This window comes from Mustelus asterias, chromosome 17 (genome assembly GCF_964213995.1).
Source record: "Mustelus asterias chromosome 17, sMusAst1.hap1.1, whole genome shotgun sequence".
NCBI classification, from domain to species: Eukaryota; Metazoa; Chordata; class Chondrichthyes; order Carcharhiniformes; family Triakidae; genus Mustelus; species Mustelus asterias.
In genome coordinates, this window is record NC_135817.1 from 29,161,111 (window position 1) to 29,305,289 (window position 144,179).

Genomic DNA, 144,179 nt, shown 5'->3' on the forward strand with positions numbered 1-144,179 from the left:
ATCGCAGATAGTGGAATTTGAATTCAATATAACAAAATATCTGGAATTAAGAATCTACTAATGACCATGAAACCATTGTCGATTGTCGGAAAAGCCCATCTGGTTCACCAATGTCCTTTAGGGAAGGAAATCTGCCATCCTTACTTGGTCTGACCTACATGTGACTCCAAAGCCACAGCAATCTGGTTGACTCTCAACTGCCCCTCTGTACAAGGGCAACTGGGGATGGCCAATCAGCAATGTACATGACTCATGAATTAGTAAAAAAATGCTGTCAATTTCTCTGCTAAACATTTCCCTCTTTTTTTACTTATTTATCTTTTTCCAATTTGTCGACAAATGATATCTCACAATATATTATGTGAGAGGCACATTATAGAAATGCTTGATGTTCGTTTTGTTTCTCATCAAGTGCAGGGGAGGGGTAGGCTGGCCACATTGTAAATGAGCAGATGTCTCAACTGTCCTGGCAACTGGCGCAATTCTGCTGTACTTCCGGCACCGGTTTTCTCCATGACTTTCTGTACTCCGTTCGTCTTTTAAGCGGATCCCCTGGATGGGATCTCTGAATCCCCTCTGCCCTTCCATGGTGTGTTTTCCACTGGCAGAGGTGACTTGCCATTGGCTGCTGGCAGGATCTTCTGGTCCCACTGATATCTATGGCATTTTGCTGTGGAAGGGGTTGCCTTTAGTGGAACTGGAAGATCCCGTCCCCTCTTTCATCACTCGGGGAGGAGAGTAAAATCTCCCAGTTATGTGCTGCTGTGCTTTACAAACAGAACCCCCACGTGACTGGGATATCAAATCCAAACATTTTTCTTCAATTCTTCTCCTTCTCTTGAAATTGGGATCTGGTTCCAGGGTTTGAACTGGACTGCTCCCTGTGACTCTTCTCCATGTATGAGTAAACATTTATACGCTGACTTCATCCAACTTTCACAGAAATGCGCTTTCCAGTATAGATTACTTATTTGTCAGCAATGGAGCCAAATTTCTGTCCTGATAATCATCCTCTCCTTGCCCAAACGAACTTTTTGTTACAACCCTTTTAACATAAGCATTGAAACTGAGATGAAATAATCATAATTCTCTAAATGATATTCTATATCAGAATATGAAGATCCCTTCATCTGCCTGTGTGTCCTACCTTTAGCCTTTTTTGCCTTTGACAAGACTCCAAAAACTTAGAGTATTCCTCCTTCACTCATTCTGAAGGTGGACAGAGTGTGTCAGGATGAACATTTCATGACTACCAATTTCAACTTTTGAAATGTCTAACTCCTGGTTTATCAATGACTACATATCTCACATTCATTTCCTTACATTGAAAACCTATGTTTGTCATCACCTATTCATCACTTCCTAATCTACCTCAACTCTCTTTGTCCTGCTTGGCGTGCTGACCTCTGGCCTTTGACCCTTGGTTCCTCGACATCATGAAAACCATGAAAGGCAGCTCTGAAGATTGCATGGGGGCAAATTCATTATCCACTATTTCAATGAAAGAGGTTGGTGAAAACATTAAAACTGCACATCAATGAGAAATTTGTGGGAAATATCTATGAACTTAACAGTTTTATATATGTTAAAGTTTTAATGGAACTATTCTGAGTGGATTGTGAGAATGGGCTTCCTTCATAACAATCTTATTTTGGTGATTGGGAGTAAGGGGGATGTAAGCATTCAGATCCCAAATAGTAACGTCCTTAAGACTTCATTTAGCAAGCTAAAATCCTGAGGAAGGCTCTCCTGAACTCAGTGTTGAAGGTAGTGTATATGATGGGATTTACTGCGCTGTTGACATATCCAAGCCAGGTAGTAGCACTGTAAAGTTCTGTTGATACATGGCATTGCTTGCAGTGGATTTTCAATATGTGTGTGATAAAAAATGGCAACCAGCATATCAGGAATATACCTGTGAAGAGGAAAGATAACAAAGTAATATAACAAACGCCGCTACAAAACCTTGCTTCAACATCTTGCTCAATTCAATTTGGCCAGGTGCACAACAAAACCCATTTTACTTCATCCCACATGTGTTCCAGCTGTTCTGTTGGTCATACAAAACTGTAATCTATGATGCATTCCACGCCATGCTTGTAACTGTAAAGAATGCCAACTTAATGATCTTTAAGCATAAACCACAAATACATGAACTTTTCCACCTGCCGTTGCTGTGGACTGCCTGAGTGAGATTATTGCAGTGGCAATCAAGAGCTCCAGTTGTATTATGATAGATACAGGTGGATGAGGTTTTATCTCTCAGATTGGCTGGCTGCCTTTGTCTGTAGTCATGGGCATTTGGCCTCGGATCTTCGGGTAAGCGTTCTCCAAGGCGGCCTTCACGACACATGACAGCGCAGAGTCGCTGAGCAGAGACTGATAGCCAAGTTCCGCACACATAAGGACGGCCTCAACCAGGATCTTGGGTTCATGTCACACTATCTGTAACCCCCACGACTTGCCTGGACATGCAAAATCTCACTAACTGTCCTGTCTGATGACAATACACATCTCTTTAACCTGTGCTTAACGCTCTCTCCACTCACATTGTCTGTACCTTTAAGACTTGATTACCTGTAAAGACTCGCATTCCAATTATTATTTTGTAAATTGAGTTTGTGCCTTTATATGCCCTGTTTGTGAATAGAACCCCCACTCGCCTGACGAAGGGGCACCGCTCCGAAAGCTACCAAATAAACCTGTTGGACTTTAACCTGGTGTTGTGAGACTTCTTACTGTGCCTTTGTCTACCATACAATGAGCCAGGCCTCATTATGTGCCACTGGTGAGCTGTGCACCTGAATGGGCCGGTATCAGGAGTACCTAGATGATTCTGGCTGGCACAATTCCCATCCAGCAAAAAGATAGTGGCTGCTGGGGCTCCCGGGGAAGATGGTAAGAAAATAGGCAGCTAGCGGGGAACTCCTCCATTGCCCTGATTGCACAGCTGGGCTGAGTTAAAATTAGCTGAAGATTATTACAATGTTGACCCAACTATAGTTTTATAATTAACACCTTCACTCAGTGAGATTTTTCTTGCCAGCAAAATAAAGCATCCCATTTATAAATCTGTCAATATTTAGAGTTTCACAGTAACTTTTAAAAAGAAACTATCAGAAATAATTACCATTATTGTTGGGAACTCAATCTGTTCAATTACTGTGGAGCAACAAATGAAATGCTGATCAATGTAAACAAAACATTGCAGTCCAAGTCAGGGAAGTAGTCATACTGGAACTGCATGGTGCTCTGGGCAGATCACACCTTCAGACCCACAGAAGACATTGAAAGACAAGAAGCAGTTCTGAGAATCAAACACGCCTGGTCCTTAGTTGAATCATGAAGAAAGTGTGAACAGAAAACTTGGGCTTTTCACCTCTGAAAATGGCATGATGAAGTATAAGGTGGTAAATGGTAATAAGTTCCAGAACCCTTCTTCAAACTAAAGTCAATTTAATAAAAAGTATATTTTGAACTGATAGCTGGAAGTTTTTCATACAAAAGCTGATTCATTCTGTTATGTTCCAATAACTGCTTGTTTTCCTGTGGTAGAATCCCTACAGTGCAGAAGGAGACCATTCGGCCCATCGAGTCTGCACCAACCACAATCCCACCCAGGCCCTATTCCCATAACCCCTTATATTTACACTCCAATCCCCCTGATACTAGGGTTAATTTAGCATAGCCAATCAACCTAGCTCGCACATCTTTGGACTATGGGAGGAAACCCAGACACGGGGAGAACGTGCAAACTCCACACAGACAGTCACCCAAGGCCGGAATTGAACCCGAGTCCCTAGCATTGTGAGGCAGCAGTGCTAACCACTGTCCCACCATGCCACCCTAAACAAACTACTTAATTTCCAGATCTTCCAGAATGTTCCAAACATTATAAGAGAGATGTAAGTGATATAATGTATATCCCAATGATAGTGCCCATCTACTGTTCAGTTAATAATATGCCAGTACCATACAGGTTAAAAAGATGGACTGGACTTCTGCACAGAGCATAGAGTCATAGTGCTATATCGCATGGAAACAGGTCTTTTGGCCCAACTCATCCATGCTGACCAGGTTTCCTAAACTGAACTAGTCCCATTTGGCTGCATTTGGTCATATCCCTCTAAACCTTTCCTATCCATGTACCTGTCCAAATGTCTTTTAAGTGTTGTAATTCTCCCCGCCTCTACCACCTGCTCTGGCAGCTCATTCGAACAATGCAGGCAAACACTCAATGGGTGGCACAGTGGTTAACACTGCTGCCTCACAGCTCCAAGGACCTGGGTTCAATTCCCAGCTTGGGTCACTGTCTGTGTGGAGTTTGTACATTCTCCCCGTGTCTGCGTGGGTTTCCCTCTGGGTGCTCCGGTTTCCTCCCACAGTCTAAAGATGTGCGGGTTAGGTTGATTGGCCATGGCCCCTTAATGTCCTGGAATGCGTAGGTTAGAGGGATTAGTGCAGTAAATATGTGGGGTTACGGGGATAGGGCCTGGGTAAAATTGTTGTCGGTGCAGACTTGATGGGCTGAATGGCCTCCTTCTGCGCTGTAGAGGTTCTATGATTCTATGAAGTTAAATAACAAAACAACCCTGTTATGCGGAACTGATGAATAATTCTGGAAGGAATAGCTAACATGGTCAGAACAATTTTTTTTTAACTTGCACTATTTTTGGTTATATCAGGAATAAATAAAAGATTCCTGTGAGGGATTTTCTAATAACAGCTTCACTGAGTGATTGTTACTAACTCACACAATTGGTTCAGCAAAATGGAGCTGAGCCCATTCGAATGTTCCTAAAATTACAAGTCATTTTCTCTTGGTGTTGTTCATGAACAATTTTCTAAAATGAATAATCAAATGCATACGTAAATCGATACATCTGTGCTTCTGAGCTACATTAGTCCCACAAATAAATCTTTGTCGTCCTTTTGTCGTCAATAAATCTGTCATGGAGACTTCCTGCCATTTGTTCTGTATCAAAATTAGAAATAGAAATTTCCAAAATAAAGGACAGAATTTTACCAGCTTGCCCGACCCATCGATGGGCAGAGCAAGCTGGTAAAATCGCGCAAGAGCCAAGTATCAGGATTGCACCCAATTTCTCGGCTCTCATGATTTTATAAGAGCCAGATTTCCGGCAAGGTCAGCCTCTTGCTGGAAATAGGCTGAATAATTTATTCACATTATACTTAAATTTGAATTTACACCTATTTAGTGAGCTCAATTGTCCAGGCTCGCTTGCCTTTATAGCCTTGTCAGGAGAGATTCTCCCTGGCAAGAAAAACACCTGCTCCCCATGAACAGGGGACAGCTGTGTTTGTCTCGCCAGTAGAACCGGAGGTGATTGAGGCCCCCTGGGGAGGCCGAGGGCAAGCGGGGGTGCCTGGCACCTTGGCATTACCAGCTTGGCACCTGGGCACTGCTCAGTGGGCACTTTGGCACTGCCCAGTGGACAGTGCCGGGGGGATGAGGCCTAAGTGGGGGGCGGCCCACTGCCACTCTGCCTGTGATCAGACGGGTGGGGAAGTGGAGGTGGGGGGAGGGCCCGTTGTGCACTCTGCATTGCGATTGGATCGGGGAGGGATCCAACCCACTCTGCAACGGAATCGGATTGGGGGGCACAATCGGTCTAGGCGGGGGGGGGGGAGTGGGGGGGAAGATGCGCATGTGTTTTGGTGCTTGTGATAGGCTGTGGGGCCCTGCATTTGCAGGTGTGGCATGAGGCTGGCTCCAGCAGCAGAAGCCTGACAGCTCTCTCTCTATCTGTCAGACCCCTGCTGCTAAAATTGCACATGCTCAGCATCAGAGGTCTGCACAGTGCAGTAGCTCCCTCTACAGGCTTGTTGGTGAATTAAGTCCAGCCCCACTTCCTGCAGCAGCTAGAAACAGTCTATACCATTTTTTCAATGACTAAGTATGTAAGATTGAGCCTGAAAACTTACCCAAAAAATGGATCAGGAACTCTCCCATTTTCACACTAGCTAGACACCTAGAATCATTCTCATGAAATTCCACCCAAATCTTATTGAATTATGTGTGGATATTGGAACTATATGTAATATAAATAGAGCTATTACTACCAATGCGAAGTGGTCTCACATCTCTTATTTTAATGCACTCTGGAACCAGATAACCAAACCAACTTCCAAGAACATTGATATTTTCCTTTTGAAGCACACCCAACCAACTACATATTGATATAATAGTGGCAGTGTAACTATATCCTTTTGCTCAGTCTCACTCTGGCTCACTGCTCTCAATCTTCAGTGAGGTCCCGTAGGAGATCTTGTGGCGCAGTGGTAGCGCCCCTACAGCAAGACCAGAAGCTCTGAGTTTGAGTCCAACATCAGGACCTGTTGGCCTCAGAAGGAGTGTTTAATGGGCTGATAATCTGCTTGGGAATCCTTTCATCATATCCTCCACTATTCCCCAATGGGTAAGAAACAGTGTGGGTGTGAAGATATATTTGAAAAAAAAAGTGAGAACCCAGGTTTCAGTCTCAATCTTGATGGCTTATTTGGTGAAGACAAGTTCTGAGCTAAACAAGTAAGAAGTATTCAGCTTGTGCTGTGATAGCTGATCTCTACATGGAAAGAAGTAGTGTACTACAATTGGCCTCAGCATCCTCGAGTTTCTGTGAATAAAATCATCTAAGGTTTCCATTCTTGATTGTTATCCAGTGGATCCTGCGGGAAATTACATGGAATTCTGTAGAACAGCTTGCAAACAATTATTGTCTTAGTTGAAGCGTGAAATAAGGATGCTTGGATAGAATGGAACAGCTGTGGAACCACACCATAGCTGGTGTTAGTGCCTTCAGGAGTTAGGCTGCCAACTCGAGCTGGACATATTCATAGAGACTTTATCTTCCTGACTCCAATCATCCTGTCAAACAGCCTTTTTTTGCCTATTCCTAACATTTAAACAACCAATAACAAAATATTCGAAAGAAATGGAAAAAAATACCTCCTAGATTTTTCTCCTGGGCTGCTTGGGGCACAGACCGGGAGATTAATTGTGAATTTCTGGAGACTTTGTGATAATTATGAAAGGTTGCCAACTCTATTCAGAAGAGAGAGTGAGTGAGGTCCAGTCTGGAGTTTAGATTTAGGATACAGAATACAGGCTCTAAAGGGTTTTCAGATTATTATGTCATCACATATTTAAGATTTATATAACTTTCTAAGATGGGAAGCAAATGACTTGATACTTACCCAGAACAATGACCAACATCCGGGTTGCTTTCCTTTCTCTCATTTGCAGGTTGCTACGTTTCAACACGGGTCTCAGGGAAGTTGTGGTTTTGCCGCTGGAGAGTTTTTTCACTTCAGAAGCATGCTTTGTTGTACAGATGCTCCTTCTCTCTGACTCCTCAATCTCATTGTCCGTTTTTGCAAATGTCGCATGGTTCATACTGCAGTAATTTGCTATTTCAACTGGTGCCAGCAGTTTGTTACTTGGAGAAAGTTCCTTCTGTTTGTTAAACTTCAAACAAGTGAACGAATATAAGCTTCTGGGAAAATTTTCTACCTTTTCCTAGTCATAAGAACTCAATGTTAGAAAAAATATATAGTAACAATAATTCAAAATATTTGTCAACTAACAGTAAAACAGAAAAATTGCTGGAAAAAAATCAACAGGTAATTTGTGGAAATAAATATGTAATTTCAAAATTATAACTTTATATTTATAAATGATAATTATAAATTATAAATCTGTAAAAATAACAAAAGGACCTCAGTGTCTATGTACATCATTCGTTGAAGGTGGCAGGGCATATTGATTGAATGGTTGATAAAGCATATAGTATCCTAGATTTTATTAATAGGGGCATTGAGTACAAGAGTAGGAGGTCATGCTGAACTTGTATAAGACACTAGTTGGGCTTCAGTTGGAGTATTGCGCCCAGTTCTGGGTGTCATACTTGAGGAAGGGTGTGAAGACATTGGAGAGAGTACAGAAGAGATTCACAAGAATGATTCCAGGGATAAAGAACTATAGCTATAACGATAGTTTTCCTTGGAGAAAAGAAGGCTGGGAGACTGAGAAGAGACTTTAAGAGATATTCAAGATCCTGAGAGGTATGTTTACTGTACATCAGAATACATCAAGACCTAGAGGGATGTGAGGAAAAGGTTTTTCACCCAGAGGGTGGTTGGAGTCTAAAACCTTCCTTAGAGGGTGGTGGTGGCAGGTTCAATCAAAGTATTTATAGGGGAATTGGAATGCTATCTGAAAGAATGTGCAAGATCACGGGGATAAGGCAGGGGTGTGGGGTTAGGTAGAATGCTCTTTCAGAGAGCTCGTGCAGACTTGATGGGCTGAATGGCCTCCTTCTGCACCACAAAAGTTTTGTGATTCTGAAATGAATAATTGATTTTTCAGGTGAAACATTTGACAAAAAAGGCTTGACTGCATTAACGTGCTTGGCAGCTAATTAATTACTTCTGAAGTGTAGTGACTGTTGTAATGGAGGAGACATGGCAGTCAATTTGCAAGCTCCTATAATCAGCAATGTACTAATGACCAGACAATCTGCTTTTATGAAGTTGGCTGAGGGATAAATATTGGCCAGGACGCTAGGGATAATTTGCCTGATCTCCACCAAAATAGAGTCATGAGATAATTTACATGGACCTCAGAAAGCAAGTGTGTTATTTGTTATGGGTGATGCTGTTGCTTCAATATTTTTCAACTGAAATATTAACTTGCCTGTACTCTTACATATGCTGCCTGACCTACTGAGTGTTTCAAAGTCTATTCTGTTTTCTGGTTCACAATACCTTTAGGAACTTTGTTCAGTTCTCATTCCCAGTGATGTATGTGGACTCAGTACAAATGCAACAACAGCCTTGACTTGACAACACTTCCTCTCTGAACATTGTACAGTAAAAATAAAAGTGTCATACTGTGCTTAAGGTGGGTGGCATTAACACATTGCTAAGCCTTTGAGAACCTGTTTGAGAATGAACTCAGTGATCTAAAAACTAAGTATGGAAAGATTGTAGAGTCAAATACAATGATATTATTGTTTCCAATGGTAATTTTATAACCTTTTCAATAGTTAAGCACTGCAACATGTCTAACAAGACCATTTACAGGGGTGTCAATTCCCCTCTGAGAATTTGGACCAATATAACTTTTATGTAACTTTGGATAAGGTGCAAAGAAAAAGATCAACTTGTGTGAAACTAATGATTCAGAAGTTGTATTGCAAGGGTGCATACAACATTCTATAGCCTTTACAAAATGAGTTGAATCTTTTAGTTGTTGGTTTTCACATGAACTTTACAGATTTACAATGCTCCAGAATCTTTGGATTAACCATTATTATGGAGCTAAGGTTACAAGAGGTAATTTCCTGGAGATTTCCCTTCAATAGAATATCTTGAAAAGACTTCTATTTGCCATGAATTCTGTAAGTCTGAATCATTGCTGGAAAACCCACATGGGATCATCTCAAATGTCAATTGAAAATCCAACTGGATTATAGCCTTCCTCAGTGAACCCAGTTGACCTTTATATATTCGTTAGCTGCATTTAGTTACTTCCAAAGTTATACTGGTTCTCTCCTGCTCTTTCTCCCGGTCTGTCTCTCTCCCTCACAGTTCCTGCATTTTGGCAGTTGGCATCTTGTGTAATTCATAATTTTCTATTTCAAACTTACAATTGACTGTTCGATCATATCATTTACATCACTTGCCTATCTCTCTGCTGTCACATCAATCTGACTCTATTAGTAGCTAAAAGGTTTTGGGTTTAAATTCTGGTTTGGGATGTGAGCACAGAAATGAGGATTATACTCCCACCTACTATGTAGTAGCACTGCATTGTTAGAGGCCACATTCTTCAATGCAAATTTTTTCTTTAAAGGACCACCTACATCTTCTGATGTAGGTGGTGGATATTATAATTCCCTGAAACGAGTTAAAGAAGATCTATGAGTTTCCAAAGATCTGAGGGTTGACCTGGTTTCCTGGGAAATATTTCTCCCTTAACCCACAACAAAAGAAGTGATTAATTGGTCATTGCAGTTCAAGATGAATTTAGGAGTCATTTCTGAAATGTAGTAAGTCTTTAAGTCAATGAATGAATTTTTTTTTAGACAGCAGCAATCTCAAAAGCTTTATTTTGCAAATTGCCCGCACTCTGTCAATTCACTGATCTTCAGTCTCATCACTACACTCTTGTGTAAATCAAGGATTCAGCCACTTTCTGGTCCAGCTAATTTTTAGCATGTGTCTACAGCATCCTCACATAAATGTCTTCTGTTTTTATGATACTTCAAAGTCCAATTTATACGCTCATAAAATGTGTTGGCTAGCCACAAGGAAGTCATTATTCAATTATTATTACCAGTTTAATTTTATGGTCGGAAAGAAACTATTATTAAATATCTTTTTTGCAGTTAATATCCTTTGTACAATTTGTTTCTTAGCCTTCCGGTGTTATTAGATTACCTGCGTAAATAATTTTGAAGCTTTTTGATCTATTTATGTATTGTTTATGTGTGATCACAACTCATTCTTCACACTCATTATTGATCTGCCTTTTTGAATTTTCCATTTTAAGTAACCATTGTAATATTTCTGTATATCTGCAGTCAGAGCCATACAGTCTAACCATAGATATATTACCAATTATTTTGAACTTCATTTCCATTGCTGATTACTGTTCTCACACCCTCTCTCATCTTTACAAGAACACAGAAGGCAATCTGCAGAATGCACACCTAAATCTTCATTATCAATGTCACATTAACAAACTATAATTTTAACCTTTTTGCCCCTTAGCTATAATGGGGGCTTTCATTGCTGCAATGGTTGCTGGGGGACTAACATCATCTAAATGGTTAAAAACTATAGATAACCCTGCCAAAATGATAGTATAAACTCAAATTTCTTGGGTTAGTATACTTGCATAATTACCTATAGATCCAGGTGAAATTTAGGCAAGTGTAAAGAGCATACTATTGGTGTGACCATTAATATATTTGTCAGTAAACTTTAAAAGGACGGTGACAATTAAAGGGAATGTCCCAATTGGTTGATAAGCAATTGGAAAAGACTTCTGAAAAGTTTAAAAAGTAGCTTAGCCCATTATCTTGCATGAAGGAGGCAGTGGTTTAAGAAGTGACAGACAAATATTAAGGAAAAGAAAGTCCTATGTGTAAGTGATTGTCTAATCCAGACCAGACAGCCATTAACATTGATGGCTGTTAATGTCGAGTGGTGTTTACCACTTCATTGCAGTCTCGGCCTTTTGGCTAAGATCAAGTAGTATCGACATGCTGTGCTTGGTTGAAGTCATTAGGTTACATTTTAGCTTCATTTGAAGCAATTTTTAAGCCTTTTGGCTCAGATGCAAATGAGATCAAGCCTTGGAGGAGGAGCTATGCCTACTCCAATCAGCTTGGATCATGTAGATCAAGCCCAAGACAGGAAGTGAGAGCCCTGTCTTGTCAGCTTGGATCGGGAATGTCTCAACTTGTTGAGACTCTGAATTGGACTCGATTTGATTGAATTGGAATAAAAATACAAAAAACAATTTCCATAAATTCACCTCCAGCTGCCTACATGGAGATGGAGGAGGCTTGGGGCCACAGCTCGTTGATACGGTCATTCAGGGTGCTAGCCCTATGGTATATGACAGCAATAGAATCCTTACAGTGGATGTTACAGCAGTGCATCGCTGCTGATTCAGATCCAGTGAGAACAATCACCCTTAGCCATTGCCAGTTAGTTGCAAAGATATCCCTCAATTTGACACTTCTTACAGTGCAGCTTCTTCAGCTGGGGTTTGAGAGACAACCCCAGTGGAGTTCTATGCCACTCCATAATCATTGACAAAATGTTGAGTGCCTATGTTATGCCTCAAACGTTAAAGAATGCAAAGAACAAAATCCACAATTAAATTACAAGCTCTTTTCATCTGAATTACCTGGGCACTCTCTGGAGCCATGGTAACGCTGTTTTGCCTAGAAGTGATGCGTTTCCTTCTCTTTTTAAGTACAACATAAATACGTACATAAACCAACAAGGTAACAAAAAAAGGCAAGTAGAAGGACACGATGGACGAATACACAACAAAATCTGGATTGGATATAGAACACAATCTGGGGTCATCTGCAAATTGAATATTGATAGAAAATCAGAAGTTTCATTAATTCATGAAATATGTTATTTTCGAATCTAGCATGGACGCATCTGTTAAAGTTACTGACAAACAATTCCCAACAATGCAATTAGAAAGTTACTACCCAAAAGGGGTCAATTTTATAGTATTTCATATTCAAAACCAGGAAACTATTCTTCTCTACTAATGTTTTTGTGATGTGATGCAAATATTTGCCAAATTAACTGTGACATATGTGACCAGTGATCTCTGCTGTTCTTAATTAGCACGGAATCAGTGTCAATGTATGCTGTAACCACAGTAAATACCAACTTTTCAGCCAATACAAATTCTGTGGAGCATAAAAACTGGCTAAATTACTTAAGTACTGTAAAATAAGTACTGTAAAATTCCATATATCTATCCAAAAATTGATCTGACCACATTATAGATTGATTAACCCATGTGACACAGCCAAACAATACATGGAAGTGTTTATTATTGCATGTTTTAATCAAACCTTTGTACAATTGAAATTTAGCAACCCAATGAAATATAGAAAAATAATTGTGTTTATAACCCATTTTATGTCAACATGTCTGAAGTACTTTAGAAGAATTTTTGACTGGTTTTAAATGCAGCAGCCATTTTTCACCTGCTGCTTTCACTCAAAAATTGCCATGAGATAAAGAACTAATTAACATGTCCCTTTTAGTGATATTGGTCAAGGGATTGATATTGGTTCATCAACAGAATGACTCCTCGCTCTTCAAACAGTTCACCCAACTAAGAAACTGAATGAGGCAAATGGGATCTCAGCTTAACTTTACCATCTCCTCAAAGAAGTTATTCAATAGAAGTTTTTATTATTTATTTTAATGTTTTGGTTGATTATTTTTCAAATTGATGTGTGCTCATAAAACATGTTAAATTTCGAGTGGTCCTCCCATGGAATACTTGTTTTTAACCATACAATTATACGAATGGGAAAAGAACAGCATTTCGCATTTTCTTGAAGTACATTCTTCAATTACCTTTACAAAACCACGTACCTTCCTGGTGGTTATATTCATGGAGCAACCATGAGACTGAGGCCCTGGTTTGACTTAATGCAGCCAGTGCTATACATGCTGCTATAAAGTCATTTTCATTACCCGGGGAGGGTACGCACAAGATTGGAGATTCCAACCTAGGATGTGAATGACCTAGTGCTCCCAAAACACCTCTATTCAAACACCTCGGTTTGGGTATTTACTGGGATGGGATTTCCAAAAAGGTGAATTTACACTCCAGAAGAGGTCATAGCAAAGGAGCAGGCAGATTATCTGTTGGTAAAGGTAGTGATTAGGGGGGAGAGAGGTAGGAACAATATAGCTTCAAGGGTCAGGGTGGAGGATTGAAGAGAGAGGGAAGGCAGAGATGAGGATTGATGATCATGTGGGAGGTCAGTATCGCAGTGATGGGGTGGAGTCAGAAACTGGTGAGCTTGGTGAGCTGGGTGGGAGGGGGGCGGAGAGGGTCATTATGGAGGTGCAGTCAATCAAACCACATTGGGGGGGCGGGGGGTTGGGGGGAGCGGGGGAGTTTGTGGGGGGTGGGGGCGGGAGGGGGGGGGTTGGCAGGGGCTGAGGGGGTGGGTTGGCGGGGGCGGGGGGGTTGGGGGGGGCAGGGGCAAGCACTCCTTCTCCTCCTGGCTCACAAGTAGTGCTGAAAAGGCTCTTCCACACATACATCCTCACCGACATTCATCTGCCAGGTTTCCCAAGGCCTGGAGTGTCAGCCGATTAGGATTAAAGCAGGATCAATGATAGTCGCTGAGGTGCACAACCTCATCAAATTATTTAAAGGATCGGTGTGGTTTGATTGACTGCACCCCCATCATGACCCTCCCACATCCTCCCCCACTCCCTATTAAATTTAGAAATGAGTCGTTTCAAGGTGGGTTAGGCTGGATTTGAGATTTTTAATAGTTTTGAACACCCTACCCTGTACCAAGCCAGCAAGATTTAAAGGGCTGAATAATGGGGCCAAACCCGAAAGCCTTCAACCCAGGACACAGTACATAGGCCTCAAACACAGGACAATCCTTTAAAATAAGGAAACCTGACCCAAAACCGCCCATTCTTGGGAGTTAAAATTTCCTCATTTATTTCAACCTTTCTGACTATACCAGTGTGTCTGAAGCTTTAAGTCAATTGCAATATGTCAGGAATTGAAATTCATAGCCCCTTTGCCTGTTTGCCCTGGTTGCTGTTTATCTCTCCTTTGTTTCCCAACCTGACTGGTTCCTGTTACTCTTCCTATTTTAATAGACCCAGTGGAAGTGATCTCTGTTTTCTTTCTCTCAGAAAGATCACCTCAATGCTGCGACCTCCATTACTATTCCTCCTACTCACCACTGCACCCCTCCCCCAGAAACCCTGTCACCCAGATCTTGTTAAGAGATATAACACTTGGTAAATTTTTAAAATAACAAAATTAGTTTTCCATTTCAGAAAATTCTGCATTCCTGTAAACAATACCTCTCTTAGCCTCCCCTTCCTCGTGCAGAGAACACAGGAGGTTCAAAGGTTTATTCTTGCTACGTGAGCTTCTTGGCAAATTTTATTTTTCCCATTAATCTTGAGAAGTTTTGTACGTGTTAAGCTGAAATAAAACAAAGCCTGGAAAGTTGCCAATGTTCCTATGAAATTCTTTCGTCTGGCATTGTAATTTAGGATTGAGAATGCTTATTTAAAATTCCACTGAAATAGCAGATAAAGAAACGTTGATTAAGCATTCATCAGTTACCATTGACAACGCTTATTTCCAGACTTAGGTGTTTTCATTGATTAAATAAAGAAGCATGAGGCTGTCTTTCAATTCAGTGCTATGCACAATCTTGTGCCTAGTGTATACAATCTAATCACTCTTCCAGTGGACGTTTCATTATAGTCATGTCTGAGTGAAGACCATTATTGAGCAAGTTGGACTGTGTGTCTGAACTGAGGCCCCTTTAATCATTTCTAATGCTTTTCAAATGTGAAAAAATTATTTCATTAAATTTCTTTTGTACCTGTTGTGTTGAAACCGAACAGGAGAGGACACGACACTGCAAACGATAGTATCCACACTGCACTGATCATTATAGTCACTCTCCTCTTGGAGCCGTAATTTGTGTTATATAGGATTGGCATCACCACAGCAGTGTACCTTAAAGCAAGAGAAAACAAGATTTTACCGCAGACTATAGAAACGATTGCAACATAGGCAAAGAAATACAAACCTTCAGTCTTCTTGTTCTTTAGTGATCATTTGCTAACGAGAATAATTTTCCACATGGGAAATTCTGTGTCATTGGTCATGGGTTTTGTGGGTCCTTGCGTGGCTGATGAACTCGATCCTAGAGCCAGAAACTTGGCAGGTGTTGTGCAGGAGGTGAAATTGGTCCTTCAACTCGAGATCGCTGGTATTCCTTTCTAAGTCTCTTTTTTTTGGACCTCCTCTTGCCGTTAGGTGTCCTTGAAGAATTGTGTCACTTCAATCAGGAGATTCCTCCAGGTATTTGAGCAAAGGTCTTCCAGGTGTTGACATCTTTGTTGTATTTCTTGAAGCAAGCCTTCAGGGTGTCTTTGAAGCACTTCCTTTGTCCTCCTCATGTTCATGTGCCTTCCTTGAGCTGGGCGAAGAAGATTTGCTTTGGCAGTCGGGACTCTGGCATCCTACGCACACGGCCGGCCCAGCAGAGTTGGGTTTGGATGATCGTGGCCTCAGTGCTGGTGTTCTTGGTCCTGCAAGGATGCTGATGTTAGTACGTCTGTCCTCCCAGCTGATGCAGTGAATCCATTTCAGGCAGCATTGATGGTACCTCTCCAGAGCCGTATAGAAGAATTTGGAGGATGACTGCCTTGTACCCAAAGATTTTAGTATCAGCATGGATGTCACGGTCATCGGAGATTCTCATCCTTAGGCATCTGAATATGATGTTGGATCTCAGTGTCAATATCAGCCTTAGATAAGAGGTGACTTCCCAGGTAGGGGAAACATTCCATGTTTGGGAAGGTTTCTCCATTGATTATGATGGAGGGAGAGAACGGATCTATCGGGGAGGATTGGGAAAGAACTTGAGTCTTCCTAAGGTTGAGGCTAAGACCAATTCTTTGGTATGCTTCTGGTGTCAAGCATGGCTTGGAGATTCTCTTCTGAGAGAGCGGAGATGGCAATGTCACCTGTATACTTTCCACAAGCAAAGTCAATGTTGTTTTCTTCTTGGATTTCAACCAGTTGAGGTTGAAAAGTTTTCCATCCATCCTATCGACAATGTCCACTCCGTTGGGCAGCTTATTCTTGACAAAACGAAGAATGTTGGCACTGAAGATGGAGAAAAGGGTGGGGCAATGGCACATCCTTGTTTGATTCCAGTCTTGACCTCAACGGTTTCTGTCATATTTCCATCGCCAACATCTTGATGTGGAGGAGTCAGACAATGTTGATGAATTTCTCTGGACAGCCAGCCTTTGACAGGGTCATCTATCGCACTTCCATATCGTCTTGAGTCAAAAGCCTTGGTCAGATTGATGAAGGCAATGTAGTAGAGTGGGTGATGTTGCTCCTGGCATTTGCCTTGAAGTTATCGAGCAGTGAAAATCATGACCGCTGTTCCATGGTTTGGTCGGAGGCCACACTGCCTTTCTGGAAGGATATCTTCAGAGTCTGGGAGAAGGCGGCTAGCAAGGATTTGGGTGATGAGCTTCCCGGTGATGGAGAGTAGGGAGATTCCTCGGTAGTTCCCACAGTCTGTTTTCTCTCCTCTCTTGAAGATGGGGACAATGATGGCATCCCTGAGGCTGTCCCAAATTTCAGGAACAGCTGATGGAGATGACAGGTGATCCCTTCTCCTCCAAGTTTGAAAATCCAATCCACCCCTGCAGCTTTTCCATTCTCACTGTGTTTAATGGCGGCTTCTACTTCATCCATGCTTGGTGGGAATCCAAGCTCATCTTTGATGGGGAGCTGGGGGATTGCCTCAAACACTCCCTCACCTATGATTATATCATTGTTTAGGAATTCTTTGAAGTGTTCTCTCCATCGAAGGCTGATATTTGCTCTGTTTCTCGAGGGTTCCGTCCTTACTCTGCACCAGCTTGAGGCCTAGGGTGTTGGGTCCATATATTGTCTTGCTGGCACTGAAGAAGCCCAGATTTTGTACTTGTCGGTGAGGAGTTGCAGCTCCTTCACTTTCTCAGTTCACCATTGGTTCTTGGTTTCTTTCGTTCTTCTTTGTATCTCCACCTTTGCTGTTTGCTGAGTTCTCCACTTTGCATTGCTGGTTGTCTTGTTTTGCCAGGCACAGAGAGCTTTCCTCCTCTTGTCGATGAGGTCTTGGTTGTTCTCATCGAAGCAGTCTTGGTGTTTCCTGGTCTTGTAGCCGCTGGTTTCTTCACAGCTTGAGATGATGGCTGTCTTCATATTTTTCCAATTTTCTTCCATTCCATTAGAAGGGGTGCCTTGGAGATTCTGGCGAAGACATTGTTGGAAGTTCACTTGCATGTTGGGCTCTTGAAACTGATCGATGTTGATCTTTTCTTGAGCTGTTTCTTCATCTTCAGTGGTTTCTGGTGGAATTTGATGAACATGGAGGAACGGAAGAGCCGGTGCTCTGTCCAGCAGTCATCTTCACTGGTCATCGCTTTGGTGATGAGATCATCCATTTGGTCTCAGGATCAGTGCTTTGATCATGGATGCCTCAAGGAAGTCTTGACCTTGCTTTTTTGACGGAATAGTGTGTTAGTGATGACAAGCTGGTATTTTGCGCATTTGATGAGCGTGAGAAACCCATTCAAGTTGCAGTTCCCCTCTCCTTCCTTTCCAATGTTTCCTTTCCAGAGTTGGGAATCCTTTCCAACCCTTGCATTTCACTCCCCAAGGAGGATGAACTTATCTTCCTTAGGAATGTTGGTGAATATGGTGCCTGGTGTGCAGTAGAAACCTTCTTTGGACTTATCATTGGCATCAAAGGTTGGGGTGTAAGAACTCATGATCGTTGCCTGCTGGTTCTTGGCAAGTTGTAGACTGAGGGTCATGAGGTGATCATTGATGCCTGCCCATCATTGTATTAAGTCCTTCCCATGCTTTCCTTGGATTACCTGTGCAAAACCTAAGTTCTACTTTATTTTTAAAATCAATTTTTGTTTTCCTCATTTTGAACTTGCTTTTTTCTTGCCAATATCAGTTTCACCTTTAAGAAATGCCAACTTCCTCTCATTCAGACACTTTTAAAAAATCCCTTGACACCCAAGGTTTATTTTTTGGAAATACCTTCACTGTTTTGTATCAATAACTTAAAAACAGGATATGTGATATTAAAGTGTCTGTCAACTCATGTGTGTCATCACACCAATCAAAAAACACTCGCGGTAAGCGACATCAAAATAGTCCATGATCTCTTAACCACACCTGAACTATCTTCAGGACAGGTCCTTCACATTTCACATGCTGTATGTTGGTAGAAGATGGATAACATTATGATCCAACTTCTCAGAAGATGGTCTACACGCTACCTTCTATGGCTTCACTGTATTGCCATTGCATTGGTCCAGAATGTGAGCTGAACCAGTGGGACAGGTGACATACTGCTGCAGATATGTCACTTGGGAAGATATGCCAAGAGGGAAAGAGTATTGAAATGCCCAAGTACAAACACAAGCTGGTCGGCCAATTACAAAAGTACACCATTAAACCTATTCACAATTCTTTCTTTATTGTTTGCTCCAGGCACATAAACCAGTATAACAATAATGACCAGTATAATAAAACCGTCTGTTGATTGCAAAGGGTTACCACCATACCTGTCAGGAATCAAACAGTTTTGTTTCTCTGGTGACTCTTTTCCTATTACCTGACTTTACTCTTTCAAGTTAAAATTCTGACTATGTGCCCAGGGTATCATCACAGATTGTAACAATCCTGTTAGTACCAAAACTCTAACAGGTTTGTCAAATATTATTTCTCTTTTGTAAAACTATGTTGACTCTGTCTGACCGTACTATGATTTTCTAAGTGCACTGTTGATACTTCTTTAATAATAGAGTCGAGCATTTTCCCAATGACTGATGTCAGACTAACTGACCAGTGCGTCCCTGTTTTCACTCTCCCTCCGATCTTGAATAGAGCCTGCCACGTATGCTAAACTCCAATCTGCTGGGACTGTTCTAGAATCCAGGCATTTTGGAAAAACAGGTGCGAAACACACGGGGGGAAATGCGTGGGAAATCCCGCCCATATAGTGCATCCGATATCTGTTCAGCTAACTCTTAAGGCACAGTGGTTAGCACCACTGCCTCACAGCATCAGAGACCCAGGTTCAATTCAGGCTTTGGGTAACTGTCTGTGGAGTTTGCACATTCTCCCCGTGTCTGCGTGTGTTTCCTCCGGGTGCTCCAGTTTCCTCCCACTGTCCAAAGATGTGTGGTTTGGTTGATTGGCCATGTTAAATTGTCCTTTCGTGTCAGGGGGCTAGCAAGGTAAATATGTGGGGTTACGGGGATTGGGTGGGATCGTTGTTGGTGCAGGCGCAATGGGCTGAATGGCCCCCTTCTGCACTGTAGTGATTCTACGATTAAAGAATGTCATGATGTAGGCCATTAGATCCTGGGGCATTTATCACTTTTTATTCCCATTATTTTCTCGACTAATTTTTCTCGGTTGATATTAATGTTTTTAGTTCTTATTAGCCTCTTGCTTATCCCCTATTTGTGATACCCGTGTGTATCTTGTATCTTCTAATATGAGTACAGGTACTTTACTGTGAAGATTGGCACTTTACATCAGAATTGAGGAAAAGTTGAAGCTATTCAATAAATCAATGATTGCAACACTAAAGAGTCATCACACATAGATTATCATTTTTAATGTTGAAAACAGAGTTCTTATTCCTGACATCTAAAACACTTTAAAATATATTAGGGGTTGACTAACCTATCAATACTGATTGCACAAAGGTTCAGAATACTTGCTGTGCACATCATGACATCCAGCGTCACAAAGATGTTGCAGCTTGTTCGACCAAATCTCCAATCTCCGACCACCTGTGGGAGACAATGTTCACTTGTAATTTCTTAACAAAGGTTTTGGTAAGGTATCAATAAAAGCATCTAAAATAAAGAGAAGGTTATCAAAAGTGAATGAAATAGTACAAGCACATGGCAGACTTATATCTGTGCTCATAATTGCTGTGTTGACCGTTTCTGGTACTGACTTTCCTCCATGCTGTTGATAATATGTGAATGAAATGTAAAAGCATGGTCTTCAGAAGAATGAGCCACACAACTGAAGGACATGTACATAGTCGCGTTCTTCTTCTCCTCTGTGCATAGCAGTATGAGACAAGCCAATGCCCATTATTTTTACATTCAGCAGATTGTACCCTTGCTTTATTTGTCACAAGTAGCTTTACATTAACACTTCAATGAAATTCCCCCAGTCGCCACACTCCCCGGCACCTGTTCGGGTCAATGCACCTAACCAGCACATCTTTTGGACTGTGGGAGGAAACCGGAGCACCCGGAGGAAACCCACGCAGACACGAGGAGAACATGCAGACTCCACACAGACAGTGACCCAAGCCGGGAATCGAACCCGTGTCCCTGGTGCTGTGAGGCAGCAGTGCTAATCACTGTGCCACCGTGCCGCCCCGTCCAAAGATGTGCGGGTTAGGTTGATTGGCCATGCTAAAATTGCCCTCAGTGTCCTGGGATGCATAGGTTAGAGGGATTAGTGGGTAAATATGTAGGGATATGGGGGTAGGGCCTGGGTGGGATTGTGGTTGGTGCAGACTCGATGGGCCGAATGGCCTCTTTCTGTACTGTAGGGTTTCTAAGATTCTAAGATATTTCTACAACGAAGTCCATTTCCATGAGGACAACTCAAGAGTTTGACTCACAAATTTCCTAAGAGAACTGGCAGCTGCGATGGAGGTTTTCCACTCCACTCACATTGGACTACCGGAGGCAGCCAGAAACTAGAAATCTCTTCTTCATTGGCCAGGATTCCTTGTTGTGACACTTAACCCCTAATCTGCTGACTCAGAGACCAGAATGCTCCCACCAGACTGTTAGAATGTAACCAATGATAACACTGGAGCTGTTGTAGTGTGACCAATGGTAACATGCTGCGAGGGTCAGCTGACCCAGTAAACTATGCAACCAATGACAAAATTATGTGGTGGTCAACTGACCAACGGACTCACTATAAATAAGAAGCTGCTGGGGTTTGTGGGAGCTTGGAATGGCCTGGGGTGAGGTCTCAAGTGGTGGAGTAATGAAGTTCCTTTAGTAAACCTTTTTCTTTGATTTATCAGTTGGAGTAAATCTTGTTTTATTTTATTGCCTGCATCTGAAGAGTTCCTTCTAGTGGGTCAACATGGGCCAAGGCTCACTGTATTGCTATAGTTGTAATATAAACAACATGTCAGTTCAAGTGGATTCCTGACCTGCTCCAGGATTTGAAGTCCAGATTCCAGGTTGATGTTTAGTATAGGCCTGAGGAAATGCGGCAGAGTCAGGTGTTGTCTGTTGGATGAGAGGTTAAACTCATGACCTTCTACTTATTCATCCACTCCCTAAATCTTTCCACCTCTCTACCTCTTTTCCTTCAAAAGTGTACATCAAAAAATTTACCTCCTTGATCAAGCTTCTTCTATCTGCCTTCAGTGCCTCTTCCAGGTGGTCAATATGGAGGAGCACTAATTTGTCAGCTGAAAGAGGGTGGTAGGTGGTAATCAGCAGGAGGTTTCCTTGCCTGTGACTGATCTGCATGCTATGAGATTTCATGGGATTCAATATCAGTGTTTAGGTCTCCCAGGACCATGCCCTCCCAATTGTATTCTGCTGTGCTGTCACCTCTGCTGGATCTGCCAGTGAGACAGGACATAGTGAGGGATGGTAGTGGTGGAGTCTGGGACATTGGTTGAGTGAGGTGATTTTGTGAGAATACATAAGAACATAAGAAATAGGAGCAGGAGTAGGCCATCTAGCCCCTTGAGCCTGCCCCACCATTCAATAAGATCATGGCTGATCTGAAGTGAATCAATTCCACTTACTCGCCTGCTCCCCATAACCCTTAATTCCCTTACCGATCAGAAATCCATCTATCCGTGACTTAAACATATTCAACGAGGTAGCCTCCACCACTTCAGTGGGCAGAGAATTCCAGAGATTTACCACCCTCTGAGAGAAGAAGTTCCTCCTCAACTCTGTCCTCAACTGACCCCCCTTTATTTTGAGACTGTGCCCTCTAGTTCTGGTTTCCTTTCTAAGTGGAAAGAATCTCTCCACTTCTACCCTATCCAGCCCCTTCATTACCTTATATGCCTCTATAAGATCACCCCTCAGCCTTCTGAACTCCAACGAGTACAAACCTAATCTGCTCAATCTCTCCTCATAATCTACACCCCTCATCTCCGGTATCAACCTGGTGAACCTTCTCTGCACTCCCTCCAAGGCCAATATATTCTTTCGCAAGTAAGGGGACCAAAACTGCACACAGTATTCCAGCTGTGGCCTCACCAATGCCCTGTACAGATGCAGCAAGACTTCTCTGCTTTTATATTCTATCCCCCTCGCGATAAATGCCAACATCCCATTTGCCTTCTTGATCACCTGTTGCACTTGCAGACAGAGTTTTTGCGACTCATGCACAAGGACCCCCAGGTCCCTTTGCACAGTAGCATGTTGTAATTTTTTTCCATTTAAATAATAATCCAATTTGCTATTATTTCTTCCAAAGTGAATAACCTCACATTTGCCAACGTTATACTCCATCTGCCAGATCCTCGCCCACTCACTCAGCCTATTCAAATCTCTCTGCAGACCTTCCGCTACCTCCACGCAATTCACTTTCCCACTTATCTTCGTGTCGTCAGCAAACTTTGTTACCCTACACTCAGTCCCCTCCTCCAGATCATCTATGTAAATAGTAAACAGTTGAGGCCCCAGTACCGATCCCTGCGGCACGCCACTAGTCACCATCTGCCAACCAGAAAAGCACCCATTTATTCCAACTCTCTGCTTCCTGACTGCTCTCCACATTTTATTACAAGCTCCTGGATATTATAGAGGAGCTATTTGCATGTAGGGTCATCTGGGCTGGCTGCACTTTTGTCATTGCAGAATCCAAAGCCTAGGTTAAAAGGGCAGTTTACAGAAGATGCCTGGGATAACCACTTGACATGAGAGTAATCAGTCATGGAGTGGTCTTTGGGTAGGATGTTGAAGGTGAGAACATTAGACTCAATTAAGATACCATTAGTGGGTACAGGAGCATTGAAAATGTATTTCTTTGGATGGATAGGCCTCACAAATGTACCTTATTTCTGTAATCTGGTAACTCTTGAGACTGTGTGGCACCAGTTGCTTAATAATACGACAACTGGTCACAGTAATAGAGTGTATAAGAAATGTTGATACAGAAATTGTATCTCGGCTGAGTTATATTTGGTGAAATTGTAACCTTGGCTGTTAAATCATTCAGCAAAAACAACATAAGTACCCAAAAGAGGTTATAAGGAGTGGTTGTTAAATTACACTGCAACACAGACTTATTAATTAACCTTGAGTTTATAGTACTTCATTCACTTAGGAACATTAGAAAACATACTGTACTAACAAGCTGTTATTTAAGTATGTCTGCACCATGTTATGACAATATATTGCCAATGTATATTTATCATGATATTCAACTTGCAGAAATACAGTGACCCTCTTTCAGTCGTATTTAACTTAACATGACAAAACATAGAATTTTTTAGTATGGAATACATAATATACAATCATAGGAATATCAATATTCAACCATTTCTTTTGGTTAGATCCACAACAGAACTTTAAATCCCAATCCCTGTCCTTAATCTGTATCTTTGACTATTTTTCCTCTTGAAGTATTTATTTAATACCCTCTTCCATGGCTGATTCAGCTTCAACGGGTGCTTGTGGTAATGCATTCTGTACACTAAGAACTCATTGTATGAAAAAATGTCTTTTTTATCCTTCCAGTACTAATCCCAGGTTTATAATCGCTTTATTGCTGATTCAACTACCAATGGGAATAAGCTTTTTCTATTTAACTTCTTAAACCCTTGTCCACTTTAAGCACTTCAATTCAATCCTTCCTTAACCTTCTCCGTTCCAGTCAATGGAGCCTACGGTTAAACCTTTCTAATCAGTAATAAGGCAGCATAAATTTTAAAGTTAGAATGAGAAGTATAAAAAGGAGACGGGAAGGGACTTTTCAACAAATCATTAGAATATAGAATAGAGTAATACAAATGGCCTTTGGAGTTTAGTCAACCATAGCATTTAAGAGTGAATGAGACAAATACTTAAGGAAAAATATTCAAAAATATAGAGCAAGGGAATGGAATGAAAATATCAAGAAAGTCCAAAGATGTGCGGGTTAGGTTGATTGGCCATGCTAAAAATTGCCCTTAGTGTCCTGAAATGCGTAGGTTAGAGGGACTAGTGGGTAAATATGTAGGAATATGGGGGGGATTGTGGTCGGTGCAGACTCGGTGGGCCGAATGGCCTCTTTCTGTACTGAAGGGTTTCTATGGTTTCTATGATCAGGAAAAGCTAAAAGCTCCCATTATGTTTCCTGCTGCTTTTCATTAACTTACTGAGTTGGTAGTTGTATGTCTTCTTATCATAGTCATGAAAATTAGGGGACTTCTGGAAATGCGGAAGATGAAATCTGCCACTGTACTATCTGATTGGACACATATCCTCAGATTGTAACCCAGATCATGCTATGCACGTGACACTGTTGATGCTGCAAATATTTATTCTTTTGAGGAGTCTTGTTTCAGTTCACTGACCTAGTTTTGTCTGTTCCGGTGTAGAGTCCCGTGGTCTTAGTTTAACGTCCATTCTGTTCTTCAGGATATTGTTCAAAGCATTTTCTGGTGTGACAAGGATCATCCGAATTATGCCAGCTGATTGTTTCAAATCTAATTCAGGATGCTATCAGATGTTGTCTTTCACAGGTCACTACCGTAAATGGTGGTTCTACATGTCTTGGACAGCCACAGTTCTGAATATCTACTGCACACATTCGCTAAAAGAACACTGATAGCTGGCTTGTTGTTTCAACTTTCTCTTTCCAAGTTTTTTTTATTTGTTCATGGGACATGGGCATCGCTGGCTGGGCCAGCTTTCCTTGTCATTCCCTAATTGCCCTTGAATGGAGTAGCGTACTCGGCCATTTCAGAGGGCTTTATTTAAGAGTCAACCACATTGCTGTGGATCTGGAGTAACATATAGGCCAGACCAGGTAAGGACAACAGATTTCCTTCCTTTAAGGACATCAGTGAACCAGGTGGGTTTTTACAACAATCGATGATGGTTTCACCATTAGACTTTTAATTCCAGAGTTTTAGTGAATTCAAATTTCACCATCTGCAGAGGTGGAATTTGAGCCTGGGTCCCCAGAACATTGCCCTGAGACTTTGGATTAGTCCAGTGACAATAGCACGCAGCCACCATCTACCCTTATTTTCAAGTTTTCAGGATGATTTACCTTGATAAAGCAAAGAAAATCATTTCTGTAGTGCCATTTCCAGTTTGTTGATGCTTTCATCTCATCCAAGGAAAAAATAAATTAACTACTTAGTGATCCTATTTAGCCATAATTCTGTTTGAGCAATTTAAATATTTAGGCCTTGAAATTTAGACACTTAGATCAGGGATGAGCAATTTTTATCACTTGAAGTCATTTTTTTAAAAAAAACTTTGAAAGAAAACTGTTGGAAGCCACAACAGGAAATGTGGCTTTTCTAAACCAAATATGTAGCAAATTGTCAGGAGTTCCTGGTAGATTGCACAATTTACATTTATAACTAAAACACATGCATTCAATTTATGCTTCAATGAAAAAACAAAATTATAATCCCAGCATTTTTTTAATTCTTCCTTTGTAAGTCCAGCATATGCATGTACAGGTTTTTGGTATCAATCAGCATGAATTATGTATCAGTGCGCTTGAAAAGAAAATGTAAAAATGGTGAACTACTTTAATTTAATGGAAAAAAACAGCATGTTTCCTCTTTGAATGGAAATGTAATAAGAAATTTACATATGAAAATGAAAGGATGATATTTTTGCCTATTTAACACTCCCCTCCCCCCGCTTCTCCCTCACCCCCAAAAGGGGGAGTGGGGTGGGGGGGAGGAGTGGGTTCAAGGTGGTGGCGCAGGTGGCGGGAGGGTGAAATTGCTTGGATAGGATTCCTTCTGGGATACCGCCCGGCCCGACCTGGAAGCGTGGAGTGGGCAGGGCCTTGAACAGGAAGCCTTGCCACCATTAAGGCCCTTGAGTGGCCATTTAAGGGCCTTTTCCACCCGGCCACAATTTTCAGGCTGCCGGGCGCAGGATAACTGAGTGTTATCCTGTCGAAAAATGCCCTATCCTTAATCGCGGGTGGGGTGGGGTGCTTCAATTGGAAGCCCCCTTCTGACTCTCCGCTCATCCTGAAGAATGGAATGGACATTAAACTAAGAACATGAGACTGGGCACCTCTGGACTTACCACCCACCCCCCATCCCCTCAGTCTATTCCACAATTACCCACTCGCTCTGCAGGGCGGCACTTCCTTCCAAGTGGGGACGGAAGACCGGCATGCTGTCAACCAATACTCATTTGAGCGTAAAAACGGTAGTGGGCCTGCTGGAGTTGGTAGATTGCATTCCCCGCCAACTCTCTCTTTGGTTGGGATTCAGCCCCCGCCATCCACAAAATTCAGGCCTTTGGGTTTTATAACAAACCTTATGATAAATAGAATCTTTTTTCACTCTAATTTATCAGTAAAGCTGTGCTGGCTTAAAGCAGCCCACTGCAGCAGAAAACATAGCAACTAGGCCCACTTAATCATGGGAGAGGTCCCATGTCCGTCTTTTGGTGGCAGCAAAGCCTCCTCTGGCTGAGTCAGAAGGCGGAAGGGGCTGATGCAGAATTCCCGGCTCGCTGCACTGGGATGTCAATTTGTCTCATTAATGAGCCAGATGACACCTATCATCCTTGAGCCCATTGCAATTTAGTGATGGCTCAGGGATTAAATGGCTTTTCCAGATTCTTGATAGGCATCCAACAAAACCGGTTGAGTTTGCCACTTGTTGAAGACAAATGGCACCAGCAACTTCGCACTTTTGAGCTACTGTTCCAAACCAACTCAGAATATTTTGGCTCGATCAGAGCTTCTAATGTGAAGGTTACGCATACTCAACTGCCTGTTCCTCCACATGGGACAGCACGGTGGCACAATGGTTAGCACTGCTGCCTCACAGCTCCATGGACCTGGGTTCGATTCCTGGCTTGGGTCACTGTCTGTGAAGAGTTTGCACATTCTTCCTGTGTCTGTGTTGGTTTCCTCCGGTGCTCAAGTTTCCTCCCACAGTTCAAAGATGTGCGGGTTAGGTGGATTGGCCATGCTAAAATGCCCCTTAGTGTCCCGAGATGGGTAGGTTTGAGGGATTCATGGGGTAAATATGTGGGGCTGCGGGGATAAGTCCGAGGTGGGATTGTTGTCGGTGCAGACTCGATGGGCCAAATGGCATTCTTCTGCGCTGTAGGGATTCTATGATATGTGTGTGCCATCTCTCAAAGCAGCAGATACAGAGAGAATAAGGGATGACTATCATGCAAATTAAACCTGAAGCTATAGAACATAGAACATAGAACATTACAGCGCAGAACAGGCCCTTCGGCCCACGATGTTGCACCGACCAGTTAAAAAAAAACTGTGACCCTCCAACCTAAACCAATTTCTTTTCGTCCATGAACCTATCTACGGATCTCTTAAACGCCCCCAAACTAGGCGCATTTACTACTGATGCTGGCAGGGCATTCCAATCCCTCACCACCCTCTGGGTAAAGAACCTACCCCTGACATCGGTTCTATAACTACCCCCCCTCAATTTAAAGCCATGCCCCCTCGTGCTGGATTTCTCCATCAGAGGAAAAAGGCTATCACTATCCACCCTATCTAAACCTCTAATCATCTTATATGTTTCAATAAGATCCCCTCTTAGCCGCCGCCTTTCCAGCGAAAACAATCCCAAATCCCTCAGCCTCTCCTCATAGGATCTCCCCTCCATACCAGGCAACATCCTGGTAAACCTCCTCTGCACCCTCTCCAAAGCCTCCACATCCTTCCTGTAATGTGGGGACCAGAACTGCACACAGTACTCCAAGTGCGGCCGCACCAGAGTTGTGTACAGTTGCAACATAACGCTACGACTCCTAAATTCAATCCCCCTACCAATAAACGCCAAGACACCATATGCCTTCTTAACAACCTTATCTACTTGATTCCCAACTTTCAGGGATCTATGCACACATACACCTAGATCCCTCTGCTCCTCCACACTATTCAAAGTCCTCCCGTTAGCCCTATACTCAACACATCTGTTATTCCTACCAAAGTGAATTACCTCACACTTCTCCGCATTAAACTCCATCCGCCACCTCTCGGCCCAACTTTGCAACCTGTCTAAGTCTTCCTGCAAACTACGACACCCTTCCTCACTGTCTACCACACCACCGACTTTGGTGTCATCAGCAAATTTGCTAATCCACCCAACTATACCCTCATCCAGATCATTAATAAATATTACAAACAGCAGTGGCCCCAAAACAGATCCCTGAGGTACACCACTTGTAACCGCACTCCATGATGAATAATTACTATCAACCACCACCCTCTGTTTCCTATCCGCTAGCCAATTCCTGATCCAATTTCCTAGATCACCCCCAATCCCATACATCTGCATTTTCTGCAGAAGCCTACCATGGTGAACCTTATCAAACGCCTTACTAAAATCCATATATACCACGTCCACTGCCTTGCCCCCATCCACCTCCTTGGTCACTTTCTCAAAAAACTCAATAAGGTTAGTAAGGCACGACCTACCTGCCACAAAACCATGCTGACTATCACCTATCAATTCATTACTCTCCAAATAACTATAAATCCTATCCCTTATAATTTTTTCCAACATCTTGCCGACAACAGAAGTGAGACTCACCGGTCTATAATTCCCGGGGAAGTCTCTGTTCCCCTTCTTAAACAATGGGACAACATTCGCTAACCTCCAATCTTCTGGTACTATACCAGAGGCCAACGACGACCTGAAGATCAGAGCCAGAGGCTCTGCAATCACTTCTCTTGCCTCCCAGAGAATCCTTGGATAAATCCCATCCGGACCAGGGGATTTATCTATTTTCAGACCCTCCAGAATATCCTGCACATCCTCCTTATCAACTGTAATACTGTCTATTCTACTCCCCTGCAACCCAGTGTCCTCCTCAGCTATATTCATGTCCCCTTGCGTGAACACCGAAGAGAAATATTGGTTCAATGCTTCACCAATCTCCTCCGGTTCCACACATAACATCCCTCTGCCATCTATAACTGGCCCTAAACTTGCCCTAACCAACCTTCTGTTCTTGACATACCTATAGAACGCCTTAGGATTCTCTTTAACCCTATCCGCCAAAGTCTTCTCATGTCCCCTTTTAGCCCTTCTAAGCTCGCTCTTCAACTCCCTCTTAGCCAATCTAAAGCTTTCTAGTGCACTACCCGAGTGCTCACGTCTCATCCGAACATAAGCCTCCTTTTTCTTTTTAACCAACAAAGAAACTTTTTTGGTGCACCACGGTTCCCTAGCCCTACCAATTCCTCCTTGCCTGACAGGGACATACCTATCACAGACTCGCAGTAGCTGCTCCTTGAAAAAACTCCACATGTCGGACGTTCCCAGTCCCTGTAATCTCCTAGTCCAACCTATGTTTCCTAATTCTCTCCTAATAGCCTCATAATTACCCTTCCCCCAGCTAAAACCACTGGCCCGAGGTTCATGCCTATCCCTTTCCATCACTAAGGTGAACGTAACCGAATTGTGGTCACTATCACCAAAATGCACACCAACTTCCAAGTCTAGCACCTGGTCTGGCTCATTTCCCAGCACCAGATCCAATATAGCCTCACCTCTAGTTGGCCTGTCTACATACTGAGTCAAAAAACCTTCCTGCACGCTTTGAACAAAAACTGACCCCTCTAACGAGCTAGAGCTATAACAATTCCAGTCAATATTAGTCAAGTTAAAATCCCCCATAACAATTGCCCTATTACTTTCACTCCTAAGCAGGATTGACTCCGCAATCCTTTCCTCAACCTCTCTAGAACTTTTAGGAGGTCTATAAAAGACTCCCAACAGGGTGACCTCTCCTCTCCTATTTCTAATCTCCGCCCATACTACCTCAACAGATAAGTCCTCATCAAACCTCCTCTCTGACACTGTGATACAATCTCTGACCAATAATGCTACCCCTCCCCCTCTTCTACCTCCTTCCCTACTTCGACTAAAACATTTGAACCCCGGGACCTGCAGCATCCATTCCTGCCCCTGCTCTATCCATGTCTCTGAAATAGCCACAACATCGAAGTCCCAGGTACTGATCCACGCTGCAAGTTCACCCACTTTATTGCGAATACTCCTGGCATTGAAGTATACACATTTCAAACCCTGCTCCACCCCACCTCTGCAATGCCGTGCATTGCAGTCCCCATCCATGCATCCCTCACTTTCAGCCCCACTACTCAGGATCCCTCCCCCCCCCCGAATCAGTTTAAACCTCCCTGCATGGCCTTAGCAAATTTACCCCCCAGGATATTGGTCCCCTTCTGATTAAGGTGTAGACCATCCTTCTCATAGAGGTCACACCTTCCCCAGTACGAGCCCCAATTGCTTAAGTACCTGAACCCCTCCCTCCTGCACCATCCCCTCAGCCATGAATTCAAACCTTCCCTCTCCCTATTCCTCTCTAAACTATCCCGTGATCAACATCATAGAATACGTGATTTGTCAGAACTCCAGTCAGGTGAATCAGTATGGATTCTTCACCAGAATCGCAAAGGCGAAGTTTTGGGAAAAAACAATACATCAGTGATCTTATCCTGCAGTGACTAAAACCAGAATGGTGAGAAGAAACAGAAACATACTCTTGATCTACCAGAATATGACCATCGATGCAATGGACAAACTACTCCGATGATCAGGAACACAATCTGAACAGCAAGCCAATAGTTTCTGGGGATTCACATACTGTTCTACAGAGTTTGAGAGAGAAGGAGAACATGAATCCTATGAGAGAACAGAGAATGAGGTTGGGGAGATTGGGATCATAGGGACACATTTCTATGAATCAGGCATGAAACAGAGACTTCATGGGAGATGTGGGATCATGTAAATAGTATATTTAATAAAGTTAGAAATTTTGAGGGAAATGTAGTGTAAAAGGGTTAATGTTAAATATGTAAATCGACAGTCTGCAGGATCAGTGATCTAAGATCACCTGACAACAGAACATGCTGACATAGTTCTATGTGAAGCATTGTACTAATTTGGTACTGTACATAGTTAGTAGAATGTTTAAGAAAAGTTGAAGTTGACTAACAGCCTTGCTTCTAGCAGTATCTATAAATCCTCCCCGTGCACAATCTCATCTGAACAATAGAATCATAGCATAGAATCCCCCCAGTAAAAGGAGGCCATTCGGCCCATCAAGTCTGCACCAACCACAATCCCACCCAGGCCCTATCCCCGTAACCCCATGTATTTACCTTTTTAATCCCCTGATGCTAAGGGGCAATTTAGCATGGCCAGTCCAGCTAACCTGCACATCTTTGGACATCTAAGTGATAACAGACTATGCCTTGCTCTTCTGTAACCCCCACTCTGTGACCCCTATCCCACCATCACTCATTTTGGATTGGGGTCCTCTGGTGGTCCTGAGCCTCTGTTCAGTCACTGTTCCTGCTGGCGGCATTGAGAATCTGTTGGCCTCTGACCAATAGTTCTTGGTGGACAGGTCTTCTGCTACCAAGGATTTCAATCACGGGAAAGGCCTGAAGGTGGTCACTTAAGTGCCTGAAAGGCCCTTCATTCAATCAATTATACCCCCAACCCATGGAACTGATGGGTGCTCCCAGATAAATCTCTGATCAGTAGATGAGACCTCCACCAGCCAGACAGAATCTGCACAATGCCTTTAAGAGAAACTTTAACTTAAACTGAGTAGAATTAAGACATTTGTTTTGGATATTGATTCTGCTGATTAAAAAGGATTCGAATAGCACATTTAGGAAACCTATCGCCTCAGCTATATTAGAAACAGTGATTGAAACTCTGTCCCTAGAACCAAAGGCATTACCTACAACCATGGTATAATGATACCATTGAATAGGTTTGTTTCCAGTACAATGATGATTTTCATTAAAAAAACCCATTTGAAACCATAAAGTGCAATTTTATGATTAGCCTTTTATTACCCTTTTATATAGAAACATGGCTCTTTCTTTTCTTAACTTTTTTTAAGGCTCTTTTCATGAATGGGTGATCCATCTGGAAAAGTCAGAACTGCAAATGAGTCTGATTCCAGGAATGGTGGAAGAGGAGACTGAGCCTGAATTCTCAAGAGTTTAGACGAATGAGAGGTGATCTTGTTGAGGGGTGCAAAATCCTTACAGGAATCGACAGGTTAGATGCAGAAAGGATGTTTCCTCTAGATGGGGGAGTGGGGGTGGGGCTGGGGTCTAGAACCAGGGCACACAATCTCAGGATAAGGGGATGGCCGTTTAGGATGAGATGAGGAGGAATTTCTTCACTCCGAATGTTGTGAATCTTTGGAATTCTCTATCTCAGACAGCTCTGGAGGCTTAGTCATTGAGTATATTTAAGACAGAGAGTGATAGAGTAAGGCATCAAGTGTATGAGGATAGTGCAGAAAAATGGCTTAGAAGTTCAGCCAGGATCTCATTGAATGGCATAGTGGGCTTGAGGGGCAGAATGGCCTACACCTTCTATACAATGGTCCTATGTTCCTGTGAGATGTTAAAAAACCGTTCATGGCTCTGGAGATGGATGTTGCCAATCCTTGACTTAGATTCATATAATGCAGCACAGAGGGAGACCATTGGCCTATCTTGCCTATGCCGATTCTTTAAAAGATCTATCCAATGAGTCCTACTCCCCAACCATTTCCACATAGTCATAGAAACCCTATAGTACAGAAAGAGGCCATTTGGCCCATTGAGTCTGCACCGAACACAAACCCACCCAGGCCCTACCCCCATATTTACCCACTAATCCCTCTAACCTACGCATCTCAGAACACTAATTTTTTTTTAGCATGGCCAATCAACCTAACCTGCACATCTTTGGACTGTGGGAGGAAACCGGAGCACCCGGAGGAAACCCATGCAGACACGAGGAGAATGTGCAAACTCCACACAGACAGTGACCCCTGGGAATCGAACCCAGGTCCCTGGAGCTGTGAAGCAGCAGTGCTAACCACTGTGCTACCGTGCCGCCCATATGCATATGTTAACTCCATTTTCAGCACTTTGTTTTTATTTCAGATCTCCAGCATTCACAGTATTTTGCTTTTGTTTGAATGTTGAAGGTGGAGATGGAATGCTGTTTTATCAGACTGCTTTGTCCTGGATGGTGTTGATCTTCTTGAGTGTTGTTGGATCTGCACTCACCCAAGAAGGTGGAGAGTATTCCATCACACGCCTGATTTGTGCCTTGTCAATGGTGGGCAGGGAGTCAGGAGATGAGTTACTCACCATAGAATTCATAGCATCTGATCTGCTCTGGTAGCCACAGTATTTGTATGGCTAGTCCAGTTAATCTTCTGGTCAATGGTAACCCCAGGATGGTGGGGGATTTAGTGATGATGGTTCCATTGAATGTCAAGAAGAGATGGTTTGGTTCTCTCTTGTTGGCGACAGTCATTGCCTGGCACTTGTGTGGCACAAATGTTACTTGTCACTGATCAGCCCAGTTATGAATGTTGTCCAGGTTTTACTACACATGAACCCGGGCTGCTTCATCATCTGGGGAGTCAAACTGATCACTATGCAATCATCAGTGAACAACCCCACTTTTCGCTTTGTGTTAGAGGGAAAGTCATTGATGAAGCAGCAGAAAATGGTTGGGCCAAGGCCCTCCCTTGAGGAATTCCTGCAGTGATGTCCTTGGATGAAGATGATTGACCTCCAACCACCAGAACCATCTTCCTTCGTGCTAGTGGAGAGTTTCCCCCTGATTCCCATCAACTTAAATTTTGTTCAGACTCCTTGATGCCATACTCAATCAAATGTTGTCTTATTGTTGAGTGCAGCCACTCTCACCTCACCTCTGGAATTCAACTCTTTTGTCCATGTTTGGACCAAGGTTGTAATGAGATCAGGAGCTGAGTGGCCCTCATGAAACCCAAACTGAGCAGGTTATTGTTGTGTAAGTGCTGCTTGTTTGCACCGTCGACGACACCTTTTATCTTTTCTCTGATGTTTGAGAGTAGACTGATGGGGTGGTATTTGGCTGGACTGAATGTCCTGCTTTTGGTGAATGGGTATATCTGAGCAATTTCAAGCCAATGCCTCAATTAATAGAGCAGAAAAAGGAACTGGATGGGGAAGCTAGTAAGCATTCATATATCTGAATTTTCACACACTAATTCCAAAGGCTCATCTAAAGTTTCTAGTTTCTGGTGCTGGGCTGATTATTACTTTATCTATCCTGCTTTCACAATCATTATTTGTCAATGGTTGTGGACAACTCAATCCGCTAATATAAAATGGAATGAAATATGAATGGGTCTTGCTTTTAACCTTTATGCGTTCATGATCCTCCTTGGTGCAATTGATTTGGCATTAACATTACAATTCCTTCAGCATTTCCCCTTCAGTTTACAATCTTGGGGACAGGTTCACTTTACAATCATACACACTCAATTATCATTGTGGCCTTTTTCCTTGTTATGTTTGTACTCTAATCCTCTTAACTAGTTGTTAAGAGAGTCACAAAGAAGGAAGTTATGGTAGTTCATGGTTGAAGGGAATAAGATGAAAGAAGGAATGTCAGAGAGAACCCCAGGCATTGGATCTGCATCAATTGCAGCTGTTATCGACTATGGGTGGGATTTCCAGCCGCGCTCGCTTCCAAGACTGGAAAATCCTGCCTCAGGTCAATGGACCTTTGCATGGACTGCCCCTCGCTGGCAACGATTCTCATGGTGGGCGAGTCGGGAAAATTCTACCCTATGTTGATCTCAACAGACCCGGTTAAGATCGAAACCAATTGCTGCCATCAGCCAGCAGGATTGTAGTGGGAGTTATGTATACGGCCGTGGTAGCAACCATTAATAGAATTCATAAATGCATGAGATTAGTAAAGCATGTGGCAAAGGCAGGATGATCATAATAAAGGATTTCAACTTTCATACAGCTTGGAACAAGTAGGTTTGCAGATGTTAAAAAGGTAGTGATTTACAAAGTATGCTGGGATAATTTTCTGTAACATTATGGGCCAGGAAAATAAAATGGCCACCGTAGCCGAGGTGTGGAAGTCCTGCCCACATTTCTGCCTCTGGCTATTTGCAGTGCTGTGGAGATGCCGGCGTTGGACTGGGGTGAACACAGTAAGAAGTCTCACAACACCAGGTTAAAGTCCAACAGGTTTATTTGGTAGCAAATACCATAAGCTTTCGGAGCACTGCTCCTTCGTCAGATGGAGTGGAAATGTGCTCTCAAACAGGGCAGACATAAAATCAAGTTGCAGAATACTGATTAGAATGCGAATCCCTGGCTGGCTTTAGGGATTCGCATTCTAATCAGTATTCTGCAACTTGATTTTGTGTCTGTGCCCTGTTTGAGAGCACATTTCCACTCCATGTGACGAAGGAGCAGTGCTCCGAAAGCTTATGGTATTTGCTACCAAATAAACCTGTTGGACTTTAACCTGGTGTTGTAAGACTTCTTACTATTTGCAGTGCTGCAGGAGAATGGGCATGCTGGGAATCCTGCATATTGCTTACTAGAAGTTGCCAACACATTTCTCAAAGTGGGCATTTCCGAACTATTGTCATTTGCAGTGAGGCAGTGAGACATTTTGGAGGCCTTTCTAAATCACTTCTAGTGAGTGACAACATGTGGAAATGTGAAGCATCAATTAGAAGTGGGAACAGTTTATCAAGTGTGTAAAATAGTGTTGCCCTCTTTACAGTTCTTTGTGAAATGCAGTAGTCTGAGTTATATCTATGTTCACTAAAGTGAGTGCTGTGATTGGAAAAGGTAAGTGATCTTTAAATAAATTGGTTCTAAGGTTGTTACTTCTGACAGCTGGTAAGCTGTCAAGTGAAAGAACACCATTGTTAAAGTAGAAAAATCTTTGGATGCATTAGGATAGAGTACCAACTAGATAGAGTGTTATTCTGCATTGTGAAATCCTGACAGTATAAACTGGTGTCAGATCCATAATTGATTGCTTACACTTTCCCATAGAATCTCTGCAGTGTAGAATGAGGCCATTCAGTCCATTGCGTCTGCATTGACCCTCCAAAAGAGCACTCTACCCATGCCCACACTGTATGCTTGTAACCCTGTGCATTGATCGTGGCCAATCCACCTAACCTGCACATCTTTTGGACTGTGGAAGGAAATAGGGGTGCCCGAAGGAAATCCATGCAGACACGGAGAATGTGCAAACTCCACATAGACCATCATCTAGGTCAGAATCAAACTCAGGTCCCTGGCACCATGAGGAATCCATGCTTACCACTGTGCTTTGAAAAGATTTTTCACTAAATCTTCAAGAAACACCTCAGCCATCTGTTTAGCTGTTTTAATATTTTGATGACTATCTGATCTTTATGCTGCTACTATGCAGTAGTGACAAGAGTGGTATTCATCACTAACAGGATGCTGCTGTCAAGCTAAAAAGATGTTTTAACTATCACACAAATTAATAACGTGGTGTGTGAATTCCAGTTACATGTGATCTTATGAATATAGGCCAAGGATCATAACAAAAAGCATATAGACTGTACCCAACATGCCCCTGCTTGCAAAACACAAAACACAGTATCTAATATTGGATGTGATTCAATATTTAGGAAACATTTGCTAAATTATCCTCAGTGTGCTGAATATTATGCTGAAAACTAATTTAAGGTTGTCAGTTGGGCTTGCAGTGTGATGCATTTGCATGTACAGAAAACTACATGTATTAATACGCAGACCAAAGGAACATGTACACACATTTCACCTGTTTCAGATGAAGAAAATAAGTGATCACCATTTGCTGCTTCATTCTTCAGGGCAATGTCTTGACCAGAGTCAAACTGCTTGGTTTAAGTTTCAAACCATGCTTAACAGTTAACTGCCAGTTACCAACAACTGGTGCATTTTCCATGGATCACCTCTACCAATCAGAGTCCACATGCCAACCAATCAGCACTCTTTTCAGATTGTATAAAGTTAATGTTTCCTCTGGCATTGGTATTCTTGCAATTGTCCTGATGAGTACAAGATGAAAAGTTTTGACAAAATGTCTTCTTTCAACAGTACTCTGCTTTTGTGATTGTTAATATAGGGGAAATGTGAGTTTGTTTATTTTGACAGATTTTAGAGTTTCTGAAGGGGATAATGTTCTTAAGTGCTATTCAAGTAAACCTTGTTTATTTTTACAGATTTATGAGCTTTTTAAGGTCTTCCAAATATTATTGTCGGTTTTCTGAGTTGCGTACATAGTAGAAACTAGGTAAAAAGGTTGGAGGTGAGGGAGGGAGTGATGGAGTAGGGGCTGAGGAGGTTACAGGGTGAGGGGGGTAAGGGAGATGTGTGAAGGGGATAATAGTGGAAAGGAGGTTGAAGGTTAAGAGAGTGAGATTGATGGGGTGGTGAGTGAGGGTTACGGGGTGCTCCAGAACTGGTCAATTAATCCTGTCGCATCAGCCTGCTTCTGTCTCCACTTCAATCCAACCGCTGTAGGCATGGTCAAGACAGGCAGGAGGAAGGCACACTTGTGACATCAGGAAAATGCCTGACTCCTGAATATCAATTCCATGATGAAAATCCGGCCCTATCTATTAGACCACACCATATTAATTTAACAAAGAGCACTGAGCTGGGTTTAGTTTTCAGCCTAATAGTGAATGAAAACTCATTAATAGTGATCGTAATATGATTGAATTCAGTGTCCATGTTTGAAAGAAAGGAATGTGGAACAGCTATTATGATCCTAAATTTGGAAGGCTGTCTTCAATGTGCTGAGGCAGAGTTGTCCACAGTAAATTGGACAAATTTGTTAAGGGTAAATGACAGAAGATTAGTGGGCGGTGTTAAAAAATAATTTAATATGTTACAGAACCAGCTTATATGCCTAAAGGGTGAAAGCTTTATTTGCCAAAGTCATGTATGACTAAAGAAGGAAGAGACAACAGAAAATTTGAAGAAAAAGCACGCAAAATGCAAAAAGAATAGATCCAGGCAAATCACAAGGATAAAACCAACAGCAATGGGCATTCAGTAAGAACTACAAAAGTGATATGAAAAGTAATTTGCTGGCGATATCAAAATCAACACAAAAAGATTTACAATTATATTGGGGAACTGGATGTGGCCAGGAGCAGTGTGGATTCCTTGATAATGGTAGCATAATGAATGAAAATAATAAAAGTTGAATAATTATTTTGCATCAGTGCTTACAATAGAGAAAGAGGTCAGCATGCCCAAGGTGACTTGTACTGAATCTTATTAACATAAGGAAAATAACAGCAATTAAGAAAATAATGGAACTAAAGAGGAACAAGTTCCTTGGACAAAATGGTTTCCATCCCAGGGTTTTTAAAGAAAGTGGATGAGAACATTGAAAAATCCCAACTATAACTTCCAAAGTTGCCTTGATTTGCCTTGCTTGATAGTTCGGATGGGGCAGTTTTTGTGCAGTGTGTGCAGGAGGGTTTCCTGACACAATATGTGGATAGGCCGACAAGAGGTGAGGGCACATTGGATTTGGTACTAGGAAATGAACCGGGCCAAGTGTTAGATTTGGTTGTGGGAGAGCAATTTGGAGATAGTGACCACAATTCAGTGTCTTTTGTTATTGCAATGGCGAGGGATAGGGCCGTACGGCAGGGCAAGGTTTACAATTGGGGGAGAGGTAATTATGATGCGATTAGGCAAGAATTAGGGGGCATAAGTTGGGAACAGAAACTGTCAGAGAAAGGAACTAATGAAAAGTGGAACTTTTTCAAGGAACAAATACTGGATGTCCTTGATAGGTATGTCCCTGTCAGGCAGGGAGGAAATGGCCGAGTGAGGGAACCATGGTTCACGAAAGAGGTGGAATGTCTTGTGAAAAGGAAGAGGGAAGCTTATGTAGGGATGAGGAAACAAGGTTCAGATGGCTCGATTGAGGGTTACAAGTTAGCAAGGAATGAGCTGAAAAAGGGGCTTAGGAGAGCTAGGAGGGGACACGAGAAGTCCTTGGCGGGTCAGATCAAGGAAAACCCCAAGGCTTTTTACTCTTATGTGAGGAATAAAAGAATGACCAGGGTGAGGTTAGGGCCGGTCAAGGACAGTAGTGGGAACTTGTGTATGGAGTCAGTAGAGATAGGCGAGGTGATGAATGAATACTTTTCTTCAGTGTTCACCAAGGAGAGGGGCCATGTTTTTGAGGAAGAGAAGGTGTTACAGGCTAATAGGCTGGAGGAAATAGATGTTCGGAGGGAGGATGTCCTGGCAGTTTTGAATAAACTGAAGGTCGATAAGTCCCCTGGGCCTGATGAAATGTATCCTAGGATTCTTTGGGAGGCAAGGGATGAGATTGCAGAGCCTTTGGCTTTGATCTTTGGGTCCTCGCTGTCCACGGGGATGGTGCCAGAGGACTGGAGAATGGCGAATGTTGTTCCTCCGTTTAAGAAAGGGAATAGAAATTACCCTGGTAATTATTGACCGGTTAGTCTTACTTCGGTGGTTGGTAAATTGATGGAAAAAGTCCTTAGAGATAGGATTTACAACCATTTAGAAAGATGCGGATTAATCCGGGATAGTCAGCACGGATTCGTGAAGGGCAAGTCGTGCCTCACAAATTTGATGGAATTTTTTGAGGAGGTAACTAAGTGTGTTGATGAAGGTAGGGCAGTTGATGTCATATACATGGATTTTAGTAAGGCGTTTGATAAGATCCCCCATGGTCGGTTTATGATGAAAGTAAGGAGGTGTGGGATAGAGGGAAAGTTGGCCAATTGGATAGGTAACTGGCTATCTGATCGAAGACAGGGGGTGGTGGTGGATGGAAAATTTTCGGATTGGAGGCAGGTTGCTAGCGGTGTGCCGCAGGGATCAGTGCTTGGTCCTCTGCTCTTTGTGATTTTTATTAATGACTTAGAGGAGGAGGCTGAAGGGTGGATCAGTAAATTTGCTGATGACACCAAGATTGGTGGAGTAGTGGATGAGGTGGAGGGCTGTTGTAGGCTGCAAAGAGACATAGATAGGATGCAAAGCTGGGCTGAAAAATGGCAAATGGAGTTTAACCCTGATAAATGTGAGGTGATTCATTTTGGTAGGACTAATTTAAATGTGGATTACAGGGTCAAAGGTAGGGTTCTGAAGACTGTGGAGGAACAGAGAGATCTTGGGGTTCATATCCACAGATCTCTAAAGGTTGCCACTCAAGTGGATAGAGCTGTGAAGAAGGCCTATAGTGTGTTAGCTTTTATTAACAGGGGGTTGGAGTTTAAGAGCCGTGGGGTTATGCTGCAACTGTACAGGACCTTGGTGAGACCACATTTGGAATATTTTGTGTGCAGTTCTGGTCACCTCACTATAAGAAGGATGTGGAAGCGCTGGAAAGAGTGCAGAGGAGATTTACCAGGCTGCTGCCTGGTTTGGAAGGTAGGTCTTATGAGGAAAGGTTGAGGGAGCTAGGGCTGTTCTCTCTGGAGCGGAGGAGGCTGAGGGGAGACTTAATAGAGGTGTATAAAATGAAGAAGGGGATAGATAGAGTGAATGTTCAAAGACTATTTCCTCGGGTGGATGGAGCTATTACAAGGGGGCATAACTATAGGGTTCGTGGTGGGAGATATAGGAAGGATATCAGAGGTAGGTTCTTTACGCAGAGAGTGGTTGGGGTGTGGAATGGACTGCCTGCAGTGATAGTGGAGTCAGACACTTTAGGAACATTTAAGCGGTTATTGGATAGGCACATGGAGCACACCAGGATGATAGGGAGTGGGATAGCTTGATCTTGGTTTCAGATAAAGCTCGGCACAACATCGTGGGCCGAAGGGCCTGTTCTGCGCTGTACTGTTCTATGTTCTATGTTCTATTTATGATTCATTCCTTTAGATTGGAAAATTGCACACTTCAGTGTGTTCCTCAGGTCCCTCCATCTTCAGCTGCATCGTCAATATAAGATCAGAAGTGGGGATGTTCACTGTCGATTACACAAAGTTCTGCTTCATTCGCAACTCCTCAGATACTGAAGCAGTCATGTTCAAATGCAGCAAGGCATGGAAAACATCAAGGCTTGGGCTAACAAATAGCAAGTAAAATTTGGTGTGCCACCAAGTGCCAGGCAATGAACATCTCCAACAAGAGAGAATTTAACCTTCATCCCTTGACTTTCAATGGCATTACCATTGCTGAATCCCCAACTATCAACATCCTGGGATTACCAGTGATCAGAAACTGAACTAGTCTAGCCATATAAATACTGTGGCTATAAGAGTAGGTCAGAGGCTAGGAATCCTGCCTCCCCTAAACCTGTCCACCATTGACAATGCACAAGTCAGGAATGTGGTGAAATACTCTCCCCTTGCTTGGATGCATGCAGTTCTAACAATACCCAAGACTTGACACCGGGATAAGGCAGCCTCCTTGATTGAATCCCCAATCACAAACATTCCTTCCTTCCACCACCGATGTACAGTAGCAACAACGTGTATCATCTACAAGACGCACTGCAGTAACTCACCAAGGTTCCTTAGACAGCACCTTCTAAACCCATGATCACTGCCATCTAGAAGGACAAGGGCAGCAGACACATGGGAACATCAGCACCTGCAAGTTCCCTTCCAAGCCGCTCACCAGCCAGATTTGGAAACATATCACCTTTCCTTCACTGTCGCTGGGTCAAAACCTTGGAACTCCCTCCCTAACAGCACTGTGGGTGTATCTACACAATGTGGACTGCAGTGGTTCAAGAAGTCATCTCACCACCACTTTGGGATGGGCAATGAATGCTGGCCTAGCCAGCAACACCCACATCCCACAAATGAATTTTAAAAATCTTTATTTTAAAAAGTTGAAAGAAGGAAACCAAGAAATGATGGACCAGGTAGCCTAACATCTATTGCCAGTAAATTGCCAGAGTTTGTAGTTATGGATGGAGTGACTGAACACATTAAAAGTTTTCAGCTGATTAGAGAGAGCCAACATGGTTTTCCAAAGAATAGGTCATGCCTAACAAACCTGACTGGAATTTTTGAAGAGGTGATGAAAGTAGTGGACAGGAGCATGCCTACGAATGTTATTCGAATGGACTTCCTAAGACATTTGATAAAGCCCCTTTCAAGAGACAGTTAGCTGAAGCTGATGCCTTGAAATTGAATGCAAATCTTTGATCTAGTTAGGAAATTGATTGAGGGGCAGGAGACAGAAGGTAAGGGCAATGAACCGATTGGCAGGATGTGAATGGAGGTGAATTCCTACAAGAATCTGTGCTGTTGCCTCAAATATTCACTGTATTTATCAACTGCTTAGATGACGGGATAGGAAGCCACATATTCAGCTTTTCCAACTGCACAGAGGTAGGTCTTATTGTAAGCAGTGTATATGGAGACATGAAATTACAAAGAGATAATGATAGGTTAAGTGAATAAGCAAAACTGGCAAACAGGGTAAAGTTTCATGTTGGCAAATATGAAGTCATCCACCACTTTAGACCTAAATAGGATAGAACTGAGTACTTTCTAAATGGTGAAAGCTAGGAACTAAAGAAGTCCCAAAAGACATGGGAAATCATATGTACATGGATCATTAAAATGCCATTAAGAGATACAAAAAAAAGTATATTAAATGCTGGTCTTTTTTATCTACAGAACTAGAAAACAAGGGGGCAGAAATCATTTCAGCTAGTCAAAGCCCTGGTTAGACCATGTCTAACACAGTAAGAAGTCTCACAACACCAGGTTAAAGTCCAACAGGTTTATTTGGTAGCAAAAGCCACTAGCTTTCGGAGCGCTTGCTGCTCCTTCGTCACCTGACGAAGGAGCAGCAAGCGCTCCGAAAGCTAGTGGCTTTTGCTACCAAATAAACCTGTTGGACTTTAACCTGGTGTTGTGAGACTTCTTACTGTGTTTACCCCAGTCCAACGCCGGCATCTCCACATTAGACCATGTCTGACATACTTTTGAATAATTCCAGGCACCACTCCTTAGGAAAAATAGATTGGCCTAAAAGGAATGCAACCTGGATTTACCAGAAACATACCTGGACTCCAAGGGTCACATTATGAGGAGAGAGAAGACAAACTGGGTTATATTTTCTGCAATGGTTGAAAGGTGATTAGGTTGACATTCTTGGGATGTTAAGGGACAGAGTAGACAGAGAGAAACTATTTCCATTAGCTTGTGAATTTAGAATCAGACTTTTCAAGGACGAAATTATGAAGCATTTCTTTATGCAAAGAGTAGTGTAGATTCCACAATGGATAATTGAGGCTAGATCAATTTTAAATTTTAAATCTGAGATTAATACCTTTTTGTCATCCAAAGGTATTGAGTGATATATTTTTGTTATCCAAGGTATTAAGAAATATGGGGTGGGATTTTTACGGCCTTGCTCGTCCCAAAACCGTAAAATCCCGCCCGAGGTCAATGAACCTTTCTGTGGTCCGTCCCTTGCCTGCTCTGTTTCCTGTGGCAGGTGGGACAGTAAAATTCTGGCAATGTGTAATGGTGAGTCTCTTTGTCATTGAATGGCGGAACATGCTCAAGGGGCTAAATGGCCTCCTCCTCCTCCTATGTTCCTAATGTCCTAACCAAGGTTTTCATCTGTTTTTCCACTAAAGCATTCAGATATGAATTTTCACACAATGACCATGTTCATTGATGGCAGACACATATTAGTCCAGTCACAGGATTCTTGCATCTCCTCTGCTCCTTTTCATTTGTGCACTTTGACTCAAGTGGTCCTATCTCCTCAAACTACAAAAGCTTGTGTTGGTGCATGCAATCGTTGGTGAGAGAGATACAGGATGATTGGATTTGTACACTGCAAACCGAGTGTGCTTTCAGATCATAAAGATTGCCTATCAATTAAGTAATTCTATATAGCCCCCCTCATTGTAGGGAGAGAAAGACTTATTGTAAGTTGCAAGTGCCAGACTTTGTGTTCATTTTTAGAATGTTTCTGCTGTGCTGTAAGACTAGTTTATTCCTTTGTTAATTACTGTAAACCATTTTCAGAGCATAAAGAGAAGACAACAAGACTAACCCTCTCTTTATCAGAATGTTGTCTCCCATACTGTCATCAATAATGATGATTTCATCCTTAATTGCTTCACATCAAGCTAATAAACATCAATGCTTGCTTGGACACTGATTATATTCTTGCTACAATATTGTTTTATTCGTTCATGGGATGTGGACATTGCTGGCTGGGCCAGAATTTGTTGACCATCCCTAATTGCCCTTGAACTGAGTGGCTTGCTGAACCATTTCAGGGGACGGTTAAGTCAATCACATTGATGTAGATCTGGAGTCACATATAGGCCAGACCAAGTAAGGATGACAGATTTCCTTTCCTAAAGGACTTTAGTGAATCAGCTGGGTTTTTACGACAATCACCAATGGTTTCAAAGTCATCGCTAGACTTTTAATTCCAGATTTGTTTGAATGCAAATTGCACCATCTACTATGGGATTCAAACCCAGGCCCCCAGAGCATTACCCTGTGCTTCTGGGTTACTAATCCAACAACAGTACCATTATGCTGCCACCTCCCCATTCATTAATGGGAAACTGTTTAAAGTTGATAAATGTGAGATTTTAAAAAACACCCCGACTTGTTAAGGAAAGAAAGTCATGCATTGATGAGACATGTCACATGACCTCAAGACAGCTGAAAGTGCTTTACAGCATTGGTTTTTCTGAAATGAAGCCCTATTGTTGTGTAGAGAATATGTCAGTCAATTTGTACAGAGCAAAGGTCCCACAGACAGCAATGTGATAATGACCAGACTATTGGTTTAAGTGTTGTTGGATGAGAGATAACTATTGGCCAGGATATCAGAAAGAACTCAACCATGTTTCTTTGAATGGTGCCACAGGATCTTTTACATCCACTTGAGAGGTAAGTTGGACCTTGGTTTAGCATCTCATTTAAAAGATGACATCTCCAACTATGCAGCACTCATTCTGTACTATACTGAAGTGGCAACTTAGATTTTGTGCCAAAATCTCTGAAGTGGGACTTGAACCTATAACTTTCTGACACTGAAGTCAATCAAAGGCAGATGTGCTACCACTGAGCTAAGGCTCTGTACCATACAAATATAACAATATCATTCTACACAGTCCCATTGATTGGATAATTATAACACAAGATAGACAGAGGTAGGACCGGAAATAGCAGAATCCTGATAACATCCAAAAGTCCAATTAAAGCAAAATCTTGAACCTGCCCTTGTATTATTCTAATCCATAGACCGTGACAATTTTAAATATGAAGTTTGGAGGTTAAACATGTTTGAAAGGACCATAACTTTACAAAGAATTGTTAGTCTGAATAAATACAATGGGTTATTTATTTAATATTTCCTAGCAAATGAAAAGAAAGTAATTTAGAGGTTGTGAGCTGTTAAGAGTTTTGATAAACATGGATTAAAAGTGTGGCCAAATGAAATGTGTAGTGGGTGTGGAATCAGAAGTGAGTGCTGCTTTATAGTTGGAGGTTAAACTGAACTGAATGCAGAGGTGGGGTCCAGCAGATTGATACTACATCTGACTTTGAGTATACATCAGTGTCATTAAAACCGTACTCGTCCAGCCTATTAATCAAAATATCAACATTGCAGTATGCTAGAAAAATCTGCACAGTAATAAATAGATACATGAATCTAAACTTTAAAATGCACTCTTACCTCAAGGTACACGACCCAAGGCATCACCAAGATGGCAACGAGCAGGTCTGCTACTGCCAAGCTGACAACGAGATAGTTTGTAGTTGTTTGCAAGGATTTTTCTCTCAGCACTGCAAGGCACACCAATACATTTCCAAATATGATGGCAAAGATTAGCAGCGAGAAAAACAGAGCATAGTAGTTGTGTGGATGATCACGATCAGTTGAATTAGGCCATCCAAGGAATGGGTCCGTAAAGTTGACAAATCGAACCATTCCAAAGGATGCCATCAGGAATTAAAGAAGCCAGGAACCTGAGTAAAAAACAGAAAACATCACCAATTCATTTAAATTCAGAATTAATACATATATTAAGTTAATGATGTTAGTTTATAGTTTATAATTCGCAGTTGCTTTATGATAGTCCCCATAATGTTACAAATTGAATATTTAAAGCACTCAATACATCTGTGGAAGATGACACTAGTTATGTCTTCAGGCTTGTCATGCTAACACAACCTGAAAATGACATTGATGGAGTTTTGTCATTAGTTTTACCCATTCTAGTTTACATTCTCAATGTTTTGTAGTTTATTGTTTTGGCCATGAGTGATCTAAGTGTCTGTCTCTAACCTTCTTCTGACAGCTAATTCAAGTAGTTATCATTAAAGCACATCTCAGCGAAGCTGTCAGCCTTTTCAGGGCGGCACGATAGCACAGTGGTTAGGGCGGCACGGTAGCACAGTGGTTAGGGCGGCACGATAGCACAGTGGTTAGGGCGGTACGATAGCACAGTGGTTAGCACTGCTGCTTCACAGCTCCAGGGACCTGGGTTCGATTCCTGGCTTGGGTCACTGTCTGTGTGGAGTTTGCACATTCTCCTCATGTCTGCGTGGGTTTCCTCCAGGTGTTCCGGTTTCCTCCCACAGTCCAAAGATGTGTGGGCTAGGTTGATTGGCCATGCTAAAATTGCCCTTAGTGTCCTGAGATGCATAGGTTAGAGGGATTAGTGGGTAAAATGTATGGGGATAGGATATGGGTGGGATTGTGGTCGGTGCAGACTCGATGGGCCGAATGGTCTCTTTCTGTGCTGTAGGGCTTCTATGATTTCATGGCTGCCTTCCAGAAGTAGCTAAAGGACGTGGGTTCAAAGTAAGTGTGATGAGAATGTAATTCATTTCATTTTAAGCAGAACTTACTAAAAATCAGAAATATAGGATCCCTGAGAGCACAAAGTAAGGGCTTTTACTGCAAATTCAGGGATGTCACAACTCATCGTGGGTCTGATGGAGAACATTCTGCCATCCATAATTCAAAACTCTACTGTTCATATGCTAATTTGCACCAAACTGCATTCACCCAGCACCCTTGTGCTCATTGGCCAGTATTGATTCAATTATAAAATTCTCATCTTCCAGTTCAAATCCATTCTTGGCTAGAAATGACATGAGGAATAAAATGTATGCAATGGATGGTTAGGATTTGGAATGCTTGATGGGCTATGGAAACAGATTCAATAGTAGCTTTCAAAAGGGAATTAGTTAAATACTTGACGGACAAAGAAAATTTGGGGATATGGGAAGAAGAAAGGAACTGAGATTAACTTTATCGGTCTTCCAAAGAGCTGGCACAGCCCTGATGGGCTGAATGTCCACCATACTTCCACAATTCAATTATATGATACCGATGAACTAATAATCTTCAATTAGCTCCTATCCATTTCTACCTTGGTTTGAGATCTGGACTAATTGAATCTCAACATTTGAAACGTTATACTTCAAAAATGGCTGTTGCTGGTTCCAGCTACTCTCAACACATTGGCAAAATATTTAAGAACTAACGAGTGCAGGCATGATACATTGGGCTGGAATTTAAATCTGGGGTCAGGAGCCCAATGCCCGGATCATTTCTAGGTTTCAGTGTCAGTAATGTGACTTGATGTTTAAATGTCAAGGCCCTAATTGGGCCAGAGTGGGGTTTGATGCCCAATTAGTGGCACTGTGCATGACCTAACGCAGGAACTAACTCAAGGGTGATTTTCAAAGGCAGATGGCTACCGCAACTGGGTTTGCCATTGCTTGGAAGAACGGAGTAGGCCGGAGAACAGAAGGCCAGTAGCCAAATGGTTTATGTAAGTTCCCAAATGCTCACTCATCAGGTACTTAATCCATTCTGCTCAAACTATGACAGCTTTGTGCCACCACATGAACACTTCTGCTTGGCTACCTTTCTTTTCCCCAAGTCTTTAAATCAGCAGCCACAATAAATAAAGGTTCCCCAGAGTTCTGTGGACAGTGGTGCATGAAAATTTTCAGTTTAGGTATTAGTGTCACAAGTAGGCTTACATTAACACTGCAATGAAGTTACCACACTCCGGCAGCTGTTCGCGTAAACTGAAGGAGAATTTAGCATGGCCAATGCACCTAACCAGCACATATTTTGGATTGTGGGAGGAAACTGGAGCACCCGGAGGAAACCCATGCAGACATGGGGAGAATGTGCAGACTCCGCACAGACAGTGACCCAAGTTGGGAATCGAACCCAGGTCCCTGGCGCTGTGAGGCAGCAGTGCTAACCACTGTGCCGCCTCCAGACCTTTCACTCTTCTCGTTCTCATTTTTGAAAATGCGATTCTGTCGCTCTCCAACCCATTCACAAGTTCTTCAATGAGATTAACAGCATGTTTATTGGAGATGTGTGTGTTGCCATTCCCTGTGCTACCGGCCTGCCCTTTGAAAATTGCAGCATTCTCCAGAGGCATCAGAAGATTGACACGCCATATGAGGATGCGGCTTTCAAACCGTGCCTGCACCTGCCCTCACCCCATGGAAGATTGAAAATTCAGTCACTTATCCCTATGATAGTCTCGCAGAATTTTACCGCTCTATTGTCATTGCTATTTCTCCAAGAAGATCTCCCCATGGCAATTGAAGTCATTTGAACAAACCTGGTGTGGGAGAATGAATGTGTATAAGACAGCCATCGGGAAGAGCAGTGGAATGGAGCAATTGGACAACATGGGGTAGCATGGTGGCACACTGGTCAGCACTGCTGCCTCACAGCACCAGGGACCCAGGTTTGACCCCAGCTTGGGTCACTGTCTGTGTGGAATCTGCACATTCTCCCTGTGTCTGTGTGGGTTTCCTCCGGGTGTTCTGGTTTCCTCCCACAGTCAGAAAGAAGTGCTGGTTAGGTGCATTGGCCATGCCAAGTTCTCCCTCAGTGTACCCGATCGGGTGCTGGAGTGTGGCGGATAGGGGATTTTCACAGTAATTTCATTGCAGTGTTAATGTAAGCCTACTTGTGACACTAATAAATAAACTTAAAACTCTTTCTAAAGAGCCAACTACAGGCACAATGGGGGCAATAACCTCCTTCTGTGCTCTATGACTTTAATAGTCTTTTTTTTAATGTTGTAATTTGGTTCACAGTGCCAGGCAAATAAGTGTTGTGCTAATTATTATGCAAAATTAAGTATTATCAAAATCATTAATGAAATCAACTTCAGGAAAATCATCTAACTGTAAAGAAGAGCCTCTGAATCACCAACGTGCCTGTTCAGAGCTCCTGTGTAATCCCAGAGGAATAAAAACAATGAAAAAAATGTTGTCAAGTCTGGGCACACAGAGACTTAATTTTTTTTTATTGAGAAGCGAATAATTGAAAAGATGGAGGGATCAAGGTCTCTTGTGCAAGATAGCGTCAGGACAGAAAAGAGATGAGATAGGTCAGGAAGAAATTTTTAAATTTGATTTTAAAAGCCTGGCGATTTTAGGACAAAACACCAACTTATATTTGTATAAGGCCCATTAACATAATAAATGGCTCCCAGGCACTTCATTGGAGCATTATAAAACAAAATATGAGAGCGAGCCACATAAAGAGATATTGGGCGGAATTTTCCGGCTGCACTCGCCCTAATGCAAGAAAATCCCACCCAAGGTCAATGGAGCTTTGCATGGTCTGTGTCCCGCCCGCTACGATTCCCATGGCAAGCAGCATGGGAAAATTCCATCCACTAAGTCAGGACAAAGAGGTCAATGCTAAGGAGTGTCTTAAATGAAGAAGGAGAGGCAAAGAGGCAGAGATAAAAACAATGCTGGAAATACTTGACAAGTCAGGCAGCATCTGTGAAGACAAAAACAGAATTAACCTTTCAGGTTTGTGACCTTTCATCAAAAGTGGTGGTCAGTTGAAAGGTCACAGAGCTGAAACATTGGGGCAGGAAATGTGGCAAGTTGTTCAAAAACTCATTGACTTCAGCGGAGACTAGAAGATTCCGCCAGTGGGAGGGACCATTAAATTCGGCCCATAAGTCTGCCTTTCTCTTCACAGATGTTGCTCAACCTGCAGAGTATTTCCAGGATTTGTATTTTTTAAAAAAGATTGCCAGCATCTTCAGTGTTTTGCTTTTGTGGTTGCAGAGAGACAGAGAGATGGAGGTCAAAAATTTCCAGCCATTCCCGCAAGCAGGATCTTCCAGTCCCTCTGATGTCAATGCCCCGCAGCAAGTTCCCCAGCGGTGGAGGGTGTGAACAATGGGAAAATCCATTGACAGTGGTGGGATCAGAAGATCCCGCTGCCGGCTAATGGCAGGCTGCCTCTGTCGCCTCAAAACATTCTGTGGGGGTAGAGGAGGAAAATGCCACCTATAGGGGGAAAATTCAGGCCTACATAACTGTAGTTATGATCTGAAAACTGAAAGACATCAGATACTCTGACAGTCTAGGAAAAGGTGGCTATGCAGAGAGTGGCTATGCAGTGAGTGTTGATTCTATCACAATAAGGATACTGAGAGAGCATGCAGAATGGAGCTGGAAGGAATATTATAGCACTGACTTTTTTAAAGGATTGATACAATGGGGAAGAAAAAATGGCTGATTGTAGGTCTCAATAAACCTCTAAATCTTAAAGTGCTTGTAAGAGGGTACGCAGCAAGGAATTTAATTGTAAGTTGCAAACTGAAGGTGTGTACGGATAATCATACAGTGATGTGAACAAACTGTAAAAATCATAGAATTATAAAACTTACAGCACAGTAGGAGGCCATTTGGCCCATCATGCCTACACTGGCTGCTATCCAGCCTAATCCCACTCTCTGGCTCTTAGTCCAAAGCCTTGTATGTAATGGCTTTTCAAATGCATATTCAAGCACATTTAAATGCCATGAGGGTTTCTACCATTGTGTCGGGCAGACAGTTCCAGATACCCACTACCCTTTTGTCAAATCCCCGCTAAGCCTTCTGCCTCTTACCTTAAACATAAGCCCCTTGGATCGGGGCTCCTCAAACAAGGGGAATAGGACCTACCTATCCACTCAATTTCAACTCCTCATAATTTTATAATTTCACTTAGCTCTCCCCTCAGCCTCCTCTGTTCCAAAGATAATGTATTCAATTGTTTCTCACAGTAAAACTCTTCAATCCAGGCACTGGCCTTATAGATTTCCTCTGTACCTTCTCTGGTGATATCTTTCTTATAGTGTAGCGACCAGAACTGTACACTGTATTCCTCTAATACATAATTAATATTGTATACAGTTCCAGCAAAAATTCCCTCCTCTAATAATCTTTTCCTCAGCTCATAGGAACAAAGGAACAGGAGTAGGCCATTCAGCCCCTCAAAACCTCTCTGCCATTTCATAAGATCATGGCTGATCTGTGATCCATTTCCATGCACCTGCCCTCGGCCCATGTTCTTTGGTACCTCTGCTCAATAAAACAAAGTCTCAGACTTAAACCCAACAATTGAACCAGCATCCACTGCTGTTTGAAGAAGAAAGGTCCAAACCTCTACCACCCCCTCATGCTTTCTTGACCACCTTACCCACCTGTTTAGCCATTTTCAGGAATCTGTGGAATTCCAAAGGCCCTCCCTCTGTTTCTCTATGATGTGGAGATGCCGGCGTTGGACTGAGGTGGGCACAGTAAGAAGTCTTACAACACCAGATTAAAATCCAACAGGTTTATTTGGAATCACGAGCTTTTGGAGTGCTTCACCTGATGAAGGAGCAGCATCTGTTTCTCTCGACTACTCAGTAAGTTTGGCCAACTTGGGTGAGTAGTAAACGTTGAATAGGCCTATCTCTGTAACCTCTCATATTTATCCTGTTGGTCCCCCTGACACTAAGGGGCAATTTAGCATGGCCAATCAACCCAAACCGCACATCTTTGGAGTGTAGGAGGAAACCGGAGCACCCGGAGGAAACCCTTTGTGGCATGTGGGTAGCATGGTGGTACAATGGTTAGCACTGCTGCCTCACAGTGCCAGGGACCCAGGTTCAATTCTGGCTTCGGGTTATTGTCTGTGTGGAGTTTGCACGTTCTCCCTGTGTCTGCGTGGGTTTCCTCCGGGTGTTCCGGTTTCCTCCTACACTCCAAAGATGTGCGGATTAGATCGATTGGCCATGCTAAATTGCCCCTTAGTGTCAGGGGGACTAGCAGGATAAACATGAGAGGTTACAGGGATAGGGCCTGGGTGGGATTACTGTTGGTGCAGGCTCTATATACTATAGTTAAGAAACTAGTTTCTATAGACAACTATTATCACTGTAGTTAAGAAAGCCCACCAATGCCTCTACTTTCTCAGAAGACTACACACATTTGGCATGTCAGCTATGACCCTCAGCAACTTTTACAGATGCACCATAGAAAGCATTCTTTCTGGTTGTATCACAGCTTGGTATGGCTCCTGCCCTGCCCAAGACCACAAGAAACTACAAAAGGTTGTGAATGTAGTCCAATCCATCACGCAAACCAGCCTCCCATCCATTGACTCTGTCTACACTTCCCGCTGTCTCGGCAAAGCAGCCAGCATAATTAAGGACCCCATGCACCCCGGACATTCTCTCTCCCACCTTCTTCCTTCGGGAAAAAGATACAAAAGTCTGAGGTCACGTACCAACCGACTCGAGAACAGCTTCTTCCCTGCTGCTGTCAGACTTTTGAATGGACTTACCTTACATTAAGTTGATCTTTCTCTACACCCTAGCTATGACTGTAACACTATATTCTGCACTCTCTCGTTTCCTTCTCTATGAACGGTATGTTTTGTCTATATAGCTCGCAAGAAACAATATTTTTCACTGTATGTTAATACATGTGACAATAATAAATCAAATCAAATCAAAATCAAAGGGCTGAATGGATTCCTTCTGCACTGTAGGGATTCTATAATTCTATGAACCTATGTAATCATCCTGGGTAGACATATCTTGCCAGATTCACTAAAGTGTGATGTTTTCTGGGTGTAACAAGCACAGGTGTGCAACATTACACTTGCTGCAATTTATTACTAAGCATGTTGTAACACCATTCTCTGGGTAAGGTGCCCACAATGCAAACAAAGCATCCTTCTTGTAGCAGGAAGTTTCCACTTTGCTGGCCATTGGACCTAAGTTGGCTATTTTGGCATTTATCATTTGCCACAGATTTTATTGTATGCCTCCTAATTTATTTACAAGTCATGTTTTTTAACAGTAATGTTCATTGCTTTCTTTGCGGGCAACTTTGGCAAATTCCCATTTATTAGGCATCTTAGAAGGATGGAGCGTGTTGAACTTGACTGCTACAGTCCGAGTGGTAATGGTACACTCATAATGTAGAGAATATTGATCCAGGAACAGAGATTTATGTGCAATTCAGGATGGCGCGTGACTTGAAGAAGAACCTGAAGGTGATAGCTTCATAAACTATTGCTTTCAGATGTGGTGACACACTGTTTAATTTCTCAGCAATTATTTAGTGCATGCAGGATTGTATAATTTTCCACAGCATGGGGGCACAGTGGTTAGCAGTGCTAACGTGTCAGGAACCTGAGTTTCAATTCTGGCCTTGGGTAGCTGTCTGTGTGGAATTTGCACATTCTTGTCATGTCTGTGTGACTTTCCTCCGGGTGCTCCAGTTTCCTCCCACAACCCAAAGATTAGCCATCCTAAATTGCTCCTTTAGTATCCAAACATGTATAGGTTAGGGGACTTAGAGCGGTAAATTTGTGGGGTTACGAGGATAGGGTAGAGGTTGGGCCTGGGTAAGATGCTCTGTCACAGAGTTTGAGCAGACTCAATGGGCCGAATGGCTTCCTTCTGCACTGTAGGGATTCTATGATTCCACATGAATTTTCCGTTTCACTTTGGCAAGCTTACACTATGTACATATATATGTAAATAATCCGATCTCATACAATTGAATCAAGCTGAGTTGTTCATTTTTGAAAAGCAGACTTTTAGCCTTATGGTTCCAGCTCCACTTCATCATCACTGGAAACTTAGCCCCATTGGGCAAGAAAAAAAAAGTGTTTGTCTGAAAATGGAAAGCAAGTTTTTCTTTTTAACAGAGGTGGTGGAAAATCTGAAAGAGTTCACTGCCCATTGAAGGACATGGAAGAGGTGAAGATGTATTGATTCAACCATTACACTATACAGCCAACTATCAGATTTGCTTTCAGAAGTCGATTGAATATTTGCAGCCTCATTTGGAGTTTGAATTTCTGTTTCCTATCACATGAACATCTTGAACGAGACAGTAATCTGAAATTAAGTGCAGAAATTATTCAATAAACTGAACAATACACATACACTGCATAGATAACTGAATCACATTAGTTTACCAATCCATAACAGTTGATAATGTAGGTAATTTTAATGTCCTATTTACATAAAATCAGCATTGTGTACTTTGACAGATTGCAAAGACCTGGTATTCATGCATTATTATTGGATTAATTTAAAGACTGGCATAATGCTATTTTGGTTGCCTAGCAATATAGAAGGTATTATTAAACCGTCCATAAATACTATTTTTTTTTAATGCAATTGAAACAATCTTGAGGAATATATTTGGTGCTCTGCAAGTATGAACTGCTTACAGAATGCGTCACATTCACCACTCTACCCAATTATATTAAAGCTAAAGCATCGTCACAGAAGATATAAATTGTGGCTTACTATAAGTAAGAATGTGTGTTAAAAGCTTTGAACAACAGTAAGCAAGAGCTGGAAGGCACATATAAAAACTAAATTAACTTCAAGCAGTTAATATTCTCAAGAAGATTTGCAATCTAACACTTCACTTGGATCTTCTACTTACAATAAATATTAGTTTCAGGCAAAATTCCCTGAGGTTGACTTCTAATAGATTGCTGTTAAGAGCACGAGTTGACCCTGTGTTCCAAGAAGTGGGGCTCTTTGTTATGCATACACACAACGGGGTGAAAATGTGTGCACGTCTTCTTCTGAGTACCTCATATTTACTGGTACATCTTTTTGTGCTAACAGGTGCATCTTTTTGTGTCATATTTGCTGGTAAACCCCTAAGATAACTCAAATAATTGAGCACTAAAGCTCACAGGAAGGAACCATTTAATAAGCCTGTTGTGCAGTATTAATTGGGTGGAATACACTGTTAACATGTGAGAACAGGGTGAAGAAGGCTGTGGATATTATTAGCTCATCCGGAGCACTCATAATGCGCCCACCACGGAATTGGCGCAGGCGTGGGTCTGACAACGGAAATCTCCGTTGACCTCGGGCAGGAATTTCCAATCTCGCCCGAGCGAGGCTGTAAAATCTTGCCCACAGTATATTGAAGTGAATCATAGGCTGGCCTCCCGAAGAGAAACAATTTGAAAAAATATTTTCCTTTGAAAGAAAAAACCCTGGGGTGGCAATTTGGAACTTGGTTTTGAATCAAAGAAACTGATGGGATAAATATTTCTGACAGATGTAAGGAGGAGTTGGGGGAGAGAGGGAACCTGAGGAATGGAGTTTAGGGAAATGAGGGAGGTTGAAGGTCAGGGAATATAGAGATTCAGACAAATCTTCACTGGAAGCATCAAGGAAGAAGGGAGGCTCCTGAATGAGGGCTTTTGGGTCATGTTGGTCAAGAGCATTGCCCAGCACTGTATTTCCCTTCACTTTAGTACTAATGATTACACATTCTCCCTCCAGGTTTATAACGTTACACATCATGGCCGAATTCTCCCCCAAAAATTCTATGTGTTGAATTCACGAGAAAACTGGAGTAATTCACATTGGCTTTTTCAGTGGGAGTTCACATTAGAATCTCCCACACTCTGTGCATTGCAGAGGCCACCAGCGTGAATATCATTAAATGTCAGGAGGCGGGGCCTATTCCACCCAGGAGGCTGAAACCACCACATAGCGGCTCCGAACTGTCAGCGTCATGTTTGCTGGCCAGCTCAATCGCTGGCCAGCCCTGGACCCCTCACAGTGCTGCCCACCTCCCCGCTCCCAAACCCCCCACGGCCCGATCGTGCCCCCCCCCCCCCCTGGACTAATAGTATGCTAAATACTATTTAAATGCTGACCCCGCCTCCCAGCTGATTTCCGGCATGGAGCAGATGCCGCTGGAAATCGGCTGTGGGAGACGCAAGCATGGCATGAATCCCACGAACCGGCCGATGCGCGATTCTCCTGGCTCATTGTGCTAAAACATTAGCGCAGCGGGATGGGAGAATTGCGGCCCATATCCTTTTATCCCCACCATTTCTATTATTGACCAAATTCAATTCTCACAACACTCTGCCTCGCTAAACCTAACATTCTAAATTGCAAGGTTACAGCAACAGGAGTGATAGCAAAAACTACATAAGCCTCCACAACAGAAGAGAATGTACATGGGGAACCTGAACCTGCACCCTGAGATAAATGGCCAAACAAACATATATTATCCCAAGAGAGTGATCAGGGGAAATGTTTACCTCACTTGCTGGGCAGAAACCCCAAATGCAATGTTAGTTTTACACTCCAACCAATATTGCCCTTTGGTAACTTCAACGGATAGTATCATAGAATCATAGAATCCCTATAGTGCAGAGGGAGCCATTCGGCCCATCGAACCTACACCCACAACAATTCCACCCAGGTCACCTAACCCCACATATTTACCTTGCTAATCCCCCTGACACTAAGGGGTAATTTAGCATAGCCAATCTACCGAACTCACACATTTTTGGAGCGTGGGAGGAAACTGGAGCACCTGTAGGAAACCCATAAGACACAGGGAGAACATGCAAACTCCACACAGACAGTCACCCAAGGCTGGAATTGAACCCATATCCCTGTGTTGTGAGGCTGCAGTGTTAACCACTGTATCAACATGCCACCCAGTAAAATCTGACTGGGTGTAAAACTCATTTTGCACTCCATTCTGTCAATTTTCTAGACACAGTAAGAAGTCTCACAACACCAGGTTAACGTCCAACAGGTTTATTTGGTAGTAAAAGCCACTAGCTTTCGGAGCGCTGCTCCTTCATCAGGTAAGTGGGAGTTCTGTTTTCTAGACAGGCAGAATAGGTCCAATTACCAACCAATGCATCAAAGAACTGATCTGTATGATTTTAATTTTGACGTCTCTTCTTGTGTCACCGATTGTTGTTAAGGAAACAGAATGATCAGTATTTGTGCATTGCCTTTGGAGCTCCCGCACTCTATGTTGTGCTCCAAATGTTTCAGTGCATTCTTTTCCACCAGGGCAAGGAACTTCCTGACCAATCAGTTAAAACTGCTTGAGTTTTAGAGCCCTATCGCGGTAGGGCAGGGCCGTAAAATGTGGTGAGCATTTAAAATGTCCACTGACTTCAGCAGGACTGGAAAATCCCGCCAGCGGGAAGCACCATAAAATTCTACCCAGTGTTTAAATTATGCTATAATGATAGGTCTAGTGTAATGGGAGATCACAAGTTGTAATTCTGATGCTCAGGATCATGATGAAGCTAAATGATTTTCTGTTAAATTTCTCAGCAGTTGCTGTTCATAAGAACCTTTGTTCAAAATTTTCGTGATTACCTTAACTTTATTTTCAGGAAATATTGGGGATTGGGAAGGAACACACCTGCAGTATTGGTGCAGTTGCACCATTGTGATAAATTCCTCTTTGTCTGAGGATGTCCAAGGCGTAAATGGTTTCATCATCTTCTTTAGGTCTTCTTGTGGCTGAAAAGTTCAATCTGGGTGAATGTCCGCAGAACCAGCAGTTCATATTGTCATTGTTGGTGTTTGAGGGAATTTCTGTGGCTGTACCACCTCTGGCCTTCCTCTGGGCACAGCAGATGTTGTGGATTTGGCGTAGCTGGTTCTCGAAACATACTGGATCAAATTTCAGTGCTTGCATCCGCATGGGCCAGTCAGTGCAGGGTACAAGAAAGGTGGTTTGCAATGCGAAACTTGTAAAGGCTCTTTGTTAAGTTGTCTTATATTATTTTTGCTTACTATCTTCATGTCATTTGCCCTGAGAGAAATAGTTTCCAATAGAAGATCTGCTTGGGGATTCTGGAGTTATCCGCACAGGAGACCCTTCCAGATTAAATTTTGTGCAGGGTAATCTCAAAACGGTTGAGCCAGAATGATGGATGACCCTGTTGTTTGCGATTTTGTCCTAGCATCCAATTATCATGCTAGATCTTTAGTGGGAGGCTTCCAGATGATGTGACACCACAAACAGGAAGGATTCCCTGCCAAACAGCAGGGTGCTAAGGAAAGTGTTCTGGTAGAATTTGACTTTAGTCTTCAGCATAATGCCATTCTGATTCCAGGCACGAACATAGAGTTGGCCATGGGCAGAATCTGCCTTCTGGATTTCATGCATGGATATGCTCATCAATGGAGGCTTCCCTAGACAGCACGCAGTCACATCAGGACCTATTTATGCTGTTCGCATACCTAACTAAAGTTTTTGACAGTATGAAGTTACTCTTCAAGCTAAGTTTGCCAAAATCCTGCACCTATTGGCACAGTGATTAGCACTGCTGCCTCACAGCGCCAGGGACCCGGTTTCAATTCCAGCCTAGAGTGACTACCATTAAGAAGCAGAACTAAGCAGGTCTTATATGCTCGATACTTATGCCTATTGTTCTTTATGGGTGAGACCAAAGTTAAAGGAAGAATTTAACATTTAACTCATGCAATTTGGCAAATTTGAATATATTACTCTTTTAAATAAAGCTCACATTTGCCATGCAAGTGGCCTTCTTTCAAACAATATCAAAATTACACACAAAAAAATGTACATGGTGAGATTCTAGGTTATACACCCAGTTTTACAATATATTCACACTGCTGGTGAAGTGTGCCTCACAGAACAGATGCCTAAATATATTAGCTAGTAACGTATAAGAGCTAAAAACAGTTACTGTTCCAATTCCTTTTTTCCCTATAAGTGCTTCGCAAAAACAAATGTTTAGGTGATATTGAATCTACGATCTAAATTTCCTCTTGGAAAGTATACATCTGAAATAGCTGTCCACTATAGCTACTAAATCCCTTGTGTTTAATAACTTTTGTCCTGATTATATATCACCACAGGGCACACACATTTCTGGGTCCTGCTGTGTTGCTATGGTAAGCACCTTGTTAACTATTCATCAAAATACATCACAATAATATGCAAATGCTTTGGTGGTCCTTTGAGAAATGTGGCAAGGTTGTTATGCTAAGTGCAAAAATAAAACAGACTAGAAAATTGCTAAAATTTGTGATGAATATCTATTTTCAATTTTAATGTAAATTGCATTTATGCTGTTTGGGTTTGCAAATTTATCTCACTTTCCAGTTCATTTTAATAGCATTTTCCTTCGTAACGTATTCAAGGGAAGTCAGAACGATGCATGCCTTTGGTCATTTTCCCCTCCAAACAGTAGGTCACATTCTGCAACAAAAACAGAAAATGCTGGAAAATCTCAGCAGGTCTGACAGCATCTGTGGAGAGAGTACAGAGCCAACGTTTCGAGTCTGAATGACCCTTCATCAGAGCTAACCACAAAAAAAATAGGATTATACTGTAAGGGTAGAAGGGCACAGGGATGGGGAGGTTGGGGGGATGGTTGCGTAATTGACCAAGATGTCATCGACAGAAGGACAAAAGGAATGTAAAAGGTGGCGATAAAGCTGAGAATGGTGCTAAGAGCACCCATTAAGAGATCAGAATATCAATGGCAGAACAAAGGTGTCAAAGGACAACATGAGAAATGTGGCAGATGGCCTTAGTGAGGTGAGTGGGGCGGGGGGCTGGAAACAAGATGGAAAGCAAGATTTAGAAGTGGACAAATGAAATGATGGAATAAATTAAAATTTAAAATATATAAGAATATAAAGTAATAAAAATAGATTAATAAGATAAAAGAAATGAAATTTAAAAAATGAAAATGGAGTGGAGGTGGAGGAGAAAGTTCCTGCTCTGAAGTTGTTCAGCTCAATGTTCAGTCTGGGAGGCAGTAAAGTGCCCAATCGGAAGATCAGTTGCTGTTCCCCCAGTTTGAGTTGGGGGTTCACATTCTGACTTGGGCAAAAGTCTGCATTTGTAGTAAGAGGCTCAAAATGTTGAACAATGGGTGAGAACTGTTACGATGAGTGGCTGAGAAGAGAACACAGGCCTTGTGACCTATGTCACAAGGTTACTGACCCAAATTTCTCAGTTGTGTGTGAAATAATCCTATGGATTCTTCATAATAAATGAGCAATCAACATTTGGTGCTTCAGTGGAACTGACAGCAGACATCAATCTGTTAGGTGTACTTCCATTACTCAGGTAACTGCAGCGCTGGGGAATCAAGATCTCCTGTGAGATGCAGCAAGCAGATCGAATCTGTTTTAACAGTGCTGGCTGTTGAGAGGTTTTAAGGGTAGTTGTTTGAACACATTTGCAGTTTTTATGTAAATTGACACAATTCCTGCAATGAGAAAGCTTCCAATCAATGAACATATATGTATTTATGATGCTACACATTGTCATATGTGGTGGGCTAATACTTCCCATGTCAAATATCCTACTGAATCTTCCCTCGACATCAGGTGTGAATCTGTCGAGTTTTAAAAGTTGTCGAAAATGGGTATGCCTTTTAAATCCATTAATGCCTCTTAGCATAATCGGGAAAATCTTCAAGCTTTCTGAAAGAAGGGTCCCGAGATTGATGTACGAATATGCTTGATGCGCGTCAATGAGCACCTGGAATCAAGGCTTTAGTATTGAAGGCTTTAATACAGTAACAATGAAACTACTAACACGAATACACCAGTTCAGACTGAAGGGGTCCTGCCGGAGCAGGGGGTCTTATACCCTGCCACCGGAGGCGGGACCCCACTGGAATGTGCCATGATAACACTTATAACAGGTAAACACCCTAACCCAACAACATAGTACAACCCCCACAGTAATAACACCCTAACCCAACAGTAACATAATAACAACCCCCAGTGGTGAACCAACGATGGTTCACCACATTCACCCCTCCTTTAGGAACAAAAGGTGGCGGGGTGGACGAAAACAGACAATAACAAAAAAAATAACAGGATTCACAAGTCCAGACGGTCTGGAGGACCGCACCGACGCTGCGATCTCCTCAACACCGGTTGCGAAACCGGAGCAGGTGCCGATCTCTTCAACACCGGTTGCGAAAACGGAGCAGGTGCTTGTGGTGGCTCTCTCAAAGTAACATCTGGCTGTCCCCTCAAGGACTCCCGGGCCGGCCGGCCCTGGTGAGGCGATGGTGCAGGGGATCCTGGAACGTTTGGTGGTAGTGGTGGTGGTGATGATGATGGTGGCGCCGATCTCCGAGTCTCAGGCAAGCTGTACATGGGAGTAAAAGTGTTATGCACTGGTCCCGGTGCTGACCGCGCCACGTCTGGGGAAGTAATGAGGAGTAGTGGATTTGTGACTGGGGGAATAGGAGCGACAGGGGTTGCTACGTCCCCTGCGGGCGCCAGGTCTCTAATGGAGACAGTGTCCTCTCGCCCGTCAGGATATGCCACATAGGCATACTGAGGGTTGGCGTGGAGGAGTTGGACCGGTTCGACCAAGGGGTCGGACTTGCGAGCCCTCACATGGCGCCGCAGAAGGACGGGTCCTGGGTACGTCAACCAGGCTGGCAATGAGGTCCCCGAGGACGACTTCCGAGGGAATGAGAACATCCTCTCGTGGGGAGTAGCATTGGTTGCCGTACACAGGAGGGAGCGGATAGCATGGAGCGCATTTGGAAGGACCTCCTGCCAACGGGAGACTGGAAGGCCCCTGGATTTCAGTGCCAGTAGGACAGCCTTCCAGACTGTAGCATTCTCCCTTTCCACCTGTCCGTTACCCCTAGGGTTGTAGCTCGTGGTTCTACTAGAGGCAATCCCGAATGAGAGCAGGAATTGCCTCAAGTCGTTGCTCATGAACGACGAGCCCCTGTCGCTATGAATGTAGCAGGGGTACCCGAACAGGGTAAAAAGTTCACTGAAAACCTTGATGACGGTGGCAGTTGACGTGTCCGCACAGGGGAAAACAAACGGAAACCGGGAATATTCGTCTATTATATTGAGAAAATAGACATTCCGGTCCGTTGAGGGAAGGGGGCCCTTAAAATCCACACTCAGCCTCTCAAAAGGGCGAGTGGCCTTGACCAAATGTGCCCGGTCTGGTCGATAAAAGTGTGGTTTGCATTCTGCGCAAATCCGACAGCTTCTAGTAACTGACCTGACATCCTCCACCGAGTAGGGCAGGTTGCGGGCTTTGATGAAGTGGTAGAGTCTGGTGACTCCAGGATGACACAGATCATTGTGGAGAGCCTTCAAGCGGTCCTCCTGCATGATGGCGCATGTTCCGCGCGAGAGGGCATCCGAGGGCTCATTGAGCTTCCCTGGACGATACATAATATCGTAATTATAGGTGGAGAGCTCAATTCTCCACCGCAAGATCTTATCGTTCTTGATCTTGCCCCTCTGCGTGTTACTGAACATAAACGCCACGGATCGTTGATCCGTGATCAGGGTGAACCGCTTACCTGCCAGGTAATGGCGCCAGTGTCTGACTGCCTCCACAATGGCCTGAGCCTCCTTTTCCACCGCTGAGTGCCGAATCTCTGGGCCTTGAAGGGTGCGGGAAAAAAACGCGACGGGCCTGCCTGGTTTAGTGTGGCGGCCAGGGCGAAGTCAGATGCATCACTCTCCACCTGGAAAGGGATGGATTCATCCACCGCGTGCATCGTGGCTTTCGAGATGTCGCTTTTCAAAACCTTGAAGGCCAATTGGGCCTCCGGCGTAAGTGGGAAGGTCGTGGACTTAATGAGCGGACGAGCTTTGTCCGCGTAGTTGGGGACCCACTGTGCAGAACCCGAGGCATCTCCTCAGTGCTTTCGTGCTAGCGGGCAAGGGAAGTTCAGTGAGTGGGCGCATACGGTCTGGATCAGGGCCAATGACCCCGTTTTCCACCACGTATCCGAGGATGGCTAACTTACGCGTACGGAATACGCACTTCTCCCTGTTATAGGTCAGATTCAGGCGAGATGCAGTGCGCAGAAAGTGTTGGAGATTCGTGTCGTGGTCCTGCTGGTCATGGCCGCAGATGGTGACGTTATCCAGGTACGGGAAGGTAGCCCGCAACCCGTTCTGGTCCACCATTCGGTCCATAGCACGCTGGAAGACCGAGACCCCATTGGTGACACCAAATGGAACCCTGAGGAATTGGTATAGACGACCATCCGCCTCAAAGGCCGTATATTGTCGGTCCTCTGGGCGGATGGGGAGTTGATGGTAGGCGGACTTAAGGTCTATGGTAGAAAACACTCGGTACTGCGCAATCTGATTGACCATATCAGAAATGCGCGGGAGAGGATACGCATCCAGCTGCGTGTATCTATTAATGGTCTGACTATAGTCGATGACCATCCGAGGTTTGTTTCCGCTTTTGACTACCACGACCTGCGCTCTCCACGGACTAGCACTGGCCTGTATGATCCCTTCCTTGAGGAGCCGCTGAACCTCAGATCTAATAAAGATCCGGTCCTCAGCGCTGTAACGCCTACTTTTAGTAGCGATGGGCTTGCAGCCAGGTACCAGATTTTTAAAAAGGGATGGTGTCGTGATCTTCAGGGTGGATAGATTGCACGCGGGGCGCTTTGGGCAATTTGGAGGCTGCGGCTGGTTCCCTACTGCCAGTGAAGGGAGTGGCCCACCGTACTGTAGGATCACACTCTTCATGTGGACCATAAAGTTTAGTCCGAGGAGAATTGGCGCGCAAAGGTGAGGTAGCACAAGGAGCCTGTATTGCTCGTAAACTGTGCCCTGTACCTCAAGAGTTACCATACATCGTCCTTGGATCGGTACAGACCGGGACTGTGATGCCATGGAAATTGTCTGTTTGGCAGGGAGAACCCGGAGTCCACACCTTTTAGCAGTTTCAGGGTGTATGAAACTTTCGGTGCTCCCACTGTCAAACAGACAATTCACAGTTCTGCCACTAACCTTTACCTCCATCATGGAATGTTCCAGTCTGTAATGCCTGGTCTGATCCAGAGAGATCGACGCCACCGTTGGCCCCTGGGCGTCACTGCATGCTGCCGATGTGGATGCTGAGGACCCCTGCTGGTCGCTGCTGCATGCTGCCGATGTGGATGCTGAGGACCCCTGCTGGTCGCTCCTAGTCGTCGTGGACCATGATGGCCGCCCCCATGAATCGCACGTGGGCGAGGGTGCCAAGCACAGCGACTCCTGGTGGTCTTCCTCCTCCTCTGTTTGCCACGATGGCGCCGTCCTGAGATCGCACGTGGTCGGACCTCGTGGGTACTGCGGCGCCGAAAGAGATGGTCTCCGTTCTGGAGGGTTACAAGCTGCACTGCCGTTTTTAGGTTTGGACCTGCAGACTTTGCCGTAGTGGCCTTTTTTACCGCACTGGCTGCAGATTGCCGTTCTTGCCGGACACTGTTGCCGTGGATGCTTGGCCCCACCGCAAAAATAGCATCGCTGGCCACCTGGAGCTGCCGCCGTCGTCGAATCGATCTGGGAGCGCGGGTTCGCGGGGCGAGGAGGGAGCAGAGCTTGCTCCAACCACGTTGACTGCACGTGGTCCTCGGGGTACAGCGCCAAGCTCTTCGACGCCGCCTCCAACCTCACGGCCATCCCCATTGCCTGGGTCAAGTTGAGTTTCCCCTTTTCTAGTAATTTAAGCCTGATGTACGAGGACCCTACCCCTGCTACGAACGCGTCTCGGGCGAGGTCGTACATGTACTGCTCGGCGGAGACGTCCTTACAGTCGCAACCCCTGGCAAGCTGCAGGAGCTCATTGGCGTAATCCTCTATGGTTTCGCCCGACTGCCGATGTCGTGTAGCGAGGAGGTAACGAGCATGTATCTCGTTGGGTGGCTATTCTTTAGGAGCTCGACGGCACCCTGGTAAGTGGGAGCTGCACGAATGGCTAGGTAAATCGTGTCGCTTACCCTCGCGTGGAGGACCTGGAGTCTATCACTGTCCGTAGTGATAGCTACCGAGGCTGCCAGGTAGTCCTCGAAGCACTTCCACCAATGGTCGAATGTGTTAGCTGCACCGACCGCACGTGGGTCCAGTGTCAGACGATCCGGTTTTAGGATCTGTTCCATACTCTCTGTTTACTGTATTAAATTGATGCGCGTCAATGAGCACCTGGAATCAAGGCTTTAGTATTGAAGGCTTTAATACAGTAACAATGAAACTACTAACACGAATACACCAGTTCAGACTGAAGGGGTCCTGCCGGAGCAGGGGGTCTTATACCCTGCCACCGGAGGCGGGACCCCACTGGAATGTGCCATGATAACACTTATAACAGGTAAACACCCTAACCCAACAACATAGTACAACCCCCACAGTAATAACACCCTAGCCCAACAGTAACATAATAACAACCCCCAGTGGTGAACCAACGATGGTTCACCACAATGCTGTAGTGTAATTCTCAGCTATGTAAGTTTTGGATAATGCATACTCAACAATCATGCATTTTGGTGGGTATTCCAGGCTTTTTAATATGTGAGTTTTCTCTAAAAACTATGGGCCAGAGTTATCGGTTTGGGTTCAATCAGCAATCCAGGCACCAGTAAATGCATTCCAAATTGCACCAATTTTTTGAAGTGATTTTATGTTTCAAGCTCCCACTCATATTTATGTGCAGAATCACTGAACAAGCACAATTGACAAGATTTTAGAACGTATTCTTTTTTCCCAACTTGCTTCAACAAAATAACATTTTTTCATTCTTTCATGGGATTTGAGCACAGCTGGCAAGAACAGTATTTTTATTGTCCATTTCTATGTGCCCTTGAGAAGGTGATAATGAGCAGCCTTCTTGAACCGTTGCAGTCTAACTTGACAGTTGAAGCTTGATGAATAGAGCTGAACGTCAGTTTGTCACAAAAATGTGTGTTTTTATTAAATGTCGGGGCCACCTCCTCTGTGTCATCTAATTTTAAATAACTGCAAATGTCTTTAAAGAAAACTAACGGTACCATTTACAATTTCTATTGGGGTGCAATAGGTAGTTTCATTGGAAATTCATTTTTACTAATATTTCAAAACTTTAACAAAGTGCCCATTTGTGCCCTTTCGCCCACATCAAACAGCTTTCTTTGAAGTGCATTCTTGAAAAGTCACAAACACAGACAAATAACAGAAACTTGCCTTGGTGATTCATTTGATCTCGGGGTATGGTTAGATTTGTGGGGCGGAGGTGGGGGTGCATTGCTAAACTTCCAGTGCAAGCGATCACGAAAACTCGATCTGCACTGGATGAAAAGTACACTTGAAATTCCTTGACCTTTTCTTCGTCACTGGCTGGGCCAGCATTTATTGCCCATCTTTAGTTGCTATTGATAAGGTGGTGGTGAGCTAACTTCTTGTACAACTGCAGCCTCTGAGGTCTATGTACACTCACAGTGCTGCTAGAGAGGGAGTTCCAGGATTTTGTCCCAGTGACAGTGAAGGAACGGTGATATATTTCCAAATCAGGATAGTAAGTGACTTGGAGGGGAACTTTCAGGTGGTGGTGTTCCCAGGCTCTTGTCCTTCTAGATGGCAGTGGTCGTGGGTTTGGAAGGTGCTGCCTAAGGAATCTTGATGGTACACACAGCTGCCACTGTTCATTGGTGGTGGAGGATTGAATATTTGTGGATGTGGTGCCAATCAAGCGGGCTGCTATGTCCTGGATGGTGTCGAACTTCTTGAGTGTTATTGGAGCTGCACTCATCCAGGCAAGTGGAGATTATTCCATTACACTCCTGACTTGTGCCTTGTAGATGGTGAACAGGTTTGGGGAGTCAGGAGATGAGTTACTCACCACCAGATTCCTAACCTTTGGCCTGCTCTTGTAGCCGCAGTATTCAGATGGCTGATCCAGCTCGGTTTCTGGTCAATGGTAAACCCCAGGATGTTGACAGTGGGGTATTCAGTGATAGTAATTCTCTGAGTAACTCCTGCAGTGATGCCCTGGAGCTGAGATGATTGACCTCCAGTCAGCACAACCATCTTCCTTTTTTGCCAGGTACTACTCCAACCAACATTTGTGCTGGTTTAGCTGATTTTGGGTTAACAGAAACTATGGGGTCAATTTTCCCAAACAGAAATTAAGTGCCCAGTGGGTGGCAAAATGGGAGATTTTCCTGTCCATTTTTTGGGCATACTTAGTCAGATAAATTTCCGGCACTCTGTATCGGAGTCTACCAGGAGATTCACACCAGTAAAGGTGCTTGATCACGCCTGAGAGGCCAGCATCAGCGGGCTGAGTGCACCATTGCGCATGTGCCGATCTGACAGTGGCGAGATTGGCGCATACACACTGGCCCCTCCATTGCTGGCCTCCCGATGTCATCCCCAACCCCACCACCAATCACTGGCTTTCCTGACAACCCCCCCCATCCCGATTGCCAGCCTTCCTGACATGCCACCCCTCAGGCCAGCCCCTATTGCCAGCACAATCCCTACCTCCATGGCCAACCCCAATCGCTCCTCTCCCTCCCTCTCCCACCGATCCCTAATTCTGGATATGCAACGGTCCACCCCCCCCCCCCCCCGCCCCCCCCCCCCACAAATAACCACCAATCGGCCCCGCCCCCCCCTTCAGAAGCCTCCGGTGGGCGGTGCCAGGGCACCCAGTGGGGATCGCAAGAGTGGCACCAGCCTGGGCTCACTGATGACAAGGGAATTAAGATTTCCTTATGGTAATCAGCCTCATGCTGATTTCCGGCATGAGGCTGATTACGTTTAAAAAAATGGTCTGGGAAAGTTACCATCGGCTGGACACTGGTCACGAATCCCACTACAGCCTCCCACTGACCAGCCCACTGCACTCCTCTGCAACACAGCGGGACGGGAAAATTGTGCCCTATATTCCCCTGTTCAGCCTCTAGTCTAGAGAAATGATGATAGACAGGAATAATTATCAGGGTGTTATGTTGTTGTCTAACTTTAGACATAATTGTTAAGCTAGCCGGTAAGCTCTCCAATTGGGAATTGTAAGGGAGCACTTTCAAAGAGATCTATACAAACAACGTAGGTAGATGATCTCACAAAGCATTGAACAAACTTGGAGATAGAAAAAAGATTGTCATTAAGCCCCTCGATTCTGTTCCTTTATCAATTAGATCATGGTGGATCTGTATCTTTATTCCATTTACCTTTGTTTGATGTCCCTTGATACCCTTAACTCTAAACAAAAATTACCAACCTTAGACTTGATGCGGCAGCCAGAGCTTTTTGGGAAAGTGAATTCCATGTTTCTGTTACTCTTTGTGTGAACAGCACTTTCTCATTTCACTCCTATCTGATCCAGTTTATAATATTATGTTCTCTTGATCTGTGCACTCCTCCTCCCAGAGAAAATCATTATCTGTATATCGCCTACCAAATCTTTTTTAATTTAACCCTTTTAGCCCCATGATTACTCTTTTGAATTGTGTTGCACCAACTATGAGTCCAATATATTCTTCCTGAATTGCAGTGCCCAAAACTGAATGCAATACTCCAGGTGAGGTCAAAACAGGCCCCTGTACAACTCCAACATCATTTTTTACTGTTGAATTTAAACACCCTTGATATAAGGCCAAATTTAATTTTCCTTTCGGACTGCTTTTTGTACCCATGTACTAGCTTTTAGCAATTTATGCGCATGAAGAAAATATTGCAGTTTAACAATGAGTAGGTGAACTCGCACTTCCCCCACTATTGAACTTGAGGCAGCAATGGGTGGGAAGATTATTGTGGCTCCAGGAAAAGCATTCTTTCGAAGGTGTTTGATATAGATGTGTCTAGGAGGTTTGTTGGAAAACTCAGCTGTACGGTATAAAATGTAACGGCATGGTTAGAAAGGTGGTTAATAGGCAAAAATCAAAGAACTACTGTAAATGGGTATAGCTTGGAAGGGATCACAGAATCACTACAGCACAGAAGGAGGCCATTCAGCCCCTTGAGTCTGCACCAACGACAATCCCACCCAAGCTCTATTCCCGTAACCCCACATATTTACCCTGCTAGTCCCCCTGACACTAGGGTCAATTTACCATGGCCAATCAACCTAACCCACACATCTTTGGACTGTGGGAGGAAACCGGAGCACCCAGAGGAAACCCACGCAGACACGGGGAGAATGTGCAAACTCCACACAGACAGTGACCTGAGGCCGGAATTGAACCCGGGTCCCTGGCACTGTGAGGCAGCAGTGCTAACCACTGTGCCACCATGCTGCCCCAATGTCCCCCAGAGATCTCTATTGGGCACACTATTGGTTCTTGGACTGATACATATGGATGTCAAACAAAAATGAAGACACTGGACATTACTTTAGAAAGAGAAACAATTTAGTGGAAGGTAGATAAGTGAAAGTTAATGTAGTAAGTGTTGGGAAGGTATTGATTCCAGGACAGTATCTCTTAAAGAAGTCTTTGTAATCTTCAGTAGGTTAACAGCAAGTCTTTATTAACCTACTTGTAACTATATACCCAGTAAAGGGTATGGGCAAGGAGCTATCGCCATGACTAGGTTTTCAGACGTTTCTGTTCAACACCACACTGACCCTAGGTCTGAGTCATAAACATAGAAACATAGAAACTAGAAGCAGGAGTAGGTCATTCGGCCCTTCGAACCTGCTCAGCCATTCATTTTGATCATAGCTGGTCATCGAATTCAATATCCTGATCCATCCCTTCTCTCCATATCCCTTGATCCCTTTCGTCCCAAGAGCTATATCTAATTTCTTCTTGAAATCAGACAATGTTTTGCCCTCAGCTACTTTCTGTGGTAGTGAATTCCACACATTCACCACCCTCTGAATGAAGAAATTTCTCCTCACCTCAGTTCTAAAAGGTTTACCCCGTATCATCAAACTATAACCCCCTACCATCAGGAACATTCTTTCTGAACCTACCCTGTCTAATCCTGTTCGAATTTTGTAAGTTTCTATGAGATCCCCTTCTAAACTCCAATGAATATAATCCTAACCGAATTAGTCTCGCCTCATATGACAAATCTACCATCACAAGAATCAACCTAGTAAACCTTCGCTGTGTTCCCTCTATAGCAAGGACATCTTTCCTAAGATAAGGAAAGGAGTCATGTGTTTTCTGATGTCAGTGAGTGGTGGTACTGTACACAGCCCCACATTAACACCGTATGTGCCAGACCCTGCTACGAGTATAAGTGCAAAATAATACATTTTGAAGGACAAACAATGGGATTCACATTGAGTAGGTGATACTGAAGGGTGTAGTCGATAATACGTCTAAGGATTCCAATGCATAATTCTCTGGAAGTTTGAACACAGCAGATAAATTCAAATAAATGGCAGACAAACTTTGGGTTTATTGAACAGTGACTTATGGTACGAAACTAAAGAGATGGCAACATTTTGTACCAACATTGGCTAGGTTAATTAGAGTGATGTATATACTTTTGGACTATCCATTAGAAAAGGGACATTAAAGCCACAGAGAGTGTGCTATGTGGTTTCATCAGGATGGTGCCCAGGATCGGAAACTGTACTTATGAAGAAAGGCTTGAGATACTCAGACCAGTGCCTTTGGATCAGCGAAGATCCAGAGGAGATTTAAGAGATTTTTTAAACTATGAAAGGTTATGAATAGTAATGAGCTATTGTCATTGGGAAGTCAGTGACATGCTGTTATTAACAACTCTCCTCACTCTGATAATTTTAAGTTAGGAGAAATCTCTGCACAAAAACTGTTGAAGCATGGAATGCTTTGCTACCATCAGTCGTTGAGGCAGCTTGTACAGGAAAATTGGAGAACTATTTTAAACAGATGAAGGTAGCAAGTTTTTAAATTACAAGTAGGCTTACATTAACGTTACTGTGAAAATCCCCTAGTCACCACACTCCGGCTCCTGTTCAGGCACACTGAGGAAGAATTTAGCATGGCCAATATATCTAATCAACACATCTTTTGGACCGCGGGAGGAACCTGGGGCACCTGGAGGAAACCCACGCTAACACGGGGAGAACACACAGACTGTACACAGACAGTGACCCAAGCTGGGAATCGAACCCAGGTCCCTGGCGCTGTGAGGCAGCAGTGCTAACCCACTGTGCCATCGTGCCACAAGGCAATGGGATTAGTTTTGGATTAGCTTGCAAAGACACAATGAACTTTTTGACTGTAAACTTCTACAGTTTACTGGCACAAACTTCTGATAAATGCAATGAACACATAAATGCATGACAACTTAGTGTTCCAAAACAAAACACTGAGCAACAGCAGTGCCTAATACATTGCCATTTAAATGTGAACATCTAACAATGTTTGGAGGGAAAGAAAGCAAGAAAACAAGTTTTAATATGTAAAGAATTATGGATCAGAAAACAATGTGGAGAAAGTGCCCAGCGATTTCACTGAATCCAGTTCCTACAAAATGAGTATAGAACACCTCGCAGAAGGAGTCTGGAAGAATACTCATTTTGCTTTTTGGAATTTGGCAATGCACTTACTATCATTTGCAAACCAGATTGTGAAGGCAATTTGGACCATTCCAGACTGCAGTTTACAGCAGAAACAGGGCATAAATTTGGAGCAGAGACTAAATACAATCTGTTCTCAGTGGAGAACAGAAAATTGAGAAGGGGTCTGATTTAGGGGTTTGAAAGGTTGAATCATGAATAATGATATGTAACTGCATTGCTTTAACTCTTAAGCATGGCCTTTCTTTTGCTGCCAGTTTCTCATCCATCTCATTCAAACATTTTTAAAGCTATAATACTCTCTTTTAGCCAATTCTTTTATTGTTAGTAACTCTCCTGAGCTTAGTGCTCCTCTGTGTTTTGGATCATACTGAATGATAGACTAGTTCAGCACAAAAGGAGACTATTTGGTCCACTGAGTCTATTTCAGTTCTTTTGAGGATTGCTCCAGTAGTCCCAATCCCCCACATCCCTAAAATGATTCCTCTTTCAAGTACTTAACCTGTTCACTGTTGAAGGTTACTATTGAATCTCCACCATTGCCCTATCAGACAATGTCTTTCAAATCCTGATCACACATTGCATAAAAATACTTTTCCTCAAGTTGTCTCTGATTCTGAATCCAGAATCAGGGAGCTGCCTACCAGGCTATCCAAGAACAATCAGAACTTGTATTTCTATAGCACTTTTACCACTATAAAATGAAGGGCCCAATGCTTCAAGGTTATCAAATAAACTTTGACAGCAAGCCACGTAAGGAAATACAAGGAGAGATAACCAAATGTTAGATCAAAGGCTTAGATTTTAAGAAGTATCTTAAGGAAGAGGAGAGAAGTAGAGAGGCAGAGAAGTTTGGTCAGGGAATTCTGGAGCTTAGAACCCAGTCAGCTGAAGGTGCAGCCATGACTAGTGGAACAATTAAACTGTAACAAAAGCCAAATTTGGAGGAGCACAGAGCACCCATTGGGCTTTAGGGTAGTGATGATTGAAAACATTGGTTCAGTATGCAGCATTCTCTCCTCTGAGTCAGAGCTTTGTGGGTTCAAATCCCACTCCAAGACTTGAGCACTGATGCTAACACTTCAGTGCAATAGTGAGGGAGTGTTACACTGTCAGACGTACTGTATTTCTGATGAGATGCTAAACCAAGGCCCCTTCTCTCTCTAAGATGGGTGTAAAAGGTCTCAATGCAGTATTTTGAAGAGGAACAGGGGAATTATCTCCGGTGTTATAACCAGGTGAGGAGGAATCAAATGGCTCCCCTCTTTGCTCTCTCCTTGTTTAACGACAACAGACTTTTTTGTTTGAAAAGGATGCACTTGTCAATTCAACGAGTATTTAACTATTTATGTGTTGTAACATAAAAGAACCAATATGACAGATTTTATTGAGTTTAGCAAAGAAAGAGGTTTGCTAGATTTTGCCTAAACGAAGCTAAGTAAAATTACAACATATACACATTCAAAGTTTGCATATACACTCAAATATGTATTGCAGAGTGAGAAAGGATAGGTTAGTCAAATCAGAGTACAGAAAAAAGGTAAACAAGTATACAGTCTGTAGCTTGGTGAGTAGGCTGGCCTTATGCTGAATTCAATGGTCTCAATCCCTCCAATGTGAAGATGTAGATAAATGAGTTGGTTGTTCTTCAGAGACGGTGCTGGTTTGGATTCTTTGGACAAAAGTCCCAGTCTATAGCAGGGCATCCCTGGATAATAAACTAATTACAGTCAGCAAACAGAACTCAAAGCTTACGGAGAGGGGCAGAGTTGGAAAATCGAAGAGGCAGGAGAGACACCAATTATGTCTTCTCCCTAAACTGCTTGTCCACAGTTCTGCTGAGAAAATATGTGCTTAAAACATACAAAAGTTGTGATGTGGAGATGCCGGTGTTGGACTGAGGTGGGCACAGTAAGAAGTCTCACAACACCAGGTTAAAGTCCAACAGTCCAACAAAAGTCCTGTTGGACTTTAACCTGGTGTTGTGAGACTTCTTACTGTGCGTACAAAAGTTGGCATGTCAATGTGACATTCCTTCTCCAATTGCCAGGAGTATTCCAAAGGTGACTTGATTAGCTCATGTTTGGATGCGAATTTAGCCAGGATCCCATTGATCTAATGATCAGTCTTAATGGGATACAATGGAATTCCTCAGGTGATTGTCATTGCTACCTTGCTAATGAGACAGGAGATGCAAGTCCTTCACACTCCTCTAAAGTAATTGGCTTTGATGGGTTTTGCAGACAGACTGACTCCACTCCAGTGAATTGAAACATGGAACGTACAGTAATGCAAAGATAAAAGCAAAATACTGCGGATGCTGGAATCTGAAACAAAAACAGGAAATGTTGGAAAATCTCAGCAGGTCTGACAGCATCTGTGGGGGGAGAATAGAGCCAACATTTTGAGTCTTCGTCAGAGCTGATGAAGGGTCATCTAGACTCGAAATGTTGGTTCTATTTTCTCCCCACAGATGCTGTCAGACCTGCTGAGATTTTCCAGCATTTTCTGTTTTTGTTTGCTACCGTAATGCAAAATGGGGTTAGCTACCTTCAAGTTACTTTAGCTTCTGTGTTTTTAAAAAGTTCAATTTATGCTTCCAGCCGATGGATGACAAATCATTATTTGGCATAAAGCATATCTTCATGACACTGCTGATATTAATATTGTTGATATTAATCCCTCAATCAACACCACTAAAAATAAATTATCTGGTCATTAACACATTGCTGTTTATGGGAGCTTGCTGTGCACATATTAGTTCTCATGTTTCTTAGATTACAACAGTGACAATTCAAAATTGCTGTATGTAGTAGTATATAGTGCTTTGGGACATGCAGTGATCATGAAAGGTTTTATATAAATGCACCTATCTCTATTTTCTTTCCTGAGGAAGTTATGGAGATTGGGTGCTGGAACATTTTAGAGAGATTTGAAAAAAACAGGCAACATCCAGATCCCAATACATTGGCAAAACTGACCATCCACAGGATATACACCATAGAACCATAGAATCCCTATAGTGCAGAAAGAGGTCATTTAGCCCATCGACTGTGCACTATCTTTCCAAAAGAGCACCCACCCAGGCTCTCCCCTCCACTTTATCCCCATAACCCCATGCATTTATCATGGCTAATCTACCAAACCTACACGTTTTTGGACACAAAGGGGCAATTTAACACACACAGGATGCACACATGTGTAAACACACACTCAGTAAGAATCCTCAGACAATCTGCACCTCCCAGATAGTCAAACCTCACCTTCACACATTTAGTAATGACCCATCAACACAACTGAGCCTGTAAATCAGAAGAGAAATGCTTCCAATAAACACATTCAACATCCAACAAACAGCTCTAGTCACACAGTTCAGCACAAAGCATTAGATAAGCAGATCTCTCAGCTGGATCTCACACAGCATAAGGGGCATTTCCACACCTGATTCTCCACAGGATAGTCACACTGCCTGAACACCAGTGTGGATATTATGAGATTCGATCTGTATAAACATTGCTCCGTCACTCACTGGATATTGTCTTGAATATTAGTGTGGCTATTAGGGCATACAATCTGTATAACCTCTGCTCCTTCACTCACTGTATAGTCAGTCCTGGCCATTAGTGTGGATATCATTACACACAATCTATATGAAGACTATTCTTCACTCAATGTCTCCTCGCTTGGTTTTCAGTCTTCAGTCAGTGCAAGAAGACAATGTCAGTGTTACTTCTGTTTTGTTGCGCTTCATCAAGATTAGTGTCTCAATGGAGTTGGGTGGACAGTTGAGAGTGGAGGCCGTCCAGTAGTTGTGGATGGCATAGTCTGATGGTCAGGTTGCAGCTGAGGGGTGAATGGTACTCAAGGGTGGGGGAATTGTAAAGAAGCTGGAGGGTAATCTGGGGTGGAGGTACTCAGGGTTTTGGGAGAATAATGAGGAGGTGGGGGTATTTGGGCAGGTTGGGAGGCTAGTCAGTGGTCGGGAGTGGGGTCATTTGGGGGGGTTGGAAGAGTAGTCAGCTGTTCAGGGGTAGAGCTAGTAAGGTTGGGGATAATTGGGGGTCAGAGGGTTGGTAAGGGGACTTAGTGGGCAGATGGTAGTGTGGAATCAAAGCCTCCTTCTGCACTGTAGGGTTTCTATGATACTTTGATTCATAACATCTCTCAGTGCAGAAGGAGGCCATTTGGCCCATCAAGCCTGCACTGACAATAATCCCCCCCGGCCCTATCCCCGGAACCCCAAGTATTTACTTTACTAATCCCCCATCACTGAGTGACAATTTAGCATGGCCAGTTCACCTAACCAGCCCATCTTTGGACTGTGGGAGGAAGCTAGAGCACCCAGAGGAAACTCATGCAGACACAGAGAGAACGTGCAAACTCCACACAGACACTGACCTGAGGCTGGAATTGAACCCGGGTCCCTGGTGCTGTGAGGCAGCAGTGCTAACCACTGTGCCACCATGCCATCCTAAATTAGAATCATCTGAACTCTCCAACTCTTAACTCAGAGTTTTGGAGGAATCCACATGTGTGGGAATTACCCATTGGTGGTCCAAACATCCCAGGGGATTTCCATGCAATTAGTGCATGGGAACTTCGGCAGGGTCCCCTAGTGCATCTTCCAGGCTACTTCTGGGATATGATCATTCGGAGACCAGAAGACTTGGGTCACTGTGAAAACATAACCCTGCAAGAACAAGTCTGAGTCCCACTCCAGTGCAGTACCGGAGGAGTGCTGCAATACGATGAGATGATAAACCACGGTCTACACTCTTAGGTGGTTGTTCAAAAAACCCCATGACCCTGTTTCAAAGGAGAGTTTACCCCCCACCACCACCACCACCAACCCCCAACATCATAAAAACAGATTTCTGGTCATTCTCACATTGCTATTTTTGGGGGTTTACTGTACACAAGTCAGCTGCTACATTTCCCACATTACAACAAAAACACTTCATTGGTTGCAAAGTGCTTTGGGACACCTCGCAGTAGCACTATACAAATGCAAGTCTTTCTTGTTTTTCACTTGACCAGATGCCCCATTCCAGCCGAAACTCTTAATAAAGCTATGCTATCCAGTGAAGTCAGCTTTGATAGACTAATCCTTAGTGTTCATGATTTGTGGCTCGAATTCCCTAATATGTGGAATTACTTGGAACAATCATCGATGTAGGGTGAACTGGAGTCAAATTGAGATATTCAATAATCACGGGGTAGCTGTTGTCTGCCTGAATGAATTGCAGTGCTAAAACACCAGCCCCAATTCAACTCTGATACTTCATTTCAATCAGCTTTCTGACTCGGTCAGACAAGCTTCGCTGGACAACCTGTTGGTTACTGATAGTGATGGAAAACATTCACCTACTTCATCTAACCCGGGAAAGACACGACCCTCAAAACACGATTGCTAATGTTTATACAAGGCGGCATATAAAAGACATATTTTGCTAAAAAAATAAAACCAGCAGTAGCAATGAACGTTGGTCCTGTGTTAATTCTGGGAACGGTTTATTTAAGATTCGCCTCGCAGTTGGGGGATTAAAAGTACGGTTTAGCTCCTGAGAATTGCTGTAAGACTCTTACCTTCTTCAATAGACGGGGCACTTGCTCCTCGGGGCTGTGAGCACTGTTATCTACGCTGCTCAGCTCAACAATAAGAGCTGAAACGCCCCGTGCTTGTCACTTCACTTTCAGCATCAAGTTCGCCAGATGTGCTCTGAGACCAGGAAGCATGATCCTGCATTGGATGGGCAGCCGGCGTTTGGGTTGACACTCACTGGCTGTCTGAGTGGAGCCCCTCTGGAGGATGCAGCCTGATGAAGCCATCAATAAGCTGGCTGGGACAGCTCTGTGAATGGCAGCACACTGGGAGGCTGGAAAGAGTGAGTGTGTGTGTGAGAGAAATAGAGGTAAACCACGGAGGAGAGAGCAATAAAACGTGTGGAGGAATAATTAAAAGTTGCGAGCGTCTGAGTGCATTGCCTGGAAGAGTGGCAGAAACAACTTTCATAACGAAATCGGATAAACACTTGAAATAGGAACGATTGCAGGGCATTTGGGGAAAAACACTCACTGGATAGCTCTAACGATGGGCCAAATGCCCTATTTCTATGCTGTAGGTTTCTAGGGAAAGCGAAGGCAGAGTTCCTACCGCCAGCACATATTTTTCAAAAAGTAATTAAACAGAAAGGAAAGTTAAGAACATTGTAAGGCATTTGCTGTTTCCCGTTAGTCAATTCTTTGATATTTTGTTGTTTATGTAAGGTATAGATGGGGTTCAGCATCACTTTAAAACATATATCGACAACACTTCAGCCACCAAATGACAATGTTGTCAAGTATGTGTATCAGTTTCACTGTTAAAAAAGCATCTTGCCCCCTGGACTGGCATTGCAAATGTTCTTCCATCAATTGGGAGTGCTGGTCCTCACTAGTGGCCTTAGTCTGGCTTAGTGGTAACACAACAGAAAATCTAACCATTTCCCCTTGACATTGCCATCACTGAAGCCCCACTATCACCATCCTGGGGGTTACCATTGACCAGAAACTGAACTGGACCAGCCATATAAATATTGTGGCTATAAAACCTCGCCAGAGGCTAGGGATTCTGCAGCAAGTAACTCAGCTCTAAGTCTCCAAAGCTTGTCCACCATCTACAGGGCACAAGTCAGGAGTGTGATGGAATAGTCGGCGCTTATCTGGATTGAGTGCAGCTCGAACAACACTCAAGAAGCTCAACACCATCCAGACGTTTGATTGGCACCCCAACCACCAACTTAAACATTCACCACTAGTGCACAATAGCTGCAGTGTGTACCATCTATAAGATGCATTGCAGCAACTCACCAAGACCTCTTCGACAGCACCTTCCAAACCCACAACCTCTACTCCTGAAAAGATCAAGGGCAGCAGATGCATGTGTGACATTAGTGTACCTTAAGGAAGGTTTTTTTAAAAACATGATTTCTGCAGCTCTTACAGCTTCAGTTGGTTTTTAGCTCACAGCTTCAGTGACATACCACATGGTACCGCATGGTACAAAGCACTGCATGGTAGGTTGTTGCATAAGGTTGAATCTCACGGGATTCAGGGTGAGGTAGCTAAATGGATACAAAATTGGCTTGATGACAGAAGCCAAATGACTTCTTTTCTGGAAAGGCAAAGTGGCGCACAATTGGAGGGAGAAAACTACATTTGGCAACATTGGAGCTTAAAGTTTAAAGTTTTAAAGTTAAAGTTTAAAGTTTTTATTTATTAAAAGAACAAAGAACAAAGAACAATACAGCACAGGAACAGGTCCTTCGGCCCTCCAAGCCTGCATCGATCATGTGTTCCTAACTAGACCATCCGTTTGTATCCCTCTATTCCCAGTCTGTTCATGTCGCTATCTAGATAAGTCTTAAATGATCCTAGCGTGTCTGCCTCAACCACCTTGCTTGGTTGTAGAGGGTCGTTTTTCAAACTGGAGGCCTGAGACCAGCAGTGTGCCTCAGGGATCGGTGCTGGGTCTACTGTTATTTGTCATTCATATTAATGATTTGGATGCGAATATAGGAGGCATGGTTAGTAAGTTTGCAGATGACACCAAGATTGGAGACATTGTGGATAGTGAAGAAGGTTATTTCAGATTGCAAAGGGATCTTGATCAATTGGGCCAGTGAGCTGACGAATGGCAGATGGAGTTTAATTTAGATAAATGCGAGGTGATGCATTTACTCAGTTAATGGTAGGGTGTTGGGGAGAGTTACAGAGCAAAGAGGTCTAGGAGTACAGGTTCATAGCTCCTTGAAAGTGGAGTCACAAGTGGACAGAGTGGTGAAGAAGGCATTCAGCATGCTTGGTTTCATTAGTCAGAACATTGAGGAGTTGGGACGTCTTGTTGAAGTTGTACAAGACATTGGTAAGGCCACACCTGAAATACTCTGTACAGTTCTGGTCACCCTATTATAGAAAGGATATTATTAAACTAGAAAGAGTGCAGAAAAGATTTACTAGGAAGCTATCGGGACCTGGTGGTTTCAGTTATAAGGAGAGGCTGGATAGACTGGGACCTTTTTCTCTGGAGCGACGAAGGCTTAGGGGTGATCTTATAGAGGTCTATAAGATATTCATAGAATCATAGAATCCCTACAGTACAGAAAGAGGCCATTTGGCCCATCGAGTCTGCACCGACCACAATCCCACCCAGGCCCTACCCCTATACATTTACCCACTAATCCCTCTAACCTACGCATCTCAGGACACTAAGGGGCAATTTTAGCATGGCCAATCAACCTAACCCGTACATCTTTGGAATGTGGGGGGAAACCGGAGCACCCGGAGGAAACCCACGCAGACACGAGGAGAATGTGCAAACTCCACACAGACAGTGACCCGAGCCGGGAATCGAACCCAGGTCCCTGGAGCTGTGAAGCAGCAGTGCTAACCACTGTGCTACTGTGCCGCCAGGGGCATAAATCAGCTAGATAGTCAATATATTTTCCCAAAGGTAAGGGACTCTAAAACTTGAGGGCATAGGTTGAAGGTGAGAGGGGAGAGATGCAAAAGTGTCCAGAGGGGCAATTTTTTCACACAGAGGGTGGTGAGTGTCTGGAACAAGCTGCCAGAGGTAGTAGTAGAGGTGGGTACAATTTTGTTTTTTAAAAAGCATTTAGACAATGGGGGTGGGGGGGGGTGAGGGGGGCTGAAGGGGCAGCACTGCGGGGTTCCTGGGCAGGCCAGCGATTGAGCCGGCCAGCAAACGGGAAGTGTGACAGACTGCGACCACTGCGCATGCGCAGAGTCCCAGAAATGTCAAACTCCAGGCCCCCCCCCCCGGGTTTTTTTAAATGAGATTCACGATTGGGACCTCTGCAGTGCACAGAGTGTGGAGATTCGGATGTGAAGTTGAACTGAGAAAACAGTCATGATCTAGAGCAGTTTTCCCACCAGTTCAGCACTTTTGGGAGAATCGCCTCCTGTATTTCTGTCCCTTCACTGTCACTGGATCAAAACCCTGGAACTCCCTCTATAACAGCACTGTGGGTGTACCTACATTAGGTGAACTGCAGCAGTTCAAGAAGGTGGCTGACCACCACCTTCTCAAGGGCAATTAGGGATGGGCAACAAATACTGGTCTTGCCAGTGACTCCCACAACCAGTGAAAGAATAAAAACAAAATTTGCCTCAAAGTCAGAAGATGGTGAGTTCTAGAGATGTGAGCATACAATCCAGGCTGACACTTCAGCATCGAGAGAATGCTGAACTTTAGGAGCTGGCATGCTTTGGGTGGGATGTTACACCCATACTCTCTCTGCATTCTCAAGTAGGCATAAAAGATTTTGTGGCAGGGGAGTTCTCCTGGGGTTCTGGCCAACATGTACCTTTCGACTAACACCAGATAATCTGTTCATTTGTTTCATGGCAACTTGTGGAATTCTGCTGGTTGCAAATTGGGTTGCTATGGGTTTTCCACATTACAAAAGTGACTCTAATAAGTACTTATTTGGCAGTGATGCATTTTGGGACATCCGGATGTCATAAAATGCGCTATATAAATTGAAATTCTTTCTTCTTGATTGAAACTTATAAGATCCTGAGGGGAGTGGACAAGGTGGATGTAGGAAGAAGGGTCCGTCTTGTTGGAGAATCTAGAATAAGGAGTCGCCCATTTAAGACAGAGATAATGGGTGGGATTTTCCAGTTATGTGCGCCCCAAGATCGGAAATTCCCACCTGAGGTTGGCGGGCCTTTAAATAGTCTGCCAAATTTTCTGTCTCGCCTGCTACAATTCCCGTGGTGTGCCGGAAGGGGATATTTCACCCATGAATTCTTTTTCTCTTGGACGATTGTGAGAATTTGAAATTCTCTTCCTCAAAATGAGGTTGAGGCAGAGTCTTTGAATATCTTTAAAATAGAAATAGATAAATTCTTGATAGACAAGAGGGTGGAAGGTTATCGGGGTAGGCAGGAATATGAAGTTGAGGTTAAAATTAAATTAGCCAAGATCTTATTGAATGGTGGAGCTGGCTCAAGGGGCCAAGTGGTCTACTCCTGCTCCTAATTCTTATGATTGTATGTTTTTCTTTCCAGAATTGGCCTCATTTTATATTCATTCTAAATTCTGCACCTGGATTGTACCTGTCACTGGCAGCATACTGAATAGTTGGAGTGGGGGAGGAGAGTACGGGGCTGGGGGGTAGGTGATGTAATGGGAAATTTGGCCCATCTGCTACTAAAAGAGGAGTTAAAGTTGCTGATGGGAAGATGAGTGGTCAGTAAGTAACCATGAATGGGAAGAAATTGTGCAGTATATTCCATAAAGAACATCCTCATTCAATGATACAGTTGTGAAGCTGTTCCTTCAAGAACTGTTCCATCAAAAGTGGATTGCCTTGTTGATGCTGAATTCACCACTCTGCATTACAACCTTACAATTTGAAGGTGACACAAAGAGTCGGTGCTATGTTTTGCATTCAGAGGATGTTCCAGATAGTGAAGCAACTTGACGGCCTTGGAAAACCAGCCAAGACTAACCATAATTTCCTTGCACAAAGTGCAAGTGCCACAGACATCTCCACTAACTGCATGCATCTCCACTAGCTGCGTGCGAAAGCTCTTAGCCACCTTGCAGTTCCTACAATCACAGGGCAAACTTTCTAGCTGCACTTCAAACTGGCACAACTACAACAGTAAAGGTGAGTCCATGGAATACACTACAGAAAAATATCGCTGCACAATGCTTGTTCACTTGACTCACCATGGGTACTTGAGGGTCATAGTGAGTGCACTTCAAAGTTCCAACATTTCCAAATGACTTCTTTTCTGGAAAGGCAAAGTGGCGCACAATTGGAGGGAGAAAACTACATTTGGCAACATTGGAGCTTAAAGTTTAAAGTTTTAAAGTTAAAGTTTAAAGTTTTTTTTAATTAAAAGAACAAAGAACAAAGAACAATACAGCACAGGAACAGGTCCTTCGGCCCTCCAAGCCTGCATCGATCATGTGTTCCTAACTAGACCATCCGTTTGTATCCCTCTATTCCCAGTCTGTTCATGTCGCTATCTAGATAAGTCTTAAATGATCCTAGCGTGTCTGCCTCAGCCACCTTGCTTGGTAGTGCATTCCAGGCCCCCACCACCCTCTGTGTAAAATACGTCCCCCGCATATCTGTATTGAACCTTGCCCCCCTTACCTTGAACTTGTGACCCCTTGTGTTTGTCATTTCTGACCTGGGAAAAAGCTTCCAACTGTTCACCCTATCCATGCCCTTCATAATTTTATAAACTTCTATTAGGTCGCCCCTCAACCTCCGTCTTTCCAGGGAGAACAACCCTAGTTTACTCAATCTCTCCTCATAGCTAATACCCTCCATACCAGGCAATATCCTGGTAAACCTTTTCTGCCATCTCTCCAAAGCCTCCACGTCCTTCTGGTAGTGTGGCGACCAGAAGTGGACGCAGTATTCCAAATGTGGCTTAACCAATGTTCTATATAACTGCAACATCATATGCCAACTTTTATACTCTATGCCCCGTCCAATAAAGGCAAGCATGCCATATGCCTTCTTCACCACCTTTTCCACCTGTGCTGCCACCTTTAAGGATCTGTGGACTTGCACACCCAGATCCCTCTGTGTGTCTATACTCCTGATGGTTCTGCCATTTATTGTATAGCTCCCCCCTAATTAGTCACAAGTAGTCTTACATTAACACTGCAATGAAGTTACTGTGAAAATCCCCTAGTCTCCACACTCCAGTGCCTGTTTGGGCACACTGAGGGAGAATTTGGCATGGCCAATTCACCTAACCTGCACATCTTTAGAATGTGGGAGGAAACCGGAGCACCCAGAGGAATGCCATAGAGGTAATGCTGTAGGGTGAAGTTGGAGCCCTTTCTAAGCTCAAAGTTAATACTATCTCTATCCTGTTACTCATTCACTCATTCACTCACTCACTCACTCTTACAGATATACATTAAAGCACTGTATTGTGGCATACAATATGTTAGCAGTATTTGAAGTGCCTTTTGCAGTCAACTTCCTAACATATGTTCATTTTTCACTTCTTCGGGAGTTCCCCAAGATCCTGGCTGGGCTTCTAGTGGTTCAGAGGAAAACCTTCACAGAAAAGAATATCAACCACATCACCTGCTGCACACATCGGCATTAATATATCTATGCTGGGGAATTTAAACAGCTAGTTTCAGGAGGGAACAGAGAGTGAAACAGAGCATGAGTGAGCAACACTATGTCTTTATGGCAGCGGAGGAGTAGCAATCAGTTAGTGGAGCAGCTCATATCCTTTCCTCGGTTGAAGAGCTTAGGGATTCAGTTCCCATAACTTGTACATAAAAGATTGTTATGCAATTGATTGCAAATGTTTCATTTTATTCCTTCTCAGAATGTGGACAAGGACAGCATTTAGTGCCCAACCTAGTCATCGATGAGAATATGGTGGTGAGCCTCATTTTTGATCACTGCAGTCCATGTGAATTTTGTTTTTGAAATGATTTTGATACAATTGAGTGGCTCGCTTGGCCATTTCAGAGGGAAGTTATGAGCCAAACACATTGCTTTGGGTCTAGAATCGCACATAGGCCAGACCATGTCAATGTGGGAGGTTTTCTTTCCTAAAGGACATTAATGAACTCGCTGAGCTTTTACAACAATCCAATTGTTTCATAGTTTGATGCAAGCTTTATTTTCCATATTAATTTTAATTAATCGAGTTTAAATTATCCAACTGCTGCTGTGAAATTTCAACTCACAGAGCCTTTGACACACAATAGATCTGCCTCCCTGAACTCATGTATCTTCAGTAAGAAGTTTAACAACACCAGGTTAAAGTCCAACAGGTTTATTTGGTAGCAAAAGCCACACAAGCTTTCGAGGCTCTGAGCCCCTTCTTCAGGTGAGTGGGAATTCTGTTCACAAACAGAACTTATAAGACACAGACTCAATTTACATGAATAATGGTTGGAATGCGAATACTTACAACTAATCCAGTCTTTAAGAAACAAAACAATGGGAGTGGAGAGAGCATCAAGACAGGCTAAAAAGATGTGTATTGTCTCCAGACAAGACAGCCAGTGAAACTCTGCAGGTCCACGCAACTGTGGGAGTTACAAATAGTGTGACATAAATTCTGATTCTAGGATCGCATGATAAAGACTCAGGAGGAAAAAAGCAGAAATATTTATGTGAAATAGTGTGACATAAACCCAATATCCCGGTTGAGGCCGTCCTTGTGTGTGCGGAACCTGGCTATCAGTTTCTGCTCCGCGACTCTGCGCTGTCGTGTGTTGCGAAGGCCGCCTTGGAGAACGCTTACCCGAATATCAGAGGCCGAATGCCCGTGACCGCTGAAGTGCTCCCCAACAGGAAGAGAACAGTCTTGCCTGGTGATTGTCGAGCGGTGTTCATTCATCCGTTGTCGCAGCGTCTGCATAGTTTCCCCAATGTACCATGCCTCGGGACATCCTTTCTTGCAGCGTATCAGGTAGACAACGTTGGCCGAGTTGCAAGAGTATGTACCATGTACCTGGTGGATGGTGTTCTCACGTGAGATGATGGCATCTGTGTCGATGATCCGGCACGTCTTGCAGAGGTTGCTGTGGCAGGGTTGTGTGGTGTCTTGGTCACTGTTCTCCTGAAGGCTGGGTAGTTTGCTGCGGACAATGGTCTGTTTGAGGTTGTGCGGTTGTTTGAAGGCAAGAAGTGGGGGTGTGGGGATGGCCTTGGCGAGATGTTCGTCTTCATCAATGACATGTTGAAGGCTCCGGAGGAGATGCCGTAGCTTCTCCGCTCCGGGGAAGTACTGGACAACGAAGGGTACTCTGTCCACTGTGTCCCGTGTTTGTCTTCTGAGGAGGTCGGTGCGGTTTTTCGCTGTGGCGCGTTGGAACTGTTGATCAATGAGTCTAGCGCCATATCCTGTTCTTATGAGGGCATCTTTCAGCGTCTGGAGGTGTCTGTTGCGATCAGCCTCGAAAGCTTGTGTGGCTTTTGCTACCAAATAAACCTGTTGGACTTTAACCTGGTGTTGTTAAACTTCTTACTGTGTTTACCCCAGTCCAACGCCGGCATCTCCACCTCATGTATCTTAACATTCTACTTTCAAAATCTTCACCAAAGCACATCTTTTTGATCAACCTTTCGATCAGTTTTGCCAAAACTACTTGTTGGTGATTATCTGTTGCTTCGAGTGTGCGGGGGCAATATTTTGCTGTATGGTTACACAAAAGGTACAGTGATGTTCAAACAAGTGACTGTCAGCTACCATTGGACACTGTAGCTTCTGCTTGAGATGTTCAATGTTTGAGACACTTAAGATACCATATAACCATATGCTAAGTATCAGGCGAGCTAGCTTGGAAGGAGAAACATAAGAAAACACTTCAATAATGCACATTTATATCACAATTTTAATGTAGCAAAATTTGAAAAGTGCTTCATGATGAAACAGAGGTAAAAATGCAATCGAAGAATTACAGAGCTGACTTTATATGGACAAGCAGAAATCTCCCCCAATTAAATAGAGGGAAGATTGAAATAATTGCCTTTGGTCCCTGCCAAAATTTCCATCTCCTCGCCACCAACTGAATTGCTTGAAACTGAACCAGACTATTCTGATCCTTGGTGTCATATTGGACACCAAAATAAGCTTTCAACTACATTACATGTGTGATCACTTAGACAGCCTATTTCCACCTCTGTAACACCCCCATCGCTACCCCTGCCTCAACTCTACTGCTGCTGAAATCCTCATCCTTGCCTTTGTTATACCTAACTCAACTCATTCACAGCTGTCCTACCCATCATCCATCTACCCTCTGTAAACTTGAGATCATCCAAAACTCTGATGCCCATTTCCTAACTCACATGAATAGGGAGGGAATAGAGAGATATAGTCCGAGTAAGGGCATTATGATCGGCACATGCTTGAAGGGCCAGAGGGCCTGTTCCTGAGCTGTACTTTTCTTTGTTTTTTGTAATTAACATGGTAGATTTTAAACAGCATCTTAAACGAGGAAAGAAAGGTTGAGAAGCAGAGAGAGAGATGTAGGGCACACTCGCCCGAAACCAGAAAATCGCACCCGAACTCAATGGACCTTTCCATGATCCGCCCCTCGCCCGCTACGATTCCCATGGCAGGCAGAAGAGGAAGATTCGCCCCGTAGAGAGGGAATTCCAGAGAACAGGAAGCTGAAGGCACGGCCACTAAAAGTGGAGCAATTTCTAAAAATTCTTAAAATGGATTTGGATATCTCTGGCTGAGTCAACATTTATTACCCGTCCCTAATTGCCCTGCGAGGCCATTTCCAAGTTAATCACATTGCTGTGGCTCTGGAGTCACATGGAGGCCAGACCAGGTAAGGGTGGCAGATTCCCTTCCCTAAAGGACATTGCGTCCAGAAGGGCTTTTATGACAATGGATTCATGGTCATCATTAGACTTGTAAGTCCAGATTTTTCAAATTTCCCTATCTGTCATTGTGGGATTTGAACCCAGTCTGTCTTTGCAGACATCTATCAGGTCTCCCCTCAGCCTCTGTCTTTCCAGTGAAAACAATCTTAGTTTATTCGACCTCTCCTAATAGCCAACATCTTCGAGACCAGGCAACATCCTGGTGAACCTTTATTTCACTTTCTCCAAAGCTTCCACATCCTTCTGGTAATGTGGTGACCAGAACTACAAGCAATACTCCAAATGCGACCCAACCAAGGTTTTATATAGCTGCAACATGATTTGCCAACTGTTGTACTCAATGCCTCGGCTGATGAAGGCAAGCATGCTATATGCCTTCTTAATCACCTTGGCCCACCAGTGTTGCCACTTTTAGGGAACTGTGGACCTGCACGCCCAGATCCCTCTGGATGTTGATGTTCCTAAGGGTTCTGCCATTTACAATATAATTCACACCTAAGTTTGATCCTCCAAAATGCATCACCTCGCATTTGTCCAGATTCGTCTAGTGGTTAGCACTGTTATCTCACAGCGCCAGGGACCTGGGTTCGATTGCCAGCTTGGATTATTTTCTGTGTGGAGTTTGCACATTTTCCTCGTGTCTGCGTGGGTTTCCTCCAGGTGCTTGCATTTGGAATATTGTGTGCAGTTCTGGTCACCTCACTATAAGAAGGATGTGGAAGCGCTGGAAAGAGTGCAGAGGAGATTTACCAGGATGCTGCCTGGTTTGGAGGGTAGGTCATATGAGGAAAGGTTGAGGGAGCTAGGGCTGTTCTCTCTGGAGTGGAGGAGGCTGAGGGGAGACTTAATAGAGGTGTATAAAATGATGAAGGGGATAGATAGAGTGAACGTTCAAAGACTATTTCCTCAGGTGGATGGAGCTATTACAAGGGGGCATAACTATAGGGTTCGTGGTGGGAGATACAGGACGGATATCAGAGGTAGGTTCTTTACGCAGAGAGTGGTTGGGGTGTGGAATGGACTGCCTGCAGTGATAGTGGAGTCAGACACTTTAGAAACATTTAAGCGGGTATTGGATAGGCACATGGAGCACACCAGAATGATAGGGAGCGGGATAGCTTGATCTTGGTTTCAGATAAAGCTCGGCACAACATCGTGGGCCGAAGGGCCTGTTCTGTACTGTATGTTCTATGTGCTCCGGTTTCCTCCCACAGTCCAAAGATGTGTGGGTTAGGCTAATTGGCCATGCTAAGTGCCCCCTTAGTGGCAGGGGATCTAGCAAGGTAAATACGTGGGGTTATGACAATAGAGACTGGGTGGGATTGTGGTCAGTGCAGACTCGATGGGCCAAATGGCCTCTTTCTGCACTGTAGAGATTCTATGAAACTTCATCTGCCATTTCTGTACCTAAGTCTCCAATTTATCAATATCCTGTTGTATCCTCTGCCACCATACCATTTGCCTTCTTTACTGCCTGCTGTACCTGTGCGCTTACTTTCAGCGACTGATGCATGAGAAGTCCAATGTCTCGTTAAGTATCCATCTCTCTCAATTTACACCCATTCAAGTAATAATCTGTCTTCCTGTTATTGCTACCAAAATGGATAACCTCACATTTATCCACATTATACTGCATCTGCCATGCAGTTGCCCACATACTCAGCCTGTCCAAATCACGCTGAAACATCGCTGCACCCTCCTCACAGCTCACCCTCCCACCCAACTTTGTATCATCTGCAAATTTGGAGATAATACATTCAGTTTCCTCTTCCAAATCATTAATATATAATGTGAACAGTTGGGGTCCTAGCACGGATCCCTGCGGAACCTCACTAGTCATTGACTGCCAATCAGAAAAAGACCCATTTATGCCAACTCTTTGCTTCCTATCTGCTAATCAGCTTTCTATCCATCTCAAGACATTACCTACAATCTCATGTGCTTTAACTTTCCATAGTAGTCTGTTATATGAAACCATTTCGAAAACCTTCTGAAAGTCTAAATAAACCACATCCACTGGTTCTCCTCAGTCAACTCTATTATTTATATCCTCAAAAAATTCCAATAGATTTGTGAAGCATGATTTCCTTTGTAAATCCATGCTGACTTTATCTGATTATACCACTGCTTTCCAAATGCCGAGTTATGAAATCCTTGATAATAGACTCCAGCAACTTCCCCAGTACTGACGTTAGGCTCACTGGTCTATTGGTTCCCTGTTTTCTCTCTACCTCCCTTTTTGAATAGCGGGCTTACATTAGCTACCCTCCAATCTGTAGGAAGCAGTCCAGAGTCCAAAGAATATTGGAAAATAACCACCAATGGATCTATTATTTCCAGGGCCACTTCCTTAAGTACTCTGGGATGAAGATTATCAGGACCTGGGGATTTATCTACCCTCAATCCCATCAATTTTCCCTAAACCATTTCTCTACTAATGCTGACTTCTTTCAGCTTCTCACTAAAACTTGTTTCTGTCAGCACTTCTGGTACATTATTCATGTCATCATTTGTGAAGACTAATGCAAAGTACAAATTTAATTATTCAGCCATTTCTTTATTCTCTGTTATGAGTTCTCCTGTTTCTGACTGTAAGGGGCCTACATTTGTTTTTGTCAATCTTTTTCTCTTTACATATCTATAGAAACTTTTACAGTCAGTTTTTATGTTCCCTGCTAGCTTACTTTCATACTCAATTTTTCCCTTCTTATTCAATCCATTTGTCATCGTTTGCTGAATTTTAAACTGTTCCGAATCGTCAGGTCTATTGCATTTTCTACCTTGTTTACCTTAGTGCAATTTAGGATAACCACCACTTCCTCCTTCGATATATTGACATTCTCTAGAGTGTTCACACACCAATCCCTGACCTCAACATTCATCATGTCATTTTCCTTGGTGAATACCGATACAAAGTACTCATTAAGGATCTCACTCACTTCCTGTGGCTCCATGCATAACTTCTCTCCATTGTCCTTGAGTGGGCCTACTCTTTCTGTTGCTACCCTCTTGCTCCTGATGTTTGCATAAAAAGTCTTGGGCTTCTCCTTGACGCTGCGTGCCTTGGGCACAGATCTTTAATGATAAAGCACAGATACTTTGAAAGGTTGTTGGGCTGGAGGAGATTCCAGAGATAGGAATGAGCCAGACCCATGGAAGGACTTGACAACAAACTTTTGGTCACGTTCCCCAATACCTACTTCTGTGGCTCAGTGTCAAATGTCATTTTATAAAGCTTCTGATAAATGAATTGGGATTTCTTTTACACGAAGGCGTTATATAAATACAGGTTGTTGTTGTTACAGGTTAGTAGGTTTCGAAGAGGTTTTTGATCATTGGTAGATGCGCAGTTGGGCACAAAGACCCAGGGTGAGAAATTCAAACCTTGTGAATGAGATGTTTAGATTCAGTGCATTTGAGACATGATGCAATATGATAGGAACAAATATGACACAAAAGCCTAATTTAATGCTGGATAGGGATATGGATTCTAGAGTTTCAGACAAGTTAGGACCTCTGCACAAATAAGCTGTTGTCAAAAGAAAATTCACAAAGGTGACCCACAAACATCTTTCTAAAAAAATCTAAATTTACTGAGGAAACGGGCATGGAGTCTACGGAAATAGGGCAAACAGGTAGGGAGGTCATGGAACCTTTACAGATTAAAGGGGAGGAGGTGCTTGCTGTCTTGAGGCAAATCAGAGTGGATAAGTCCCCAGGACCAGACAGGGTATTCCCACGGACCTTGAGGGAAGCTAGTGTTGAACTTGCAGGGGCCCTGGCAGACATATTTAAAATGTCAGTATTCACGGGGGAGGTGCCGGATGATTGGAGGGTGGCTCATGTTGTTCCGTTGTTGAAAAAAGGTTCCAAAAGAAATCCGGGAAATTATAGGCCAGTAAGTTTGACGTCGGTGGTGAGCAAGTTATTGGAAGGTGTGATAAGGGATAGGATCTACAAATATTTGGATAGACAGGGACTTATTAGGGAGAGTCAACGTGGCTTTGTGCGTGGTAGGTCATGTTTGACCAATCTATTAGAGTTTTTCGAGGAGGTTACCAGGAAAGTGGATGAAGGAAAGGCGGTGGATGTTGTCTACCTGGATTTCAGCAAGGCCTTTGACAAGGTCCCTCATGGGAGGTTAGTTAGGAAGTTTCAGTCACTGGGTATACATGGGGAGATAGTAAATTGGATTAGACACTGGCTGAATGGAAGAAGCCAGAGAGTGGTTGTGGAGGATTGCTTCTCTGAGTGGAGGCCTGTGACTAGTGGTGTGCCGCAGGGATCGGTGTTGGGTCCATTGTTGTTTATCATCTATATCAATGATCTGGATGATAATGTGGTAAATTGGATCAGCAAATTTGCTGATGATACAAAGATTGGGAGTGTAGTGGACAGTGAGGAAGGTTTTCAAAGCTTGCAGAGGGATTTGGACCAACTAGAAAAATGGGCTGAAAAATGGCAAATGGAATTTAATGCAGACAAGTGTGAGATATCGCACTTTGGAAGGACAAACCAAAGTAGAACGTACAGGGTAAATGGTAGGACTCTGAAGAGTGCAGTTGAACAGAGGGATCTGGGGATACAGGTACAGAATTCCCTAAAAGTGACGTCACAGGTGGATAGGGTCATAAAGAGTGCCTTTGGTACATTGGCCTTTATAAATCGGAGTATCGAGTATAAAAGTTGGAGTGTTATGGTAAGGTTATATAAGGCATTGGTGAGGCCGAATTTAGAGTATTGTGTACAGTTTTGGTCACCTAGTTACAGGAAGGATGTAAATAAGGTTGAAAGAGTGCAGAGAAGGTTCACAAGGATGTTGCCGGGACTTGAGAAGCTGAGTTACAAAGAGAGATTGAATAGGTTGGGACTTTATTCCCTGGAGCGTAGAAGATTGAGGGGAGATTTGATAGAGGTGTATAAGATTTTGATGGGTACAGATAGAGTGAATGCGAGCAGGCTTTTCCCACTGAAGCTAGGGGAGAAAAAAAACAGAGGGCATGGGCTAAGGGTGAAAGGAGAAAAGTTTAAAGGGAATATTAGGGGGGGCTTCTTCACGCAGAGAGTGGTGGGAGTGTGGAATGAGCTGCCGGATAAAGTGGTAAATGCGGGGTCACTTTTAACATTTAAGAAAAACTTGGACGGGTTCATGGATGAGAGGAGTGTGGAGTGATATGGTCCAAGTGCAGGTCAGTGGGACTAGGCAAAAAATGGTTCGGCACAGACAAGAGCCAAAAGGCCTGTTTCTGAGCTGTAATTTTCTATGGTTCTATGATACGTTGTTCCCCAGATGTTATTTTTTTCATGCGACTACCTGTGAGATCAGTGACAAAGGACCCAAAAACCATAGGCAGCTTTTGTCTCACTGGAAAGGTGATACATTACCATCCAGTCCACATTCTTCTAGTTTCCACGTGCTTCGTGAGTCACTCAATGCAAGGTGAAACTAGCTCAGCTGGTGTGTGGGTGTGAGGAAGGAGATGATACAGGGTGTGCAATGAAGGGTGCTTGATGAACATGAGTCAGAAATTTGTTCCCACAACTGACAGGTGACATTGCCATCAATGCCCTAACCCTCAATATTCTCTTTCTCAACATCCTTTCCTTCAAGATCTCTCACTATTCATCTCCCAACATGCCCTCTCCCAACGTCGAAAAACATTCCAGGGTACTTCAGATGGGCATAAATGAAAAACTGGGAACTGAGCCTTCGATGAAAATGTTCAGAGCAGAAATGAGAAACTTGTTCAAAGAGCTGGGGGACAATTCTCCCATCCTGCTGCGCTAATGTTTTAGCGCAGTGGGCCGGGACAATCTCACAGTGGGCGATGCGCAGGATTCATGCGTCTCCTAGCGCCAGATTTCTGGCGGTGTCTGCTTTGCGCTAGAAATCGGCAGAGAGACGCGGAAATTATTTAAATAATTTCCACATAATTTAAATACTATTAGCAGGCCTGGGACTGAAGTCTCCGGGCCTACTAGTCTCTCCCAAAACACCAGCATGTTTCACTCCAGTGGGGATTACACTAGATCCCCACTTTTGGGGAAGTAGCAGCTGAACCCGCTGGAGTGAAATGGGGACAATCAGAGCGACCCAGGGGATGGTGCCCCCTGGCACTGCCCAAGAGGTAAAGTGCCAATGCCAAGGGGGCACCTTGGCACTACCCATCAGGCATGGGGCAGTGCCAAAGGGGTGGGGCCTTTTGGGGGCAGGGCTTTTGGAGGCGGGGCCTAGGGGGCGATCGGGTTGGGGATCCCGCTGCCATTCTGCATAGGAATCAGTCGGGGAAGGAGGGAGGCCAGCGATTGGAGCAGGCTGGGGGAGGGTCAGCCTGCTGGGGGCGGTCAACCTGTCCGGGGGGTTCAGCTTGCTGGGAGGGTCAGCACTGCGGGGGGTGGGACGGGACTTTTGGGGGGAGGGCTGGAGATTGTCGCGGGCCCGGAGGGAGGGGGTCAGGGGGCAGTGATCGGGTCGTGGGAGCATGGAGAGCTGGCATTGTGGGGGTCGCAGGGCTGGCCGGCAGTCGGTGAGGCTATCAGTGCTGGGCCACTGACAGAACAGTGCATGCGCAGTAGCCCGTTCAGTGCGCTGATTTCAGCCTCTCCACTGGGAATAGCCCTGGCTCCTGAAATTTAATGATATTCACGCAGGTGGCCTCTGCAGTGCATGGAATGTGGGAGATTCTTCTCTGAACTTCCACTGAAAAAACCAACGTGAATCACTCCAGTTTTCATGCGAATTAGACACTTAGAATTTTTTTGGGAGAATTGCGCCCCTCGACTTTAAGAAGTTTCTTAAAGGAGGAGAGGCAGGAATTTAGAAAGCGAATTCCAAAACTTGGGGGCCTAGGTAGCTGCTAGCATGGCTGTCAACAATAAGGGAAATGGAAGAGAGTTCACAAAAGGCCAGAGCCAGAGGAACAGAGAATTTGGGGAAAGTTGGAGGGATGGAATTGGTAAGGTAGTATGAGGTGAAGCCAAGAAGGGATTTATAAATGAGGGTGTGACTTTTAAATTTGAGATGTTGGGGACCTGTCAATGGAAGTCAAAATGCATGAGATGATGGGTGTCTAGGACATGGTATAGGATAAGATAGGTAAATGTGGAGTCAAATCAGGGCAATCCCATTGAGATGCAAAACTTTGGAGAGATAATGAATCAGAGGATGTGGTAGACTATGTAAAATACTGCAGAAAGGATGATGAGGAGGATATTGTACTGTGAATACAGACACAAGGGTGGTCAAAGGACCTTTGCATGGTCCGTGTCCCACCTGCTACGATTCCCATGGTGGACAGGACAGGAAAATTCCGCCCAGAGAATTTGTGACTGATCCAGACCATTTCTGTTCTCTCGCAGAGGTGGAAACCTGATTGGAAAATTTAAACAAGAAGTTGCAGAAAAGATTAATTTGGGAAGCAACAACAATTCTAGGAATTTGGAGAATAAAGGAAGCTTGGAGCTGAAATGGTATTTTCCAACTGCAGTGGGTATCGGGTTGGGTATCTTTGAGGAGGGAACACCATGACAGGCCTGTTATGCAATATCAGTGCTGGTGGAATAGCCCTAATGTTCAGACACTTTAGGTCAACGTGTTAAATCGGGACAGACATCCCTCTGTCTTTACTGTGTTTAAATCCTAGAAGACAGAAGCTATCCAGTTTGGTCTGGCTCCAAAGCTCCATACCTTTATCCTCTACTACATCATCCTTCATCGTTGCTCACTAAAGGTAAATCCAATGATGCTTTGCTGTTCTTCCCAAGCCCTATCGATTGGGTGAGATGGTGGCACAGTGGTTAGCACTGCTGCCTCACAATGCCAGGGTCCGAGATTCAATTCCAGCCTCGGGTCCCTGTCTGTGTGGAGTTTGCACTTTCTCCACTGCCTACATGGATTTCCTCCGGGTGCTCTAGTTTCCTCCCACAGTCCAAAGATGTGCAGGTTAGGTTGATTGGCCATGCTAAATTGACCCGAGTGTCGGGGGATTAGCAGGATAAATGCGTGGGGTTATGGGAATAGGGCCTGGGTGGGATTGTGGTTGGTACAGACTCAATGGGCTGAAACGCCTCCTTCTGTACTGTAGGGATTCTATTACTCTATCAATTGCCAAAAACTTCTCAAACTTCCACCTCTGTCTTTACCTAATTCCCATTGCAGCTGTAACCCTTAATTAAAATTTAATATTCTCCATATTTTCCTTTTCCAAACCTTCCTTAATGGCCTTCAGAATCTCACCCAACACAAACTCCAAATCTGCCCCCAACGTCCGTTCACATACTACGTCCTATTTATCCACCGCCCTTGTCCTCACCAACTTGCATTGGCTCCCCATCTCCCAACGCATAGGATTCAAAACCTGTCTTCTTGTTTGGGAATAACTTCATGACTTGCTCTACCCTAATCTCCCAGATCCCCAGCATGTAGTACATGGAATATTTAGCTGACTCTATTTTTCTGCTTCACAAATTGTTGTACATTATGATATTTTTAATCATAGATGATAATATCAAAGCCAAGAATTAATAAAAATGAGGGCAGAATATATGTCTTAAGATGGGGATGGATTGTGTCTCTATAACCTGCTCCAACTACCCCTTACCCTTTAACCCCACTTTACCTGAAGGTTACATTTGATTTTGACTTCCCATGTGAAATACTATGGGAGATTAACTAGTAATCTGCTAAAAATGGTACAAAGTCAATATTACTTTCACATCATAAATAACATCACAAATGCACTGTCGCGGAGGGAGGGATTTCTTAGTAAATATAATGTAGAGCAATCTCTGTCAGAAATTCATGTTTCTCCCATGCTGCCATTTGTTCAGGGTAATTTTGGATCATTTTAAATAGAAAGATAAGAACATAGGAAATGGGAGCAGGAGTAGGTCATTCAGCCCATCAAGCCTGCTCTGCCACTCAAACAGTTCATGGCTGATCATCCTCCTCGACACCATTTTCCCCCATTATCCTCTGAAATCATTAGTTTCCAAAAATCCATCAATTACTGTCCTGAACGTGTTCAATGACTGAGCTTCCATAGTTCTCTGGGATAGAGAATTCCAAACATTCATCTCCCTTTGAGTGAAGAAATTCCACTCATCTCAGACTTAAATGGCCTGCCGCTTATTCTGACACTGTGTCCCCTGGTTCTAGACTCTCCAGCCAGGAGAAACATCTTAGCCACACCTACTCTGTCACGCCCTGTTAGGATTTTGTAAATTGAATGAGGTCACCTCTCATTCTTCGAATCTCCAGAAAATACAGGCTCTTCCAAATGATGTATGTTGATTTGACCTGAAAAGATGCATCCACATCAAGTTTCGATCTAAATGTTTTGATTAGGCTGCATGATGGTGAAAGAAAGATGAGTGTATTTCATGTGATCTGGATACACCAAACTGCACCACGGCTAATGAAATGCTTACGAAGTGTAGTTGCTTTTGGAGTGTAAGGAAATGCAGCAGCCAAATTCTACAAAGCAAGATTCCACAATCAGCAAGAAGATAAAAATGACCAGATATTCTGTGTGGAATTTTGTCACCTTAGTCCCAAGTGGAGTAGTGGGACTATTTTCGGGTCTGGAACCCAACTCACTGAATTGTATACCTGGCCATTGCTCTTTTCCCAGGGGAAACCAATTGTCACATTACCCTGTGCTCCCTGACCAAGTGAGGAGGAGCAAGAGGGGGAAGAGGGATTAGGAGGAGGAGGGATAACATGTCCTTTCTGCTAATACAAGGAGTTTTCTTAAAGGATCTCTGGCATGGGTCAGAAAAACTCATCTGCACTTGGATTTGCAGCTACCACACGAATGGAGAGGGAATCTGGGCAGGTTACTCTCTGGGATTCATATCTTTACAAGGAGGTCCTGCTTCAGAATGTGAATGGCTGCAGTGAAGTGAGTTCTTCAAAGAACAGTAGAAAGAGGGCAACTTCTCCAGCCAAGTAGGTGTGAGTGGATGTGGCAGATAAAGTCCGCAGCAGGAGTGAGGTCCCTCCAGTCTGGAGGCAGTGCACCAAGAGAATCGGAACTAAGGAGGGCATGAGACGTGAGTGGCAAAAACCTTTCAGGCTCCAAGCCCTACATTCTGACATACCCAATGAAGGGGGTGACCTTTATGCTTAAGACGACTTTTATGCTTAATATCATGGACATTTTTACACGTGTATATCAAATTTATTTTAAAATATTGTCAGCAGCTCACAGCAATGTGATGACTCATGGGCACCCCTTAATCACTTCAGACAGCCTAATCACTTTAGACTCCAAGCAGGGAAAACATAGACAATAGCTCAACTGATTAGATTATGCAAGAAGCTCAAAACACAAAGGGAACCCTCCAGAAAGAGATCAGCCCAGGGAAATGTGTTCACATCATCATCAGTCACAGATCAATTCCACCTATCTATAATGGCTTTTTAATATCTTGCTATTGTGCCACTGCTTTGTGTTATTAGCAGGCACTGATCATGTAACTGGTAGTAAATGATGAGCCTATTACCATATGTTTGGCACGAAGTTCAAAACTCTATAAATTGTAAAGCTCACAATGGCCAGGCAGAGCAGTTGACGAGCAGCTGTCTCTCCCCAGGCCTGCGGTTTTTGTTATTTTAAATGGAGAATAAAGTTTGTGTTGCCTTTTTGTACTGTACTCATGTCTGCTTGTCTTTCATGCTGGTAGGAAGTGAGAAACTTCCTCTTACAATTTGGTGCCGAAACCCGGGAGGAAGCGACCACTCGCTGGACCCACGGTGACAAGGATCAAGTGGGTGAGAAGTCAGTTTCAGACCGCCAGAGTCTGGAAGGATCCGAGCGTCGTCGGGACCACGAGGGGACTTCCTCCAACCTGGATACCAGCTGTAGACTGAGTGGGTACAAAAAGTGCACTTACACTGATTGGCTACTGCACAAATTTCACTGATTGAGAACTTTAAATTTGTAACACGGTTAGGTACACTGCTGTCGGCTACCTATTGTGAGAGGGACTTGTAAGCGTCCACAAGAGGTGGACCATTGTCATGGCAGGCCTTCATGTCCCTGCTAACCACCCAGTGCGCCAATAAGGGGGATAAAGAAAAAGGCCTTATTGGATGGGCGGGTAGGTTACGCACACCTCTGCGAGCCAGGAACTTAGGGAACCAAAAGGGTTGACAGATTCCAGAAGCACTCACAATAGGAGCGGGGTATGGGCTAGGGGGAAAGTGAAAGGTACAGAAAGACAAGATAGAGAGAAAGAGAGACAGAATGGCCCATGAAGGAAAGCCCGAGGAAAGATTACCCCAGGACAGAGATTCCGAAGTAGGTTGCGCATACGTAGGGGGAAGAAGGAGACAAGTGGATAGCCTCTCCCTAGAATTCCCGGTTTGGGTCACTGTCTGTGTGGAGTTTGCACATTCTCCTCGTGTCTGCATGGGTTTCCTCCGGGTGCTCCGGTTTCCTCCCACAGTCCAAAGATGTGCAGGTTAGGTTAATTGGCCAAGCTAAAATTGCCCCTTAGTGTCCTGAGATGTGTAGGTTAGAGGGATTAGTGGGTAAATGTGTAGGGATATGGGGGTAGGGCCTGGGTGGGATTGTGGTCGGTGCAGACTCGATAGGCCGAATGGCCTGTTTCTGCACTGTAGGGTTTCTATGATTTCTATGAATGGGGGCCAGAAGGATCTCTTAGCCGAGCATTTGGGATGCAACAGCAGAAACTAATCAGGAAAATGTGCACGGAGGGATGGGACCCCTGTGCGTCCTTCCCCCTACAAAGGGAATGACAGAATAGCCACCAGCGGGACGCTTCTAAAAAGGCTGCAGTAATTTTAGTTAAACAGTTAGTGATAGCGCTACGTATGAACCAGGTTTACCAGAAAAAGATAGAGGAAAAGTATTGCAAGTTTAGAGACTCGGATCACAGAGTTACGAGCCGAGCCCCGTAAAATTAGCGCCCCGGAGACCACCATGTCTTCGGTGTACCCCGCACTTCCCAGTGCACCACCCGAGTACGAACCCGGCAGCGTCCAGTACAGAGGACAGCTAATGGCCAGGATCGCTATAAAGCATTCACTCCCTGAGAACAGCAGACTATCCTAAAGGAGCTAGGTACTCTGTGCACCCGAAGTAAAAATACAGAGTTCTGGAGGACACTTGAGGAGATGTGGGATGTCCATGATCTCCACCCCCGTGATATCCACCAGATAGTCAGAGTGAAGTGCCCCTCAGATAAATGGAGGACTCTAACTAGCACTGACCCGGAGAACCCTGCCACCTCCACGATCCAGGATGGGGCATGGGCGAACCGAGTCCCTAACAATGCCTCCAGGGCAATCCAAAGGGAAGCATACAATGCCTTTAAACGCACGGTCTGTACAGCTCTGGGAAACTCTACCACCAACTTGGGAAAAATCCAATCCTGTAGGCAGGAAAAGGGAGAATCCAGCAGCAACTATGCTGCTCGCCCGTTTGAGGCGTATTGTGAGTCGTCCGGGCAGGGAAACGCCCAACCCTAACGATGCCCCGTACATCCAAATGTTTCTAGACGGGCTTTCCCCGACACATCAGGAAGTTTTAAAATTAGGTATTGTCACTGCGGACACCTACGATACCACAGTACAGTGGGCAAGCCGGGTAGATGCGAGGGCCGGGGCAGGGAGCAACCGAACCGCACCCAGGTCCCGGACAGCCTCTGCAAAAATAGATGCCTCTAACTTTGAACCAACAGCTAAGTGCTTCCGTTGCGGAAGACCCGGGCACATAGCTAGGCACTGTCGATCAGAACCTGGACAAACTTGTGGGACCTGTGGCAGAACAGGTCACTCAGCTGAGCAGTGCAGGCTAAAGCCCAAGCCAAGCCCAAAACCCACATAGACATGCAGGAAGCCTTCCTGAACTGGCTGAGGGATCAGGGGATGGCATGAGCACAGGCGGCTCCCATAGACACGGAGGGAGACAACCGTGTCTACATGCCTGCCCTCCTGGGGGGGCCTGCCTTTCGAAATGTTAGTAGACACAGGAGCCTCTGTATCCCTGACCGAACTACCCCTTCCCGTGACCAAGGATTACACCCACATAGTAGGGGTGGGGGGAACTTGTATTAAGGCTTACAAGAGCAAGACGGTAGTCTTAGAGATAGCAGGGCGACTGGTGCCGGTCCAGTTCTTTGTATGCCAGAATAACGAGGGAACCGCGCTAGGAATGTATATTTTAGAGGAATTAAGCATACTCATAGACCCAAGGAATCATAAGATTCATTGGCCCCACAGTAATGGGAACAAATGTAAGCTCCACCAACCCTGCCAAAACATCGCAACGATCGGGAGTGTTAAAACGTTTCAGAGGGACTGGGACACAGAGCCCCAGCCTTTTGGAATAATTTGTAAAGTACTGACAGGAGTATGGGCCAGGGATAAGCAGGACACAGGAAAGGTCCCTATGGACCTGGTCCACATCCTCGGCCCAGACCACAAACCCCACAGACAGTATCCCATAAAGCCGGAGGCATACCAAGCTGTGCGGGCTATTGTGCAGGACCTAGAAGGGAGGGGGGTAATACGCTCCGCCACTAGTACCACAAACTCCCCAGTATGGCCAGTAGCAAAGCCCAATAAAACCTTCCATTTAACAATCGATTATACAGAGCTAAACAAAGACATCCCATAGTGGCAAGCCCCTACACAATCCTGAATGGATTGGGCCCTAAGTATAGTATTTTCACGGTGTTAGACATAGCAAACGGCTTCTGGTCGGTGCCGTTAGACACAGAGTCTCAGGACAAATTTGCATTCACTGTGGGCGAAAAGCAATATACCTGGACGAGACTCCCCCAGGGGTTCCATAACAGCCCCGCCATCTTCCACCAGGTCATGAATAGGATATTAGAGGGAGTAGATCTCACCCCCGATCGCTGCACTGTCCTTTAGTATGTGGGCGACATCCTAATTGCCTCAGAAGACAGGCAAGGACATGCTGCAGCCCTGATTGAGGTGCTGCGAGCCTTAGAAAGGGGCGGGTTGAAGGTGAACCCCAAAAAGGCCCAGATAGGAAGAGACACTGTCCTGTACTTAGGACAGGAGATATCCCAGGGTTCTAGGACCATGCCTCACGAGAGGAGGGTTGCCATCCAGGTCATGCCCAGGCCAGTCTCCCTGAGGGGAGTCTGCAAGGTTTTGGGACTGTTCAACTACAGCCGAACCTTTATCCCCAATTTCACAACTGATGCACCATCAATCGGGCAAAGACTAGTTTGTATGCAAGAACAAATAGGCTTTTATTAGCAAAAGACTTGGAGCACACCCATGCCGATGAACTGGTCCAGACTGAGGCAGGGGGGTGGGGAGCAGTCGCCTTTATACCTGGACCAGCGGGGGGAGGAGTCTCGGGTAGGGCCGGCAGGGATGTGTCCAGGCATGTCACATATACAGGTAATAAGCTAACAGTGGTTTACCACATTCACCCCCTGTTTAAAAAAGAGTCCGGCGGGGGTGAGGTGGGTGGAGCGATATTTACAGAATTACAAATTTAGTCTCTCGGGGGGCTTGATCTCCCGCTGCGACTGCCGTAGTGCCGGTTGTGGTGTTGGTTCAGGTGGCTGCGGTGTTGGTTCAGGCGCCAGGTCGTAGCTGCTCGAGTCACCTGTAGTCCCTTCAGATTGTCAGGTGTGTGGTGGCGGCTCCTGGGGCTCAGGCGTGCTGTATACAGGGGCTAGGGGAGCGTGCTGTGCCCTGGTGCTGTATGGACAACGTTGGGGGTTGGGGGTGTGGGGTTGTGGGTCGTAGTGGTCCCTGGGGCACCTGCGGGTGCCAGGTCTCGAATAGAGACCGTGTCCTCCCGCCCGTCGGGGTACGCCACATAGGCGTATTGGGGGTTGGCGTGGAGGAGTTGGACCCTTTCAACCAGGGAGTCCGACTTATGGGTCCTCACGTGCTTCCGGAGCAGGGCCTGGGGACGTCAGCCACGATGGTAGTGAGGTCCCCAAGGAGGACTTTCTGGGGAAAACAAACATTCTTTCATGAGGGGTAGCATTGGTAGCTGTGCAAAGGAGTGATCTAATTGAGTGTAGTGCATCAGGGAGGACCTCTTGCCAGCGGGTGACTGGAAGACCTTTAGATCTCAGAGCTAGTAAAACGACCTTCCCGACTGTCGTGTTCTCCCTCTCTACCTGTCCGTTCCCCCTGGAGTTGTAGCTGGTGGTCCTACTCGAGGCTATGCCTTTGCAGAGTAGGTACTGTCGCAGCTCATCACTCATAAAGGAGGATCCCCGATCGCTATGGATATAGCTAGGGAAACCAAACAGGGTGAAGAGGCTGTGCAGGGCCCTGACGACCGTGGCCAAGGTCATATCCGGGCAGGGAATAGCGAAGGGGAAACGTGAATATTCATCAATGACGTTGAGGAAGTATATGTTGCGGTTAGAAGAGGGGAGGGGGCCTTTGAAGTCGACGCTTAGGCATTCGAAAGGGCGGGTGGCTTTTATGAGGTGTGCTCTGTCTGGCCGCTAGACAGAGCACACCTGGCAGTGTCTGGTTATAGACCTGACTTCCTCAATGGAGTAGGGCAGGTTACAGGCTTTAATGAAGTGAAAAAACCTGGTGACCCCCGGGTGGCAGAGGTCATTGTGGAGAGTCTGCAATTGGTCTATTTGTGCGCTGGCACATATTCCCCGGATGTGGTGATGCCGGCGTTGGACTGGGGTGAACACAGTAAGAGTTTTAACAACACCAGGTTAAAGTCCAACAGGTTTATTTGGTAGCAAACACCATTAGCTTTCGGAGCGCTGCTCCTTCGTCAGATGGAGTGGAAATGTGGAAACATTTCCATTCCATCTGACGAAGGAGCAGCGCTCCGAAAGCTAATGGTGATTGCCATCAAATAAACCTGTTAGACTTTAACCTGGTGTTGTTAAAACTCTTACATATTCCCCGGGACAGGTCGTCTGGGGGCTCATTGAGCTTCCTGGGCCAGTATAAGATTTCGTAATTGTAGGTGGAGAGCTCGATTCTCCACCTCAATATTTTATCGTTTTTGATCTTTCCCCGCTGCGTGTTATTAAACATGAATGCAACTGACTGTTGGTCCGTGAGCAGGGTGAATCGTTTACCCGCTAAGTAGTGGCGCCAGTGCTGTACAGCTTCCACTATGGCTTGGGCCTCCTTTTCGACAGAGGAGTGTCGAATTTCAGGGCCTTGGAGGATTCGTGAGAAGAAGGCCACGGGTCTGCCCGCCTGGTTAAGGGTGGCGGCTAGGGCGAAGTCAGAGGCATCGCTCTCCACCTGGAACGGGATGGATTCATCTACAGCGTGCATCGTGGCCTTCGTGATGTCTGCTTTGATGCGGGCCTCTGCTGTCAGAGGAAAAGAGGTGGATTTGATGAGCGGATGGGCTTTATCCGCATAATTGGGGACCCATTGGGCGTAATACGAGAAGAAGCCCAGGCATCTCCTCAGTGCTTTGAGGCTGGTGGGGAGGGGAGGCTTTAACATAGGCTCTGACCCTGGCAGAGGGCAAAACCGTGAATGTATATACCGACAGCCAATACACATTCAGAGTCATACACGACTATATGACCGCCTGGGATCGCAGGGGGTTTGTCACATCGGGAGGGGACAGGAAAGGATTGAAGCTCTATTCCGCGCCTCAAAGCTGCTCAAAGAAGCAGCAGTAATTAAAATCAAAGTGCATAAGAAAATAGAAACTCCAGAACAAGCAGGGAACGCTGCAGCTGATAAGGCAGCGCAGCAGGTTTTAAGTCACACTCTCCCAACAGCTAGTATCACCACAGATAGTGTGGACATAGTCCAGTTACACCGGGACACTCCGGAGGCAGAGAAGCAGGTCTGGGAAGAAAGGGGCAGGAAACAAGATGCCCAGGGCGTCTGGAGGAAGGAAGGAAAGGTAATAGCCCCAGACTACATCAGGCGCACCCTGCTGCAGTTAAACCATGGCCGTGATCACACCGGCAGAAACGCCATGAATCATCTCCTGAGTAGGGATTGGTGGTGGCCGGGGATGGGAAGAGACAGAGCTAAATACTGTCAGCGATGTCTCACATGCGCGCAGCACAACCCCGGGCGACCCATAAAGATCCGAATGGCTCACCAGCCAAGACCCCGGGGGCCGTGGGAAAATCTCCAGGTAGATTTCATGGGACCACTTCCTGCTTCAGGGGACAAGAGATATTGTTTCATCATAATTGACCAATTCACCCGCTGGGTGGAAGCATTCCCCACCCGGGATTGCACCGCTTCCACTGTGGCAAAAATCCTAGCGAGTGAAGTAATTCCCAGATGGGGGGTCCCTTTGCAGATCGACTCCGATCAGGACACCCACTTCACGGGAACAGTTATGAAAAAGACGTGCAAGTGGATGGGAATAAAGCAGAAGTTCCACATCCCCTACCATCCACAGAGCTCAGGTATGGTAGAGAGGGTGAATCGGACCTTGAAGTCCGCACTCGCAAAGGCTTTACATGGAAAACACAGCAGGTGGACAGAGGTCCGACCCACTGTGCGTATGAAACTCAGGGCATCCCCAAATCGCGTTACGGAATTAACCCCTTACGAACTGATGACCGGGCGGGCCATGCGATTGCCCCAAGGCATAATTACCAGAGGGGAAGATTTGGGACCCTTAAAAGACAAAATCAGCAGATATGTCTTAGAACTGAGTGAGCAGCTAAAAGAAATGAGACAGCAGGCGAGAGACCAGCAGGAACTTAAAGAATAAGAAGGGCAGTACCCTGAACAGGCCACGGTGCCAAAAGCAGGATCCCAAGTAATGGTTAAATTGCTACCTGAAAGGCCTGGTCTAGCGCCCCGGTGGTCGGGGCCACACCGAGTCCTCATTAGTGGGGATACCTGCGCCTGCGTCAAAATCAGGGGAAAGGGGCAATGGAAGCATTGGACACAACTAAAAAGATGTGAGACCAGCAATGATCCAGTAACGCGAGTCTAATAATAATAATTGTACCTCCAAGCTCATTGTACCTGTTTCTCAGGCAGGTCACAGCACCGGACAAGAAGATGTATATCGCTGTTTGTTTTTATGCTTTACTGCTTAGCAGGGGAGATTGTCTTTCAAACCGTTATCGACGCGAGTTGAATGTAAATACGTACTTGTATATGTCGCGTGTATATGCTGAGAAATGGAATGCATCTAAATGCTGGATATGTACCCACATTCCAATACGTTCCAAAGGTGGAATCCCCCTCGGGCCAATCCCTTTGACAGCCCAAGAGACCGTAGAGTGGGTTATACAGGAAGCAGGCAGGAGCCTCACGCACCACCTTAAATCTATACAGGAGAAACTACAGTCTGCTGGGTGCAAGGCAGGGACACTCGGTAAATGGCGACTGCCGGGTTACGACCGCACACACCAGCCACCCTCCCTGACCCTGACAAACACCACTGGGATAGGGCAGGGCGCCCAATCGGGCCAGTCTGTATATCCAAAACAGGGACAGACAGGGCCCTCAGAGTAGGGAAGAGCGACAGTAACCAGGCCTTCGACATTACGCCAGCAGCACCTGATAGTTCCCTTAGAGTCCAGTGTGCACCAAACAGCACGGTGCAGATCCTTCTGCAGCCAGGAATTTTAAACAGCCCTGCTGCTTATAATGGAACTTACTTTGTCTGCGGTCACAGGGCATACCCTTGGTTACCCCATGACTGGACAGGGATATGCTATCTAGGCTACGCTATTCCATACATACACCACATTCCCACCCTAAAGGACCATCCCCGGTGGAAGGGGGGTAGGCAGAGGAGGGGGGTCTTTTCATACCGGGGATTCCTTTTCCCTTCCCTGGGAGGGCTAGGATTACAGATGGGCGAACTCACAGCACGAGTACAAAAAGAAGCTCGCATTCTGGAAGAAGTTGCTAATGCTACTGCGGAGGCTGTGGCAGAGGTAAACAGTGAGCTGATAGCCCTTAGGAAGTAGCCCTACAGAACCGCCTAGTCTTAGATTATCTCCTTGCGAGTAAGGGAGGCACCTGTGCCTTAATAGGAACAGAATGCTGTACATACATCCCTGACGCCTCAGAGAACCTCACCAATCTAGTGGAACACATTCACAACAAAGTGACAAAACTATATGAGATCTCCAACAGCAGCTGGATGGATTGGCTGATGGGGGGGCTCATGGGGGACATTTTTAATACAGGGAGTCATGGTTCTAACTGGCACAGTCATTGCTTGCTGTGTGCTGTCAGTCTGTATAAGTGCAATTTGTAAAGGTTTTGTGCCCAGGCTAACTGCTGTCGCCGCGTATCGCACCGGGACCCCTTCTCCACTGCAGCTCCGCGACCACACTGCCCATGCAGCGACAACATTTATTTAAAGACCGCCATGGAGACACCCCCAGCTGACACCCATCATTGGAGCTCGGAGGAGCACAGATCACGCCAGGTCTGTCAACTGAGAAAAAGCAAAGACTCTTTGATGAACTACTGAACATCTTTTAAACACTCCGGAATCTCAACTAAGAAATCAACGGACTGTTCAATCAAAATGGTGTGCTCACTGGGCGCAAGAACGGCACCCAGGAGCAAGAGGAGGGGTTGAAGGGGGCGACCTTTATGCTTAAGATGACTTTTATGCTTAATGTCATGGAAATTTTACACGTGTATATCAAATTTATTTTAAAATATTGTCAGCAGCTCACAGCAATGTGATGACTCATGGGCACCCCTTAATCACTTCAGACAGCCTAATCACTTTAGACTCCAAGCAGGGAAAACATAGACAATAGTTCAACTGATTAGATAATGCAAGAAGCTCAAAACACAAAGGGAATCCTCCAGAAAGAGATCAGCCCAGGGAAATGGGTTCACATCATCATCAGCCACAGATCAATTCCACCTATCTATAATGGCTTTTTAATATCTTGCTATTGTGCCACTGCTTTGTGTTATTAGCAGGCACTGATCATGTAACTGGTAGTAAATGATGAGCCTATTACCATATGTTTGGCGCGAAGTTCAAAACTCTATAAATTGTAAAGCTCACAATGGCCAGGCAGAGCAGTTGACGAGCAGCTGTCTCTCCCCAGGCCTGCGGTGTTTGTTATTTTAAACAGAGAATAAAGTTTGTGTTGCCTTTTTGTACTGTACTCATGCCTGCTTGTCTTTTATGCTGATAGGAAGCGAGAAACTTCCCCTTACACCCAACATGCCCCTCAGACAGGCTTCTAATTTACAAAAGAGTCAAGGGTTATGGGGGACAGACAGGAGCATAAAGCCTGCAATCTGATCGGCCATTATCCTATTGAATGGTGGAGCAGGTTCAAGGGCCAAATGGTCAACTTCTACTCCTATTTCTTATGTTCTTATGTTTAAAAAAAATCTTGCAGCTCTACTCAATCCTCCCTCTGCAGGCATCGCACATCTCCATCTGAGCAGCTAACTCTCACCATTAGCCTATTGCCCCCTCTTGCACCCAAGCCTGATAGTCACATTCCACAAAGTGTGTCTGCCTACTCTGCATACAAACCGTGTTGGACATCTCTCTTTTCTCTCCTTGCAGAAGGAAAGAGCACACAATTTGGACAGAGGCAGACACATGGCCAGGAGTGACTCTTCAAGTATAGGCAACTTGTCAGCCACTGGCAAAGCAAGCCAGCTGTTCCATTGAGAAGGAGATCTTGTTCCAGGAGACTGCAGATATCAGTAGTGACTTACCATGAGAATCTGATTTGATTTGATTTGATTTATTACTGTCACATGTATTACATACAGTGAAAAGTATTGTTTCTTGTGCGCTATACAGACAAAACATACCGTTCATAGAGAAGGAAATGAGAGAGTGCAGAATGTAGTGTTACAGTCATAGCTAGGATGTAGAGAAAGATAAATTTAATGCAAGGTAAGTCCATTCAAAACTCTGACAGCAGCAGGGAAGAAGCTGTTCTTCAGTCGGTTGGTACATGACCTCAGACTTTTGTATCTTTTTCCCGAAGGAAGAAGAGAGAAGAGAGAATGTCTGGGGTGTGTGGGGTCCTTAATTATGTTGGCTGCTTTTCTGAGGCAGCGGGAAGTGGAGACAGAGTCAATGGATGGGAAGTTACTTGTTCTCAGACATGTCGGGATAGCTTATTCACTGTCTATATACAATATATTGGGGGTGTCGCACCTCCTTCCAGCTGGATTTCAGTGTCCAACCCACCTGTCTTGTGGAGGGGCATGCAACTGAGTGGACAGTAGGTGGTGCTGCTGCTGGAGTTGTTGATGGTGGTATGGCTTCTGCCCTTCAGCAGAGATGCAGGATAGAGCTCCATTAGCTGCTTGCATGATGTGGTGACGCTGTCATCTGGGACGTGTAACTGAAGGTGAATTAAATGTTGGACAGGTGAAGTGACTTCTCAAGATGTTGGAAATCGCCTGTGAAGCAGTGAAAACACTCTCTGAGAGAAGAGTTTTAAAGAGCAGTCTCTCAATGGCCATGGCTGGGGCTCTTCAGTGTAACTGATGAAAACCTTCCCAGCTTGTCAGTTTTTCTGCCATGCACTGACCTCATTGCCACATTAGAAAACAGGTTCCTGGCTGGGAAATCAGGACTAGAACAGCTCATAATTGGCTTAACAACGTGAACAATTTCTAATTGCCTACCAAAGGCGTTGTTCACTGGCTTTCAAAGCTGTCCAAGGGAAAACTGGAAGAGGTACATCAAATAATGGGACTTTCCCACCCTGCCTACCCCTGAACCTGCCTCAAACGGCCTGGGAAAATTCTGCTCTCTGTTTCAGTGATGCTACTGGAGCGATATCGTCAAGACTCCCCTGCTTTTCTTTAAGTAGTACCACGGACTATTTTACTTCCACCTGAGCGGGTGGAAGGGGCCCTGATTTAACATTTCATTCAAAAGGTGGCACCACTGACAGTGCAGCACCCTCTCAGTACGGACTCAAATGTCAGATTAGATGAGGCATGAGTCTCAATATTTTTGATTTGGCTTCATACTCATCTTGGTCTAATTGTTTCCCTTTTTATTTTAACATGAAAGATGTTTGGTCTTTTTTGGAGAGAATCTGTCTGAAAATGGTATTATGTTGCCACCAAGTGGTCAAATAGTTCTTATGGAACCCAGGAAGGAATGTATAAAACTTAATACAGAGTTGTAGCCATGTATGTTTGGAATTTTTTTTAAGTCAACTTACTTAACTATCATTAATTTATTGCCATTCCCAAGCATGTAAATATTTTTCTTTAAAGCAATGTCAGACATCATGCAATGCTGTCGAAGGAGATTATTCACAACCAAATTGATACCAACACAATTTTACCAATTTATGATTTTATTAAAAATATTAATAAAGCATACTAAAGGTGGATCTTTCACCAGCTTTCAGAATGTCTAAAACTTTCACTTACATGTAGGAATTACCATCATCCATAGAGTGTGTATTGGGTTATCATCCAGCTGAAATTGAAAATTCACCTCCTTATTATTTTGTGAGAATATTTAAAGTGTTCCAGTTGTAACTTGTGCCCTCAAATCAAACATCTCAGCTGATTCATGGGAAGGATCGACTAAAATGGAGAAATTTCATTCTGAAAAGCACCAAAGACATCGAGAGACTTCATCGGGAACAAGCAGAATTGAAGTTGAGGCGTTGGAGAGAGTGCACAGATCTCCAAACAATCCATTTACCCAACCCTTCAAGCACCACCTGCCCGACAAATGTCAGAAAATTCTGCGATGTTAGTGTACCTTTAGGAAAGATTCTTTTTTAAATCATGATTTCTGAAGCTCTCACAGTTCCAGTGGTTTCTTAGCTCACAGCTTCAGTGATGTCATTGTTGCCGACTTGATTGAAACTGAGGTGGCACGGTGGCACAATGGTTAGCACTGCTGCCTCACAGTGCCAGGGACCCTGATTTGATTCCCGGCTTGGGTCACTCTCTGTGTGGAGTTTGCATGTTGTGACCAACTGAATCATAGAATCCTACAGTGCAGAAGGAGGCCATTCGGCCCATCGAGGCTGCACCGACCACAATCCCACCCAGGGCCCTATCCACATATCCCTACATATTTCACACACTAACCCCTCTAACCTATGCATCCCAGGCCACTAAGGGGCAATTTATCATGGCCAATCAACCTAGCCCGCACATCTTTGGACTGTGGGAGGAAACCGGAGCACCCAGAGGAAACCCATGCAGACACAGGGAGAATGTGCAAACTCCACACAGACAGCGACCCAAGCCGGGATTCGAACCCAGGTCCCTGGAGCTGTGAAGCAGCAGTGCTAACCACTGTGCTACTGTGCCGCCCAGAAATAGTTAATTGTCTATCCACCAGTAACAACCTCATGTCAAGCCCTCAGACAACTTTACCATTCAGTATATTTCAAGGAAAGTTCTGCTTGAACATGTTTCTTACATAGAACCATAGAAAGGCTACAGTGCAGAAAGAGGCCATTTGGCCCATCGAGTCTGCACCAACCACAATCCCACCCAGGCCTTACCCCCATGCCCTCTCACTTTTTCTAGAAGCCTTGCATGGGGGACCTTATCGAACACCTTACTAAAATCAATATAAACCACATCTACCGCTTTCCCTTCGTCAATGTGTTTAGTCACATTTTCGAAGAACTCCACCAGGCTCGTAAGGCACGATCTGCCTTTGACAAAGCCATGCTGAGTATTCTTGAGCATACTAAACCTCTCCAAATGCTCATAAATCTTGTCCCTCAGGATCTTCTCCATCAGCTTACTAACCACTGAGGTTAGACTCACCGGTCGGTAATTTCCTGGGCTATCCCAATTCCCCCTCTTGAAAATAGGAACCACATCCGCAATCCTCCGGCACCTCTCCCATCTCCATCGACGACGCAAAGATCATCGCCAGAGGCTCTGCAATCTCTTCCCTCGCCTCCCACAGTAACCAGGGGTACATCCCATCCGGACCTGGCGACTTATCTATCTTGATGCCATTCAAAGATTCCAGCACAACCTCTTTGTTAAAGTCCACATACTCAATCTTTTCAGCCCACCGCAAGCCCACAGTACATCCACCCAGGTCCTTCTCCTCTGTGAAAACGGAGGCAAAATACTCATTAAGCACCTCTGCCATTTCTACTGGTTCCGTACTGATTTTCCCACCTTCACCTTTTATAGGCCCTATTCCTTCACATCTCATCCTTTTACTCATCACATATTCATAGAATGCCTTAGGGTTTTCCTTAATTCTACTTGCCAAGGCCTTCTCGTGACCCCTTCTGGCTCTCCTAATTTCCTTTTTTAGTCCCTTCCTACAAGCCGTATACTCATCTAGATCCCTATCTTCGCCAAGCTCTCTGAACCTTTTGTACGCTTTCCTTTTCATCTCGACTAGGTCCCGCACAGCTTTCGTGCACCACAATCCCGGCACCTGGAGTATCCAGTCCTGTCCCTGAGACATCCAAGTCTCTGTAATGGCCACCACATCACACTTCCAGGCATCGATCCACGCTCTGAGCTCATCCCCTTTATTCACTATACTCCTGGCATTAAAGTAAACACATCTCAATCCTTTGGTCTGAGCTCTCCCCTTCTCTATCCCCCGTCCATCCTCCCTCTTGCACCGTCTATAACCCTTCTCTGTTTGCGCGCTAACTTCCGCGCTCCCAGTCACCTCGTCTCGATCCCCTCCCCCCAACCTATCTAGTTTAAACTCTCCCCAGTAGCCTTAGTCAACCTTCCCGCCAGGATATTGGTCCCCCTGGGATTCAAGTGCCACCCGTTTTGTGTGTACAGGTCACACCTGCCCCTAAAGAGGTCCCAATGGTCCAGGAACCTGAATCCCTGCCCCTTGCACCAGTCCCTCAGCCACACATTCATCCTCCACCTCGCTCCATTCCTGCCCTCACTCTCCCGTGGCACAGGCAGCAATCCTGAGATTACTACCTTTGCTTTCCTCCTTCTCAGCTGTCTCCCTAATTCCCTATACTCTCTTTTCATGACCCCTTCCCCCTTCCTTCCCACATCAGCGGTACCAATATGTACCGCTACCTCTGGCTCCTCATTGGTTGCCCTGATCCTTTTCTCTACCTAGCTTAGGCAAACCACGACGCAGCTGCCAGAACTCCCCAAGTGCAATGGGCTCGCCTCGTCCTCTGCCTGGTCATGGTTTCACTCCTACCAGGTAAGTTCCTCGCTCCCCCTCCCCCCGCCTTTCCCTGCCTCAGTACTTGTTTAAAAACTGTTACTTTGCTAATTTTTCCCCCCCCATTTCTGACTAAAGATCATAACCTTGAAACATTAACTCTGTTTCTCTCTCCAAGGATGCTCCCAGACCCACTCAGTAATTCCAGCATTTTCTGTTTATACTGTCAACATTGGTTTATGAGATGTTTCAAAACCACTTCAGGTTTTGACAAAGCTGCGCAATGTGCTCTGATGGCTTGTTAAAAGAGCTGCCCACTGAAAGGTATTTGCTTTCAGGGAGGTGTGATACAGGTTGATCCTATTTTTAGCTTGGTGCAGAAATCAGAAAAAAAGACAATCATGTTCATTGCATATGAACATCCTCAACACAATGAATGCCATGAAGTGAATTGATACACTGGAGAAATTGCCCTGGAAGATTTAAACTTGAGATGCTGCAGAACCAACCCAGGAAAAATTGTTTGTCTGACCTTTATGTGAAATGATTGATTAAGGAAACACAAAGGAGAAGAAAGCTTGTCTCAGTTGTGAAATATTTAGACAGCTTTATCAGACCAAGTCTAGGAATTGGTCTGATAGTATTCTTGACCTAGAACTAAAGAATAAAACCATTATTAAGTTGAAGTATTATCCTTTTCAGTTCTAAGGAAGGCAATAACATCCCAATGCTGTCCTTTTGCAAAACATTGCCTTGAGATAACCAGCAGAATTTCCAATAGAACAGGGAAACAGAGAGAGAGAGACTTCAGCTTCTTTCTGGCTTGATTCCCCTGCTAAAATTAAAAACTAAATTGCAGCCTCAGAACTCTCAAAACTGAAACAAACTCACTGGAAAGGAAAAAAACTGCCCAAAAACACATGACCTTTTCTTCTAACACTAACAATGCAGGATCCTAAAACTAATCCCAGAGTAAACACAAACAACCTAATTTAAGCCAGTCAAGAAGCAATAAAAGGACAATTAAAGTAAAGTTTTAAAGTTGATTTATTAGTCACAAGTAGGTTTACATTCACACTGCGATGACGTCACCACATTCCAGCACCTCTTTGGGTACACTGTGGGGGAATTTAGCATGGCTAATTCACCTAACCTGCACATCCTTTGGGCTGTGGGAGGAAACAGAAGCACCCAGAGGAAACCCATGCAGACACAGGGAGAACAGGACAATGTTCCGAGCAGACAGGGAGGAGTTGGTAGGTTAAAGGAACCGTGGTGCACGAAAGCTGTGCGGGACTAGTCGAGAAGAAAATGAAAGCGTACAAAAGGTTCAGAGAGCTTGGCGAAGATAGAGATCTAGATGAGTATACGGCTTGTAGGAAGGGACTAAAGAAGGAAATTAGGAGAGCCAGAAGGGGTCACGAGAAGGCCTTGGCAAGTAGAATTAAGGAAAACCCTAAGGCATTCTATAAATATGTGAAGAGTAAAAGGATGAGATGTGAAGGAATAGGGCCTATAAAAGGTGAAGGTGGGAAAATCAGTACGGAACCAGTAGAAATGGCAGAGGTGCTTAATGAGTATTTTGCCTCCGTTTTCACAGAGGAGAAGGACCTGGGTGGACGTACTGTGGGCTTGCGGTGGACTGAAAAGATTGAGTATGTGGACTTTAACAAAGAGGTTGTGCTGGAATCTTTGAATGGCATCAAGATAGATAAGTCGCCGGGTCCGGGTGGGATGTACCCCAGGTTACTGTGGGAGGCAAGGGAAGAGATTGCAGAGCCTCTGGCGATGATCTTCGCGTCATCGATGGAGACGGAAGAGGTGCCGGAGGATTGGAGGATTGCGGATGTGGTTCCTATTTTCAAGAGGGGGAATTGGGATAGCCCAGGAAATTACCGACCGGTGAGTCTAACCTCAGTGGTTAGTAAGCTGATGGAGAAGATCCTGAGGGACAAGATTTATGAGCATTTGGAGAGGTTTAGTATGCTCAAGAATACTCAGCATGGCTTTGTCAAAGGCAGATCGTGCCTTACGAGCCTGGTGGAGTTCTTCGAAAATGTGACTAAACACATTGACGAAGAGAAGGCGGTAGATGTGGTTTATGTGGATTTTAGCAAGGCGTTCGATAAGGTCCCCCATGCAAGGCTTCTAGAAAAAGTGAGAGGGCATGGGATCCAAGGGGCTGCTGCCCTGTGGATCCAGAACTGGCTTGCCCAAAGGAGGCAGAGAGTGTGTATAGATGGGTCTTTTTCTTAATGGAGGTCGGTCACCAGTGGTGTGCCCCAGGGATCTGTTCTGGGACCCTTGCTGTTTGTCATTTTCATAAATGACCTGGATGAGGAAGTGGAGGGATGGGTTGGTAAGTTTGCCGACGACACGAAGGTTGGTGGGGTTGTCAATAGTCTGGAGGGATGTCAGAAGTTACAGAGGGACATTGATATGATGCAAGACTGGGCGGAGAAGTGGCAGATGGACTTCAACCCAGATAAATGCGTAGTGGTCCATTTTGGCAGGTCAAATGGGATGAAGGAGAACAATATAAAGGGAAAGACTCTTAATACTGTGGAGGATCAGAAGGACCTTGGGGTCCGGGTCCACAGGACTCTAAAATCGGCCCCGCAGGTGGAGGAGGTGGTTAAGAAGGCGTATGGTGTGCTGGCCTTTATCAATCGAGGGATTGAGTTTAGGAGTCCGGGGATAATGATGCAGCTATATAAGACCCTCGTCAGACCCCACTTGGAGTACTGTGCTCAGTTCTGGTCGCCTCATTACAGGAAGGATGTGGAAAAGATTGAAAGGGTGCAGAGGAGATTTACAAGGATGTTGCCTGGATTGAATGGCATGCCTTATGAGGATAGGCTGAGGGAGCTCAGTCTTTTCTCCTTGGAGAGACGTAGGATGAGAGGAGACCTAATAGAGGTATATAAGATGTTGAAAGGCATAGATCGGATGGACTCTCAGAGACTTTTTCCCAGGGTGGAAATAGCTGCTACGAGAGGACACAGGTTTAAGGTGCTGGGGTGTAGGTACAGGGGAAATGTTAGGGGGAAGTTTTTCACACAGAGGGTGGTGGGCGAGTGGAATCGGTTGCCGTCAGTGGTGGTGGAGGCAAACTCAATAGGGTCTTTCAAGAGACTCCTGGATGAGTATATAGGACTTAATAGGATGGAGGGTTATAGGTAAGCCTGAAAGGTAGGGATATGTTCGGCACAACTTGTGGGGCCGAAGGGCCTGTTTTGTGCTGTAGTTTTCTATGTTTCTATGTTTCTAAACTGAGGCTTTATCTGAATCAATTTTTCAAAGCCACCTCGGTCTTTTGGTTAAAATCATAGAAATCATAGAAACCCTACAGTACAGAAAGAGGCCATTTGGCCCATCGAGTCTGCACCGACCACAATCCTACTCAGGCCCTACCCCCATATCCCTCCATATTTTACCCACTAATCCCTCTAACCTACGCATCTCAGGACACTAAGGGGCAATTTTAGCACGGCCAATCAACCTAACCCGCACATCTTTGGACTGTGGGAGGAAACCGGAGCACCCGGAGGAAACCCACGCAGACACGAGGAGAATGTGCAAACTCCACACAGACAGTGACCCCAAGCCGGGAATTGAACCCAGGTCCCTGGAGCTGTGAAGCAGCAGTGCTAACCACTGAGCTACCGTGCCGAACCACGAAGCATTAATGAAGCATTAGATAAAGCCCAGGAGGGGTGCAATACCTCATCTTGTCAGCTTGGAACTTTTTTGTCCCTCACGTAGGAACCATAAACTGGATTCTATTTGCACTGGCTTTTTGATTAGAATTAAAGTACTGAATGGTACCAATAAAAAAAAAACAAGAGGGAATGTTTGTGATGGGTTGAAAGGCAGGTGTGGTTAAATGACTAAGGGACGATGGTGATGAAAATGGGGGCAATTTTTTTTAAGAAACAAAAGATGCCTCCAGAGGAGGCGCAGTGTATGTGACAGCTGCAGAATCATTACCAACACTTTTGTCGCATTCTTGCAAATGGTTTCCTGTTGAGGATCCTCAGTCAGAATTCTTGGACTGAGATCTTTGACAGTTCACAGAAAAGCTGTTTCAGGTTGGGCTGCCTTGGGAACAGTATGAACCTTTAATGGTGCCAATCCCAACCCCATTCCAAAATTCTCTGCGATTTTTTTTCCTGACGATTTTTCAAAAGAAAAGAAAATTGGAGAAGAAATGGCTTCTGCGTGTTAGAATCAGTGTGCACAGTGAGCGGCCAACCCACGCACGCACACAAGGACAATTGTAGGTTTGATTTCCTAGCTCAGTCTCGGCTATGCTGAGTTCACTGAGCTGAACAAGTATATGAAAAGGTGTTAATCAGGCTGCCCAGACATTTACCAATGTTATACTAAGATTGATTTCTCTTCATTTTGTAGTAATTACCCTGATGGTGGCCAATCACTGAGCAAAAGTATGATTGAAAGATGTTTCATTGCCAATCAGCTAAAAGTGAAAAATTTGAGGAACTCCTGTTCACCCTGTGCTCATTAACCAATAGATTAGCTCCTGTCAAGCAGAATCTTGATTTCAAATCTCTCCATGGCCTCTCGCTTCCTGTCTCACGAATCTTCTGGAGTCCACAACCTGGCCTCCAAAATAACTGCTCTCACCTCATTCTGGCCTCTTGATCAGCCCTGACTTTAATTTCCAACATGATGGCTGTGCCTTTAGTCGCCTTCAGTCCATAAATTGCGTCTGGAAATGCCTCCCTAACCCTCTTTTTTGGGTACCTTTTGGTATCTTTATTCCAGTTAAAAAAAACAATTCAAATTAAATCCAATTCATTGTCCCCAACTGAGGGACAGACAAGATCCGAGCTGACAAGATGAGAACCCATCCCGGGCTTGATCTGGCTTTGAAAAATTGCATTAGTTAAAACCTCAGTATTCTCTACTGTTAATCATATGTTAAGTGTATTGTTAAGTTTAAGATTACTCAGGTGATGGAAATTAATTAAGTGCTGTTAATCGAGACCCTTGTTCCAGTTAATTGATAGACACAAATTCTTTGTTGTTAAATAAATAATGTCTTTATTAGGAAAATGTAGGAAAACTTTAAATACTTATGAGTGCTACAGGACTGACCCTCTTACACTGTATTATAATTAAGTGCTTCTATTCCCTATAAGTTAAGTTTAAGTTTATTTATTAGTGTCACAAGTAGGCTTACATTAACACTGCAATTAAGATACTGTGAAAATCCCCCAGTCGCCACACTCTGGCGCCTGTTCAGATACACTGAGGGAGAATTTGGCATAGCCAATGTACCTAACCAGCGCGTCTTTTGGACTGTGGGAGGAAACCGAAGCACCCGGAGGAAACCCTGCGTGGGAATGGAACCCTTTCCTATTTACAAATCCTCGTGGATTATGTAGGGGGGCCTTGAGGGCGACGTGTGTGCAGTTGATTGCCCCCTGCACATTAGGCATCCTCGCCCGGGCTTCCTGCTGCGACTATCCAGTTAAAGTTGATGAACTGGCCAGTCTGGGCATACAGGGCTTCAGTGATCTGCCTCACACAGGTGCACGGCAGATTGGGAGATGCCACAGACATCTCTGCTCGGGGTCTGGAAAGAACCAGTCGCGTAGAAGTTTAGAGTGGCCGTCAATTTGACAGCCACTGAGAGTGGGTGCCCCCCACTCCCTCCCACGCCCCTAGGTGCCAGGTCCTACAACAGGTTGCACAGGTGTTGCACGGTCTCCTTTCGTAGTCGGAGACGTCGGCGGCACACGGTGTCCGACATCTGCTCGAAGGACACTCGTGCACGGAACTGCCGGAGTTTCTGCTCCGTCCCTCTCCGACACCCCCCTCTGGATGAATGGCAGCCACCTCCTGCCTCCGGTGGCCGTCTCCCTCTGGTCCTGGAAGTGGTAAGACCCGGGCTTCCTGTGCCCGCAATTCTTCCTCCAGCTCCTCCTCCTCAGCTCCAGCAGCAACCAAAGAACAGCAAGATCGATTGGTTGCACAGACAAAGCCATGTTGTCACTTTGAAAGGGGGGGGGGGGGGGGTGCGGTGGAGGAGGGAGATGGAGAGGAACACATGTAGAGGTTATGGAACACTGCTTGCCCCTAGCACATCAACAGTCACTGTCCATACTCCCCTATTCCCCCAGCCACATGCTCCCCACAATCACAGCCCCCCCAATTCCCCCAGCCGCATGCTCCCCACAATCACAGCCCCCCCAATTCCCCCAACCACATGCTTCCCATAATCACAGCCCCCCCCCAATTCCCCCAACCACATGCTCCCCACAATCACAGCTCCCCCAATTCCCCCAACCACATGCTCCCCACAATCACAGCTCCTTGCAAAGTTGAGAGGGTGCAGCAGTGCAATTTGCAAGGGCTTTGTGCACATCCTTCAGCTGGAAGTGACCTGAGTGCACTATGACCCAGCAGCACCACAAGAGGTCAGTGCTGAGACCCGGATCCGTGCTGCAAGTTGGACATCGGAGACTCTGCAGCTCCTCCCCACCCCCCCCACAACCCCACACACTCGGAGAGCCGCCACCGACCTGAGACAGAAAATGGCCGCAACAACAGGACACCCATGAGTAGCAGAGAGCCGTCGGATGCTATGCACTTACCTCCTCACTAACCGCCCAAATCGGACTTTTATTGAGCATGTCTGATTCGTGCCAATTCTGGATGGGCAAATGCAGTGGTAAAGGAGGAAGTGCCGGTAAAGTTGGGCATCCAGCCCATTAACTCAATTTAAATGCATTCAAATGCATTTAAATTGCCCTCATGCCTGTTTTGGGTGCGGTCCCGATCATGGCCATTTTAGATTCTTGGTAAAGGGGGAATGAGTGCAGAGGCTGTCACAGATCGCGCTACCCGACTCATGCCCGACTTTACCAAGTTTTCGCGCCCGAAAAGGGCGCAACTTGATGGTAAAATCAGGTCCTTGGTGTTTTGTGTGGATCAGAAATGTCAATTTTCAGAGTTGCTGATAAGTATTTCATGGCGTCAGAGACTTGCATATCTTGCAGGTATTTCTACAAGGTTAAATGAGGTGAACCTATCACTACAAGGCAAGGATATTCTTGTCTTCACTGCAAGATCGCTGTTGTGGAAATTGTGCTTTTGGACTTTGTGCATAGAAAATAATTGCTTTCGACTGCTTTCCCACGTTGAGTGACTTTCTCACTGAAGTTAATTCCACCAGCAAGGAAAATATTCTCAGTTACATTATAAAGGACCCACGTGGTTTTCACTCTCTTTTTGGAATACTTCCTTCCATCAGATAAGCACAATATGTGGCTTTGCAATCCATTCTGCCAGACCAGGTAACTTATCAGTGTGCAATTATGAGAGCCTGGTTAACATGATTTCTGACTCCACACCAAAGCAATGCTTAAGTGCATTGCCGTTTATGAATTTTTGGAGCAGCTTAATGCACAAAGAGCTCTTTCCTTTCACCTCAGCATATTTGTGTGAAATTGGTTCCTCTCGATAATTAGCTACAAAAGCAAAGAACAGGAGTAGACTGAAAAGAGAATCCAGCTCTCCAAGATCAACCTTGATGCCAAGTGGATGTGTGAGTAAAGGAGGCAGCATGAAGATGTTGAAGATGACAGGAGATTCTGCCTTCAGTTCTTTCAGTTCCTTAAGCTAAAATAATTTTTCATTGGTAATACATTCATAGATACAGCTAGAAAAGACTTGTATATATTTGATTTCAGTGTTTGTACCTATTTCACAACCCAGTTTCCTCCCACACTCCAAAGTTGTGCGGGTTAGGTGGATTGGCCATGCCAAATTACCCCTTAGTGTCAGGGGGATTAGCAGGATAAATACATGGGGTTATGGGGATAAGGCCAGGGTGGGATTGTTGTCGGTGCAGGCTTGATGGGCCGAATGGCCTCTCTCTGCACTTTAGGGATTCTATGATGCCAAACAAAAGGGGGTGTCAACAGTATAAGTATGTTTGGGGTTCCCTGATGCTCTTGGGAGGTCACTAGGTGCTGGCGGTTGAAAAAGTTTGGGAAACCCTGGGTTATGTAATCTGCCAGTTTTCATGTATTGGAATTTAGGACTATGATGGCAAAAAATAACTTTTAAAAGTAAATACAGAAAAATGTGTACTCGAATTTCTGGCCTTGTTGACCTGAAAGACATAATATTAGTCCGTTTTAGTGTTGTCTCCCATGCCAATTTTCCGGGTGGGAATTTGAGTACAGCTGGGTTTATAAAATTATTGGTGGTTGAAAATGGAAATGTCGTCCCTTAGCCTGGAAAACTAAGAAAATAAATATTCCAGTGAGAATGAAAGATTCTGGGAAAGGATGCATCGACCTCTGGCTAAAGAAGGAAGTAAAAGATAATATCAAATTGAAAGAAAAAGCATACAATTCCACAAAGATTAATGGCAAGTTAGATGATTGGATAGAACATGTTAAAAACAGCAAAGAATGAAAGGTGAGTGAAACTAGATTATGACAAATAATTAGCTAGAAATATTAAAAAAACAGAGTAAGAGCTTCTATAGTTATTGAAAAAGGAAAAGAAAAACTAACATGAATGAGCATTGGTCCTCTAGAAAATGAGTCTGGGGAATTAAAAATGGGAAATAGATAAAGGGTGAAGGAATTGGCGGATGAATTAAACAGATATTATGGGCACCATCTTACTGCCATTTATGCCACGCTCCAGCTGCAGCGAAGATGAAAAAGTTGGTGACAAGACAAATCTCTCTTCACTGCAGCGAGATGGGAAAACCCCGCTGGCATGAACGGTCAGAAAATTCCAGTCTTTGTGTCTGTCTTCACTTCAGGGAATACAAATATGTGACCATGTCTGGGGCTTAATCTTCAAGGCACTTGCATAATACCTATTTGTTCATAATGCTTTTAACATTACACCACTTCCGCACATACAATGGTCACCCAAGGTCATACAACATAAGACATCTGATTCCAGCCATTCTCGCCCTCCCAGGCTATCCATCAAAAGATTTGATGGGTGGGGAGAGATTTTATTAGAATTTCCCAGCAGGGTCCTGATATTTTGAGCCAGGCTATCAAATTCATTCTTCTCATTGTTAAATATAGGCCAGAGTACACCCTTCACCAAGAGAGAACTAGCAAGTATCTATTTGCAACTATATTTCCCTAACTTTCGTTAAATTGTACATTGATACAAGATTGACGTCTTTCAGTGAGTGTTGCTCATGGGTGCAGTCAAATATCTTTATCCCGATGCCTAGGTTTCACCCATGATCTTCTAAGACCAAAGAAATGTATTTGATAGCCTGGCCAAAAGCACCAAGCCCCCGTTGGGGAGATTCTATCGAAACACTTCCACAGCCTCCAATCTTTTGATTCGATTCACCTTGTAATAAACAACAACATTCCATTTGCCATTGTCCGATAGGGAATTTGTGAAAAACGGTCTGTAGATACCCTCATAAACAATTGATGGTGAAGGGAACCAACCTTTCACACCAAACCATTGCTAGAAGAGTGGATGACCAAGCAGCCAACATTCAGAGTTCTCTAATCAAAAAAACTCAATGGTCCATAACTTTCATCCTGAATCCCGCCTTATGGAGATTGTACTCCGCACATGCGTCGGGACAATACAGAAGTCCCGATGCACGGACATGCACGCTGAAAGTGCTCTAAGTTCAAACATCCATCAGGGGTATAAGGATTGAAGTGCTGCGCTGAAGTCCCTCAAAGAAAAGTGCTAACTTTGCTCACTTGCCCCAATGATAGATGAGTACTTGCGCTTGTTGCACACTTTTTTTCTGCTCTAGCTGCAGTGAGTAGAGGCAGCAGACATTCTTTGGATGGGTTAATTTTTTTGTAGATGTGTTTAAGAGCTGTTTAAAATATATATAATGCATTGAAAGTAAAAGAAAGATTTTTTAAAAAAGCTTCGTCATGACATATTGTTAATTCCGCCCCAACAGCCTCGGTCGAAACGATCTCTGAAGTAATCATTGCAAACATCAGATTGGGCTTCTTGAAATTTAACCCACGGAAACCAGGCTCAGATGGGGTACCCCGGACGAGCACTCAGATCTTGTGTGGACCAGCGGCAGGGGTATTCGCAGACAGCTTTAACCTTTCCTTACTCCAATCTGAGGTCCTGACTTGCTTCAAGAAGACGACTATCATCCCTGTACCAACGAAAGCCAGACAGCGTGCCTTAATGACTACCATCCAGTGGCTCTGACATCCATCATCATGAAGTGCTTCAAAACGTTAGTCATGACACACATCAACTCTGCTCTCCACCACAGTTCACCTGTCACTCCAACAGGTCCACAGCAAATGCCATCTCATTGGCCATACACTTAATCCTGGAACACTTGGATAACAAAGACACCTATGTCAGACTCCTTTCTTTTGACCTTCAACATCGTTATACTAACAAAACTGATCCCCAAACTCAATGGCTTAGGCCTCAGCTCCTCATTCTGTGACTTGATCCTAGACTTCTTAACCCACAGACCACAATCAGTAAGGATAGGTAACGACACCTCCTCCACGATCATCCTTATCACCGGTGACCCACTAGGCTGTGTCCTCAGCTCCTTATTATACTCCTTATACACTTATGACTGTGTGGCCAAATTCTGCTCCAACTCCATTTTTGCTGATGATACCACTGTAGTGGGTCAGATCTCTAACAATGATGCGACATGGGTACTGGAAGAAGATGGAGAATCTGGTAAAAATGATGCGATGACAATAATCTCTCCCTCAATATCAGTAAAGCAAAGGAGATAGTCATTGACTTCAGGAAATGTAGTGGAGGACATACCCCTGTCTACATCAAAGGTGATGAAGTGGAGATGGCCAAGACCTTCAAGTTTCATAGAATCATAAAATCATAGAATCCCTACAGTACAAAAGGAGACCATTTGGCCCATTGAGCCTGCACCGACAACAATCCCACCCAAAGACTTCAATGGGTGTTCCCAAGCTGGCTCTGTCATAAGCAGGCCTGGCTAGAGTCTCCACTGGGCCTGTGGAGATTGTACTACTGAAGGCTGAAAGCTGCTGCTGAGGCGTTAAATCGTGATGTTTGAACACAGGTAAGTGTGCAAAAATTTCTTCTTTTTTTGGCGGCCTGTGGCTTTCTGCCGCTAGTCGGAGGTTATGGGCCAATGTCTGCATTTTACAGCCTAGGACTCAATGATAGCATGGATGTTAGCGACATTGCTAAATTCACAATCTTTCCAAGAGGAGTGAAGAAAACCTCCCGACCTCAGCACAAGGCACAATGGGGCAAGATGTTTTCAATGACGTGTGGCATGTCTTGGTGCAATTCAATCTTCCAGAGGACAAACTTTGTGGCCTGACGACTGACGGAGCTCCTTTGATGGCAGACTAACACAATAGCTTTGTCATTGCTGTGTCATCCACCAAGAGGAGCTGTATGCAAAGAGTCTGGAGATAAGAGATGTGATAGAGATGGTTCTCTCAACAGTAAATTTCATCAGGTCCAAGGGGCTTAGTCACAGACTAATCTCAGCCTTTCTCCCGAGGTGGGCTCATAGCATGAGGATGTCATATACTTCCGCCAAGTGTGCTGGTTCAGCAAGGTGACCACACTAGCCAGCTTCTGGGTTACACGCAGAGAAATAATAACCTTCATCGCTGGCAAAGAAAAAGATGTGAGTTTAATGGGCAATAATGAGTGACCTAATGACTTGGCATTCCGAGTTGACATTACTAAGCTTCTTGCAGACTTAAATGTGAAACTGCAAGGAAAGGATCAGTTCATCAATAGACTGTATGAGCATGTCTCCATGTGTTCATTCATAGAATCCCTGCAGTGCAGAAGAGGCCATTCAGCCCATCAAGTCTGCACTGACTCTCTGACAGAGCATCTTACCCAGACCGTCTCCCCCGCCCTATCTCCATAACCCCACAGTGGTTGGAATTGCTTCAGAAACAGTTGACCCTGAAGAAAGTTGTCATTTTCACAACATTCTCATCAAAGCATGTTGAGACAGTGGATCATGAGAAGTATGCTGCAGTGATCAGTGAGTGGCTTGAGAGATGGATTTGAGCACGGATTTGTGGATTTCAGGGGACACAACAATGAGATAAAGTTGTTTGCAAACCCATTTGGAATTGATGCACCTGATGTGTTCCAGATTGACCTAATTGAGATGCAGAATGACAGTGCCCTGCAGACCTTTGGCAGGCCTTGGGCCTTCTGACATTTTACAGGCGTTATGTCCCTCTGATTCATACCCAAACCTGTCAAGACATGCCCGTCACTTCATTGCATTGTTTGGCAGCACATATTGCTGCGAGCAGCTCTTTTCATGAACGAAAATCATCAAGTTAAAAACACTGCTGACAGATGGACATCTCTCTGGAATACTCCGCATGGCACCTCAAGTATGTGGGCAGACATTGACCTCTTGTGTAAGCAAAAGGAATGCCCAATGCCTCACTGCACCCTCACTCACTGCTGTGGAGAAAGTAAAGCGGTAAATTAATCTTCTCACCTGCAGCTTCTTCATAGAGATGCAGATTTGTGTTGTTTGGAGTAACAGAAAGCTACATTGCCAATCCTCTGAATCTGTTTCTTTTTCTTCCCAAAATTGTGCATTGTCTGTATGTCTCTTCTTCAGAGCACTACCTCAGGTAGTACACTAAAACCTAGAATCGATATAAGTTAAACATGAATTAACAAGTAAATTGCAGTTGATTGTAAACTATATACATATTAAATGGCAGATGCAACTGAAACAGATTTTACAAATTGGCTCAGCAGTCAAAGAACAAAGAAAGAACAAAGAAAATTACAGCACAGGAACAGGCCCTTCGGCCCTCCAAGCCTGCACCGCCCATGCTGCCCGACTTAACTAAAACCCTCTACCCTTCTGGCGACCATATCCCTCTATTCCCATCCTATTCATGTACTTGTCAAGGCGCCCTTTAAAAGCCACTAACGTATCCGTTTCCACTATCTCCCCCGGCAAACGAGTTCCAGGCACCCACTATTCTCTGTGTAAAAAATCTGCCTCGTACATCTCCTTTAAACCTTGTCCCTCACACCTTTAACCTATGCCCCCTTGTAATTGATTCTTCCACCATGGGAAAAAGCATCTGACTATTCACTCTGTCCATGCCTCTCATAATCTTGTAGACTTCTATCAGGTCTCCTCTCAACCTCCGTCGCTCCAGTGAGAACAAACCAACTTTCTCCAACCTCTCCTCATAGCTAATGCCCTCCATACCAGGCAACATCCTGGTAAATCTTTTCTGTACCCTCTCCAAAGCCTCCACATTCTTCTGGTAGTGTGGCGACCAGAATTGAACACTATATTCCAAGTGCGGTCTAACTAAGGTTCTATAAAACTGCAACATGACTTGCCAATTTTCAAACTCAATACTCCGCCGATGAAGGCAAGCATGCCGTATGCCTTCTTGACTACCTTCTCCACCTGCATTGCCACTTTCTGTGATCTGTGTACCTGTACATCTAGATCCCTTTGCCTATCAATACTCTTAAGGGTTCTACCATTTACTGTATATTTCCTATCTGTGTTAGACCTTCCAAAATGCATTACCTCACATTTGTCTGGATTAAACTCCATCTGCCATCTCTCCGCCCAAGTCTCCAACCGATCTATATCCTGCTGTATCCTCTGATGGTCCTCATCACTATTTGCAAATCCACCAAGCTTTGGGTTGTCCGCAAACTTACAAATCAATCCAGTTACATTTTCCTCCAAATCATTTATATATATTACAAACAGCAAAGGTCCCAGCACTGATCCCTGAGGAACACCACTTGTCACAGCCCTCCATTCAGAAACGCACCCTTCCACTGCCACCCTCTGTCTTCTTTGACCGAGCCAGTTTTGTATCCACCTTGCCAGCTCACCTCTGATCCCATGTGACTTCACCTTCTGCACCAGTCTGCCATGAGGGACCTTGTCAAAGACCTTACTGAAGTCCATGTAGACAACATCCACTGCCCTACCCTCATCAAACATCTTCATCACTTCCTCGAAAAACTCGATCAAGTTCATGAGACACGGCCTCCCCTTCACAAAACGTGTTGCCTCTCACTAATACGTCCACTTATTTCCAAGTGGGAATAAATCCTGTCTCGAAGAATCCTCTCCAATAATTTCCCTACTACTGATTTCCTGTAATTACCTGGATTAGTCTTGCTACCCTTCTTAAACAAAGGAACAACATTGGCTATTCTCCAATCATGTGGGACCTCCCCTGTAGCCAGTGAGGATACAAAGATTTCTCTCAAGGCCCAAGCAATTTTCTCCCTTACCTCTCTCAGTATTCTGGGGTATATCCCATCAGGCCCTGGGGACTTGTCTACCTTAATGTTTCTCAAGAACCCCAATACCTCCTCCTTTCTGATCTCAACATGACTCAAACTATCTACACATCCTTTCCCAGATTCATCATCCACCAAGTTCTTCTCTTTGGTGAATACTGACGCAAAGTACTCACTTAATATCTCGCCCATTTCCTCTGGCTCTATGATAGCAGGGCATCTGGATAGAAATGGTTCGATCATTCAGACGCAGCATGGATTCATGAGGAGAAAGTCGTGCTTGACGAACATGTTGGATTTTTATGAAGATGTGACTAGGGCGGTTGATGGAGGAGAACCGGTGGATGCGGTGTTTTTGGATTTCCAAAAGGCGTTTGATAAGGTGCCCCATAAAAGGCTGCTGAAGAAGATTAGGGCACACGGAGTTGGGGGTAGTGTGTTAAAGTGGATTGGGGACTGGCTATCTGACAGGAAGCAAAGAGTCGGAATAAATGGGTGTTTTTCCGGTTGGAGGAAGGTAACTAGTGGCGTGCCGCAGGGATCGGTACTTGGGCCGCAACTGTTTACCATTTATATAGATGATCTGGAGGAGGGGACGGAGTGTAGGGTAACGAAGTTTGCAGACGACACAAAGATAAGTGGAAAAGTGAATCGTGTGGAGGACGGAGAAGATCTGCAGAGAGATTTGGACAGGCTGAGTGAGTGGGCGAGGATATGGCAAATGGAGTATAACGTTGAGAAATGCGAGGTTATACACTTTGGAGGAAATAATAACAAATGGGATTACTATCTCAATGGAAACAAATTAAAACATGCTACCGTGCAAAGGGACCTGGGGGTCCTTGTGCATGAGACGCAAAAGCCCAGTCTGCAGGTACAACAGGTGATCAAGAAGGCAAATGGGATGTTGGCCTATATTGCGAGGGGGATAGAATATAAAAGCAGGGATGTCTTGATGCACCTGTACAGGGCATTGGTGAGGCCGCAGCTGGAATACTGTGTGCAGTATTGGTCCCCTTATATGAGGAAGGATATATTGGCATTGGAGGGAGTGCAGAGAAGGTTCACCAGGTTGATACCGGAGATGAGGGGTTTGGATTATGAGGAGAGGCTGAGGAGATTGGGTTTGTACTCGTTGGAGTTTAGAAGGATGAGGGGGGATCTTATGGAGACTTATAAGATAATGCGGGGGCTGGATAGGGTGGAGGCGGAGAGATTCTTTCCACTTAGTAAGGAAGTTAAAACTAGAGGACACAGCCTCAAAATAAAGGGGGGTCGGTTTAAGACAGAGTTGAGGAGGAACTTCTTCTCCCAGAGGGTGGTGAATCTCTGGAATTCTCTGCCCACTGAGGTGGTGGAGGCTACCTCGCTGAATATGTTTAAAGCGCGGATGGATGGATTCCTGATCGGTAAGGGAATTAAGGGTTATGGGGATCAGGCGGGTAAGTGGTACTGATCCACGTCAGATCAGCCATGATCTTATTGAATGGCGGGGCAGGCTCGAGGGGCTAGATGGCCTACTCCTGCTCCTATTTCTTATGTTCTTATGTTCTTATGCATAGATTCCCTCCCTTGTCATTGAGTGGGCCAACCCTCTCTCTGGTTACCCTCTTGCTCTTTATATATGTATAAAAAGCCTTGGGATTTTCCTTAATCCTGCTGGTCAATGCTTTTTCATGACCTCTTTTAGCCCTTCTTTCTTCTTGCTTAAGTTTCTTTCTACTTTCCTTGTATTCCACACTTGCTTCGTGTGTTCCCAGTCTCCTAGCTTTGACAAATGCTTCCTTTTTCTTTTTGACTAGGCTCACAATATCTCTTGTTATCCAATGTTCCCAAAACTTGCCATACTTATCCTTCATCCTTACAGGAATGTGTCGGTTCTGAACTCCTATCAACTTACACTCAAGTCCACTCAACATAGAATCTTAGGGTGCAGAAGGAGGCCATTTGGCCCATTGAGTCTGCACTGACCACAATCCGAATCCCCATAACCCGACGCATTTACCCTAGCTAGTCCCCCTGACACTAAGGGGCAATTTAACATGACCAATCCACCTAACCCACACATCTTTGGACTGTGGGAGAAAACCGGAGCATCCGGAGGAAACCCACGCAGACACGGGGAGAACGTGCAAACTCCACACAGACAGTGACCCAAGTTGAGAATTGAACCTGGGTCTCTGGCGCTGGGAGGCAGCAGTGCTAACCACTGTGCCGCATATATATAAGTCATCAATCTCAGTCACAAATTCCTGAGAAACTCCTCTGTCTTCCTCAGAAATAATTTCTTCTTACAAGATTTAGCCTGACCCCAGTTGTCAGCAGTACACAACTAATCGGGGTCTCACGGCTTTTTACCAAAAATGGAACACATCCGCAGAACTTCCTCAACCATGCTTATGACAGTCTGGATAGTGTAAATTCATCACTATTATCTTCAGCTAACAGAAACAGCAGCAACAACTGTACATTTGCACATTCACAGCTTTTGGATCTAGTCTCCAACTTCTTCAGTCTGCCTGTACATCACCAACTGAGCTTGGAAGAGTCTGTATCCTCTTGTATGGTCTCAATCAGTTTTAGTCTCCCCAGAAGTTATCGTTTTTAACCTTGTCTTAGTTTCCTCAGGAACTGGAAGGTTTTGTTTCTTTCCTCATTTTCGTTTTTCAGGTTCCCTTTTCAGTTAGGGTCTATCTCAAAAATCATAAAATTTGAAACCATAGATCCCACCACAACAGCTGGTACACTTCAGGGTAATTCAAGTTAAAATAGGGAACAACTTAGAACTGGAAAATCCATAATTACACCAACCACCCAAATTTGAAATTAAAATGATCAACAATATAAATATAGAAAGAGAGGACTGGAAGATCTTTTAAGTCCAGGATTTTGATAAATAAAAGTACATGGAGAGAAATAGGTTTTGAACTTCATTTATTATCCAAAGTATAATGAGCTTCAGATTATTTTTGATACATTGTATAACACCAATGATATATGTGCATTAGAACAGATGGAAATAAATATGATGCCTGCGAAATAATATTTATTGTTTACCATAGATATTTTGAATTTAACAGAGTGGGAATGATAAGGAAAGGGGTTAATCCGACTGTTCTAAAGTCTACTGATCTTATACTATTGATTTTTTTATATTGTAGCAATGCTATACTACCGTTAATGTTAGACTACTATTGATTCCTCTTTATATTGCAGTTATACCAACCTTGAACCTCTGCTTGTCAGGTAGAGAAGTCAATTTAAAGTACCATAGGTCTGAGCCTCAGTTATGGTCAGCTTAAGCTCTTCAATAAACTTAATTAAAGACGTGCCATTGTTTACTGATTCATAACATTCAGAGAGCTTATCTATTTGATCATGGATACTGGAAATTAGCTAGTTCCGTTAGTCCTTCAATGGGGGTGTATTATGGAAGGAATAAAGGTGTGGGTTGTCATGCAAAGAGGATAGAAAAATCTTAAAAATAGCAGTTTGTATTCAGCGTTTGGATTGTAAAAGATGATGGTACCAAGTTCAAAACTATAAGATGTAAATCACAATAAGCCCCACTTCTCTAACACTAGGACAGTGATAAGGACAATATAGTTGGGATCTGTCCAGGACCAATGGACAGGTGCCTGAAGAAAATAATCAGGTGGCATGGATGTTGCATCAGCATGGGTTTGGGCTTAGCTGTGAATGTCTTCTGCAAAACCAAACCAAACTAAGTCAGCATAAAGCAGAAATTGCATCTGGGAGTAGAAGGTATCATTTCTCTCAACATTTTAACAAACGTAAAGGAATAAAATGCAACCTTTCTAATGTCATAAAATAAGTACAGTCCATCTGTATATTTTCTTTATATGTCATTGAAGCAATAAACATCTGGGTAGATTCCAATGGGTAGAAATATATTGTTAGAAGGAACAATGCAAAATTTACAGGTGATACTAAAGTAGAAAGTGTAGTAAATGATTCTGAGAATCAAAGGAAGCTGAACGCACTTGGTATTCTATTTGGTCTTGAGCTCAGTTTCTGACCCCATATCCTCTTCATCACCAACATCACTGACTATCAGTTTCATAATTACACCAGCTCTATCCCCATTTCAGCTCTTTTTTTTGCTGTAACCTTCATCCATACTTTAGTTAATCTTGAGCATGCCAATACTCTCCTGGCTGAGCTTCCACCTTGACATCTTCCATAAGGATGAGCTGTCCATATCCTAACTCATATCAAGACTTGTCCATACACGTTACTCCTGTACTTGTTGACTTACATTGGCTCCCAGTCTGGCAACATCTTGATTTGAAACTTCTCATTATTCATCTCAAGACCCTCTATGACTTTACACCATGCTAACTTTCTGACCTTGTCTGGCCCCACAGCTCTCCAAGATCCATATAGTTCTTCAGTTCTGGCCTATCGTGCATCCCCAACTTTCTTCGCTACATCATTGGCTGCTGTGTTTTCAGTTTCCAGGTCCTGGGCTGTAGAATTCACTCACTATATTTCTCTCTGCCTCCCTCTCCTCCTATAAGACAACCCTTAAAACCTACTATGTCATCTGCACTGTGGTTTGATGTCAAATTTTGTTTGATAATCCTCCTGCAAAGTCTATTAGGATGTTTTGCCAGGTTAAAGATGTGTTGTTTTTAATAAATGCCTATGAGGTGGGAAACTTTGGTTAAAGATTAGTATTTGTACCTCTGACAGTGCACTGTGCTTTAGATTATAACGAGGATGTTGATGCAAAGGAAAGGGTACAGCACAGATTCACTCGGGCATAGTCTGGTATGAGGAAATACATATAAGGAAATAAAAATAATACAAATGAAGATTTGAAAAATTTGGATTGTTATTATGATTATAAAGATTATGCCCTTTTTTGATATATGTGTTTCAAATTGTAAAAGGGTGGAACAGAATGGACGGAATGCAAACTGTTTCCAGTGATTAAATCTCTACATTGAGGGAACATAGATTAAATGTATGAAAATTAAAACAGAAAGCAGGAGAGATATTTTACAGAGTGGTGTTTTTCAGCTGTGGAGTGCACTTACCAGAGTTAGTGAATTTACCAAAATAGATTAGATGGGTAGAGAGATAAATTACTATGAGAACAGGGCAGGCACATGGAGTTAAGAAGGACAAGTGTGTTGAAAAATCAACAGCAACACAGATTAATTGTGCCAAACACAACCTATTCCTGTGTTTTATTTCTCTGCCTCATCTTACAAGTTCATTAGAGTATAAGAAATTGGAGCAGGAATAGAGCATAGGGAACCTTGAGCCTGCTCTGGTATGTTCATGGCTGACGTTTTACATTAACTTTAGTTTTCTATCCCATGCCCAAATCACTTGGTTCCCTTAGTGTCCAAAAATCTATTGATTTAAGTCTTAAAAACACTCACTGATTGACCATCCTTTTGGTGGGGGTGGTGGTGGGGGCGGGGGTGGGGGGGGGGGGGCGGTGGTGGATGGGGTGGTGTAGTGAAATCCAAAATTTTCCAACTTTCCGAGTGAAGTCATTTCTCGTCATCTAAGTCCTGAATGGCTGACCTCTTACTCTGAGACTATGACCCCTAGTTCTAAACCCCAGCCAGAACAAATAGTCTCCTAGTATCTAGCCTGTCAAGCCCACTATGAATTTTATACATTCCAAGTTATTTGCAGTGCTTCTGACCCCATTTACCCTCTCTGTATATTCTTTTTGGAACTGTTTGTCAACTCTTATTAGTTTTGTAGGTTGGTATTAGACTGGTTCATATTCTTTTTTAGCTGCATGGCAAATTCCAAGTACTTGCTGACCTCATGTAATGATGCACTTTCATAGACTTCATTAGAAACACAAAAGGTATTTATTTATAAGAAAAAATGTACAGCAGTATAGCAACCACTGACTGCCCTAGCCCCTACATGTTTCCTGCCTAAGAGAGGCCTCCATCCCCTCAGGTGATTACCCACTCTGCGTCCCAATTGGTCCCCAAAGCCAAGTGACTCTTATTCTGCTATGTTGCCCTTAAAGGGACAATCACCACAAATCACCACACTCCTCCTCCTCTAACTCCTTTATCCACTCTTCAATAACTACTCAGTCCTAAATTCTAACTAAACATTATATACAGGAGTTGAACAATTATAAATCATGTTTCTGAGTGGTTTTGATGTTTCTTGCCGAGTGGCCTAATTCTGTATTCTGAGATGCTTCCACAGGATCAACATTAACAGGAACTGCAATAACGGGTACCTCTTCTGGCACAGGCAGTCAAAATATAAAGACTTTGCTGTGTTGTGACGATAAGTGTCTGCACGCATTATAATGTAAGTGCTTGACAGAGCAAAGGTCAACATGGGACTGGAGAGTGGCACCGCCCACAGAGCAATGAATATAGCCACATGGTCAGTGAACAGCCCAGAACAGTTATGTCTATATCAGGTCAATCAGGTACCTCGCTGTTTTCAGGTTCGAAAATATTTCTTAATAAAAGCAAATTACTGCGGATGCTGGAATCTGAAACCAAAAGAGAAAATGCTGGAAAATCGCAGCAGGTCTGGCAGCATCTGTAATGAGAGAAAAGAGTTGTTGTTTCGAACCCAGATGACCCTTTGTCAAAGCTTTGACAAAGGGTCATCTGGACTTGAAACGTCAGCTCTTTTCTCTCCTTGCAGATGCTGCCAGACCTGCTGAGATTTTCCGGCATTTTCTCTTTGGATTTGAAAATATTTCTTGATGGCATCTCTGATTGCTGAACTGTCTTTTTACTCCTCCAGTGATCCACATGCTTCCAAGCGGCCCATCCCTCCATGTCTACTTGGTACAACAGGGATCTGGCTCTGAGACATTAATTCCTGGGATCTAACGTGATTCACTGCTGGAGTTTCATATTATGACAATATGCCACATTATGTAGTTAATATGATATTTTATTGTTGCTGTGGTGGTGGCTCACTGAAGAGGTCTTGAGGCTTGTGTGTCCAAACATAATCATTTTTATTGGTAAGCTTTAACTGTGTAGTTCCAAATATGGTCTCGCATGAAGCTGTTCCATGCAGGCATGCTACTTACCGAGTTCTGTTCTCGGCTGATCACTGACCATGTGACTATATCCATCACTCTGTGGGTGGTGCCACTCTCCAGTCCCACGTAGTCCCTTGCTCTGCTGAGCACCTTACATTATAATGCATGCAGACACTTATCACAATGCAGCACAATCTTTATGTCTTGACAGTTCTTTCACAATCTTGGTCTGTCACTTGTGAAGAAATGGTCATGATACTCTGTTTCTGGTCATGTGATAAAGTTTCTTCTCTTTCCAGCATTCCAATTCAGCATCATTTTCATTGACCATTTAATCATATTTGTTCTTGTGCTTTTCTATTCACGTGACCATTTACGTGCAGTTCACTTTGGCCATTTGGTTTTTTTTACTCAAAGCACTGCTCTCTTCTTTCACAAAATATTTATTTTGCAGAAACCCCTGTTCTTTTCTAACTTAAGTTCTATTTCCTTTTTAAACTTAAAGCTACAGCTCTTGCTTCTTAGGGTTATTCTCTCCTGTTCATTTTTCTATACATTTCTAAACTTTTGATTGTATTGGCCAAGTCAGACTTGTTCTGCATCTGTCCCTCATTAAGCCTTCTGGACCGCCACGCCTCCGAGTCTACAATGTAAGTAGAGGTACGTTTCTGCATTTTACCCACCTTTCTTGTGGATTCTGACCCAGTGGTCTTGCTATGCTCTCTCTGTTGCCCACGCGACTCATAACTGTCCATCTTTTCTGATTCTACATTACTCAGGATCTGGTAGTATTTCAACATCTCAAAAGGGTCTATTCACCCAAAGAGAGGCATTCTGGTGGGTGCTTACTCTCAGATTTCAATTAAAACATGATGCTCACAGGTCGGGAAAAAGACACAAAAGCCTGAGGTCACATACCAACTGACTCAAAAACAGCTTCTTGCCTGCTGCCATCAGACTTTTGAATGGACCTACGTCGCATTAAGTTGATTTTTCTCTACACCCTAGCCATGACTGTAACACTACATTCTGCACTCTCTCCTTTCCTTCCCTATGTATGGGTACGCTTTGTCTGTACAATATGCAAGAAACAATACTTTTCACTGTTTACTAATACATGATACAATAATAAATTAAATCAAATCAGTTGGGTCAGAGGCTGTATCATGATCATTTATCCTCATCGCCAGATGTACTAATGCACTTTCACAGACTTAATTAGAAACACAAAAGGTATTTATTAGTAAGAAAAACTGTACAGGACTGACGGCAGCCACCAAACTGCCCTAGATGTGTCCTGCCTAAGAAGGGACTTCATCCGCTGGGGTGATTACTCACTCTGACCCAATTGGTCAGGTGACCCTTACTCTGCTGTGTTGCCCTTTTGGGGATAATCACGACAAATCACATCACCTCCCTACAAAAGGATTGTCACCTATTATTGGGTTGGGCACTACCAACTTAACATAGTGCTCTCTAAGAGACCTCAACCATACTCTTACTGAGCCAGAGCAATCTATCTGACATCAACATGAATGTTATTTTTCATCTTTGTGAATTAGGGCCCAGGAGATGCCAGTAAAGCACTGCACACAGCTCAGAATTTGTTTAAATTTGTAACATATTCCAAGCCATATCTGCATAAAAAAGCCAGTGTTCACATAGTACAACCAAGAGGAAAAAAGATCCTTTATTAACACACAATCTAATCACTCCAAAAAAAACAGAATATCCCCTGGTGGTGCAATACAATGCGGTTATAATGGAATGATTGTTTTGAGTTTAATTCTGCAAACAAAAGTGTTACTGTTGTAATTGTGGTGTCAGGATTGTGTGTTTGAAATCGGTGGCACTGGGGTAACCTAACCCGCACACACACACACCCCAAGCCACTGAGGAAGACCCCGATTGCGCAGCAACAGGAACCAGGCGCCTGCTGAACAGACCCCAATTTTGGAGGAGGATAGAGATAGAGCCCCGACTCTAACTTAATCCTGCACCCGTCTCCCCGCCAAAGAAGCTGGAGGCCTTGCGCTGGGTTTGGGTGCTGCAGTCGGGGTTGAGCTACAACAGCAGCAGCACAGCCCCGTCTGCCGGCGGCTTCACTTCTGCTTCCGTCTGCTTGCAGGAAACACAGGCGGATTGTACTGGGGGCTGCCACTCAGCGGGGCTGGGGTTGTGGCTCTGACTCTGGGCTGGGGACTCTCCCCTGTGCCCCTCGCTTCATTCAGCTTCCTGTTGGAGTTTGGATCCACACAGCGTTAGTTCAGCGGCGGCGGAATCACCCCGCGACAGACTGGCAGCCACATTAAGGTGAGAGCTCTGAGTGTTACGGTTAAATGTTAATCGGACCTTTCTCCCCCCCTAACCCACTCCAGGTTCACCGCTTTTTAATTATTTTTCACTCTCTATCCAATTTATGTGTTTTTTTAAAAAAGAGAGCGGTTGTTGTATTATTTATTTCAGGTTTGGTATCGTTGTTAAGGGGGGAATTGAACCAGTGTTTGGGTGTCTCGGTGTTTTTATTTCCAATCGGGGAAGTGGGCCAGCGACATCCCCCCCGCTGGGGAAAGAATTCTGTTGGTGCCGCAGAAAATGCAGCCAGTGTAACTCAGCAAACTGGCAGCTACTCCAGGCAAACAGTCAGCTGAAGCAAACCCTTCAACACAGCGAGTGTGTCTGTACTAGAAAGAGTTTCATCTGTCGTTCGGCAGACGCTTGCTGCTTTTTAAGGTGGCAAAAATAGTTGTTACTGGGGATTACCCAGATGATTAAAAAAACATATTTCTTTTCAATAGCAGTTATTATATATTAAAGTGAGGGTGCTCATTTTATGGCCTGTTAATCTGGGGGATGAAATGCAGCTCAGTTGAACAGTGTTGACTCCAGCACATCTTTAGCTGGCATTTAGCTCATTGTCACCTGTGGCACAGAGACTGGTCTCTTGAGGCTGGCGATTGTGGAGTCCCACTTGACAAGTGAACATAATATTTAGATCAACACTCCAGTGCAGTCCTGAGGAAGTGCTGTACTGTCAGAGGTGGTGCCATTTTTCAGGCGAGATGTCAAATCGAGGCCCTCTCTGCCCTTTCGGCTGGACGCAAAGTGTCCCGGCACCAATCGAAAGATTATCTGGTGATTAGCTTGTTGTTTGTGGGACCTGGTGGCATGTCTGTTGACTGCTGTGTTTCCTATATGAGCAATTTTTGAAAGAACAGCTCTGACGAAGCGTCATCCTGACACAAAACATTGGCTCAATTCTCTCTCCACAGTTGCTGTCAAACCTGCTAAGATTTTCCAGCCTTCTTTGTTTTTGTTTAAAAAGTACTTCATTAGTCTTCAGGCATTTTGTGATGTTTTGTAAGTGAAAGATTTTTCTGATTGCCAGCAGTTCAGTAACTTCTTATCACATTGTTGGCATCTTTCCTGGAATTAGGTATTGGCTTCAGGTGAATATTGTGTTATCCAAAAATATCTTTGACCTTATCTTCATGTCTGCAATTCATCCTTAAATAGTTGACAAAATGCCTTTGATCAGTCACGATCTGCTTTCACGTTTTTATAAATACTATAAGCTGGGTGGTCATGTGTACATCGGGATGACGTGCACAGGGAGTGACGTGTTGGTAGCTTGGAAGTTCTCCCCCAGCATGGGCAGACACACAACATGTAAGAGTTGCTAAGATCTCTCTGTAAAAGGTTTAACCTGTTAGCCTTTTGTCATCATTTCCATACAACCCAGTAACTTTACATGGTGTCTGAGGAGCTGACCGAGATGGCTTGAGGACTTTGCCACATCCACCTGCTCATCTTCAACGAAAACATCGCTGATAACTGGAAGGAGTTTGAAAAAGAATGGCTGATAAATTGAAGAAGGTGCAAGCACACATGCTGTTGAACCAAGCGGGCCCAGAGGCGGTTGTAAAACTTGAATCCTTTGTCTTCTGAGGGGAAGAAGAGCAAGAGGACCCAGAGGTACTGTTAAAGAAATTTCAACAGATATACGTGTTGGTAACAAATATCATCCTGGACAGACATGTTTTTAAAACCACTAACCAGAAACTTGACGAGTCTGTGCAATCATATACCGTGACTTTGAAAATCCTGGTGAAAGAGTGCGCATTCGGCACCCTCACTGACGAACTTGTGGGAGACTGCAGCATCTATGGAGAGGTCTTGCAGCATCTGTGGAGAGTGAAACAGAGTTAACATTTTGAGTCCAATGTGACTCCTATTTGGAACTCCCAGCTCAGTCTGTGTGGTTCCCAACAAGGGCTCAGTACAATAGCATTTCCCATCTCTGTCTTGTTCGTGCCTATTTGATCAAATCCTGAGTTTGCCACCAGCTCCCAGTTTTCCAGATCTCACTTCACCAGCGAATAAACTACAAAGCAGTGATGTAAGAAAATAACCCAATGGAATCATTCAAGATATGATTAGATATTTGCAGTGGGGATTTAAAATCTTTCTAGATGGATTAATTCAGATAAACCAAATGACTTTCTCCATCTGAAACTATTTTGTGATCTCTGAACAGGGATTTGTCACTTCGCTCATTTGTATTCTCCAGCTACTGTAAGAAAGTTTATCAGTAATTTTGCAAATGATATGAAAATTGGTAGGGTGGTAAATGGTGAGGAGGGTGGTCTTAGCTTACAGGAGGATATGGATGGGCTGGTCAGATGGGCTAATCAGTAGCAAATGCAGTTCAGTCCGGATAAGTGTGAGGTGATGCACTTGGGCGGAAAAACAAGGGAAGGGAATACATGATAAACAGCAGGAACCTGGAAAGCATCGAGGATCAGACGGACCTTGGTGTGCATGTACTTGTTGATGGCACAAATCATTGCGAATGAGTATGATTTATTGGCCAATACAAAGATATGGTTACAGGCTGGTTATGACTGGGAGTTAAATATCCAGGGGTATTAGACTATTTGGAAGGACAGACAGGAAGGTAAGGGAGGTGGTGTAGCTCTGATATTTAAAGATGACATCAGGGCGGTAGTGAGAGATGATATAGGTTCTATGGAGAAAAAGGTTGAATCCATTTGGGTGGAAATTAGAAATAGTAAGGAGAAAAAGTCACTGAAAGGCGTCGTCTATAGGCCACCAAATAATAACATCACTGGGGTGAGCAATAAATAAAGAAATAACTGATGCATGTAAAAAGGGTATGGCAATTATCATGGGAAATTTTAATCTACGTGTTGATTGGTCAAACCAGGTCAGTCAAGGTGGCATAGTGGGCGACTCTGTGCTGTCATGTGTCGTGAAGGCCGCCGTGGAGAACGCTTACCCGAAGATCAGAGGCTGAATGCCCGTGACCGCTGAAGTGCTCCCCCACAGGAAGAGAACAGTCTTGCCTGGTGATTGTCGAGCGGTGTTCATTCATGTTGGTACCTACTCTTGCAACTCGGCCAACGTTGTCTACCTGATACGCTGCAGGAAAGGATGTCCCGAGGCATGGTACATTGGGGAAACCATGCAGATGCTACGACAATGGATGAATGAACACTGCTCGACAATCACCAGGCAAGACTGTTCTCTTCCTGTGGGGGAGCACTTCAGCGGTCACGGGCATTCAGCCTCTGATCTTCGGGTAAGCATTCTCCACGGCGGCCTTCACGACACATGACAGCGCAGAGTCGCTGAGCAGAAACTGATAGCCAAGTTCCGCACACATGAGGACGGCTTAAACCGGGATGTTGGGTTTATGTCACATTATCAGTAACCCCCAAAGCTTGCCTGCTGGACTTGCAGAATCTCACTGGCTGCCCTGTCTGGAGACAATACACATCTCTTTAGCCTGTGCTTAATGCTCCCTCCACTCACGTTGTCTGTATCTTTAAGACCTGGTTGGCTGTAGAAATTCGCATTCTAATCAGTATTCTGTAACTTGATTTTGTGTCTCTGTGCCCTGTTTGAGAGCAGATTTCCACTCCATCTGACGAAGGAGCAGTGCTCCGAAAGCTAGTGGCGTTTGCTACCAAATAAACCTGTTGGACTTTAACCTGGTGTTGTTAGACTCCTTACTGTGTTTACCTCAGTCCAACGCCGGCATCTCCACATCCTGTGTAATGAGACAGGAATAATTAATGATCTTACAGTTAGGGATCCTCTTGGAAAAAGCGATCACAGTATGGTTATATTTAAAATACAGATGCAGCGTGAGAAGGTAAAATCCAATACCAGTGTCTTGTGCTTAAACAAAGGAGATTACAATGGGGTGAGGGAGGACAATGAACAAAGAAAATTACAGCACAGGAACAGGCCCTTCAGCCCTCCAAGCCTGCACCAACCATGCTGCCCGACTTAACTAAAGCCCCCTACCCTTCCGGGGACCATATCCCTCTATTCCCATTCTATTCATGTATTTGTCAAGACGCCCCTTAAAAGTCACTACCGTATCCACTTCCACTATCTCGCCCAGCAACAAGTTCCAGGCACCCACTACTCTCTGTGTAAAAAAATCTGCCTCGTACATCTCCTTTAAACCTTGCCCCTCGTACCTTAAACCTGTGCCCCCTAGTAATTGACTCTTCCACCCTGGGAAAAAGCTTGGCTAAGGTAGACTGGGAGCAAAAACTTTATGGTGGGCAATTGAGGAACAGTGGAGGACTTTCCAAGCGATTTTTCAGTGCGCAGCAAAAGTATATACCAGTGAAAAGGAAGGACTGTAGGAAAAGGGATAATCAGTCATGGATATCAAAGGAAATGAAGGAGGATATCAACCTGAAAGAAAATGCATACGGAGTGGCAAGGATTAGTGGGAAACTAGAGAATTGGGAAATCTTTAAAGGTCAACAGCCACAAAAAAGTTATAAAGAAAAATAAGATAGATTGAGAGTAAACTAGCTCAGAATATAAAAACAGATAGCAAAAGTTTCTACAAATATATAATGAAAAAGAGTGGCTAAGGTAAATGTTGGTCCTTTAGAGGATGAGAAGGGGGATTTAATAGTGGGAAATGAGGAAATGGCTGAGGCATTGAACAGGTATGTTGTAGGTCTTCACAGTGGAAGACACAAATAATATGCCAAATATGGATGACAAGGCTATGGCAGGTGAGGATCTAGAAATGATCATTATCACTAAAGAAGCAGTGTTAGGTAAGCTAATGGGGCTAAAGGTAGACAAGTCTCCTGGCCCTGATGGAATGCATCTCAGGGTACTAAGAGGTGGCGAGGGAAATAACAAATGCACTAGTGGTAATTTACCAAAATTTGCTGGACTCTGGGTCAGTTCTGGCAGATTGGAAAACAGAAAATGTGACTGTTGTTTAAAAAAGGAGGTAGACAAAAGGCGGGTAACTATATGCCGGTTAGCTTAACATCATGTAATCGGGAAAATGCTTGAATCTATTATCAAGGAAGAACTAATAAGACATCTGGATAGAAATTGTCCCATTGGGAAGATGCAGCATGGGTTCATGAAAGGCAGGTCATGTTTGACTAATTTAATGGAATTCTTTGAGGTCATTACATGCGCAGTGGACAGCGGGGAACTGGTGGATGTGGTGTATCTAGATTTCCAGAAGATATTTGACAAGGTGCCACACAAAAGGCTGCTGCATAAGATAAAGATGCACAGTGTTACGGGTAATGTATCAGCGTGGATTGATTAACTAACAGAAAGCAAAGAATGGGGATAAATGGGTGTTTTTCTGATTGGCGATCAGTGTCTAGTGGTCTGCCTCAGAGATCAGTGTTGGGACCGCAATTGTTTACAATTTACATTGATGATTAGGAGTTGGGGACCAAGTGTAGTGTACCAAAGTTCGCAGATGACACTAAGATGAGTGGTAGAGCAACGTGTGCAGAGGACACTGAACGTCTACAAAGGGATATAGATAGTTTGTGAGTGGGCAGGGGTCTGGCAGATGGAGTATAGTGTTAGTAAATGTGATGTCATCCATTTTGGTAGGAATAACAGCAAAATGGACTATTATTTAATTGGTAAAAAATTGCAGCATGCTGCTGTGCAGAGGGACCTGGTGTCCTTGTGCAGGAATCTCAAGGAGTTGGTTTGCAGGTGCAGCAGGTAATTAAGAAGGCAAATGAAATGTTGTCCTTCATTGCTAGAGGGATAGAGTTTAAAAAAAGGGAGGTTATGTTGCAGCTGTACAAGATGCTGGTGAGGCCACACCTGGAGTACTGTGTACAGTTTTGGTCTCCTTACTTAAGAGAGGATATACTGGCACTGGAGGGGATGCAGACGAGATTCACTAGGTTGATTCTGGAGTTGAGAGGGTTGGCTTATGAGGACAGGCTGAATAGACTAGGACCATACTCATTGGAATTTAGAAGAATGCGGGGGGATCTTATAGAAACATAAAATTATGAAAGGGAATAGATAAGATAGAGGCAGGGATGTTGTTTCCACTGGCAGTGAAACTTGAACTAGGGGGCATGGCCTCAAAATGAGAGGGAGCAAATTTAGGACTGAGTTGAAGAGGAACTTCTTCACACAAAGGGTTTAAATTTAAAATTTACATCTTGTAAAATTACACTTAGCACATCAGATGTACAAGTGAAACAGTTGAGGCTACCTCGTTGAATGTTTATAAGGCAAAGATAGATTTTTGAACATAAAGGAACTAAGGATTATGGCGAGTGGACCGATAAGTGGAGCTGAGTCCATGAAAAGATCAGCCATGATCTTATTGAATGGCGGAGCAGGCTCGAGGGGCCAGAAGCTCCTAGTTCTTATGTTTTTATAAGACATAGCAGAAATGTTTGTACTAAATTTGATTTTTTTTTCAGGCAACTGGGTGCAGCTTCTGTAGTGGCTGAGACACTAAATGCCTCACCTGGTTAGTCTACATTCCTTCCGCTATCAAAGCTATTGATTCAACAGCTGTTCATTCTGTGCTGGGAGTACAGTAGCAGTATAGTTGAATTATTAGCACTTGGATCATAGAATCCCTACAGTACAGAAGGAGCCTATTTGGCCCCTCGAACCTGCACCGACAACCATCCCACCCAGGTCCTATTCCTTTTATCCCACGTATTTGCCTTACTAATCCCCCTGACACTAAGGGACAATTTAGCATGGTCAATCAACCTAACCCACACACCTTTGGAGTGTGGGAGGAAACCAGAGCACCCGGAGGAAACCCACGCAGACATGGGGAGGACATGCAAACTCTACACATCACCTGACACTGGAACATTATCTGTTCTGTTTTGTTAATGGTTGTTATGGGAGGCCTGAACTAATGACCCTGGGAAATTTAAATTCTGCTCATTAAATAAATTTGGAATATAAAGCCAGGATCAGTAATTGTAACTATGTAACTGCCAGATTGCCTGGTTCAGTAATCTTCTCCAGGGAAGAAAATGTGCTACCCTCACCTCTGATGAAGGGTTATTCAGAGTTGAATTCGCTGCTCCCAATGTGGTCTATACATCGGAGAGACCAAATGCAGACTGGATGACCACTTTGCAGCACATCTTCAGTCCGTCCGCAATGGTGATCCAGACCTTCCTGTTGCTTGCCATTTTAACACATCATCCTGCCCTCATGTCCACATGACCTTCCTTGGCTTGTTGCAATGTTCCAGTGAAGCCCAACTCAAGCTGGAGGAACAACACCTAGGCACTTTACAGCCTTCTGGACTTAACATTGAGTTCAATAACTTCAGACAATGAACCCTCCCCCACCTTCACCCCATTTCCATCAATTTATTTTTAAAATTTTTTTTTCATTTCTTCCATTGATTTATTTTTCGATTTTAAAAATCTCGCTTTCCATCTTTTTCCGCTTATCAGTGGCTCCTCTCCCCCAGCCCTCTAGGGCCATCTGTTACCTGTTTCAGGTTGTCCTTTGATACATTGCTCACCTTTGTTCTGCCATTTGCACATTCTGATCACTTAATGTGCAGCTATCAGGACCCTTCTTAGTCATGATCGCCACCATTTATATTCCTTTTGTCCTTTAATCTATAACATCTCTGTCAATCTCTCCCATCTTAACCGCTGCTGGCTCTCTATCCAGTTCCACAGCTCCCTCCTCCTCCCCACAATATATAAATCTCATCCTATTTTCCATTGTCTTCAGCTCTGGCGAACTGTCACCCAGACTCAAAACATTAGCTCTGTTTTCTCTCCACAAATGCTGTCGACTTGCTGAGATTTTCCAACATTTTCTGCTTTAATCTGCCCTCACCTGGCTTGGTTTATATAGAATCCCACAGTACAGAAGGAGGCCATTCGGCCCATCGTGTCTGCACCGACCACAATCCTACCCAGGACCCTATGCATTTACCTTAGCTAGTTCCCCTGAAACTAAGGGGTAATTTAGCATGGCCAATCCACCTAACCCGCACATCTTTGGACTGTGGAAGGAAACCGGAGCACCCAGAGGAAATCCATGCAGATACAGGGAGAACGTGCAGACTCCACATAGATAGTGACCCAAGCCAGGAATCAAACCCAGGTCCCTGGCGCTGTGAGGCAGCAGTGCTAGCCACTGTGCTGCCCTAATACATACAACTCCAGATCCATAGCAATGTCTTTGACCCTTAAATGCCCACTAAATTGGCCTAGCAAGCTG

General features: G+C 44.2%; 2 protein-coding genes across 2 annotated transcripts in view; one reads left to right on the plus strand and one right to left on the minus strand.

Moving 5' to 3' along the window:
• Positions 1-1,718: 1,718 nt before the first annotated feature.
• On the minus strand, positions 1,719-46,420 carry drd3 (dopamine receptor D3). Its single transcript, XM_078231980.1, has 6 exons — positions 46,136-46,420; positions 20,075-20,184; positions 15,174-15,310; positions 11,945-12,129; positions 7,219-7,540; positions 1,719-1,915 (listed from the first exon to the last, which is right to left on the minus strand). The coding sequence occupies exons 1-6, from the start codon at positions 46,403-46,405 to the stop codon at positions 1,719-1,721; spliced, it is 1,221 nt and encodes a 406-aa protein (XP_078088106.1). The 5' UTR covers positions 46,406-46,420.
• An 89,002-nt stretch (positions 46,421-135,422) lies between these two features.
• b4galt4 (UDP-Gal:betaGlcNAc beta 1,4- galactosyltransferase, polypeptide 4) overlaps positions 135,423-144,179 on the plus strand; it is a 54,749-nt gene continuing 45,992 nt past the window's right edge. Inside the window, exon 1 of the mRNA XM_078232446.1 lies at positions 135,423-135,935. The gene's annotated coding sequence lies outside the window, so the exon portion shown is untranslated. The remainder of the gene's footprint in view (positions 135,936-144,179) is intronic.

What these genes read in the sequence shown, in the direction of transcription:
- drd3 (XM_078231980.1), bottom strand. Translation starts at nt 46,405, where the DNA reads ATGGCATCCTTTGGAATGGTTCGATTTGTCAACTTTACGGACCCATTC. An exon ending in CTTGGGTCGTGTACCTTGAG is followed by an intron (nt 20,185 to 46,135) that starts GTAAGAGTGCAT and finishes TGTCTCCCACAG; the next exon opens with GTGGTCGGAGATTGGAGATT. An exon ending in GATGTTGGTCATTGTTCTGG is followed by an intron (nt 1,916 to 7,218) that starts GTAAGTATCAAG and finishes TCCTCTTCACAG; the next exon opens with GTATATTCCTGATATGCTGG.